A 128,731-nucleotide genomic window follows, 5' to 3' on the forward strand; every position below is an offset into this window, starting at 1 on the left:
GTACCAGATCAATGTGCAGAGCTATATACAGGAGTACATGATCAATGTGAAGTGGAGTATATACAGGGAGTCAGGATAGATATATTTTATTTATTGATCTGTTGTTTTACCAGGTAAGTTGACTGAGAACACATTCTCATTTGCAGCAACGACCTGGGGAATAGTTACAGGGGAGAGGAGGGGGATGAATGAGCCAATTGTAAACTGGGGATTATTTGGTGACCGTGATGGTTTGAGGACCAGATTGGGAATTTACCCAGGACACTGGGGTTAACACCCCTTACTCTTGCAATAATTGCCATAGGATCTTTAATGACCTCAGAGAGTCAGGACACCCGTTTAACATCCCATCCAAAAGACATCACCCTACACAGGGCAGTGTCCCCAATCACTGCCCTGGGATATTGTTTAGACCAGAGGAAAGAGTGCCTCATACTGGCCCTCCAACACCACTTCCAGCAGCATCTGGTCTCCCATCCAGGAACTGACCAGGACCAACCCTGCTTAGCTTCAGAAGCAAGCCAGCAGTGGTATGCAGGGTGGCTGCTGGCTGCATACGAGTAAATTAAGGAACAGCAGCGTGCCTATGTAGTGTTTGTGTTTGTGTGAGGGTTTTGTGTGGGAGTGTAGTGTGTATATGGTGTACATACAGTACCAGTCAAAAGTTTTAGAACACCTAATCATTCAAGGGGTTTTTCTTTATTTGTACTATTTTCTACATTGTAGAAAAATAGTGAAGACATCAAAACTATGAAATAACACAAATGGAATCATGTAGTAACCAAAAAAAGTGTAAAACAAATCTAAATAGATTTTTAGATTCTTCAAAGAAGCCACCCTTTGCCTTGACGACAGCTTTGTGATAGGAGAAAACTGAGGATGGAAACATTTGGAAAAGCTCCAGTGCCCTCCACTAATATTGGCACCCTTGGTAGATATGAGAAAAACGGGTTGTGAAAAAAAAGTTTATTGTTTATCCTCTTGCTCTTTTATTCAAAATATTCACAAAAATCGAACCTTTAATTAAAGAAAAAATCATTGAAAGAAAAAATAAATTCTAATCATAAAACAAATATTTTCTCAAATATATGCGACACAATTATTGGCACCCCTTCATTCAATACTTTGTGCAACAGGCAACAGAGAACACATGGCAAGGGATCTGAGACCATTCCTCCATACAGAATCTCTCCAGATCCTTCAGATTCCCAGGTCCACACTGTGGACTCTCCTCTTAACTCATCCCACTGGTTTTCTATGGGGTTTAAGTCAGGGGACTTGGATGGCAAAACCTTGATTATGTGGTCAGTGAACCATTTTTGTATTGATTTTGAGTTGTGCTTTGGATCACTGTCCTGCTGGAAGATCCAACCACGGCCCAGTTTAAGCTTCTAGCAGAGGCAGTCAGGTTTTGATTTAATATCTGCTGGTACATGAGGGAGTCCATGATACCATGTATCCTAACAATTAGTCCTGGGCCTTTGGAAGAAAAACAATCCCAGAACATCAAAGAGCCACCACCAGACTTCACAGTGGGGATAAGGTACTTTCTGCATGGAAATCTTTCTGTCTACGCCAAGCCCACCTCTGGTGATTGTTTCCAAAAAGCTCTAGAACCTGGTATAGAACCATAGAACCCAGTCCCACTGAAAGTTCCAGTAACGTTTGGCCAACTGTAGGCGCTTGAGTTTGTTGTTTGATGACAGCTGTTTGTTGTTTCTGGTTTCATGGCAACCCTCCCAAACATCTTGTGGTTATGTACAGTTAGGTGGCGTCGGATCGTAGTTTTGGAGACTTTCTGACCCCAAGACCCAACTCACATCTACATTTCTTCAGCTGTGATCCTTGGACATTTTTGGGCCAAGCGAACCATCCTCTCTCACGGTGTGTGGGGTCAATATAGAAACACGTCCTCTTCCAGGCCGATTTGTTAACATTTTCAGTTGCTTTAAACTTCTTAATTATCGCCCTGATAGTGGAAATGGGCATTTTCAACCGTTGAGCTATTTTCTGATAGCCATTTCCTGATTTGTGCAGCTCGACAACCTTTTGTCGCACATCATTACTGTATTCTCAGGTCTTTCCCATGGTGATGGTTGACTATGGGAACTTGGCCTCTGTGTCACCTCATATTTATACCCCAGTGAAACAGGAAGTCTTACCTCTTAAGTGTTCCTAATCACCCAGGTTATCTTAAATGTAGCATATGAATGGGAAAACGTCAGTTGATTTTACTCATAAGAATTTCTAGGGGTGCCAATTTTTGATCACCCAGGTTATCTTAAATGTAGCATATTGGGAATATACATCAGTTAGATTTTACTCATAAGAATTTCTAGGGGCCCAATAATTGATCACCCAGGTTATTTAAATCTAGCATATGAATGGGAATATCAGTTAGATTTTACTCATAAGAATTTCTGGGCCTTTGCCAAGAACTGATCACCCAGGTTATCTTAAATGTAGCATATGAATGGGAATATACTTTCAGTTAGATTTTCTCATAAAATTTCTAGGGGTGCCAATAATGGTATCACCCAAACCCAGTCTTAAATTCCAGCATATGAATGGCCAACTATAGGCGCTTGAGTTTGTTTTTCATGAAGCTGTTTGTTTGTTTGTGGTGCCAATAATTGATCACCCAGGTTATCTTAAATGTAGCAGTTATGAATGGGAATCGGATACGTAGTTTTAGACTTTCTGACCCCAAGAATTTCTAGGGGTCAATAATTGATCTTCAGGTTATCTTAAATTTTATGAATGGGAATATACGTCAGTTGATTTTACTCATAAGAATTTCTAGGGGTGCCAATAATTGATCACCCAGGTTATCTTAAATGAGCATTTTACGTCAGTTAGATTTTACTCATAAGAATTTCTATTTGTGCAGCTCGAATTACTGTATTCTCAGGTCTTTCCCATGGTGATGGTTGACTATGGGAACTTGGCCTCAGTTAGATTTTACCCCAGTAAGAATTTCTAGGGGTGCCAATAAATCACCCAGGTTATCTTAAATGTAGCATATGAATGGGAATATACGTCAGTTAGATTTTACTCATAAGAATTTCTAGGGTGCCAATAATTGATCACCCAGGTTATCTTAAATGTAGCATATGAATGGGAATATCGTCAGTTAGATTTTACTCATAAGAATTTCTAGGGGTGCCAATAATTGTGGCAAACATATTTGAGAAAAATATAAACACTGCTTTACAAAATTAAGGGAACACTAAAATAACACATCCTAGATCTGAATGAATGAAATATTCTTATTAAATCCTTTTATTTTTACATAGTTGAATGTGGAGGATGTTGCAGGCAGCAGAACGTTCTCCACGGCGTCTCCAGACTGTCACGTCTGTCACATGTGCTTAGTGTGAACCTGCTTTCATCTGTGAAGAGCACAGGGCGTCAGTGGCGAATTTGCCAATCTTGGTGTTCTCTGGCAAATGCCAAACATCCTGCATGGTGTTGGGCTATAAGCACAACCCCCACCTGTGGACGTCGGGCCCTCATACCACCCTCATGGAGTCTGTTTCTGACAGTTTGAGCAGACACATGTACATTTGTGGCCTGCTGGAGGTCATTTTGCAGGGCTCTGGCAGTGCTCCTCCTGCTCCTCCTTGCACAAAGGCGGAGGTAGCGGTCCTGCTGCTGGTTTGTTGCCCTCCTACGACCTCCTCCACGTCTCCTGATGTACTGGCCTGTCTCCTGGTAGCGCCTCCATGCTCTGGACACTACGCTGACAGACACAGCAAACCTTCTTGCCACAGCTCGCATTGATGTGTCATCCTGGATGAGCTGCACTACCTGAGCCACTTGTGTGGGTTGTAGACTCCGTCTCATGCTACCACTAGAGTGAAAGCACCGCCAGCATTCAAAAGTGACCAAAACATCAGCCAGGAAGCATAGGAACTGAGAAGTGGTCTGTGGTCACCACCTGCGGAAACACTCCTTTATTGGGGGTGTCTTGCTAATTGCCTAGAATTTCCACCTGTTGTCTATTCCATTTGCACAACAGCATGTGAAATGTATTGTCAATCAGTGTTGCTTCCTAAGTGGACAGTTTGATTTCACAGAAGTGTGATTGACTTGGAGTTACATTGTGTTGTTTAAGTGTTCCCTTTATTTTTTTTTGAACAGTGTAATTAATTTATTTCACTTTTTTCTCCAATCATTTTCTTCAATTAAAGGTTAGATTTTTGTGAATGTTGGAATGAAAGACCAAGAGGATAAACAGCAAATAAATGTTTTTCACAGCCCGTTTTGCTCATATTTACCAAGGGTGTCAATATTAGTGGAGGGCACTGTATGAACCTTTGGTCCTGAATACAAACTGTTATGTTTGGGGGAAATCCAATACAACACATTAATGAGTACCACTCTCCATATTTTCAAGCACAGTGGTGGCTGCATCATGTTATGGGTATGCTTGTAATCGATAAGGACTGGATTTTTAGAATGGAGCCAAGCACAGGCAAAATCCTAGAGGAAAACCTGGTTCAGTCTGCTTTTCACCAGACACTGAGAGATGAATACACCTTTCAGCAAGACAATAACCTAAAACACAAGGCCAAATCTACACTGTAGTTGCTTACCAAGAAGACAGGGAATGTTCCTGAGTGGCTGAGTTATAGTTTTGACTTAAACGTATATATGAAAATCTATGGCAAGACCTGAAAATGGTTGTCTTGCAATCATCAAAAACCAATTTGACAGATTTTGAAGAATTTTGAAAAGAATAATGGGCAATTGTTGCACAATCCAGGTGTGGAACGCTCTTAGAGACTTACCCAGAAAGGTGCTACTACAAAGTATTGACACAGGGGTATGAATACTTATGTAAACAAAATATTTCAGTATTTTAATTTTCAATAAATTTGAACACATTTCTAAAAACATGTTTTCACGATGTGTAATCTATGCATCTATATGTCATTTTATGAATAGACAAGTTAAAAAAAAACATGGTAGGACTCATACCGGTAACAAATTGAATTTCACCCCTGGTCCTAGGTACATGATGCCTTGTGTTGTCTATATCATGTCCACCTAATAAACAGGTGATTGTTGATAACATGGTTCTGTCATTTAATGAGGAAATAGCTTCTACTGTATGGCACAACTTATCCTATCATTCACCGGAAGAGAGAGAAGGGATGGAGTGGAGTGGGTGTGAAGGTTTGAAGAAATGTCAAGTCTTGAAATAGGGGCTTTTATTTAGAAGGATTTCTTATTACCATACCGGAAATGACGCCATCGACATGCTCCCCGAGGTCAAAAGGTATACATCAGAACACATCGGAAGGAAAGTCACAGACGATATAATAAAACATATTTAGAGTAATCAGGTATTTCGTATGCGTATATAACGAAATTATATTCGCTTTGTCGATAGGCATAGCCAGAACCATGTAGTCGTAAGCTAGCTAGGTCCACATGGATAGCTATAGCTAAGTTAGCCCACGCTGATCTAGCTAGCTCCGCTAACGTTAGCTGCCTTGTACACCGCTAGCTATCTAGCTGTAGTTGTTGTAGCGTGGACTGTAAAATAAACCCAATCTTACAGTCCACACTATAACAGCTATTGGGTTTATTATGCTTGCTAGTTACGTCCCGACTGATTTGCTCCAATGTTGGGATTGATTTGGGTCCTCTACACAACATGGATAGAATAGCTAAGTAACTAGCTAGCCAGCTAACTCATGCTAACAGAGCAATGGCCACGTTCCAGGCTGATCTCAAAACGGCTGGTTATATGGTTTAAATATCAGCTAATGAGGACATGAAGTTACAGATGAGTGGCTGCTAATGAGGACATGATACAGATGATGGTTTAAATATCACATGAGGACATGAAGTTACAGATGAGTGTTTTTACAGCTAATAATGTTACAGATGAGGTGTTTTTGATGTATAAATATTTTTTTACAGGTACTCTAAAGTCCTGCCATTGACTGCATTGTCGTTGTTGCCACACGAGCAGGACAATATGAATCCACTCAGTTCAGAGAAGGAAACATTGATGGATGAAATCGAAAAGAGTTTATGGAATTTAACTGAGGACAATTTACGCTACCTGTGTGAACGGTGTGGAATGGATGGCTCTGAAATTAAAGGGATGAATCATCGCTTATTAAGGCGTAAAGTCATGGAGGAAATGTGGGACAATACGGAGTCAATGAAATCAGAGGAGCAGGGAATGTCTTGGTTAGTCCAACTGAAAGAGGACATCAGGAGGACACAGGAGGAGGGTAGCAGTGCACTCATGAGTCCCGGCCAATCAGATGACGTAGACCGGAATGAAGAACACAACAAGGGGGACAGGGATTGGTTGCTAGCAACGGACTGACAGCGGAACCCTTGCATCCCAGCCAATGTGATGATGATGCTGTAGACTGCGATGAAGATTGGAATGAAGAGGGAGGAGCTGGGTTGCTTAGCAATGGACTGGAGGCGGAGTCAGCTCCAGAGAGCCACAGTTACGTGAGTATTTCCCAGTCAGAAAGTGTTTTGTTTGTCAACAATCTTCCCCTTGATTCCTTGACCTCCTATAAATGCATTGAAGGAGAATATCTGAGGTTCCTCCTCTTGGGACTTTTATCCTCCAATGTATTTTAAGACGAACCAAGTAATCAAAGATGATGGGAATCAAGGAATGACCTTTGAGATCACCTTTTAAAAATTAAAAATAAACATTTTAGTCACTTAGCAGACACTCTTATCCAGAGAGACTTACATTTATTTAACTAGGCAAGTCAGTTAAGAGCAAATTCTTATTTGCAGTGACGGCCTAACCCCGGCCAAACCCTAACCCGGACGGCGCTGGGCCAATTGTGCGCCGCCCTAACATGAGCAATTTGGGTTAAGTGCCTTGCTTAAGGGCACTTTGACAGATTTTTCACTTTGTCGGCTTGAGGATTCAAACCAGCAACCTTTCGGTTATTGGTCCAATGCTCTTAATCACTAGGCTACATTTTGAGACTTCACAATTCCTTGACAAGTACGAGAGTGTTTCTCACCCTGATTCTCTATTTTAATGATTTCAGGACAAGCCTCCACCACCCCCCTCCCCTCTCCCAGAGTCTCCGGGTCGTGCCTCTCCCAGCAGGGCAGTATTGTGTGGTCTGAAGAGGGTGTCTGTACGGCTCGACGACTGCAGGAAGACACCAAGGCAGAGTAGCCATATAATACACAAGACAACACAGACGGGAGAGAAACCCCACAGCTGGTCTAATGCTGAACAACACAAAACCCTCTCAGGAGACAGGCCTGGCTCCCACATCTGTGATCACTGTGGGAAGAATTTTGTCACAGCTACGAATCTGAAAACACATTTACTGTGTCTGTCTGGAGAGAAACCTTACATGTGCTCTGAATGTGGAAAGAGATTCACGCAGGCCGGCAATCTTAAGAGACACCAGAGAACTCATACTGGGAGAAGCCGTTTGTTTGTCCTCGTTGTGGGAAAGACTACAATGATTCTGGAAACTTAAAGAAACACATGAGGTCCCATGCTGTTAAACAACACACAGGGAACCCCAAAGTGAAACCTTACCTCTGCTCTGATTGTGGGAAGCAATTCATTGGAAAACAAAGCCTTGAATATCACCGAGAGGTTTTTCACACAGATCACCCTCACCGCTGTGGTCAATGTAAGAAGAGCTTCATAACTGCAGGAAGGCTGGAATCGCACATAAAAACAAGGCACCCGCCAAGTGATCCTCTGAAGAATCCACATGTGTGCTTGGAATGTGGAAGGGGATTCCCTGTGGCCGCTAGTCTTAAAAGACACCTGAGAATTCATTCTGAGGAGAAACCGTACTCCTGCCCTCAGTGTGGAAACAGTTACAGTGATCGTGGAAATTTAAAGAAACACATCAGAACTCACACAGAAGAGAAACCCTACCACTGCTTGGTGTGCGGGATGAAGTTTCGTCATACAAAAACGTTACAACGGCATCACCAGGAGAACCACAAGGGAGACACTGGGTCCCATCCACAGGCACCAAGACCCTCTTCCATGCCCCCACTGCGGGGAGGTGTTCTCTACCAAGGCTCTTCTAAAGGATCATGTACGGACCCACCTAGCCGGGTCCACTGCTCCCAGTGCGACAAGACCTTTTCCAATAAAGGTAACTTACTTGTTCATCAGAGGAAACACACTGGAGAGAGGCCTTACCTTTGCCCTCAGTGTGGGAAGAGTTTCTCTCTGGCGGGTAGTCTAAAACTTCATCTCCGGATTCATGCGGGTGAGAAACCTTACTGCTGTACTTACTGTGACAAGAGATTCACAAGGAAGGGCCACTGCAATAGCCACATGCGAATCCACACTGGAGAGAAACCGTACCAATGCCCTGACTGCGGGAGGAGGTTTGCTGACGGTAACGTCCTGAAAAACCACCGGCGTACCCACACAGGAGAGAAACCGTTCCAGTGCCGCATGTGTGATAAAGCCTTCGCCCAGTTGACCAGTCTGAAGAAACATCAGGAGACACACAGCCATAATCACACTGTAAGATAAAGCCTTGGCCCAGTTGAGCAGTATGAAGAAACATCAGGAGACACAAATCCAGCCCGTCTCTGTCGGGAATCGCTACGTACCATACAATCAGTCCATCCCTAATACTTACCCACCCTGTCCCTTTGGCCCTCACCATGTTGGCAGTTCTAGGGAGGGATTTGGGACCAGGGGACTGAAGTTACCAGAGACAAACAGCTGTAAATACAACTTTGTATCGCCGACTTCCTCTCATTAGGGGCCATCGGAAGGCATTGGATCAGGTGTCTTCTTGATCTCTGGTTTTAAAAGACTTGTCAGCAATCTTACCAACCATGACCAGTTCATTTTAAATGACAAATGTGGGTATCCTGTTAGCCTGACATCCAGACCTGTTAGCCTGACATCCAGACCTGTTAGCCTGACATCCAGACCTGTTAGCCTGACATCCAGACCTGTTTTGTGCTAAAAATTCCACTCTCCATGCCATGTTTGGCATATTAGAATTAGAAAACTGGATACTGTGTGGAATGTAAGCACAACTAGACTGCTACCCAGGCTAATATCTTGTATGTCTAACAAATCATATTTTTTTTCTGTCTCAAACTGAAATGATTCTGCTCGGCTCCCCGTTCAAGTTGAGTTTACATTTTAGCCCTGGAGTTTTGGTATTAACTGTGGATGTTTAGATATGTTGTCCATTTGAATTTATTGCTGAACCCCAACTACAGTTAATAAAAATGGTGACAGCAATGTGTTGTTGGAGTTGATTTTTGAGTAAGAAGGTTTAGGGTCCTAGCATAACCACGGGTCCTAGTTTAACCTAGGGTCCTAGTATAACCTAGGGTCCTAGTATAACCTAGGGTCCTGGCATAACCTAGGGTCCTAGTATAACCTAGGGTCCTGGCATAACCTAGGGTCCTAGCATAACCTAGGGTTCAAGTATAACCTAGGGTCCTGGCATAACCTAGGGTAGCATAACCTAGGGTTCAAGTATAACCTAGGGTTCAAGCATAAAGGTCACAGCATAACGATTCAAGCTGTAGTAGGATGTCCCTGCAAGGAGCTGCTGTCGCGCAGAATCATCTACTGGCTTTTTACTGTCTCACTCTGCCTAACCTGGTTTACAGCTTTGGACAAGGTAAGCTGGGAATCCAACTGTGACTTTTCAGAAAGTGATATATTTCTTATTCCCACTATAATCCGATCTCGGATCAGCTCTTCCCTGAGCGCGCCAAACTGACAATGTTCTGCTAGTTTGTGAACAGCTGTGATAAAACTGTCGGTGGTTTCACCCTGCTCCTGTTTGCGCATATTAAACCTAGCTCTCTTAAATATAATGTTGCGTCTCCCTACAAAATGCGTTTCAAAACAGTCTTTAACGGCACTGTAGTTAAGTTTCTCTTCCTCGGTCAACGTTGAAGCATTTAATATATCCTCGGCTTCATCACCCATAGACTAGATCAGTGTATTAACTTGAAAATGCCTCATTTTTCACGTTTAAGTCTGATACTACCCTGTACCTTTCAAAGCGCCTGATCCATTTCGGCCAGTTTTGAATGTCCATACAAGCAAAATTCTCCGGGGGACTAATGCGAAATCTGTCAGCACAAGCCACTGGCCTGTCCGTGTTTGCGCCAGAGCCCGTTGAACTTGGAGTCGCAAAACCCTGAAATCCCGCCAGCTTCTTCCTCTTGCGACAGTCCTTGCTCGTTAGCTAGCAAAATAATGATATGCGCTGTTTTATCTCCAACACTGTGCCCTCCCTGCTTTGAAACAACCTGAATGTATGATTTACTTGGGACGTTCTTCACGTTTATGTGAATTTTAAAGCCACTTCTGACACCATGTAGTATTATCTAAAATAAGGACGCACGACAACGAGGTTCTAGCTCCAGCCTGCTTACTAAACTAAACCTCGCATGTCCTACATAGGTACGGATACCACCAAGGTCCCGTACCTATGTAGGACATGCGAGGTTTTTGCTCTCTGCAAACAAAAAACTATACTGGCACAGTAATACGAATTTACCAGTGGTAGGGCACTTGGCGATTAAACTGGAGAGTAAAGACAAAAGTGCCATCCAGCCCTTCTTCTTCATTGACTCTCTAGCCAGACCGTTGCTGGGGCTACCAGCAATTGGAAGCATTGCAACTCATTGAGAGAGTGAGCAAACTGGAGGACCCAGGTGAGGTTTTCAAAAATAAATTCCCAAAAGTGTTTTCTGGTCTAGGAAGGATAGAAGGTGACTACAAAATCCGCCTGAAAGAGGATGCTGTCTCCTATGCCCTTACCACCCCCCGCAGGGTGCCAATCCCTTTATTGGCCAGAGTAAAGGAAGAGTTGGGGAGGATGGAAGACATTGGGGCGGTGTCTAAAATAGAGAGTCCCACAGACTGGTGTGCAGGGATGGTGGTGGTCCCAAAAGCCAATGGGGACATAAGGATCTGTGTGGACATGACTAAATTGAATGAGGCACTCTGCAGAGAGAGACACATCCTACCATCAGTGGAGCAGTCACTGGCTCAGTTGGATGGCTCACAAGTCTTCACAAAGCTGGATGCCCGCTCAGGTTTCTGGCAGATACCGCTGTCATCACAGAGTAGGACACTCACAACGGTTATAACACCGATTGGCCGGTACTGTTTTCATGTTTTGCCATTTGGAATCGCTTCCGGTCCTGAGCATTTCCAAAGACCCATGTCCCAGCTGTTGGATGGGCTGAGTGGCGTCATAGTCCATGCGGACGATGTGCTCGTGTGCGGAAGGGACAGAGCAGAACATGATGAAACCCGACTCCAGGATACCAGGACCTTCTTAGGCAATGGCCACATATGTGGGTAAGTTCCTCCCACAGTTTTCAGATACAACCAAACCTCTGAGAGACTTACTAGCCAAAGAGAATGACTGGTCATGGGGTCACATGCAACAGGTGGAGACCTGGCCTCACAGAGAGTGCTGGCCCAGTACCTTCCCCATGCTAAGACAAAAGTATCAGCAGATGCATCATCCTTTGGGCTAGGGGCGGTCCTCACACAGATGCAGGACAACATGGAGTGGCGTCCAACAGCATACATCTCGCAAAGCTTATCCGACACAGAGCAAAGATATGCTCAAGTGGAGAAGGAGGCGTTGGCTATCACATGGGCATGTGAAAGGCTCAGCCAATACCTTATTGGCCTGCAGTTTACAGCAGAGACTGACCACAAACCACTGTTGGCTCTGTTAGGGACAAAAGCACTGGACGACTTGCCTCCCAGAGTTCTGCGCTTCCGCCTCAGATTACTGAGGTTCACCTACAAGATGGTGTATGTGCCAGGGAAGGCACTGATCACAGCAGATGCACTCTAGGGCCCCAATTAAACATCCATTATCAGAGGAGGAGCAATGTCTAGAGGGTGACGTACAGGTATCCATTAATACAATAAGGGACAGTCCACCTGCATCTCAGACCAAACTGCAGCAGATTGCAGAGGAGCAACAACAAGACTACATCTGCCAACAGATAGTGCATCAGTGCAAAAAGGGATGGCCCAGAACTGCCTCAACTGCTGAAGCCCTATTGGGTGCACCAACATGACTTCCACTGTAATGGAGACCTTCTCATGAAAGGACAACAGCAATGGCATTCGAAAGCATAATGTTAACTTTCACAGCTATGCGGACGACACATAGCTGTACATTTCGATGAAACATGGTGAAGCCCCCATGTTTCCTACCCTGGAAGCCTGTGTTTCAGACATAAGGAAGTAGATGGCGACAATATTTTCACTTTTAAACTCGGACAAAACAGAGATGCTAGTGCTAAAGTACCATGAAACAAAGATATCTTCTGTTGGATCTGACAATTAATCTTGATGGTTGTACTGTTAAAGGTGTGTACTTAAAAAAAATAAAAAACATTTTTTAACACTCTACTCAACACTTTGGATGCAGTCTATCACAGTGCCATCCGTTTTGTCACCAAAGCCTCATATACTACCCACCACTGCGACCTGCACGCTCTGGTTGGCTGGCCCTCGCTTCATACTCGTTACCAAACCCACTGGCTCCAGGTCATCTACAAGTCTCTTCTAGGTAAAGCCCCGCCTTATCTCAGCTCACTGGTCACCATAGCAGTACCCACCCATAGCACGCGCCCCAGCAGGTATATCTCACTGGTCACCCCCAAGCCAATTCTTCCTTTGGGATGAGTAATGCAAGATACGGAGACATTATTAAAGTGGCTAGTGTTTTAGCCTCAAAACCGCAGACCAGTCTAACCAAGCCAGCCCAGGAGCTTCACATCCAGCTTCTTCACCTGTTGGATTATCGGAGACCAGCCACCCAGACAGCTGATGAAACTGACAAGTATTTCTGCCTGTAATGAAGCCCTTTTGTGGGGAAAAACTCATTTTGATTGGCTGTGCCTGGCTGCCCAGTGGGTGGGCCTGGATCCCCAGCGGGTGGGCCTGGCTGACTAGTGGGTGGGCCCTGGATCCCCATTGGGTGGGCCTGGCTAACCAGTGGGTGGGCCCTGGATCCCCAGTGGGTGGGCCTTCACACTCCCAAGCCAACCCGTGGCTTCACCCATGCCCAGTCATGTGAAATCCAGATTAAGTCCTCATGAATTTATTTCAATTGATTGATTTCCTTATATGAACTGTAACTCTGTAAAATCATTGAAGATTGTTGCATGTTGCTTTTATATTTTTGTTCAGTATATTTCGCCGCCGTTGTGACTGTTGTCTTTTTGTCATCTCGGCCTCACTGTAATATCACGGCGGCGTATGAATGAATGGCTTTATAGAGCAATCAACGCAATTATCACAACAAAGGTTGTAATATGCTTTTTTTTACTGGCCCCAGTGATTTTACCCGCTCACCGCTACTGCTTTAAGAGCCGCAAAACGAGCAGCAACGCTCCTCAGGGTGTAAATCTGTGGATTTGGAAAGTAGAAGTGCTCCTGAGTAGAATGGATCCCCTTTTACTGTGACACAACGTACAGACAATTATGTACAGTCCAATAAATGATAAGAGTACACACACACACACACCAAAAAAACATTGTTGACCATTTAAATATCAACAATTGTACACATTTTCCATTTATTTTCACCCAAATTATTAATTTACAAAGTATACAAGGACTGGATTCTTATTCTGAAAGATTCCAAAACTCGTGACACGGAAGTGCTTAGTTATGCCAGAGCTATTATAGAATGAGGAGATAAGAATCTCAGCTGGATCTGAATGTCGACCAATATGCAGTGGTGTAAATAAAGTACTTTAAAACTTTAAAATACTATTTAAGTCGTTTTTTTTTTTTTTTTTTTTTGGGGGGGATATTTGTACTTTACTTTACTATTTATATTTTTCACAACTTGCATTTTTACTCCCCTTCAGTCCTAAAGAAAACCTGTGTACTTTTTACTCCATACATTTTCCCTGACACCCAAATACATTCTGAATGCTTAGCAGTTCAGTAAAATTGTCAAATTGACCCACTTGATCAAGAGAAAGTCCCTGATCATCCCTTCTGCCTCTGATCTGGCAGACTCTCTAAACACAAATGCATCGTTTGTAAATTATGTCTGAGTGTTGGAGTGTGCCCCTGGCTATCCATACATTTTAACAACAAGAAAATGGTGTCTGGCTTGCTTCATATAAGGAATTTGAAATTATTTTATAATTTTACTTTTGATACTTAAGTATGTGTAAAAACCAAATACTTTTAGACTTTTACTCAAGTAGTATTTTACTGGGTGACTTTCACTTCTACTTTTCTATTCAGGTATTTTAACTTTTACTGAAGTTTGATAAATGAGTACTTTTTCGATCTCTGCCAATATGAATGTCGACCAATGTGTTGCGTCACGTGGTTGTAAAAAACGAATCGGCAACGCAATTCCTTCTTAAAAAGTCAGGGAATGGGTTGAGACACCTGCCTATTTTCCTCAATAGTACGTAATGTCATGATTTTAAAGCTATACGATATCATAGGGAACAAGTTAATTATCTCACACCCCGATAAAAAAAAATAATTGAATGTTGTAAATGTTGTTCACGTAATTCATGCTAATGTTGGGTTTTTGAGCTGGAGCCCAATGGACTCCCATTCACTTCCTTAAAGGAGTGAGCGCGTTGTCAAATAATCACCCAGAATGCACCACGCGGCCCATTGACGAAGCATGGGAAACATAACCAATGGTCCTTAACACGATTACACTGGAGTTTCTCATCTCCATAACTGTATCTCTGGTTATTCTTGCCCGCTTCACAATGGTATCAATACCAAAGATGGTGGACGCAATTCTTCTTTGATTGAAGCAAGAATGAGACAATTTTGGAATATAGCTGGTCAGTAAAGCATTATAGGTATCGGGGTTGTTCAAACGATGTAGTTAGTTCGTCGTCAGGGTTGCATAGCTTAGTTATTACTGTTATGTACCTGCTCTTCAGATTGCTACTTTTTTTTACTTGAGTTGCTAAACTGCTCAATAGCTCCTGTTAACTCATTTGAATCTCTGCTCAAACATAGTCGATACAGGAATAAAACGACAATTGTTTTCTGTATGGTACGAACAGGCAGGGGACTCTACATATAATGAATGAGCTGTTGTACATAATGTTCCTGTTATGTTATTTTCGCTAGCTAGCTTCTAAAATTCCAAATTGTACCCTTCAAAATAAAAGTCCTCATTTGTGGGAAACCTTTCAATTGAAACGGTAATTAAAGATCACAGATATTGTTCTATTATATTGTTCTATTAAGTAAACATGAAATGGTGACGGGGAAATACAGAACATTTAAACATTTGATGGACTTGACAGAAATAGAATGTCACGACATATTTGACGGTACAAATGGCTTTTGTCCCCATTAGGACGGGGTTCGTTTTACTGGGGGTTCGCGTAAAGTCATTATTATGCGCACGAGCACAGAACTCAACTAACCTCATTTTTCCCCCCGTGCGAATCTGGCATGTCCAGTAATTTTCACATGGAGGGAGAATAATAATTCTAGCCGGAATAACCTACAGGTTTTTTTTTGGCAAACTCCAAGATCCTCTGATAGTACTTATCCTGCGCGAATCGACATCACTGTGTTTTGAGCGCTACAGTGTTTAACAGGTGCTGCTTGCAGTTTGGGTAAGAACATGGGAACAAAGGCTGTGCAGTGCTAGATATGTACATAGCCTACAGATTAATTCAATGTGTCTGTCATATATCAACTTTCCTCGTGCCTATTTCTCTTTTTAAAAGAGTAAACGCATGATATTGTGCCCATGAATTGATAAATGGCCAAATACAACAGCTTGAAATAGATGTCAGCATACAGTTCACGGTTCTTATTGATATTATTTAGATTTTCTCCAATCTTAATGCAAGTCAATATTATATTAGTCTATCCATAGACAAGTTCAATATCTGCACGCCTAGAACAGCCTCCAGGCTTCTATCATAACGGTCAAGTTTGAATGAGGAAAAATATAAATAAATTACAGTGGGCAGTTTGGTAAATAACTGATCTCGTCCGACTTGACCTTTTCACCATGTCTGCCTATTTTTACACAGGTGACCTCACAAAGAGATTCCATTGTTCTGGTGACAGGAAGAAGATCTGGTGTTCTGAGATAATACTCACCCTGGAATAACTGGCAAAACAGCACCTCCTGAAGCTTCCTGTGTGGTGCAGCGGTCTAAGACACTGCATCTCAGTGCTAGAGGTCGTCACTACAGACCCTGGTTTGAGTCCAGGCTGTATCACAGCGGTCTAAGACACTGCATCTCAGTGCTAGAGGTCGTCACTACAGACCCTGGTTTGATTCCAGGCTGTATCACAGCGGTCTAAGACACTGCATCTCAGTGCTAGAGGTCGTCACTACAGACCCTGGTTTTTGATTCACAGCGGTCTAAGACACTGCATCTCAGTGCTAGAGGTCGTCACTACAGACACCCTGGTTTGATTCCAGGCTGTATCACAACCGGCCGTGATTGGGAGTCCCATAGGGTGGCGCACAATTGGCCCAGTGTCGTCCGGGTTTGACCCGGTGTAGTCCGTCATTATAAATAAGAATTTGTTCTTAACTGACTTGCCTAGTTAAATAAAAACTACAACTCCCAGTGTAAAGGGAGACATAGGAGACACCTCACACTAGTGACAGCTACGGTCAATAACCAGTTGTTGTAGATTTTTTTTAAACCAAGAAACATTCTAACTCTGCTGAGACAAAATGAGTTCAGAGAAGGAAGCGTTGATGGATGAAATCGAAAAGAGTTTATGGAATTTAACTGAGGACAATCTATGTTACCTGTGTGAACGTCATGGCAAAGATGCATCTGAAATTAAAGGGATGAATCATCGCTTATTAAGGCGTAAAGTCATGGAGGAAATGTGGGACAATACGGATTCAATGAAATCAGAGGAGCAGGGAATGTCTTGGTTAGTCCAACTGAAAGAGGACATCAGAAGGATACAGGAGGAGGGTAGCAGTGCACTCATGAGTCCCGGCCAATCAGATGACGTAGACTGGAATGAAGAGGGAGGAACTAGGTTGCCTAGCAACAGACTGGAGGCGAAATCTGATTTAGAGAGGCACACACCAGAGCAGAGGGAGAGTGATGTGACTACTTCCCAGTCTGAAAGTGTTTTTCTCAAACCACACTTGTGCACTAAATGCGGTAAGGGTTTCCATCAGGCCGGCTGTCTTAAGAGACACCTGAGAACTCATACGGGGGAGAAACCATTTGTTTGCCCTCGTTGTGGGAGGGCTTGGAGTGATTCTGGAAACTTAAAAAGACACATGAGAAAAACTCACCCAGGAGAGGAGATGGTTGTTAAGAGGGTCGATACTCAGAGGAGTGACCCTACAGAGAGTAGGGAGGAAATGAATGTGGATTCAATTAAATCTGAGGAGCAGGGAACGTCTCGGTCACTCCAGCTGAAAGAGGAGGATGCTTGCGGTGCGCCCGTGAGTCCCAGCCAGGCTCAAGCTGATGGTGTAGACCGCAACGTTGAGGACAGGGATTGGTTGCCTAGCATCGGACTGAAGGCGGAGCCCATGAGTTCCAGACAATCCGATGATGACGCTGCAGAACGCAAAGAAGAATGGAACGAAGCGGGAGGCGCTACGTTGCCTAGCGATGGACTGGAGGCGGAGTCAGCTCGAGAGCGCCACAGTTGCGTGAGTATTTCCCAGTCATTATATATTTTGTTTCCCAACAGTCTTTCCTTGATTCCCTTCTTTTTATAAATGCATTGGGAGGAGAATAACGGAGGCTCCAGCTCTTGGACTTTGTCTTCCAAAGCATTTTGAGAAGGAGGCAGAGTCATCGAGGATGAGAGTAATCGAGGATGAGAGTCATCGAGGATGAGAGTAATCTAGGATAGATGAGATGAGTAATCGAGGATGAGAGTAATCGAGGATGAGAGTCATCGAGGATGAGAGTCATCATGATGAGAGTCATCGAGGATGAGAATCATCGAGGATGAGAGTCATCGAGGATGAGAGTAATCTAGGAGGCAGAGTAATGAGGATGAGTAATCTAGGATGAGAGTAATTGAGGATGAGAGTAATCGAGATGAGAGTAATCTAGGATGAGAGTAATCTAGGATGAGAGTAATCGAGGATGAGGATTGAGGATGAGAGTAATCGAGGATGAGAGTAATAATCGAGGATGAGAGTAATCTAGGATGAGAGTAATCTAGGATGAGAGATCTAGGATGAGAGTCATCGAGGATGAGAGTCATCGGTGAAGAGTCAGGATGAGAGATAATCATCGAGGATGAGAGTCATCGAGGATGAGAGTAATCTAGGAGGCAGAGTAATTGAGGATGAGAGTAATCTGAGGATGAGAGTAATCGAGAATGAGAGTAATCTAGGATGAGACTAATCTAGGATGAGAGTAATCGAGGATGAGAGTCATCGAGGATGAGAGTCATCGAGGATGAGAGTCATCAAGGAGGCAGAATAATTGAGGATGAGAGTAATCTAGGATGAGAGTAATCTAGGATGAGAGTCATCGAGGATGAGAGTCATCGAGAATGAGAGTAATGAGGACGAGAGTAATCGAGGATGAGAGTAATCTAGGAGGCAGAGTAATTGAGGATGAGAGTCGAGGATGAGAGTAATCGAGGATGAGAGTAATCGAGGATGAGAGTAATCGAGGATGAGAGTCATCGAGGATGAGTCATCGAGGATGAGACTAATCGAGGATGAGACTAATCGAGGATGAGACTAATCTAGGATGAGACTAATCTAGGATGAGACTAATCTAGGATGAGACTAATCGAGGATGAGAGTAATCTAGGATGAGAGTAATCGAGGATGAGAGTAATCGAGGAAAGACTCTTGAGACTTCAAAATTCCTTGACAGGAAGGAGAGAGTTTCCCACACTAAGGGTTTTTCTGGATCAAAAATGGATTTAGGGGGTGGGCGTGGCATGGGGGCGTGGCATGGGGGCGTGGGGGCATGGCATGGGGGCGTGGCATGGGGGTATGGCATGGGGACGTGGCAATGGGCGGGTTCGGCCCATTGGCTCAGTTGAATTTTGGACAGCATTTTAGAGGCCCCCTCTTGGCGGTCTACAGAATTCTTAACATTTTTAAGCCAATTTTCTGCAACTCTTCAAATTTCTCCATGGAGCTGAGAGAGATTTTTAACACATTTTTAAAGCAACATTTTTTTTTTTTGCGTTTCTACGTATTCTGCCATGGACCTGAGAGAAGATTTTGCCGTTTGAAGCTAATTTCCTTGAACTCTATGCATTTTTCCATGGTTAATGCTGTTTTATTTTGCTCAAACAAAAAAAAATGAAATCAATTCTGCTAAATTAATTGTTTTGGGCATTGTTTATTCTCCCTGACTGTCTAGTTTTTATTTTGATGATCGTTAGTTCTCAGATTACATTATTGATACATGTATCATTCTGTTATCTTTTCTACATACTTTCTATCTAGTTTTAATCCTTTACCCTGAAAGTGTTTTTTCAGGACTTGAATGGCAGAAAATCCCAGCACCCTGATTTTTAATTTCATGTCTATTTTTCTAATTTCCAGGACAAGCCTCTCTTGCCCTCCTCCACCCTCGCAGAGTCCCCGAGTTGTGCCTCTCCCGGTGGCACTTTATTGTGCGGTCTGAAGAGGGTGTCTGTGTGGCTTGTCGACTGCAGGAAGACACCGGGGCAGAGTGGCCTTCAAATGCACAAGGCAACACAGACAGGAGAGAAACCCACAGCTGGTCTAATGCTGAACAACACAAAACCCTCTCAGGAGACAGGCCTGGCTCCCATATCTGTGATCACTGTGGGAAGAATTTTACCACAGCAACCAATCTGAAAAGACACTTCCTGTATTTGTCTGGAGAGAAACCATACATCTGCTCTGAATGCGGAAAGAGATTCACGCAGGCCGGCAGTCTTAAGATACACCAGAGAACTCATACTGGGGAGAAACCGTACATCTGCCCTCGTTGTGGGAAGGCTTGGAGTGATTATGGAAACTTAAAGAGACACATGAGAAGGCATACTGTTAAACAATACACGGTGAAACCTCACCACTGCTCGGATTGTGGGAAACAGTTCATTGTAAAATCAAGCCTTAAACATCACCGGCTAGTGTTTCACACAGACCACCCTCATCGCTGTGGTCAATGTAAGAAGAGCTTCATAACTGCAGAAAGACTGGAATCACACATTAAGACACAACACCCGCCAAGGGATCCTCTGAAGAACCCACACGTGTGCTTTGAATGTGGAAAGGGCTTCCATCAGGCCGGCTGTCTTAAGAGACACCTGAGGACTCATACGGGGGAGAAACCATTTGTTTGCCCTCGTTGTGGGAGGGCTTGGAGTGATTCTGGAAACTTAAAAAAGACACATGAGAAAAACTCACCCAGGAGAGGAGATGGTTGTTAAGAGGGTTGACACTCAGAGGAGTGACCCTACAGAGAGTAGGGAGGAAATGAATGTGGATTCAATTAAATCTGAGGAGCAGGGAACGTCTCGGTCACTCCAGCTGAAAGAGGAGGATGCTTGCGGTGTGCCCGTGAGTCCCAGCCAGGCTCATGCTGATGATGTAGACTGCAATGTTGAGGACAGGGATTGGTTGCCTAGCATCTGACTGAAGGTGGAGCCCATGAGTTCCGGCCAATCCGATGATGACACTGCAGACCGCAAAGAAGAATGGAATGAAGCGGAAGGCGCCCTTCGTTGTGGGAAGGCTTGGAGTTATTAAAGAGACCCATGAAAAAGAGCTCAACCCACCACCCAATCAGCATGTCCCTTATCCCTACCCACCACCCAATCAGCATGTCCCTTATCCCTACCCACCACCCAATCAGCATGTCCCTTATCCCTACCCACCACCCAATCAGCATGTCCCTTATCCCTACCCACCACCCAATCAGCATGTCCCTTATCCCTACCCACCACCCAATCAGCATGTCCCTTATCCCTACCCACATCAGACACCATGGTAACCTGGTTTACACCTGTCCAATCCCTTATAGATGTGTTGACTACTGTGCGATGTGTTTTAAATTTGATGGGGGTTATTTGATGTTGTAGTTGTCTCCATTTTTGATGGAGACAGGTTAGTTGTAAAGTTTTTAGAGGTTAGGGGAGACAGATGAGGAGGGAAGACAGTGAAGAGTAGATGCAGGAATTGAACCCTGGTCACCATTGGGGAGGCTGAGGCATACATAGAGCATCCAGCTGTGCTACCACAAGACTACAGGCTATATGTACTAGAGCTGGGACATTAAACCAGTTGTAATTGTTTTTAATGGAGACAGGTTAGAAGTAGAGACGGAGACAGATGAGGAGGGAAGACAGCGAAAAGTAGATGCAGGGATTGAACCCTGGTCTCCAGTGGGGAGGCTGAGGCATACATAGAGCATCCAGCTGTGCTACCACAAGACTACAGGCTATGTACAGAAGGAAGCATTTCTAAAAGTATTGGAACACTGCCTAGACTCAGCCTGTCCCAAATAACACCTTATGCTCTACATAGTGCACTACTTTTGACCCCTGCCCATCGGGGTGCCATTTTGAATTCAGGATGTCCCAAATCCCAACTTACCACATGCCCTTGCTTGGCCTCACTAGTGCTGTGGCAGTCAGCAGGTGATTGGCAAGCAAATAACTGCCAAGTAAATAACTGCCAAGCAAATAACTGCCAAGCAAATAACTGCCAAGTAAATAACTGCCAAGCAAATAACTGCCAAGCAAATAACTGCCAAGCAAATGACTGCCGGTCTCATGGCAATTGAATGTTTAATTGTCATAAACATGTTTAGCCTACAAGCCACTGATGCAGACCTTTGGGCTCCCAGTGGCGCAGCGGTCTAAGGCACAGCATCTCAGTGCTATAGGCGTCACTACAGACCCTGGTTCGATTCCAGGCTGTATCACAACTGGCCTTGATTGGAAGTCCCATAGGGCGGCACACAATTGGCCCAGCGTAGTCCCGGGTTTGGCGGGATAGGCCTCATTGTAAATAAGAATTTGTTCTTAACTGACTTGCCTAGTTAAATAAAAATAATATATATATATATTTTAAAGTATAAACATTTATATCACAATTGAACATAGCTTAATAAAAGGATATTTTCCCCAAACGATTTCAATGGAAGTGCACACATGCGGCTATTCTGTGTTGAGAGGTTAACAAAGAAACCGGTTCTCTCATATGCTTCATTCAGAGTTATTTATTAGACTTTAATTGTGATACGAACGTTGAGATATGTTCTTATTCTTAATATATTAATAAGGCTGCATGATGGGACTCTGATGATTTGAAAAAAAGTCTCAAGCTGAACACACTTCATCAGTCTCTCATTCACAATTTCACTTGACAATATTCTCAGCAGGCCTCGAGTTTCCCGGTGGCTGTAATGCCCCATAAAAAAAAATCTGTGCCTTTTACGGCCAATGTGGGTGTTATAATAATTATAATTCCTCTCACTCACATGGTTCCTTCAGATGTAGCCAATGCCGTCACGTGATTGGTCCATCTCACAGTCATTTCAGCTAAGAAGTAATGAAGACAGACACATCGGGGGGCGTAACTGCGCGCCTCCAATTCCGAGGCGCATATTGAAAATGTTAGAGAACTGTCCACATTTTACTTTTCGTCAGCCAATCAGATGAGTCGGTCTGACCAACAGCACTAGCTTATGCCCAATGTACTATCCCCCATAGTGCAAAAGTTGACCTATGCTATTGGTCAACTGTTCTTCAGTGCAATAAATAAATAAATATACTGTAGGACAGTTGTGGGATGCGATAGATCCCAATTGAATACAGCAACTCGCATCCAATTTCTTTTTTTTTTTAAAGCAGTGAGGCTGATGCAACAGATCAGAACGTTTAGCTTAAAATGTTGATAAACTATTAAGGCTTTTTCTATTGGTCTTTTTCTTCACATTAGAAGCACACGTACGGTGGTAGGCATTAGTGCGCACACATTTAATAGTTTATTTTAATAAAAGGTGCATTTAATAGTTTATTTTAAAAGGTGCATTTAATAGTTTATTTTAAAAGGTGCATTTAATAGTTTATTTTAAAAGGTGCATTTAATAGTTTATTATAAAAGTGCATATTTATGGTGAAAATGATCTTCCCCAAACGTGAAACTCACACAGCTTATGTCTGCCAGTTAGGCACCGGTTATAAAGCGGTTTAATATTTATTATCATTATCCTTTATTTAACTAGGCAAGTCAGTTAAGAACAAATTCTTATTTTGAACAGCGACCTTGGAACAGTGGGTTAACTGCCCTGTTCAGGGACAGAATGATAGATTTTTACCTTGTCAGCTCAGGGGATTTGATTTTGCAACCTTTCGGGTTACTGGCCCAACGCTTTAACCACTAGGCTACCTGCCGCCCTACACTCTAACCACTAGGCTACCTGCCGCCTCTACACTCTAACCACTAGGCTACCTGCCGCCCTACGCTCTAACCACCAGGCTACCTGCCGCCCCTACACTTTAACCACTAGGCTACCTGCCGCCCTACATTCTAACCACTAGGCTACCTGCCGCCCCTACACTCTAACCACTAGGCTACCTGCCGCCCTACACTCTAACCACTAGGCTACCTGCCTACACCCCTACACTCTAACCACTAGGCTACCTGCCGCCCCTACACTCTAACCACTAGGCTACCTGCGCCCCTACACTCTAACCACCAGGCTACCTGCCGCCCTACGCTCTAACCACCAGGCTACCTGCCGCCCCTACGCTCTAACCACCAGGCTACCTGCCGCCCTACGCTCTAACCACCAGGCTACCTGCCGCCCCTACGCTCTAACCACCAGGCTACCTGCTGCCCCTACGCTCTAACCACTAGGCTACCTGCCGCCCCTACCTCTAACCACCAGGCTACCTGCCGCCCCTACACTTTAACCACTAGGCTACCTGCTGCCCCTACGCTCTAACCACTAGGCTACCTGCCCCCGACGCTCTAACCACTAGGCTACCTGCCGCCCCTACGCTCTAACCACTAGGCTACCTGCCGCCCCTACACTCTAACCACTAGACTACCTGCGCTCCTGTGCTTCGTTTTAGGAGTTATTTGGCCACTTTAGTTGTGATAAAAAAACCTTATCAAAACATATAGGCCTATGGGCTGGGCTACATACGGTGTGCGACCTACGATTTGAAGAAAGTCGCAAAAAACGCATGAGTTATTCCTCGCCTTACTGCACAAGCTGGCGTCATTCGCATGTGATAATACATAATCCACAAGTGATAGGCTAATATTGTCACCCATCACACTATTCTTAATTTAATCTTGTCTTTACATATACTAAATTATATGTGTGTCAAATTAGTTTGATTTAGAATGGACCATTATCATGCACCTGTATCGAAATGGGGGTATGGGGGGGAAAGAATGTCAACTATGCACTTAAATAGCAAAATGGAGGATGCTTTTCCCCGTGGTTCATTTTCATGCCAGCCAGGTAGGCTATACTCCTGTTGTAAAGAGAAGCAATGTGCTTAATATTAGGAAAGTTTATAAATATAATAGGCCTAGCCTATAGAAAGCTGATGAGATCCTCCTCTTTTTAATAGAGGCCATCACTCTGTTTTCTCACGCAGTTACTCCTCTTTTTAATAGAAGCCATCACTCTGTTTTCTCACGCAGTTACATAGCCTATAGAAATGTTGAGCAACATGAGCTCATGGGCTCTCATGAAGTGTTTTGATGAGATGTTTTAATACATTGATGTCAGAGTGATTTAAAGGGACGATACAGTGCTGAGTACCAGGCAGTTAATTTGGTAGGCTACTAATGACCATCAGTAGCATCAGAGAAGCCTAATTACCGTGTCTAAACTGTCACGTGGAATTTGACTGTCTTCGTGACTAGTGACCTCTGGTCTGGTGGTAATACCGTCACCTTGACAACCCCTCCATGTTGGCAGATCTAGGGACAAGATGACTGAGGTTACCAAAGACAAAACGGCTGAATGTAGAACTATATACAGCTGACTTCCTATCATTGGACCATTGGAGAAGGGCCCAATCCCAAATTGACATCTAGACCTTAATGTAATGTAATGATGTAAGATCATCTAATTGGTTGTAAGCAATATGGGTTTACTTCCACCTAGCCTATCATTGAGTGGTAGAGCTATTACCATATTGCTTACACCTGACAAAACCTCTCCGATCTCCACAAGTGCATATGGCATAGGGTCTAGGGGGCGTTTAGGATTGGGCCCATTGGGTCAATGTGTCTTGATTTCTGGTTTTAAAAGACTTGTCAGCGATCTTACCACCAACTAGTTCACTACCAATGCAGTATCCAAACTGAATATAATTATATTTTGTAAATCTGCAAACTGAAATTATTCACTCGGCTCCCAAGTTGAACATTTTAGCCGGGGGAGTTTTTGTATTAAGAGTTGATGTTTAGATATTTTTGTATATGTAGTGGATGTGAACACCCTTTCAAATTAGTGGATTGGGCCACACTTGTTGCTGACAGGTGTATAAAATCGAGCACACAGCCATGCAATCTCCATAGACAAACATTGACAGTATAATGCCCTTACTGAAGAGCTCAGTCAATGTAGCATCGTCATAGGATTCCACTTTTCCAACAAGTCAGTTCATCAAAGCTAGAGCTGCCCCGGTCAACTGTAAGTGTTGTTATTGTGAAGTGGAAACACAGAGCAACGCGTCTCAGCCGCGAAGTGGTAGGCCACACAAGCTCACAGAACGGGATGGTGCTGAAACAACCAGTGCGTAAAAATTCTGTCTGTACACATGCCTACGAAAAGTAATGGTCTGTGCTGTTTTTCATGGTTCAGGCTAGGCCCTTTAGTTCCAGTGAAGGGAAATCTTAACACGATAGCGTACAATGACATTCTAGATGAATCAACTTTGTGGCAACAGTTTGGGAAGGCCCTTTCCTGTTTCAGAATGACAATCCTCCTGTGCACAAAGCGAGGTCCATTCAGAAATGGTTTGTCGAGGTCGATGTGGAAGAACTTGACTTGCCTGCACAGAGCCCTGACCTCAATCAGCCAGGCCTAATCGCAAGCCAGGCCTAATTACAAGCATCAGTGCCCGACCTCACTAATGTTCGTGCCTGAATGGAAGCAAGTCCCCGCAACGATGTTCCAAAGCCGTCCCAGAAGAGTGGAGGTTGTTATAGCAACGGGGGTCGTTTTAGTCATGTAGTGTATGTTGTCCATTTCAAAGAATGTTTTTAATTTATTGCTGAACACCAACTAGAGTTAATAAAAATGGTGACAGCAATGTGTTGTTGGAGTAGATCTTTGAGTAAGAAGGTTTATGCATAACATAACATAACCAAGGGTCCTAGTATAACCAAGGGTTCAAGTATCACAGGCAAAGTGTATGTATGTAGTGTTACATCAACATTTTGTGAGGACAGAAATGTAAGAAAATCTTAGATTTGTAATTATTTGTTAATTGATCAATAATGACAAAGGTGAAACTCTAGCTTCAGTTAGATAACAATAGTCATATGAGTCATTTTAACATAAACACACATTAATCCGGATAAGATTGCTATACTACCATTATTTGACACCTATCTAAAAAATGTGGAACTTCATTTTAGTCTGTCTTACATGGCTTTTGCATTGGGTGACCGTTGATGGCGTGAAAAGACACATTAAAATTGCTGTTCAAAATGGGGGGGGACACCCATTATAACATGTTCAGTTATGCTCACGGCACGACTGATAAACCCACACTGTACATTCGAGCTAGAAAGCGCGTAATCGTGATTCGTGCATCGTACGGCTTTTATTTTGGCGTAGCCATATTTTGATTGACGTCGTGTCAAAAACGTCACTACGCCGGAAGTGTTGGACAGATTAAAATCCTCTTGTGTGACAGCAGCGGTTCGGTACATTGTATTTTTTTTTTTGTCTTTCTGTAGGGATGGAGGTGACACGAACAAGTAATTCACCCTTATAGATAATATACACCAAGATTATAGTCATATGCTATTAGATACACAAACTTAGCTGTGGTTTCTCACCGCAACAATCATGATTCCGTTAATTTCCGCGAGGTTGTGAATGCTAACCCGCTAACTAGCATTACTAGCTAGCTTGCGTGTTGAGTAAACCACCAACGCTGACTGTTGTTTTTGTATTACAGATTTCAAAGACAGTTTAAGCACTGTGTACAGCGCAATAGAGGAAGCAGACTTTCTCGCAATCGATGGGGAATTTTCAGGTAAGTCATTGTTAGCTAGCTATTTAACTGGCAAACATGTAGAGTTACATCTTAACTAGCTCGCTGGCCAACCCGTTTCCGTGGCTGCTACAAGCCACACACACGCAGTCGGTTATGAACTCTTGACATCTTCATGTTCTAGTTAATACAGTAGAAAATACACTCTTTTCGGTTTCAGGTATTAGCGATGGGCCCAACGTCAGCGCACTGACTAACGGGTTGGACACGCCAGAGGAGCGCTACATGAAGCTAAAAAAGGTAACAGTCAAGAGAGACATGCGTTTAGAGTTGGGGAGGCAATGCGGTTTCCTGCATTATGCTGCATTTACTTGACACTACAACGTTTTATGGCAGCCATGTTGGTTCCCCGTTAGTTTAACATGGAGAATATTTAACAATGTAACGGAATGTTTAGAATGAGAACGATATTAAAACTCTAACATAAACATAAACACTAAATGTATGGCCCTGGTCAAAACTGTCCTGTCGGTCAGGCACTGAGTGATTCGCTACAGTTGAAGTCAGAAGTTTACTTACACTCAATCAGTAGTTGGTATCATTGCCTTTAAATTGGATAACTTGGGTCAAATGTTTCGGGTAGCCTTCCACAAGCTTCCCACAGTAAGTTGGGGGAATTTTCATTCCTCCTGACAGTGCAGGTGTAATGCCAGGTTTGTAGCATATGCTTTTTCAGTTCTGCCCCACAAATGGTTTGTGATGGCCACTCCAATACTTTGACTTTGTTGTCCTCAAGCCATTTGCCACAACTTTGACGTATGCTTGGGGTCCTTGTCCATTTGGAAGACCCATTTGTGACCAAGCTTTAACTTCCTGACTGAGGTCTTGTGATGTTGCTAAAATATATCCACATAATTTTCCTTTATGATGCCATCTATTTAGTGAAGTGCACCAGTCCGTCCTGCAGCAAAGCACCCCCACAACATGATGCTGCCACCTCCGTGCTTCATGGTTGGGATGGTATTCTTTGGCTGCTTAGCCTCACCCTTTTTCCTCCAAACATCACGTTGGTCATTATGGCCAAACAGTTCTGTTTTTTGTTTATTCAGACCAGAGGAAATTTCTCCAAAAGTACGATATTTGTCCCCATGTGCAGTTGCAAACCATAGTCTGGCTTTTTTTATGGCGGTTTTGGAGCAGTGGCTTCTACCTTGCTGAGCGGCCTTTCAGGTTATGTCGATATAGGACTCGTTTACTGTGGATGTAGATACTTTTGTACCGGTTTCCTCCAGCATCTTCACAAGGTCCTTTGCTGTTGTTCTGGGATTGATTTGCACTTTTGCGCCAAAGTACGTTCATCTCTAGGAGACAGAATGCGTTTCCTTCCTGACTGGCTTGACAGCCGTGTGGTCCCATGGTGTTTATACTTGCGTACTATTGTTTGTACAGATGAACGTGGTACCTTCAGGCTTTGGAAATTGCTACCAAGGATGAGCCAGACTTGTGGAGGTCTACAATTGTTTTTCTGAGGTCTTGGCTGATTTCTTTTGATTTTCCCTTGATGTCAAGCAATGAGGCACTGAGTTTGAAGGTAGGCCTTGAAATTCATCCACAGGTACACCTCCAATTGACTAAAATAATGTCAATTAGCCTATCAGAAGCTTCTAAAGCCATGACATTTTCTGGAATTCTCCAAGCTGTTTAAAGGCACAGTCAACTTAGTGTATGTAAACCTCTGACCCACTGGGATTGTGATACAGCAAGTCAAATAATCTGTCTGTAAACAATTGTTGGAAAAATTACTTGTGTCATGCACAAAGTAGATGTCCTAACCTATTTGCCAAAACTATAGTTTATCAAGAAATGTGTGGAGTGGTTGAAAAATGAGATTTAATAACTCCAACCTAAGTGTATGTAAACTCCCACTGTATATAACTAATATAGCGAGGTAGCTCGCATAACTTTATATTTTTATATCATGGCTGAATTTGATCATGGTTTTCGGGTGTCTTTGATTCCTGGAGTCTAAGTATGGGCCACAACAAGGCCATGTGCTATCGGTCCTGCTTTAAATGTACACGTTTGAGACTCTCACCACCTCTGCCCCCCCCCCTCTACCCAGCATTCCATGGACTTCTTGCTGTTTCAGTTTGGACTGTGTACGTTCACATATGACCAGGCAGAGTCCAAGTGAGTGGGATTTCTCTCCGATTTAACGTTTAACACGCAGTCTGTTTTGAACTGAGTTACATCTGAGTAACATGACGCTTCTCAGAGTGCTGATTTAGGATCAGTGTTTAGCCTTTCAGATTGTTCTGAATGAGATGCCATATGGACCTGATCCTATATCGGCCCTCTTAAGCTTGACGCAATAGGACCCGTGACCTGACCCCAGATCACTTAGTGATTTAGCCAACTCTTCTCTTCTGTTGTTACACTGTCATAACAAACGGGTGTGTCTGAAATACTGATCTGGGACCAGCTGATATAGTGTTAAATAGAAAGTCTAAGTCAGCTATATTAAATGATGTGATCTCTATGCAGGCTATAGGAATGTTTAACCTAGCTGACCTGCTGTTCTTTCTCTCCTGGTGTCCTTGTCCCCACAGGTACGTCATCAAGACTTTTAATTTTTATATATTCCCAAAGCCGTTCAACAGAACCTCCCCAGACACCAAGTTCATCTGCCAGGTTAGAAAACCGTTGGTCTGTCTTATTTTATCCGGGTGGTACAAGCATTTCTTACTGGTGCTTCGACAACCTGCATCGCTTGCTGTTTGGGGGTTTTGAAGGCTGGGTTTCTGTACAGCACTTTGAGATATCAGCTGATGTAAGAAGGGCTATGTAAATACATGGGGAGTGACGACCTAAACCTGTCCAATCAAATCATGTTTCAGCCCGTTATGTAAATACATGTGATTTGATTGGACAGGTTTAGGTCGTCACTCCCCGTTTCAGCCCGTTATGTAAATACATGTGATTTGATTGGACATGTTTAGGTCGTCACTCCCCGTTTCAGCCCGTTATGTAAATACATGTGATTTGATTGGACAGGTTTAGGTCGTCACACCGCGTTTCAGCCCGTTTGCTTCCTTTCCATCCCTGGAGAATAGGACCCATGTTGCCCCTGGTGGTGCTTTGGTAAATATGTCTGTTGTTATTTCAGAGTTCCAGCATAGACTTCCTGGCCAGTCAGGGTTTTGACTTCAACAAAGTGTTCCGTCACGGTAGGTGACATTCTGTCTGGTTGCCGTAGAAATCCCAACTAGGACAATAAATCGATTTGATGGATTGAAGCTACTCTAGCTAACCCCCTTCCCTGTTCTGGATGCTTTAGGAATTCCAACTAGGTCAATAAAGATGACTAAGTGATTGATTTAAAATAACCAACACTCCACCATCTAACCCTGCTTCCTTTTCTGGTTGCCGTAGGGATCCCGTACCTGAACCAGGAAGAGGAAGTGCAGCTGCGGGAGCAGTATGAGGAGAGGCGGAGTCAGAGTAACGGATCAGGAAACCCCTCCTACATCTCCCCCAACCCAAACAAAGGCCCTGGCAGCGTCCCCGAGGAGCACAGGGAGTACATCGGACGGGTGGTGTAAGTTTAAACCTGACTCCCATTTCTAGTTACAACTTCAGACTGTAGTTGCATGTGGTGAGAGAGATGACAGCCTGGTCCCAAATCTGCCCCTTTCCCTCCTTCTGACACCAGTTCCTCCTGCCGCCACTAGCCCCTTTCCCTCCTTCTGACACCAGTTCCTCCTACCGCCACTAGCCCCTCCCCTCCCTAGCCACCCTCTGACACTAGTTCCTCCTACTGCCCCTTTCCCTCCCTAGCCACCCTCTGACACTAGTTCCTCCTACCGCCCCTTTCCCTCCCTAGCCACCCGCTGACACTAGTTCCTCCTACCGCCCCTTTCCCTTGCCACCCCTGCCCCTTTCCCTCCCTAGCCACCCTCTGACACTAGTTCCTCCTACCGCCCCTTTCCCTCCCTAGCCACCCTCTGACACCAGTTGCTCCTTCATATAAGGCATGGTTTAAACTCCTCCAAACGGGTGTTACAGCCTCAGCGCGGAACCCGTCCTACGGTCCACGGTGAAGTCACATGGTACTGATTTATGTCTAGCGGAGCAGAAATCCATGGTAACAGTCCAGACACGACCATTCAGCTCCAGCCCAGAATGCATCCCTGTCGTTTTGTTAAGTCTTCCTCCTGCCTCTTGTCCCTTGCAGAGAGAAGGTGGAATCTCTGTTCACTACCTCAGAAGACTGTGGACCTGGAGCCCTGCACTGGGTAAAGAAACACCTGTTTGTTTGTTTTTTGTTTGTTTGTGTGTGTGTGTGTGCGAGAGAGAAATGTGCATTTATACAACAATTTAATTTCAGTCTCAAGGACTTTACCATTTTAACATGGCTCTCCTGACCCCCCCAGCAATATTTACCAGTGTTTTGTTAATTAAAAACCTCCATTCCCCCTGTTCTGTTCTCTGCTCCACTCCAGGTTTCAGAGGAAGCTGATCTACCAGACTCTCAACTCCAAGTACGTACGTTCTGTCCTTCTAGAGCAGCAATGTTCTAGAACTCTGCAGATATAATTCAGTGTTCCATCCCAAGAACACAGGGAGATGAATGAAATCCACTTTTTGAATTGTTACCATTCTGCTATTTCTAAAACAGATGAATTGTTTTTTTTTATCTGTAGTTTTAACGCTGCTTAGTGACAGTTAATGTTAATCATAAAATGTTTATATAGTTCTAGTACTGAGTGTGTATATTGTACAGAGATGACATATCTTTATAGAAGGATAATGTTCATCTACTCTCCTATAGGTTCCCAAAGGGCCTTCATGTGGAGACCTTGGAGACAGAGAAGGTCAGTCTGCCAGCTATATCAGAGGTTCTCAAACCTCTCCTCGGGGGGGGGGGGACCCCCAGCCAGTCAGTCTATGTATTTGATCTATTCCAGAGCCCTACGAGACTCATGATCACGGCTGGTTGTGATACAGCCCGGGATCGAACCAGGGTCTGTAGTGACACCTCTAGCACTTTCGATGCAGTGCCTTAAACCGCTAGCACACCTGATTGAACTAATCATTAAGACCTTTATACTAGGAATAAGGCTCCCGAATGGCGCAGCGATTTAAAAAGCACTACATTGAAGTGCTAGAGACGTCACTACCGACCCTGGTTCGATCCTGGGCTGTATCACAACAGGCTGTGATCAAGAGTCCCGTAGGGCAGCGCACAATTGGCCCAGCATCAACCGGGTTAGGGGAGGGGGAGGCCGTCATTGTGAAATAAGAATTAGTTCTCAACTGATTTGCCGAGTTAAATAAATCCATTAAGCTAGAGGATGTAATGAGTGATACCAGTTTGAACTTTAGTTTAGTGCTCCATTTTAACTGTCTTTATACCAATGGCAGAGTTACTCAAGGATCTTCTACGTTAGTAATCTGGAGTTACTCAGGGATCTTCTACGTTAGTAATCTGGAGTTACTCAGGGATCTTCTACGTTAGTAATCTGGAGTTACTCAGGGATCTTCTACGTTAGTAATCTGGAGTTACTCAGGGATCTTCTACGTTAGTAATCTGGAGTTACTAGGATCTTCTACTGATCCCAGGGATCTTCTGGTGTTCTAGTCTTGCCCCCTGCCGGTGTTCTAGTCTAACCCCCTGCCGGCTTTCTAGTCCCCCCTCAGGTAATGTGTGTGTGTGTGAGTGATGCTGTGGGATTGTCTCCAGTCAGTAGGTGTGAGTGATGCTGTGGGATCTGTGGGATCTCCGGTCAGTAGGTGTGAGTGATGCTGTGGGATCGTCTCCGGTCAGTAGGTGTGAGTGATGCTGTGGGATCGTCTCCGGTCAAGTAGTGTGAGTGATGCTGTGGGATCGGCTCGGTCAGTAGGTGTGAGTGATGCTGTGGGATCGTCTCGGTCAAGTAGGTGTGAGTGATGCTGTGGGATCGTCTCCGGTCTGTAGGTGTGAGTGATGCTGTGGGATCGTCTCCGGTCAAGTAGGTGTGAGTGATGCTGTGGGATCGTCTCCGGTCAAGTAGGTGTGAGTGATGCTGTGGGATCGGCTCCGGTCAAGTAGGTGTGAGTGATGCTGTGGGATCGTCTCCGGTCAAGTAGGTGTGAGTGATGCTGTGGGATCGTCTCCGGTCTGTAGGTGTGAGTGATGCTGTGGGATCGTCTCCGGTCAAGTAGGTGTGAGTGATGCTGTGGGATCGTCTCCGGTCAGTAGGTGTGAGTGATGCTGTGGGATCGTCTCCGGTCAAGTAGGTGTGAGTGATGCTGTGGGATCGTCTCCGGTCAAGTAGGTGTGAGTGATGCTGTGGGATCGTCTCCGGTCAAGTAGGTGTGAGTGATGCTGTGGGATCGTCTCCGGTCAGTAGGTGTGAGTGATGCTGTGGGATCGTCTCCGGTCAAGTAGGTGTGAGTGATGCTGTGGGATCGTCTCCGGTCAGTAGGTGTGAGTGATGCTGTGGGATCGTCTCCCGGTCAGTAGGTGTGAGTGATGCTGTGGGATCGTCTCCGGTCAGTAGGTGTGAGTGATGCTGTGGGATCGTCTCCGGTCAGTAGGTGTGAGTGATGCTGTGGGATCGGCTCCGGCCGGTGCAGTAGGTGTGAGTGATGCTGTGGGATCGGCTCCGGCCAGTAGGTGTGAGTGATGCTGTGGGATCGTCTCCGGCCAAGTAGGTGTGAGTGATGCTGTGGGATCGGCTCCGGTCAAGTAGGTGTGAGTGATGCTGTGGGATCGGCTCCGGCCAAGTAGGTGTGAGTTGATGTACATTTATAGACGGGTGTATTATGTGATGATATAATGGGGTTTCAGAAAGAGCGGTACATCCAGATCAGCAAGGTGGACGACGAGGAGAGGAAGAGGAGGGAGCGGCAGAAACAGGAGAGAGAACAGGTGACGTTCCTTCTACCGTTTTTTCTATAAAAAAAAGCAAACCCAACATTCCAGAACATTCCAGAACATTCCTTCCTGTGGTGTTCTAGATGGAAGCAGTCTAAGCACAGTAACTCCAGAAGGACACGGCTGAATTTTCTTCTACTGTATCTAAAAAGCAGACAGTACATTTCTTCTTGAAATGTTCCAAACCTTCACCCCCTGAAGAAACACGATCAGGAGGCAACGTTTTGAATCTGGGAGATTACTTGTCCAATAAGAGACATTCCTTTGTAGTTTCTTTGCAATGTTTTGCTACGTTTCCTACTGAACGTGACCCTCGTCAATCCTTCCAGGAGGAGCTGAATGACGCTGTGGGATTCTCCAGGGTCATACACGCCATCTCCAAATCTGTGAGTTACCCTGACAACCTGGTATCAAATTGTTTTAGTTTTAACCTGTATCTTTTTTGTTATGTTGCGATGTACCCGTATATGCCAACTGCCTTTGCAATCCACCACTGAAACTATAAGGAATATTGTAGTTGCGTGAGTTCTCCTTTATCTCTCTTTGGGCGCTATACCTTTAGGTTGGGACTCAACTCTTTCCCCCCTCTCTCCAACCCAGGGAAAGTTGGTGGTTGGCCACAACATGCTGCTGGACGTCATGCACACCATCCATCAGTTCTACTGCGTACTGCCAGAGGTACAAAACACGCACCATTTATATATGAACACAGTGGTTTAATTTTAAATTTCACCTTTATTTAACCAGGTAGGCTAGTTGAGAACAAGTTCTCATTTACAACTGTGATCTGGCCAAGATAAAACAAAGCAGTGCGACACAAACACAGTTACACATGGGATAAACAAACATACAGTCAATAAAACAATAGAAAAGTGTATATACAGTGTGTGCAAATGAGGTAAGACAAGGGTGGTAGGCAATAAATAGGCCATAGTGGTGAAATAATGACAATTTAGCAATTAAACACTGGAGTGAATAGATGTGCAGAAGATGAATGTGCAAGTAGAGATACTGGGGTGCGAAGGAGCAAAATAAATAAATACAGTATGGGGATGAGGTAGTTGGATGGGCTATTTACAGATGGTCTGTGTACAGGTGCAATGATCTGTGAGCTGCTCTGACAGCTGATGCTTAAAGTTAGTGAGGGAGATATGAGTCTCCAGCTTCAGCGATTTTTGCAATTCGTTCCAGTCATTGGCAGCAGAGAACTGGAAGGAAAGGCGGCCAAAGGAATTTGCGGTGACCCGTGAAATATACCTGCTGGAGCGCGTGCTACGGGTGGGTGCTGCTATGGTGACCAGTGAGCTGAGATAAGGCAGGGCTTTACCTAGCAAAAACTTATAGATGACGTGGAGCCAGTGGGTTTGGCGACAAATATGAAGGGAGGGCCAGCCAAAGAGAGCATACAGGTCGCAGTGGTGGGTAGTATATGGGGCTTTGGTGACAAAACGGATGGCACTGTGATAGACTGCATCCAATTTGTTGAGTAGCGTGTTGGAGGCTATTTTGTAAGTGACATCGCCGAAGTTGAGGATTGGTAGGATAGTCCGTTTTACAAAGATATGTTTGGCAGCATAAGTGAAGGATGCTTTGTTGCGTAATAGGAAGCAGATTCTAGATTTAATTTTGTGAGTCTGGAAGGAGAGTTTACAGTCTAACCAGACACCTAGGTATTTGTAGATGTCAGAACGGTCCCGAGTAGTGATGCTGGATGCTGGCGGGCAGATGCTGGCAGCGATCGGTTGAAGAACATGCATTTAGTTTTACTTTCATTTAAGAGCAGTTGGAGGCCACGGAAGCAGAGTTGTATGGCATTGATGCTTGTCTGGAGGTTTAAGTGTCCAAAGAAGGGCTAGAAGTATACAGAATGCTATCGTCTGCGTAGAGGTGGATCAGAGAATCACCAGCAGCAAGAGCGACATCATTGATGTATACAGAGAAAAGAGTTGGCCCGAGAATTGAACCCTGTGGCACCCCCATAGACTGCCAGAGGACCGGACAACAGGCCCTCGATTTGACAAACTGTACTCTGTCTGAGAAGTAGTTGGTGAACCAGACGAGGCAGTCATTTGAGAAACCAAGGCTGTTGATGAATTTGGTGATTGACAGTCGAAAGCCTTGGCCAAATCGATGAATACGGCTGCACAGTAATGTCTCTTATCAATGATATCGTTTAGGACCTTGAGCGTGGCTAAGGTGCACCCATGACCAGCTCTGAAACCAGATTGCATAGCGGAGAAGCTACGGTGGGATTCGAAATGGTCGGTGAGCTGTTTGTTAACTTTGCTTTCGATGACCTTAGAAAGGCAGGGTAGATTAGCTATAGGTCTGTAGCAGTTTGGGTCTAGAGTGTCTCCCCTTTTGAAGAGGGGGATTACCGCGGCAGCTGTTCAATCTTTGGGGATCTCAGACAATACGAAAGAGATGTTGAACAGGCTAGCAATAGGGGTTGCAACAATTTCGGCTGTAATTTTAGAAAGATGTTCCAGTCCTGCTGATTTGTAGGGGTCCAGATTTTGCAGCTCTTTCAGAACATCAGCTATTTGGGTGAAGGAGAAATAGGGGAGGCTTGGGAAAATTGCTGTGGAGGGCTGTTTACCAGGGTAGGAGTGCCAGGTGGAAAGCATGGCCAGCTGTAGAAAAAAGCTTATTGAAATCCTCAATTATCGCGGATTTATAGGTGGTGACAATGTTTTCTAGCCTCCGTGCAGTGGGCAGCTGGGAGGAGGTGCTCTTATTCTCCATGGATTTTAGTGTCCCAGAACTTTTTGGCGTTTGTGTTGCAGGATGCAAATTTCTGTTAGGAAAGTGAAGGCTTGCTTTTTCAAACTGCCTGTGTATATTGGTTCCTAACTTCCCTGAGAAGTTGCATATCGCAGGGTCTATTCGATGCTAATGCAGTACGCCACAGGATGCTTTTGTGCAGGTCAAGGGCAGTCAGGTCTGGAGTGAACCAAGGACTATATCTGTTCCTGGTTCAAATTTTTTTTAACAGGGCATGCTTATTTAAGATGGTGAGGAAAGCACTTTTAAAGAATAACCAGTTATATTCTACTGACGGAATGAGGTCGGAAACACAGTGGTTTAGAAGAACCTTGTTTCTTTTCTATTTGACAGTCTTTTTCTTTCTTCCCCACAGGACCTGAATGACTTTAAAGAAGTCACTCAGTGTGTCTTCCCCAGGTAAATACATTCTGCTGCGTCAGGGTTTTGGTGGGTCTTCCCAGGTAAATACATTCTGCTGTGTCAGGGTTTTGGTGGGTCTTCCCTGGGTAAAGGACATACTGCTACTACTTCTCTATGAGCCGTTCTGGCTCTGACAAGGCTTACCACTGCTTTGACCTAACCTCTCTGGGAGTCAGTCTATTTATCTGGTGCACTGTTAATCTAGAAACCTCTCAGTAGCCCAGCAGCTGGAAGAGCCGGCGACACACATGGGAATGAACTGGCAGCTGGAAGGCTGCTGCTCTGATCCCATGTACCATCTCCTGCCGTTGTGCAAGGCACTTAACCCACCACGTTTTTCACCCAGGAGCTCTGCTCTGCGTCTGACCCGGTGCCCCTCCCCCTCAACGCGCTGCCCCTCCCCCTCAACGCGCTGCCCCTCCCCCTCAATGCGTGTGTATATCTGGTGCTGTTGGTAAAGACAGATGTTCCTCTCTAACCAATGGACCAAGTATCTTCTCTGTTTCCTCAGGCTGTTGGACACCAAGCTCATGGCCACTACGCAACCGTTCAAGGTAATACTATTTCAGGTATTTAGATGTCTGGTTAAAGGATGTCATAGCCTCCCGGGTGGTGCAGTGGTTCAGCGCTGTGCCACCAGAGACTCTGGGTTCGCGCCCAGGCTCTGTCGCAACCGGCCGCGACCGGGAGGTCCGTGGGGGCGACGCACAATTGGCCTAGCGTCGTCCGGGTTAGGGAGGTTTGGCGGTAGGGATATCCTTGTCTCATCGCGCACCAGTGACTCCTGTGGCGGGCCGGGAACAGTGCGCGCTAACCAAGGTTGCCAGGTGCACGGTGTTTCCTCCGACACATTGGTGGGGCTGGCTTCCGGGTTGGATGTGTTAAGAAGCAGTGCGGCTTGGTTGGGTTGTGTATCGGAGGACGCATGACTTTCAACCTTTGTCTCTCCCGAGCCCGTACGGGAGTTGTAGCGATGAGACAAGATAGTAGCTACTAAAAACAATTGGATACCACGAAAAAGGGGAGAAAAAGGGGAGAAAAAGGGGAGGAAAAGGGGAGGAAAAGGGGAGAAAAATGGGTATAAGTCAACAACAACAAAAAGGATGTCATGAAACCCCCTGTGGAAGTCTGAAGAATATTCATTGTGCCTTTTGTTTTTTTGATCCCTTCTAGGAGTTGATCAACATCACGTCTCTAGCAGAGCTGCAGAAACAGCTGAAAGAGAGCCCCTTCAAATCTCCTAAAGTTGGTAAGAGAACATGATGACGACTACGTCACGTTTAAGGAACAGGAAGTTATTTCAGAAGCTAATCTAACATAACTACTTCGCATGAAATAAATCATATAGCTTTGAACATAATAGAAATGGTGGTACATTTTGTGTACAAAAATTCTAACTTAATCAACCTTATATTGTCTATAGTCGAGGACAAGATTCTACAGCAGTGGTTCTCAACCAGGGGTACTAGGAGCCCCTGGCGGTACTAGACCTATCCACATGGTGTGCTTGAGTAGACTCCTAATACCATAGGCTTACTGTTAAAATGCAAGAGGGAGTACTTCGGGTGTACTCGGAACAGAGGAAATTATACTTGGTATTTTAACCGAGGTTGAACCGTTTGAGCTATAGGACCTGTAGATACTGTGATGCAGTGGTATTCAAAGTCGGGAAGTGACTGCAGAGGGGTCTTTTTTTTTTATTTTATTTTTAGGAGTACAGATTATTGTATGGGACCGTATACTAACAAAAATCTTAAGGTTTTATAGTCATTCGATTTTGCCGTCGCAAGCAGTAGCAGTGTGTGGACAAAATCAATGGGGAAGCAGAGACAGAAAATAATGAGACATGTAACCAACCCATGTTAGCATTTCCCAAACTCAATCCTCGGGACCCCAGGGGTGCACGGTTTGGGGTGTGCACGGTTTGGGGGGGTGCACGGGGGGGGTGCACGGTTTGGGGCACGGTTTGGGGGTGCACGGTTTGGGGGGTGCACGGTTTGGGGGGTGCACGGTTTGGGGGGTGCACGGTTTGCTTCATGGTTTTGGCTTATGGTTCTCACCCCTACCATAGACTTACACAGTAATTATAACTTCCAGAGGACGTCCTCCAACCAATCAGAGCTCTTGTATGAACTGAACTGACATGTTGTCCATCCAATCAAAGGATCAGAGAATGTCAGAATCTAGTACTGAAAGTAGAAGCTACAGCTAGCTAGCACTGCGGTGAACCGTTGACTCAGAGAGAAATGTAATAGTTGAACATTTTTGAACAAAGTAATTTCTTCCAAAATAAAGAAGCTAGAGATTAACTATTTTCAGTTTCTCACGTTGCTAGCGTATGCAGTTACCTAGTTTTAGCCTACTGAAACACACTGCTCAAATAGAGGGATGCTATGTTAGCTAGCTGGCTAGGACTTTCCAACACAACACTGGAACTCTTCCAAGTCAAGGTAAACTTTTGGTTTTACTAATTTATTTGCCACTGGGGCCTGCCAATGTAAGTGCTAAACTGCTTACTGGCTGTACACTATCGTTACTGCATGATTGTAGCGGGTTTACCAACACGTTAGTTCTATTGGCTGTGTTGACTATGACGTTGCTTTAGGTAATATGGTGACGACAATGAAGTCCTTGTGTAGCGGTTATATGGTATGGCTTGGAAGTTTTTGTTGTTGCCTGGTCACACAGCGCATGTGTTGTGCATTGAAGTCCACAAGCGAAGGGATAAGGTGAGAGGAGGAGAGCGCATAGATGTGAGAAGGAAAACAACGTGGCTGCTATGAAACTGCTATGAAACACGTGATAAGGGGTGTATTCATTTAGCTGATTCTGTTTAACTTTTCTTAAACTGAAGCAAATGGAACAAAACGGGGTTACAATATACCTGAATCTGTCCAATAGAAACTCTCGTTTGCAACTTGGACTAATGATTACACCCTATATCAGCTTCGATGCAGACACGAGTGTGCAAGGCGGTATTGAATGTGTCACGGTCACCTCAAACGTTTATCTCGACCTGTGTTGCACCTGCGTTGTAAACTTCTGTCCCCTCGCCCATACCCGGGCGCGAACCAGGGACCCTCTGCACACATCAACAACAGTTACCCATCACTCCATGCGGCCCTTGCAGAGCAAGGGGAACCACTACTTCAAGGTCTCAGAGCAAGTATCAACGATTCTGACATTCATAGGCTAGGTTGTAGCAACATCATGATGGGTACAGGGACAATTTTGAGTATCTAGCCTTGACCTATCGCTGTTACATTGCACAGGGTGAATGGAATATGAATGACCGCTAATATGGTGTAATAGAAATGAGGCCAAGCTCATATGGGGGGGGGAAAACCCTGACTCGTGATAATGGCTTTGTTTGCTCCATAACCTGTTAGTTCATATGCCTCGCCACCGTGCTATTGTAACGGATGTGAAACGGCTAGCTTAGTTAGCGATGGTTTGCGCTAAATAGCGTTTCAATCGGTGACGTCACTTGCTCTGAGACCTTGAAGTAGTGGTTCCCCTTGCTCTGCAAGGGCCGCGGCTTTTGTGGAGTGATGGGTAACTGTTGTTGATGTGTGCAGAGGGTCCCTGGTTCGCGCCCGGGTATGGGCGAGGGGACGGCCTAAAGTTATACTGTTACACTATATAGGCCGAGACAAGACGGTGGCAGAATTAATTCAAACACACCTTTTTTTGTTTCATCACAAAACCGGACAGCAACATCTGTCTGATGTCCACAAATAATGTTGTATGTAAATCAAATCAAATCAAATCAAATTTTATTTGTCACCTACACATGGTTAGCAGATGTTAATGCAAGTGTAGCGAAATGCTTGTGCTTCTAGTTCCGACAATGCAGTAATAACGAACAAGTAATCTAACTAACAATTCCAAAAAAAAAACTACTGTCTTATACACAGTGTAAGGGGATAAAGAATCTGTACATAAGGATATATGAATGAGTGATGGTACAGAGCAGCATAGGCAAGATACAGTAGATGATATCGAGTACAGTATATACATATGAGATGAGTATGTAAACCAAGTGGCATAGTTAAAGTGGCTAGTGATACATGTATTACATAAGGATGCAGTCGATGATATAGAGTACAGTATCTACGTATGCATATGAGATGAATAATGTAGGGTAAGTAACATTATATAAGGTAGCATTGTTTAAAGTGGCTAGTGATATCAATGGGGAAGAGTAACACACAGTTGACCATGCAGTCGCTCATGTGAGTTCATGTTTCCGACATTTTTGAACTGCTAAACAACTATCGATGTCGAACCACGGATCGTTACCGCAAGTCTAAAAGAAATCAAGAGCTATCCATCGTGTCCAGCTGTGTATGTAACATTTCACGTAAACCCTGTTTCCTGTCTGCATCGAAGTACCTAGCATGGTGGCAACACAGTAAAGAGGCTCAGAGAGAATGCCTGTTAAAGAAGTAGTGGTCCTTGTACCTAGCATCGAGCATGGTGGCAACACAGTAAAGAGGCTCAGAGAGAATGCCTGTTAAAGAAGTAGCGGGTCTTGTACCTAGCATCTAGCATGGTGGCGACACAGTAAAGAGGCTCAGAGAGAATGCCTGTTAAAGAAGTAGCGGGTCTTGTACCTAGCATCTAGCATGGTGGCGACACAGTAAAGAGGCTCAGAGAGAATGCCTGTTAAAGAAGTAGCGGGTCTTGTACCTAGCATCTAGCATGGTGGCAACACAGTAAAGAGGCTCAGAGAGAATGCCTGTTAAAGAAGTAGCGGGTCTTGTACCTAGCATCTAGCATGGTGGCAACACAGTAAAGAGGCTCAGAGAGAATGCCTGTTAAAGAAGTAGCGGGTCTTGTACCTAGCATGGAGCATGGTGGCGGCACAGTAAAGAGGCTCAGAGAGAATGCCTGTTAAAGAAGTAGGGGTCTTGTACCTAGCATCTAGCATGGTGGCAACACAGTAAAGAGGCTCAGAGAGAATGCCTGTTAAAGAAGTAGCGGGTCTTGTACCTAGCATCTAGCATGGTGGCAACACAGTAAAGAGGCTCAGAGAGAATGCCTGTTAAAGAAGTAGCGGGTCTTGTACCAGCATGGAGCATGGTGGCGGCACAGTAAAGAGGCTCAGAGAGAATGCCTGTTAAAGAAGTAGTGGTCCTTGTACCTAGCATCGAGCATGGTGGTGACACAGTAAAGAGGCTCAGAGAGAATGCCTGTTAAAGAAGTAGCGGGTCTTGTACCTAGCATGGAGCATGGTGGCGACACAGTAAAGAGGCTCAGAGAGAATGCCATCCCATTATCGCTTTTGTTCACTGCCTAAAGTACTTTTCAAATGACTTCGACTTGAACTTGTTGTCTGTTGGAAGTCGGCAGTTTTTGTTGAGCAGGCGCTTTCAATGCCATAACTTCCGGAGGGTATCACGTCTAGACTGCAGACACAGGTGATGAGCTTATTTCTCCAGTCAGTAGTTTGAATGGAGCCAGGAGGGTGTTCATGTTTACAAGTTCTCAAATGCCATTGAAATGGCTAATGTAGCAGCGGTATGAGACCCAGCACATTGTTGAGCAATACGTCTTTCCTCAGTAGGAAGTCCTCGTCGACCCCGCTGTGCTGTCAGACTCTGCATGCTCATGGGGCTGACATCGCTGGTCCAAATGTCAGTCGTGACGCCCAGCAAGTAGCATAATGAATCCCATTATCTTGGCTTTAATGGATTTCGCTAATGTAGTTTTGCGTTGTCTCGCTGAAATGTAATTACTCTTTCAAATGACTGCTCGACTTGAACTTGTTGTGTTGTTGGAAGTGTGCACTTACTGTTCTGCTTTTTCTGTCGTGCTGTATTCTTCAGTAGAATAGGACAGGTCATTACGTCATGTACTTCCGTTATGTCTGATTCAGTAGAATAGGACAGGTCTCGTCCATGGCTAATGTAGTGTCTGATTACAGTAGAATAGGACAGGTCTCATCCATGGCTAATGTAGTGTCTGATTACAGTAGAATAGGACAGGTCTCGTCCATGGCTAATGTAGTGTCTGATTACAGTAGAATAGGACAGGTCTCGTCCATGGCTAATGTAGTGTCTGATTACAGTAGAATAGGACAGGTCTCGTCCATGGCTAATGTAGTGTCTGATTACAGTAGAATAGGACAGGTCTCGTCCATGGCTAATGTAGTGTCTGATTACAGTAGAATAGGACAGGTCTCGTCCATGGCTAATGTAGTGTCTGATTACAGTAGAATAGGACAGGTCTCGTCCATGGCTAATGTAGTGTCTGATTACAGTAGAATAGGACAGGTCTCGTCCATGGCTAATGTAGTGTCTGATTACAGTAGAATAGGACAGGTCTCGTCCATGGCTAATGTAGTGTCTGATTACAGTAGAATAGGACAGGTCTCGTCCATGGTTAATGTGTGTCTGATTACAGTAGAATAGGACAGGTCTCGTCCATGGCTAATGTGTCTGATTACAGTAGAATAGGACAGGTCTCGTCCATGGCTAATGTGTCTGATTACAGTAGAATAGGACAGGTCTCGTCCATGGCTAATGTAGTGTCTGATTACAGTAGAATAGGACAGGTCTCGTCCATGGCTAATGTAGTGTCTGATTACAGTAGAATAGGACAGGTCTCGTCCATGGCTAATGTAGTGTCTGATTACAGTAGAATAGGACAGGTCTCGTCCATGGCTAATGTAGTGTCTGATTACAGTAGAATAGGACAGGTCTCATCCATGGCTAATGTAGTGTCTGATTACAGTAGAATAGGACAGGTCTCGTCCATGGCTAATGTAGTGTCTGATTACAGTAGAATAGGACAGGTCTCATCCATGGCTAATGTAGTGTCTGATTACAGTAGAATAGGACAGGTCTCGTCCATGGCTAATGTAGTGTCTGATTACAGTAGAATAGGACAGGTCTCGTCCATGGCTAATGTAGTGTCTGATTACAGTAGAATAGGACAGGTCTCGTCCATGGTTAATGTAGTGTCTGATTACAGTAGAATAGGACAGGTCTCGTCCATGGTTAATGTGTCTGATTACAGTAGAATAGGACAGGTCTCGTCCATGGTTAATGTGTCTGATTACAGTAGAATAGGACAGGTCTCGTCCATGGCTAATGTAGTGTCTGATTACAGTAGAATAGGACAGGTCTCGTCCATGGCTAATGTAGTGTCTGATTACAGTAGAATAGGACAGGTCTCGTCCATGGCTAATGTAGTGTCTGATTACAGTAGAATAGGACAGGTCTCGTCCATGGCTAATGTAGTGTCTGATTACAGTAGAATAGGACAGGTCTCGTCCATGGCTAATGTAGTGTCTGATTACAGTAGAATAGGACAGGTCTCGCCCATGGCTAATGTAGTGTCTGATTACAGTAGAATAGGACAGGTCTCGTCCATGGCTAACGTAGTGTCTGATTACAGTAGAATAGGACAGGTCTCGTCCATGGCTAACGTAGTGTCTGATTACAGTAGAATAGGACAGGTCTCGTCCATGGCTAACGTAGTGTCTGATTACAGTAGAATAGGACAGGTCTCGTCCATGGCTAACGTAGTGTCTGATTACAGTAGAATAGGACAGGTCTCGTCCATGGCTAACGTAGTGTCTGATTACAGTAGAATAGGACAGGTCTCGTCCATGGCTAACGTAGTGTCTGATTACAGTAGAATAGGACAGGTCTCGTCCATGGCTAATGTAGTGTCTGATTACATAGGACAGGTCTCGTCCATGGCTAACGTAGTGTCTGATTACAGTAGGACAGGTCTCCGTCCATGGCTAACGTAGTGTCTGATTACAGTAGAATAGGACAGGTCTCATCCATGGCTAATGTAGTGTCTGATTACAGTAGAATAGGACAGGTCTCATCCATGGCTAATGTAGTGTCTGATTACAGTAGAGTAGGACAGGTCTCATCCATGGTTAATGTGTCTGATTACAGTAGAGTAGGACAGGTCTCATCCATGGCTAATGTAGTGTCTGATTACAGTAGAATAGGACAGGTCTCATCCATGGCTAATGTGTCTGATTACAGTAGAGTAGGACAGGTCTCGTCCATGGCTAATGTGTCTGATTACAGTAGAATAGGACAGGTCTCCATCCATGGCTAATGTGTGTCTGATTACAGTAGAATAGGACAGGTCAGCTCCGTCCATGGCTAACGTAGTGTCTGATTACAGTAGAATAGGACAGGTCTCATCCATGGCTAATGTAGTGTCTGATTACAGTAGAATAGGACAGGTCTCGTCCATGGCTAATGTAAGTGTCTGATTACAGTAGAATAGGACAGGTCTCGTCCATGGCTAATGAAGTGTCTGATTACAGTAGAATAGGACAGGTCTCGTCCACCCTACCTACACCCTGTGTCTGATTACAGTAGAATAGGACAGGTCTCGTCCATGGCTAATGTGTCTGACCCATTGGACAGTAGAACCTATGTGGACAGGTCTCGTCCATGGCATTAATAGTGTCTGATTACAGTAGAATAGGACAGGTCTCGTCCATGGCTTGCAACTGTGTCTGATTACAGTAGAATAGGACAGGTCTCCATGGCTAATGTGATCCAGTCCATGGGGCCCCATGGGTGTGTCTGATTACAGTAGAATAGGACAGGTCTCGTCCATGGCTAATGTGTCTGATTACAGTAGAATAGGACAGGTCTCGTCCATGGCTAATGTGTCTGATTACAGTAGAATAGGACAGGTCTCGTCCATGGTTAATCACAGTGTCTGATTACAGTAGAATAGGACAGGTCTCGTCCATGGCTAATGTGTCTGATTACAGTAGAATAGGACAGGTCTCGTCCATGGTTAATCGAGAGTGTCTGATTACAGTAGAATAGGACAGGTCTCGTCCATGGTTAATGTGTCTGATTACAGTAGAATAGGACAGGTCTCGTCCATGGTAGTAATGTGTCTGACATTACCATGGTAAGATTAATAGCCCTCCAGGACAGGTCTCGTCCATGGCTAATGTGTCTGATTACAGTAGAATAGGACAGGTCTCGTCCATGGTTAATGTGTCTGATTACAGTAGAATAGGACAGGTCTCGTCCATGGCTAATGTGTCTGATTACAGTAGAGTAGGACAGGTCTCCGTCCATGGCTAATGTAGTGTCTGATTACAGTAGAGTAGGACAGGTCTCATCCATGGCTAATGTAGTGTCTGATTACAGTAGAGTAGGACAGGTCTCATCCATGGTTAATGTGTCTGATTACAGTAGAGTAGGACAGGTCTCGTCCATGGCTAATGTAGTGTCTGATTACAGTCTCATAATACGGATACTGGTCTTATGGTATACATGTATCTGATTCCATGGCTTATATGTATATGTGTCTGATTACAGTAGAATAGGACAGGTCTCGTCCATGGTTAATGTGTCTGATTACAGTAGAATAGGACAGGTCTCGTCCATGGTTAATGTGTCTGATTACAGTAGAATAGGACAGGTCTCGTCCATGGTTAATGTGTCTGATTACAGTAGAATAGGACAGGTCTCGTCCATGGTTAATGTGTCTGATTACAGTAGAATAGGACAGGTCTCGTCCATGGTTAATGTGTCTGATTACAGTAGAATAGGACAGGTCTCGTCCATGGCTAATGTAGTGTCTGATTACAGTAGAATAGGACAGGTCTCGTCCATGGCTAATGTAGTGTCTGATTTATCCCGGCTTCTTTCCTCCGTGGCCCAGTGACGGCGGAGGGGTTCCCCAGCTACGATACAGCCCAGGAACAGCTCCACGAGGCGGGCTACGATGCCTTCATCACTGGTCTCTGCTTCATCTCCATGGCCAACTACCTAGGTACTGCCTTCTACACTGTATACTACCTAGGTACTGCCTTCTACACTGTATACTAACTAGGTACTGCCTTCTACACTGTATACTACCTAGGTACTGCCTTCTACACTGTATACTACCTAGGTACTGCCTTCTACACTGTGTACTGCCTAGGTACTGCCTTCTACACTGTATACTGCCTAGGTACTGCCTTCTACACTGTATACTACCTAGGTACTGCCTTCTACACTGTATACTACCTAGGTACTGCCTTCTACACTGTGTACTACCTAGGTACTGCCTTCTACACTGTATACTACCTAGGTACTGCCTTCTACACTGTATACTGCCTAGGTACTGCCTTCTACACTGTGTACTGCTTTTACACTGGGTACTGCCTGCTACACTGTGTACTGCTATGGGTACTGCCTGCTACACTGTGTACTGCTATGGGTACTGCCTTTACACTGTGTACTGCTATGGGTACTGCCTGCTACACTGTGTACTGCTATGGGTACTGCCTTTACACTGTGTACCGCTATGGGTACTGCCTGCTACACTGTGTACCGCTATGGGTACTGCCTGCTACACTGTGTACTGCTGGCCTGTGGCGCTAACCCTACGGCGCTGGCCAAAAGTCTGCTGTCCTTTGTTCTCTCCTGTGGTCAAAGATGTCAATTGATGTCAGATGTCAACCACCTTTTCATTGAGGATAGTGAAGTGTATCCTACCCTAAGTCCTTCATGGAGGAGTTGATCTGCCACCACAGCTTTTTGAGTCAGGTGTTGTTGGAGGAGACGAGCATGTACTCACTTAAAAACAACATGCTACTTATTGTTTTTAATCTATAAAAAGTCTTGCGCAACTTAATTTGTTTTCATCACATTATACATTTTTCTTTTGAGATCCACCCCATGTAAACGTCATTTGCCTCATGTGGTGCTACTGGAGGACTCAATTTCCATCCACGTTCCCTCATCGCTGCCTCTCCTCGATTTTTACCTCTGACCTTTTTCAAAAGGAGGCGTGAGAGGAGGCGGGAGTTGAGAGAAGGCCATCGCCGTGGTAACACCGTTAGTGAAAACGGAATGGGGGACAGTTTCATGGACAGCTTTGAATCTCTATGATGCCGTGTAGACTATAGCAGTAGCTGCTGTGATATGCGTATGGTCATCATGGCTGTTTCTCAATCTTAACTTTCTCTTTCCTTCTCAAGGTACTTTCCTGACTCCCCCCAGAGCCCACATCCCATCCCAATCGAAACTCATCCAACCCTTCGTCAACAAGTAAGATCTCGGTTCTCTCCCCTTCAGTTTCTTTACCTCTCCTACGGGGGACGTGTGTGTGTGTGTGTGTATATCCCTTACCTCAGCATGTCTTAGTGTAGTTATAACACATCTGTCAGCTGTATGAAGCGTTATAATGCTTCGTTGACGTCTGGTGTTTCCGCCAGACTGTTCCTGATGAGGATCATAGATATTCCCTACCTCAACATCAGCGGACCAGACCGTGAGTAGTTCAATGGGATATTATATACTGTACAACACAGTATTAGTATTTCAATGGGATATTATATACTGTACAACACAGTATGAGTAGTTCAATGGGATACTATATACTGTACAACACAGTATGAGTAGTTCAATGGGATACTGTACAACACAGTATGAGTAGTTCAATGGGATACTGTACAACACAGTAGTATTAGTAGTTCAATGGGATACTATATACTGTACAACACAGTATGAGTAGTAGTTCATGGGATACTATATACTGTACAACACAGTATGAGTAGTTCCATGGGATACTATATACTGTACAACACAGTGTTAGTATTTCAATGGGATACTATATACTGTACAACACAGTATGAGTAGTTCAATGGGATACTGTACAACACAGTATGATAGTTCAATATACTGTACAACACAGTATGAGTAGTTCAATGGGATACTGTACAACACAGTAGTATGAGTAGTTCAATGGGATACTGTACAACACAGTAGTATTAGTAGTTCAATGGGATACTATATACTGTACAACACAGTATTAGTTCAATATACTTCACAGTAGTATTAGTAGTTCAATGGGATACTATATACTGTACAACACAGTATATAGATGGGTAGTACAACACAGTAGTATTAGTAGTTCAATGGGATACTATATACTGTACAACACAGTATGAGTAGTAGTTCAATGGGATACTATATACTCTGCCCCCCTCTGTCTCTTCCCCCCCCTCTGTCTCTTCCCCCCTCTGTCTCTTCCCCCTCTGTCTCTTTCCCCCTCTGTCTCTTCCCCCCCTCTGTCTCTTCCCCCTCTGTCTCTTCCCCCCCTCTGTCTCTTCCCCCCTCTGTCTCTTCCCCCCTCTGTCTCCCCCCCTCTGTCTCTTCCCCCCTCTGTCTCTTTCCCCTCTGTCTCTTCCCCCTCTGTCTCTTCCCCCCCCTCTGTCTCTTCCCCCCCCTCTGTCTCTTCCCCCTCTGTCTCTTCCCCCTCTGTCTCTTCCCCCCCTCTGTCTCTTCCCCCCTCTGTCTCTTCCCCCTCTGTCTCTTCCCCCCCTGTGTCTCTTCCCCCCCTCTGTCTCTCTCTCCCCCTGCAGTCCAGCCCAAGAGGGATCATGTTCTGTACGTCACCTTCCCTGGAAGACCAGTGACCTCTACCAGCTGTTCAGTGCCTTTGGTAAGACCCACCACATGTGACCTCTACCAGCTGTTCTAAGGAGTGGAAGACCAGTGACCTCTACCCTGTTCAGTTTGGTAAGACCCACCACATAATATGATGATCTATATCACTACCGCCTGGGCCGGGTCACACTACCGCCTGGGCCGGGTCACTACCGACTGACTACCGCCTGGGCCAGGCCCAGACGGCATCCCCAGCCGCGCCCTCAGAGCATGCGCAGACCAGCTGGCCGGTGTGTTTACGGACATATTCAATCAATCCCTATACCAGTCTGCTGTTCCCACATGCTTCAAGAGGGCCACCATTGTTCCTGTTCCCAAGAAAGCTAAGGTAACTGAGCTAAACAACTACCGCCCCGTAGCACTCACATCCGTCATCATGAAGTGCTTTGAGAGACTAGTCAAGGACCATATCACCTCCACCCCACCTGACACCCTAGACCCACTCCAATTTGCTTACCGCCCAAATAGGTCCACAGACGATGCACTCGCAACCACACTGCACACTGCCCTAACCCATCTGGACAAGAGGAATACCTATGTGAGAATGCTGTTCATCGACTACAGCTCGGCATTCAACACCATAGTACCCTCCAAGCTCGTCATCAAGCTCGAGACCCTGGGTCTCGACCCCGCCCTGTGCAACTGGGTACTGGACTTCCTGACGGGCCGCCCCCAGGTGGTGAGGGTACAACAACATCTCCTCCCCGCTGATCCTCAACACTGGGGCCCCACAAGGGTGCGTTCTGAGCCCTCTCCTGTACTCCCTGTTCACCCACGACTGCGTGGCCATGCACGCCTCCAACTCAATCATCAAGTTTGCGGACGACACAACAGTGGTAGGCTTGATTACCAACAACGACGAGACGGCCTACAGGGAGGAGGTGAGGGCCCTCGGAGTGTGGTGTCAGGAAAATAACCTCACACTCAACGTCAACAAAACTAAGGAGATGATTGTGGACTTCAGGAAACAGCAGAGGGAACACCCCCCATCCACATCGATGGAACAGTAGTGGAGAGGGTAGCAAGTTTAAAGTTCCTCGGCATACACATCACAGACAAACTGAATTGGTCCACTCACACAGACAGCATCGTGAGGAAGGCGCAGCAGCGCCTCTTCAACCTCAGGAGGCTGAAGAAATTCGGCTTGTCACCAAAAGCACTCACAAACTTCTACAGATGCACTGTCGAGAGCATCCTGGCGGGCTGTATCACCACCTGGTATGGCAACTGCACCGCCCTCAACCGTAAGGCTCTACCAGAGGGTAGTGAGGTCTGCACAACGCATCACCGGGGCAAACTACCTGCCCTCCAGGACACCTACACCACCCGATGCTACAGGAAGGCCATAAAGATCATCAAGGACATCAACCACCCGAGCCACTGCCTGTTCACCCCGCTGTCATCCAGAAGGCGAGGTCAGTACAGGTGCATCAAAGCTGGGACCGAGAGACTGAAAAACAGCTTCTATCTGAAGGCCATCAGACTGTTAAACAGCCACCACTAACATTGAGTGGCTACTGCCACACACTGTCAATGACACTGACTCTACTCCAGCCACTTTAATCATGGGAATTGATGGGAAATGATGTAAATATATCACTAGCCACTTTAAACAATGCTACCTTATATAATGTTACTTACCCTACATTATTCATCTCATATGCATACATTGATACTGTACTCTATCATCGACTGCATCCTTATGTAATACATGTATCACTAGCCACTTTAACTATGCCACTTGGTTTACATACTTATCTCATATGTATATACTGTACTCGATATCATCTACTGTATCTTGCCTATGCTGCTCTGTACCATCACTCATTCATATATCCTTATGTACATATTCTTTATCCCCTTACACTGTGTATAAGACAGTAGTTTTTTGGAATCGTTAGTTAGATTACTTGTTCGTTATTACTGCATTGTCGGAACTAGAAGCACAAGCATTTCGCTACACTCGCATTAACATCTGCTAACCATGTGTATGTGACAAATAAAATTTGATTTGATTTGATACCGACTCACTACCGCCTGGGCCAGGTCACTACCGCCTGGGCCAGGACTGGCCACCACACCAGGACACCTTTTAATTCCCATGTCTTCCCGCATGTCTCCTAGGCCACATCCAGGTGACCGCCTGGGCCATTGATGACACGTCAGCGTTTGTATCTCTGAGTCCACGGCCAGGTACAGATGGTGAGTACTGGCACTATCCATGCCTGTTCCCTGCGCTACGTTTCCCAGAGACCAGCCCAGTTCCCTATACCAGTGCGCTCAGTGCCTTTGACCCAAGTCCGGCCTATTTCCATATATGATGATGATCTTGACCCAGACCGCCGGCCCTGGCCATATAGTGCGCCACGTTTGACCCGGAGCCGGCCCTGTTGCGCCTACCGGCCTGTTCCAGGTCATATAGTGCGCTACGTTTGACCCAGGTCACTAGACCCGGCCAGGTTCCCTATATAGTGCACTACCGTTTGACCCAGAGGCCAGGTCCCGTTCCTGACTACCGTGACTACGTTTGGGCCGGCCCTGTTCCTTATATAGTGCGCTACGTTTGACCCAGAGACCGCCCTGCTATCATAGTGCGCTACGTTTGACCCAGCTAGACCCAACATCCGGCCCTGTTCCCTATATGAGTGCGCTACGTTTGACCCAGACGGACCGGCCCTGTTCCGTTTGACCCAGAGACCATAAGCCCTGTTCCCTATATAGTGCGCTACGTTTGACCCAGAGACCAGCCCTGTTCCATATATATATAGTGCGCTACATTTGACCCAGGACCGGCCCTGTTCCCTAAATAGTGCTACGTTTGACCCAGAGACCGGCCCTGTTCCCTATATAGTCACGTTTGACCCAGAGACCAGCCCTGTTCCATATAGTGCGCTACGTTTGACCCAGAGACCGGCCCTGTTCCCTAATATAGCACGTTTGACCCAGAGACCGGCCCTGTTCCCTATATAGTGCGCTACGTTTGACCCAGAGACCGGCCCTGTTCCCTATATAGTGCGCTACGTTTGACCCAGGACCGGCCCTGTTCCTATATAGTGCGCTACGTTTGACCCAGAGACCGGTACTGGACTTGGGCGGAGCTCACATGATGGGAGTACCGGGCCAGCAGCACCTCCAATGTTCTACATCTTTATTCTGACCCCAACTCCCGTTCCCTAGGAAACAACTGAACATGTAAATGAGTCACAGTTTATATTAATTCTGACCCCGACTCCCATTCCCCCTCTGTGTCCAGCGATGAACACCAGTCGCTATGCGGAGAGCTACCGTATCCAGACGTATGCAGAGTATGTCCAGGGCAGGCAGCAGGTCAGGGAGAGCCAGGGCCATTCTACCCAGTCCTGGGACGAGGACGGCTGGGTTAAACCGCACTACACCTCCCCCTCTACAGTTGGTGCTGGTCCTACTGGCTACAGCTACGGTCACAACAGGTACACGCCTTACGCACACACACACGCACACGCACACACTTAATTCGATGGACTTTTAATGGAAGAGGGTTGTTGAAAGGCGTCTTGTCCATTAAAATGTCCCTGTTTCTTATTAAAAGAAGTTAATGATGTTCTACAAGGTCACCATGGAGTCTCTAAGGCAGGTTGTTTTAAATGTGACGGCGGTCCGTGTGTTGTGGGCGTCAGGCCGTCGTTGGGGAAACGCTGCGTCAGTCCGATCCAGGAGGAGCAGCCTACGGAGGAGAGGCTCAGAGATCACACGCGACGGATGGAGTGGCTACACGCACTCTCACACACACCCCGACACGGGCAGCAAGAAGATCAGGACCGACGGTAAGGACACACACACACACACACACACACACTCCCCTGCTAGAAGACAGACAGTAAGGACACACACACTCCCTGCTAGAAGACAGACAGTAAGGACACACACACACACACACTCCTGCTAGAAGACAGACAGTAAGGACACACACACACACCCCCTGCTAGAAGACAGACAGTAAGGACACACACACACACACACCCACAGAAGACAGACAGTAACACACACACACACACACACACACTCCCCTGCTAGAAGACAGACAGTAAGGACACACACACACACACACTCCCTGCTAGAAGACAGACAGTAAGGACACACACACACACACTCCCCTGCTAGAAGACAGACAGTAAGGACACACACACACACACTCCCCTGCTAGAAGACAGACAGTAAGGACACACACACACTCCCTGCTAGAAGACAGACAGTAAGGACACACACACACACACACACTCCCCTGCTAGAAGACAGACAGTAAGGACACACACACACACACTCCCCTGCTAGAAGACAGACAGTAAGGACACACACACACACACACTCCTGCTAGAAGACAGACAGTAAGGACACATACACACACACACACACACTCCCCTGCTAGAAGACAGACAGTAAGGACACACACACACACACTCCCCTGCTAGAAGACAGACAGTAAGGACACACACACACACACACACACACTCCCCTGCTAGAAGACAGACAGTAAGGACACACACACACACACACACACTCCCCTGCTAGAAGACAGACAGTAACACACACACACACACACACACTCCCTGCTAGAAGACAAGACAGTAAGGACACACACACACACACTCCCCTGCTAGAAGACAGACAGTAAGGACACACACTCCCTGCTAGAAGACAGACAAGGACACACACACACACACACTCCTGCTAGAAGACAGACAGTAAGGACACACACACACACACTCCTGCTAGAAGACAGACAGTAAGGACACACACACACACACTCCCTGCTAGAAGACAGACAGTAAGGACACACACACACTCCCTGCTAGAAGACAGACAGTAAGGACACACACACACACTCCCCTGCTAGAAGACAGACAGTAAGGACACACACACACACACACACACTCCCCTGCTAGAAGACAGACAGTAAGGACACACACACACACACCCCTGCTAGAAGACAGACAGTAAGGACACACACACACACACACTCCCTGCTAGAAGACAGACAGTAAGGACACACACACACACACACACTCCCCTGCTAGAAGACAGACAGTAAGGACACACACACACACTCCCTGCTAGAAGACAGACAGTAAGGACACATACACACACACTCCCCTGCTAGAAGACAGACAGTAAGGACACATACACACACACACACACACCCCTGTAGAAGACAGACAGTAAGGACACATACACACACACACACACACTCCCCTGCTAGAAGACAGACAGTAAGGACACATATACACACACACACACACACTCCCCTGCTAGAAGACAGACAGTAAGGACACACACACACACTCCCCTGCTAGAAGACAGACAGTAAGGACACACACACACACACTCTTGTCTGCTAGAAGACAGACAGTAAGGACACACACACACACTCCCCTGCTAGAAGACAGACAGTAAGGACACACACACACACACACTCCCTCTAGAAGACAGACAGTGGACACACACACTGTACTCCCCCTGCTAGAAGACAGACAGTAAGGACACACACACAGACACTCCTGCTAGAAGACAGACAGTAAGGACACACACACACACACACACACACACTAGTAAGACACACACACACACACACACACACTCCCCTGCTAGAAGACAGACAGTAAGGACACACACACAGACAAAAGGACACACACACCCTGCTAGAAGACAGACAAGGACACACACACACACACACACACACTCCCCTGACACACAGACAAAGGTGGACAGACAGTAAGGACACACACACACACACAAACACTCCCCTGCTAGAAGACAGACAGTAAGGACACACACACACACACACTCCTGCTAGAAGACAGACAGTAAGGACACACACACACACTCCCAAAGAAGACAGACAGGACACACAGACACACACACACACACTCCCCTGCTAGAAGACAGACAGTAAGGACACACACACACACACACTCCCCTGCTAGAAGACAGACAGTAAGGACACACACACACACACACACACACTCCCCTGCTAGAAGACAGACAGTAAGGACACACACACACACTCCCTGCTAGAAGACAGACAGTACAGGACAAACACACACACACACAGACAAAAAGGACACACACACACACAGACCCCTGCTAGAAGACAGACAGTGGGACACACATACACACACACACACAGGACACTCCCCTGCAGAAGACAGACAAAGGACACACACACACAGACAGTGTGGACACACACACACAGACTGGTCTGTGGTGTACAGACAGACAGTAAGGACACACACACACAGACAAAAGGACCCTGCTAGAAGACAGACAAAAGGACACACACACACACACACACTCCTGCTAGAAGACAGACAAAAGGACACACACACACACACACACCCCTGCTGTGAAGACAGACAGTAAGGACACACACACAGGGGTGGACACTCCCCTGCTAGAAGACAGACAAAGGACACACACACAGTGGTCCCCTGCTAGAAGACAGACAGTAAGGACACACACACACACACAGGACACTGTCAGAAGACAGACAAAGGACACACACACACACACACACACTCCCCTGCTAGAAGACAGACAAAGGACACACACACACACACAAAGGGGGTGCTGGACAGACAGTAAGGACACACACACACACACAGGACACACTCTGCTAGAAGACAGACAAAGGACACACACACACACTCCCCTGCTAGAAGACAGACAGTAAGGACACACACACACTCACCCTGCTAGAAGACAGACAGTAAGGACACACACACACACACACACACACACACCACACACCCCCTGCTAGAAGACAGACAGTAAGGACACAACACACACACACTCCCCTGCTAGAAGACAGACAGTAAGGACACACACACACACACACACACACACACCCCTGCTAGAAGACAGACAGTAAGGACACACACACACACACACTCCCCTGCTAGAAGACAGACAGTAAGGACACACACACACACTCCCTGCTAGAAGACAGACAGTAAGGACACACACACACACACACACTCCTGCTAGAAGACAGACAGTAAGGACACACACACACACTCTCCTGCTAGAAGACAGACAGTAAGGACACACACACACACACACTCCCCTGCTAGAAGACAGACAGTAAGGACACACACACACACTCCCTGCTAGAAGACAGACAGTAAGGACACACACACACACACAGGCAGACCCTGCACACACACACTCCCCTGCTAGAAGACAGACAGTAAGGACACACACACACACACTCCCCTGCTAGAGACAGACAGTAAGGACACACACACACACACACCCCTGCTAGAAGACAGACAGTAAGGACACACACACACACACTCCCTGCTAGAAGACAGACAGTGACACACACACACACACACTACCCCTGCTAGAAGACAGACAGTAAGGACACACACACACACACACACTCCCTGCTAGAAGACAGACAGTAAGGACACACACACACACTGATCAGACACTCCCCTGCTAGTCTCTAGGGACAGTAAGGACACACACACACACACACTCCCCTGCTAGAAGACAGACAGTAAGGTGTCTCACACACACACACACACCCTGCTAGAAGACAGACAGTAAGGACACCACACACACACACACTCCCCTGCTAGAAGACAGACAGTAAGGACACTTGCTAGAAGACAGACAGTAAGGACACACACACACACACACACACTCCCCCTAGAAGTCAGAAGGACACACACACAGACAGTAAGGACACACACACACACACACACACTCCCCTGCTAGAAGACAGACAGTAAGGACACACACACACACACACTCCCCTGCTAGAAGACAGACAGTAAGGACACACACACACTCCCTGCTAGAAGACAGACAGTAAGTACAGTGTGGACACACACACACACACTCCCCTGCTAGAAGACAGACAGTAAGGACACACACACACACACTCCCCTGCTAGAAGACAGACAGTAAGGACACACACACACACTCCCTGCTAGAAGACAGACAGTAAGGACACACACACACACTCCCCTGCTAGAAGACAGACAGTAAGGACACACACACACACTCCCCTGCTAGAAGACAGACAGTAACTAAGTGTATATATCCACCACCAGAGTACAAATCAGGAACAAAATGTTTAAATGCAAACACTGATCAAGAAACATCTGATCTGTGGTGTCTCTAGGGGGGTGTGGATCTGATCTGTGGTCTGTGGTGTCTCTAGGGGGGTGTGGATCTGATCTGTGGTCTGTGTTGTCTCTAGGGGGTGTGGATCTGATCTGTGGTCTGTGTTGTCTCTAGGGGGTGTGGATCTGATCTGTGGTGTCTCTAGGGGGTGTGGATCTGATCTGTGGTGTCTCTAGGGGGTGTGGATCTGATCTGTGGTGTCTCTAGGGGGTGTGGATCTGATCTGTGGTGTCTGTGGTGTGGATCTATCTGTGGTGGGGGTGTGGATCTGATCTGTGGTCTGTGGTGTCTCTAGGGGGTGTGGATCTGATCTGTGGTGTCTCTAGGGGTGTGTGGATCTGATCTGTCTGTGTCTCTAGGGGGTGTGGATCTGATCTCTGTGGTGTCTCTAGGGGGTGTGGATCTGGTCTGTGGTGGTGTTGTCTCTAGGGGGTGTGGATCTGATCTGTGGTCTGTGTGTGTCTCTAGGGGGTGTGGATCTGGTCTGTGGTGTCTCTAGGGGGTGTGGATCTGGTCTGTGGTGTCTCTAGGGGGGGGTCTGGATCTGGTCTGTGGTGTGTCTAGGGGGTGTGGATCTGAGGGGGTCTGTGTCTCTAGGGGTGTGGTCTAGGTGTCTCTGTGGATCTGATCTGTGGTCTGTGGTGTCTCTAGGGGGTGTGGATCTGGTCTGTGGTGTCTCTGGTCTGTGGTGGGGGTGTGTGGATCTTATCTGTCTGGTGTCTCTAGGGGGTGTGGATCTGGTCTGTCTGGTGTCTCTAGGGGGTGTGATCTGATCTGTGTCTCTAGGGGGTGTGGATCTAGGGGGTGTGATGTTGGTCTCTAGGGGGTGGTGGTCTGATCTCCAGGTCTGATGTGTGTGGTGTGGTCTGTCTGTGGTGTCTCTAGGGGGGGGTCTGATCTGTGGATCTGGTCTGTGGGTGGATCTAGGGGTGTGGATCTGTCTGGTGTGTCTAGGGGTGTGTGGGTTCTGATCTGTGGTGTCTCTAGGGTGTGTAGGGGATCTGTGGTCTGTGGTGTCTCTAGGGGGGTGTGGATCTGTCTGTGGTCTAGGTGGTGGTGTGTGGGTCTGATCTCTAGGGGGTGGATCTGGTCTGTGGTCTGTCTTTAGGGGGGTGTGGTCTGTGTTGTCTCTAGGGGTGTGTGTGGTCTGTCTGTGGGTCTGTGTTGTCTCTAGGGGTGGTGTAGAGCTGATCTGTGGGTCTGTGTTTTCTCTAGGGGTGTGTAGAGCTGATCTGTGGGTCTGTGTGTCTCTAGGGGTCTGTGGGTCTGGGTCTGTGTCTCTAGGTGGGATGTGTCTGTCTGGGTAGGGGGTCTGTGGGTCTGTGGGGTGTAGGGGTGTGTGGGTCGGGTCTGTGTTGTCTCTGTGTGGGTCTGATCTGTGGGTCTGTGTTGTCTCTAGGGGTGTGTGGGTCTGATCTGTGGGTCTGTTGTCTCTAGGGGTGTGTGGGTCGGGTCTGTGGGTCTGTCTCTAGGGGTGTGTGGGTCTGGTCTGTGGGTCTGTGGGTCTGTCTCTAGGGGTGTGTGGGTCTGGTCTGTGGGTCTGTGTTGTCTCTAGGGGTGTGTGGGTCTGGTCTGTGGGTCTGTGTTGTCTCTAGGGGTGTGTGGGTCTGGTCTGTGGGTCTGTGTTGTCTCTAGGGGTGTGTGGGTCTGGTCTGTGGGTCTGTCTTGTCTCTAGGGGTGTGTGGGTCTGATCTGTGGGTCTGTGTTGTCTCTAGGGGTGTGTGGGTCTGATCTTTGGGTCTGTGTTGTCTCTAGGGGTGTGTGGGTCTGATCTGTGGGTCTGTGTTGTCTCTAGGGGTGTGTGGGGTGGGTCTGTGTTGTCTCTAGGGGTGTGTGGGTCTGATCTGTGGGTCTGTGTTGTCTCTAGGGGTGTGTGTACGGACGTATGCAGGAGTAGTGGACAGTAAGACGTCAGAAGGCTGGCTGAAAACTCAGTAAGTAAAGATGTGTACAGTTGAACACGTGACTCCAGTACTTTCAGTGCTGCCTTAAAACTTGGAGAAACTACCTGGGTGTTCGTTGAAGGAAGTTACGCCTGTGATTTGGTTGCCGTTTCCTGTAGGTCTGAGTCTGATTCGTCGAGCATGAGTCCGATCCAGGAAGAGGCGGGGTCGGAGGCGGGAGACGACGCTAGTGATCCGGCGGCGGGCGAATGGCAACAGCAGCCTTCAACCATTCAGAGCAAGAAGAGCCGCAAGAACAACAGGATGAGGAAGACTGATGGTGAGACGAGTGAGAGCCACGTTCTAACAACCAAACCACTAAAAAGCACCTCAAGGAAATGCAAAGTTACAAATGTGTCGTTTAAAAAAAAAAAAAAAAAATGTCCAGTTTCGTCCCCCTCAGGTCCTCTAGCAGGTTATTCCAGAGGCTGGGTGTAGTTACTAAGGCTGCCTCTTGGTCTTGGTCCCCCTCAGGTGAGTCTCTAGCAGGTTATTCCAGATGCTGGGGTATAGTTACTACAGGCTGCCTCTTGGTCCCCTCAGGTCCTCTAGCAGGTTATTCCAGATGCTGGGGTATAGTTACTACAGGCTGCCTCTTGGTCCCCCTCAGGTTCTCTAGCAGGTTATTCCAGAGGCTGGGGTATAGTTATAGTTACAGGCTGCCTCTTGGTCCCCCTCAGGTTCTCTAGCAGGTTATTCCAGAGGCTGGGGTATAGTTACTACAGTTACTACAGGCTACCTCTTGGTCCCCCTCAGGTTCTCTAGCAGGTTATTCCAGAGGCTGGGGTATAGTTACTACAGGCTGCCTCTTGGTCCCCCTCAGGTTCTCTAGCAGGTTATTCCAGAGGCTGGGGTATATTTACTACAGGGCTCCATGCCTCTTGGTCCCCCTCAGGTCCTCTAGCAGGTTATTCCAGGCTGGGGTATAGTTACTACAGGCTGCCTCTTGGTCCCCCTCAGGTTCTCTAGCAGGTTATTCCAGATGCTGGGGTATAGTTACTACAGGCTGCCTCTCCATGCCTCTTGGTCCCCCTCAGGTCCTCTAGCAGGTTATTCCAGAGGCTGGGGTATATTTACTACAGGCTGCCTCTCCATGCCTCTTGGTCCCCCTCAGGTCCTCTAGCAGGTTATTCCAGATGCTGGGGTATAGTTACTACAGGCTGCCTCTTGGTCCCCCTCAGGTTCTCTAGCAGGTTATTCCAGAGGCTGGGGTATAGTTACTACAGGCATGCCTCTTGGTCCCCCTCAGGTTCTCTAGCAGGTTATTCCAGAGGCTGGGGTATAGTTACTACAGGCTGCCTCTTGGTCCCCCTCAGGTTCTCTAGCAGGTTATTCCAGAGGCTGGGGTATAGTTACTACAGGCTGCCTCTTGGTCCCCCTCAGGTTCTCTAGCAGGTTATTCCAGAGGCTGGGGTATAGTTACTACAGGCTGCCTCTCCATGCCTCTTGGTCTGAGGCTTTGGGAGAGTTAAAAGGCCAGAGGACCTGAGGGACCTGCTGTGGGTACATCACTTAAAAGCATGTCTGACCTGTATTGAGGTGCACAAATCATGGATTGATTTTAAAAATCAATAGAAGAATCTGAACATTTTGAATAAACTCGCAGCCAGTGCAGAGACCTTTTTAAACCGGTGTAAAGTGTGTTCTCCTCAGTACCCACGCTGCAGCGTTCTGGATATGGTTTTGCAGTTGATCAATGTCTGTCTTGGGTCGACCAGACAGGAGAGCATTACAGGAGTCAAGCCTGCTGGTAATAAAAAGGATGTGTCTGTTATATCAAGGTTCCTTTACTGCTGGTGAATTCAAAATGTGTGGCCAGATTCTCTCTTGTTTTCGGCTCCAGTAATAAGAACTTCGGTCTAGATTTATCTGGAAGGAAATCAAACCGTCTAAAGTATTTAAAAATCACTAAATAGTCTAATTTATCTGTGGAGGGAACATCCTCTGGTGCCAGACGCTGATAAGTTGGAACCTAACAGCTTGGCTGTGTGTTTGCTCTCTGCTTCTCTATATTGGAACAGTGGTCCGCAGCATCATCACCAGGACAACGAAACACCAGTGGTGTTCCTCAGGTTGACTGACTGGGAACTGTCTCTCTGTGTGTCTCGTCTTTCCCTCCCTCTAGGTGCAGAGACGACGTCTTCTCTGTTCGACGTACCTCAGGTCTGGTAGCGATGGAACCCGAGATCCTGGCTCCTTACCACCTGGGTTCCTACTTCCTACCCCTGGCCACTTGACTCCTACCCCCTAGGACCGGGTTTGGAACGAGGCCTGAAGTTTCAACCAGTTGCACTTATCTGACTGGCTGAGAGAAACGAAGCCATAAATCATGATAGGAGTCCTCAGCATGTGGTATAGCAGGATATTCTTTAGGAAAGAAAAAACTGTCCCAAATGGCACCCTAATCCGTATATAGTACACTACTTTTAACTACGGCCAATAGAGCTCTGGTTCAAACTAGTGCACTGTGGATTATTGTGTCCCAAATATTTTTTTCACTGCTTTTTTTGTTGTTGCTCGCACTGTTTTTCATTTCTGATTGATTGATAAATCCCCTGTATCGTGATGGATTAGGTAGTTACCACTCTGCATGTTGTGGCGCTACTGACAGCTGTTCAGTACAGAGAGAGAGAACTCACACCCAGGCTCTACTCGCCTAACCCACCAGGCTCTGAAATGGCAGCTTGATCTCTGTTCCACTACTCTTAACCAGGGTCAATAGCGCTCTGGTCAAAACTAGTGCTCTATATAGGGGAATGGGGGGCCATTTGGTTCACAGCCTGATCTCTGTTCCACTACTCTTAACCAGGGTCAATAGCGCTCTGGTCAAAACTAGTGCTCTATATAGGGGAATGGGGGGGCCATTTGGTTCACAGCCAGGGTCTGTGTTCCATGAGGATCAACGTTATAGAATATTCATCTAGAAATACACTATCTAGATTTGATGCGCTTCTTTGTTCTGTAGAAGAGGGAATCGTGTCATGGTGTGGTGTGTATTTTCTACGTTGTATCATCCCGAACACCAGGCCAGGCTCGTTGTTCCACGACCTCCTAGTTACTGTCACCGAGTCTGAAATCTTTCCCCCTCACTGTGTCTGTTACCGGTGCCAAACCGGTTTAGTTTTAACTGTAAAAAAAAATGTTGCCTCCGTGACCCGTTCATCGTGAACCATCATTAAGTGTCTCTTAAACCCCCCCCAATGCCACTTGACTGATTCTAGTGTAACACTGTCCTGGTGCTGTAGTGGGATTTTAAATGTAGTTTAACTTCCTTTTTAAAATAAAAAAAGTGTATAAAGTTAAAGCCCCTCCCCTCTAATTTTATAGATCCTGCTAGAACCTTCTCTAATAGTGTGTCCTAAATGGCTCCCTGTGTAGTGCAGTGTACTAGGGAATAGGGCCCTGTAGTGCAGTGTACTAGAAAGGGAATAGGGCCCTGTAGTGCAGTGTACTAGAAAGGGAATAGGGCCCTGTAGTGCAGTGTACTAGAAAGGGAATAGGGCCCTGTGTAGTGCAGTGTACTAGGGAATAGGGCCCTGTATAGTGCAGTGTACTAGAAAGGGAATAGAGAGCCATTTTGTGAAACAACAAGAGGTGTGTTTTTTTGGCGTGGTTGGTCTTTTCCCTACAACAGACAGTCTAGTGGCATTATTACTTGTATGGATGACTTTTTTGTTGTTGGCGTTTAAATGTCTTTTATTTTTGGGGTCTTTACTTTCCCCTCGTTGTAAACGTCCTCCCTTGCAACTGTGTCAAATATTGTATCAATGCAAAACGTGTCAACGTTAAAGAATACGCTGTTTTTGTATGAAAAATGTCGCAACAAATATTTCCTTATGAACAGGAACAATTAAAGAACGTTTCTTAGTAATCCAGTGTTTTTCCTTTTTTCATCTATTTAGTAGTGTTTTTCATCTATTTAGTAGTGTTCTATATCCATGGCGACGCTGAGATTCAGTACTAAATAGATCCTACACCATGGCTGAGATGCTGAGATGTAACGCTGCCATGGATACAGAACAGTACTAAATAGATCCGACAGCGACGGCTGAGATGTAACCTTGCCGTGGATACAGAAAATCTCAGCTGTCGGTGTAGGATCTATTTAGTACTGTTCTATATCCACGGTCACGTCTCAGCTTGTCGGTGTAGGCGTTTTCTTATTGTTCAGTTTGTATATATTTTTTCCCCCAACACAAACATGTATAGACAGATCCACATCACCTACGTCTTGACAATTATAATCAAACCTTAAGGTATCATGTGTTTTTTATTAGAAATGAGCTCCAGTCAGTTTATCCTTCAATTTCTAGAAGTGGAAGATGTTTTTCTAAATGTCTTGTCAGTTTGCCTGTGAAGTGCCAACCCTGGTCATTGGTATGATGGCGCAGACCAGATCACAATTTAAATGTTTCTTACGTCGCTGCCAATGAAGGCGCCCAACTGCCTGGCACTTCAGGCTAGAACACCAGGAGCAATTATATCTGGACAGTGTTAGTCTGAATGACATGTATATAATTTTACAACTGCCTGGCACTTCAGGCTAGAAAGCCAGGAGCAATTATATCTGGACAGTGTTAGTCTGAATGACATGTATATAATTTTACAACTGCCTGGCACTTCAGGCTAGAAAGCCAGGAGCAATTATATCTGGACAGTGTTAGTCTGAATGACATGTATATAATTATACAACTGCCTGGCACTTCAGGCTAGAACGCCAGGAGCAATTATATCTGGACAGTGTTAGTCTGAATGACATGTGTATATAATTATCTAACTGCACCTCCAATGAATACACTTCATGTCAAATTAAAATCAAATTTATATATCCCTTCGTACATAAGCTGATCTCAAAGTGCTGTACAGAAACCCAGCCTAAAACCCCAAACAGCAAGCAATACAGGTGGCTAGGAGAAACTCCCTAGAAAGGCCAAAACCTAGAGAGGAACCAGGCTGAGGGGTGGCCAGTTAATAAGTAATATTAAGAATTTATAATTTATTTTATTAATAATAACAAATAATAATCACAGGCAGAACGGTTTAAACTGGAGCAGCAGCACGGCCAGGTGGACTGGGGACAGCAAGGAGTCACCATGCCAGGTCGTCCTGATGTCCATATTGATCATCTCTGGCTCTGCTGTAAAACTTTCCACTGACCAGACAGTCAAATAACTGAAGACAAAAACTACAACATCAGCATTCAGTTCAAACAGGTTTACTGTCACGGTTTCCATGATGTTTTTCCATAAGACTCAAAAACAGCCTTTTGAAACACACAACATTCTTCAATATCATCTGCCAAAGTATATACACTTAGGCCTAGATTCAATGAGATCATCAACCGACATAGCAGATGTTTTGGTGTCTTCTGAGAGGGAACTGTTGGAGCTGTCGACTATACATAGAAAGAATACACTCGGATTTAAAAATCATTCAACTGGCTGTAGATCACATCACATTTCAGTGCTCCAACGTCTGAACAAGGGCTGCGTGGGATTTCTGTGACTGTGCAAAACCGATTGCAATGTCCGCTTGAGGTATAACGCCAGGAGACGCTTATGGATTTGACAGCTCTAACGCAGTTCTACCTCCGACACCACTAAACTGGATCTGATCGAAATAGAGCCCTAAAAATGTAAAACAAAAACGTGATTTGCTATACACCACTGTGAAACATGTCAATATACTTTAAGTTCATTGAGTCTCTTAGGTATGTGTGTGGTGGATGGGCGCTTGTTTCTAATTGTCTTGTTTCTTGGTGTGTAACTAAAGAGTTGTGGAAATGTTATCTTGAAGGACAAAGAACAGTCAATCAATAAATGAATCCATTTTTAAATCCAATGGTTGTAAACGGTAGCTGTGTAAAATGCTATGGGCAGCTTTCTGTTGCCATGTCTATGAATTTGAGGTTGTTTTCCCCCCCATTCCCATCCCTCAGCTTTCTGTTGCCATGTCTATGAATTTGAGGTTGTTTCAGCCCCCATTCCCATCCCTCAGCTTTCTGTTGCCATGTCTATGAATTTGAGGTTGTTTTCCCCCATTCCCATCCCTCAGCTTTCTGTTGCCATGTCTATTAATTTGAGGTTGTTTTCCCCCATTCCCATCCCTCAGCTTTCTGTTGCCATGTCTATGAATTTGAGGTTGTTTTCCCCCATTCCCATCCCTCAGCTTTCTGTTGCCATGTCTATGAATTTGAGGGTTTTCCCCCATTCCCATCCCTCAGCTTTCTGTTGCCATGTCTATTAATTTGAGGTTGCTTTTTTCCCCCCATTCCCATCCCTCAGCTTTCTGTTGCCATGTCTATGAATTTGAGGTTGTTTTCCCCCATTCCCATCCCTCAGCTTGTTTATACCGAAGATGGAGTGTTGATCTCATCATCTTGGTGTTTTCAACCAAATGATCTTTGGTTGAAAGAATGATCTTCTCATGCTCTTGGTGCAATTACTCTTTAAAAAAAAAATATATATATATTATGTTATATAATTGAGAAAAGTCTCAATACAACATGCAACGAAACAAAATTGCAAAATTGAAACAAAATTCAGCAGAATTCGCATACTGAAGGTTGACATAGTGTGAAGAAGGGGAAAAGCCTGAAGAACTGCTGGCCAAAACAAGACAACACAATCCTATCTGCCCTGTTTAAACGAGGTCCTGGGCTCATCTGACTGGGGGTCAATACTGAGGCCCTGTCTGAGTCTTTATAAAGAGGTCTGAGTCTCTCAAAAGAGGTCCAGTCTTGGTCTGAGTCTCTCCTGTCTTGGTCTGTGTCTTTATAAAGAGGTCCAGTCTTGGTCTGAGTCTTTATAAAGAGGTCCAGTCTTGGTCTTGGTCTGAGTCTTTATAACGAGGTCTGAGTCTCTCCTGCCTTGGTCTGAGTCTTTATAAAGAGGACCAGTCTTGGTCTGTGTCTTTATAAAGTGGTCCGGTCTTGGTCTGAGTCTTTATAAAGAGGTCTGAGTCTCTCCGGTCTTGGTCTGAATCTTTATAAAGAGGTCCAGTCTTGGTCTGAGTCTTTAAAAAGAGGTCTGAGTCTCTCCGGTCTTGGTCTGAGTCTTTATAAAGAGGTCCAGTCTTGGTCTGAGTCTCTCCGGTCTTGGTCTGAATCTTTATAAAGAGGTCCAGTCTTGGTCTGAGTCTTCAAAAAGAGGTCTGAGTCTCTCCGGTCTTGGTCTGAGTCTTTATAAAGAGGTCCAGTCTTGGTCTGAGTCTTTAAAAAGAGGTCTTGGTCTGAGTCTTTATAAAGAGGTCCAGTCTTGGTCTTGGTCAGAGTCTGAGTCAGTATTAGAGTGTTGCGGGTCTTGACTCCATCGCTGCAGTATACCGGACCAATAGGGGGCGCTGTCTCTCCGGTGTGTCGTCTGGTGTTTCGTAAGAGCTCTTTTCTCTGAGAAACACTTGCCACAGTCAGGGCATTGGTACGGCTTTGCTCGAGGGCTCCGGTCTTGACTCAATCTCTGTTTTTTACCAGGCAAAGAGAAAGCAGAGTTGTGTGCCCCTGACCCGTGTGTGTTGCTGTGTGTCTCTGTTCCGTGTGTGTTGCGCTGGTGTTTCTTCATGGCTTTCTTTTCAGTGAAACGCTTCCCGCAGTCGGGGCACTGGTACGGTTTCTCTCCGGTGTGCGTTAGTATGTGTGTTTTCAGCGTATTTGACTGAGAGAAACTCTTGTCGCAGTAAGTGCAGTGGTACGGTTTCTCACCTGAGTGTATTAGGCGGTGCCGTATTAAAGATGCACCATGCGAAAACTTCATGTCGCAGACGGAGCATTGGAAAGGTTTATCTCCCGTGTGCACCGTCTGGTGACGTTTCATGTATGACTTCTCAGTGAAGCGTTTGTCGCAATGGGAGCATTGGTAAGGCTTCTCTCCTGTGTGCTTTCGCTCGTGGATTACCAATCTATGCTTTGAATTGAATTCCTGGCCGCAAGTAAGGCACAGGAACGGATTCTTCTCTCTTACTTCCTTGTTCGTTTTTGATGCTTGGTTCTCTGATGATTTGACAAGGCCTGAACCACCCTGAAGGTCTTCCCGCAGTCGGGGCAGAGGTGCTGTTTCTCCTCGTGGGTCACCACATGTTTCTTCAGCGCTCCAGATTCCATGAAACCTTTTCCACAGACAGAGCAGACGTGCGGCTTCGCTACTTGTTCTCCGTGCTGCGTTTTCTGATGTCTTCTCAAAGCTGAGTGGAAGCCGAAGCTCTTGCCGCAGTCGGCGCAGAGGTGAGGTTTCTCTCCAGTGTGGGTCCGCAGGTGAGTCTCTAACCCTGCCTTAGAAGCCAGCCTCTTCCCACATTGAGGGCATGGCTCAGAGACCTGTGTCTTGCCTACCTTCTCTCCTTTATGTCTTCTAACATGTGTTCTAAGATTCGAAGAGTCGTTAAATTGCTTCCCACAAAGGGGGCAAATGAAGGGTTTCTCCCCAGTGTGCATACGAAGGTGCCTTTGATAACTACTTGAGTGAGAGAAGCGTTTGTGGCATTGGGAGCAGCGAAATGGTTTCTCCCCGGTATGCGTTCTCTGGTGGCTTGTCAGCCTTTCCTTTGTTGGGAAATGGCGCTTGCATTCAGGGCATTGGAATTGGTCTCGGTTTAAACGATGCAATTTGGAATGATTCGTTAAGGTAAATAAGGATGCAAAAGTCTTTCCACAATCAGAACAGAGGTGAGGTTTCTCTTCCGAATGGATGGCTTGATGTTTTATTAAGTATCCAGAATCTCTAAAGCCTTTCCCACAGACAGAGCACATGTGGGGCTTCGCACTACCTGCTGCGTGAAGTGCCTGATGTCTTTTCAGAGATGACTGAAAGAGAAACTCTTCCCACAGTCAGCACAGAGGTGAGGTTTCTCTCCAGTGTGGGTTCTTTGATGGGACCTCAAGGCTCCTGGTTGATTAAAGACTTTCCCACAGACTGAACATTCGTGCCGTTTCACTCCTCCGTGCTCTGAATGACTAAGTTTCTGATGTTTGGTCAAGGAGGGACGGAAAGCAAAGCTCTTCCCGCAGTCGGGGCAGACGTGAGGTTTCTCTACAGTGTGGGTCTTCAGGTGAATGTTTAGTCTTGTCTTGGTTGACAACTTCTTCCCACAGTGAGAACATGGATGAAGGACTGGCTTCTTTACGGTCTCCTCCTGTTCTGAAGAACCAACATTGTTTTCGGAAGGTTTCTCTTTGGAATGTTCTCTGGAGTGAGTTCTTTTTATGTGTTTCTTCAAGTTTCCTGGATCATTAAAAGGCTTGCCACAACGAGGGCAAATGTATGGTTTCTCCCCAGTATGAGTTCTCAGATGCCTCTTAAGACTAGACAATTCCTTGAAACCCTTCCCGCAGTCAGAGCACTGGTGAGGTTTCTCTCCTGTGTGGGTTACCAGGTGCTCTTCCAAAGCCTTCTTTGTGGGAAACTTCTCCCCACAGTGAGGACACGGTTCACGGTAGAGCCTCTCCACACCCAACTTCTCTCCTGGGTGAGCTCTCCTAAGGTGTTTCTTCAAGTTTCCTGGATCATTGAAACCTTTCTTACAACGAGGGCAAACGTACGGTTTCTCTCCAGTGTGAGTTAGCAGATGTCTCCTAAGACTGGAATGTGTACTGAATGTCTTTCCGCATTCAGAGCATGTGGTTTCAGAAACATGACATTTCTCTCCAGTATGTGTTTTCAGATGCCTGGTAAGGCTGGAAAATGTACTGAATACTTTTCCACATTCAGCGCATATATTTTTCTGTTTCTCTCCAGTGTGAGTTAGCAGATGTCGCTCCAGAATGTCTTTTGTGGCAAAACTCTTCCCACACTGAGGACAGGAGTGGGTTTTCTTGGAGGTTTTCTGCCCTGGTGTTTTCCTGCAGTCCATCAGCTGCACAGACACCCTCTTCAGACCCCAGATTAAGGCGGTACTGGGAGAGGCACGACACAGGGTCTTCGGTGGGCGACGCTTGTCCTAGAAATCAGAAAAAAAGAGACTTAATTAATCAGGATGGGAAACCCTCTCCTGCCTGTCAATGAACTTTGAAGTCTTTCAATTCCTCGATTTACTCAACCTCCTCCTTCTCAATAAAGGAGAAAGTCTAAGAGGAAGAACATCCAATATTCTCCCAAAGCCTTGCATAAGTTGTTGAGGAATCAATGAAAGCAATTGAGAAACAAACTAAATACTCACTTTCTGACTGTGAAAAAGAAATACTCACTTTCTGACTGGGAAAATAAATATTCACCTTCTGCTCTGGTGTATGCTTCTCTGGAGATAACTCCACCTCCAGCCCATCCCTGACCTCCCTGTCCAATTCTTCATCGCAGTCTGCAGCATCACAATCACCGGACTGGCTGGGACTCGTGGACTCTGCCTCCAGCCCATTGCTAGGCAACCAATCCGTGTCCCCTGCGTCACAGTCTGCAGCGTCATTATCATCATCAGATTGGCTGGGACTCATGGGCTCCACCTCCAACCTGTTGCTAGGTAACCCAGCCCCTCCCTCTCCATTCCATTCTTCATCGCAATCTACAGGATCATCATCTTCATCGGCTTTGCTGGGACTCACGGGTGCACCACTAACATCCTCCAGCATCCTTCTGATGTCCTCTTTCAGTTGGACTAACCAAGACGTTCCCTGCTCCACCGATTTCATTGAATCCGTATTGTCCCACATTTCCTCCATGATTTTACGCCGCAACGAGCGGTGATCGATTCCTTTAACCGGATGCATCTTGGCCATGACGTTCACAAAGGGAGCGTAAATTGTCCTCAGTTAAATTCCATAAACTCTTTTCGATTTCATCCATCAATGTTCCCTTCTTTTGACTCATATTGTCTGTCGAGTTAGAATGTTTCTTGATTTTTAAAAAAAAACAGCAATAATAAATAAACCTAGTTATTGAATGGAGCCGTCACAAGTTTGATGTGTCTCTCCTCCCGCTGGGCACAGACGTCAATTCAAGGTCTATTCCATGTTGGTTCAAAGTAATTGAATTAAAATGATGTGAAAACAACGCCGATTCAATCAGTGTGTGCCAAGAGGGCTGTGTTTATTCACAAGTCTTCTAGAACTGGAGTCTCATAACAACAGATCTTGTATGGTCACCTGTGTACATAGGAGGATATGGAGTGAAACAACTGTTTGTACCACTATTCAATATCTACATGTATATTTCGATTCTATTTTAGTCAAGTGTGTCAAATATTTACCTTTTGTATAATGAATTTGTATCTTTAGTTAATAGAACAATATCAGTGACACATTTATTTACCGATTTAATGACATTTCAATGTTCCCATGAGGGATTTTATTTTGAAGGATCCAACCCGGAAGCATTATTCCGCTAGCTAACAGGCTAAGAAAAGAGGAACATCAAGTACAACAGTAACTAATTGATTATGCACAGCTACAATCGATCTGCATGTAGCTACCAGTCAGCAGAAAACAATACTTGTATTATTATATCGACTCAATTTGAGCACAGCTTCAAATGAGTTAGCAGGAGCAATTAGCTAGCTACCAAGCTAAACAGAGCAGGTAGCTAGCCAAGCTAACGGTTAAGCAAACCTATCAACTAATTACAACGTTTAGACGACCTTTATGACTGTTGGTAGATACCTAATACTTAACTTACCAGCTCGATTTAAGGAAAAATATTTCCCTGTATTTAGCAGTGTGCTATTAGCTACTAGCTTTTCAAACGCGCCCTGTTCACGTTCCAGGAGAAAAGAAACCAAGGGGCGGGGACAACAAAGTACGGAGGCTGAGAAAGGACATGACATGAGAGGAGAGCAGTGGTTCTCAACCAGGGTACTAGGACCAGTCCTGCGTTGTCTTGGCTGTGTGCTCAGGGTCGTTGTCCGGTTGGAAGGTGAACCTTCGCCCCAGTCTGAGCTCATGAGTGCTCTGGAGCAGGTTTTCATCAAGGATCTCTCTGTACTTTGCCTCGAGCCTGACTAGTCTACCAGTCCCTGCCGCTGAAAAACTTGCCCACAGCATGATGCTGCCACCCTCATGCTTCACGTAATACTTGGCATTTAAGCCAAAGAGTTCATTCTTGGTTTCATCAGACAAGAGAACCTCATTGCCTGTCATGTGCCTTTTTACTGAGGAGCTGCTTTTTTTAAATTTATTTTTTTACCTTTATTTAACTAGGCAAGTCAGTTAAGAACACATTCTTATTTTCAATGACGGCCTAGGAACAGTGGGTTAACTGTCTGTTCAGGGGCAGAATGACAGATTTGTACCTTGTTAGCTCGGGGGTTTGAACTTGCAACCTTCCGGTTACTAGTCCAACGCTCTAACCACTAGGCTACCCTGCCGCCCCTTCTGTCTGGCCACTCCACCACAAAGGCCTGATTTAGCAGAGTGCTGCAGAGATGGTTATCCTTCTGAAAGTTTCTCCCATCTTCCACAGAGGAACTCTGGAGCTCTGTCAGAGTGACCATCAGGTTCCTTTGTCACCTCCCTGACCAACGCCCTTCTCCCCCAATTTATCAGTTTGGCTGGACGGCCAGCTTTAGGAAGAGTCTTGGTGGTTCCAAACTTCTTCCATTTAAGAATGATGGAGGCCACTGTGTTCTTGGGGACCTTCAGTGCTGCAGACATTTTTTGGTTCCCTTCCCCAATTCACCTTGTGACCAACAGGTGGACTCCAATAAAATAAGTTGTAGATGCATCTGAAGGATGAGCAATGGAAACAGGATGATAAAATATGTGAGTCTGATAAATAGCATTGTTTGTTTGAGATGATAAATAGCATTGTTTGTTTGAGATGATAAAATATGTGAGTCTGATAAATAGCATTGTTTGTTTGAGATGATAAAATATGCCAAACAAAATGCATATGTTTAATTTCATAAAAAATGTGTTGTTCAAATGATCTCAACTGCAGGTTTGAGCTGCCTGTTGTTTCCATAAATAGTCCAGTGTTGTTTGTTGCGGCGTCGGCTCGGGGGATATACACGGCAGTGACGATGACCAAATAAAACCATTTTCATGAAGTGATGCAGTCGGTATGTGATGGTGAGGTATTTCAGATCAGGAGAACAGAAGCAATTGAGTTGCTGTACATTACCACAATCACACCATGAGTTGTTAATCATGAAACAAACCCTTCCGCCTCACTTTAATAAGAGAACACTCATTTCATATGTACATGCTGTATTCTATCCTACGAATTCTACAGATATACAAAATATTCTTTCCACATACTGTCCATAATATCTATACATCACATATACATCTTGCTCTTTTACTTTTAGATTCATGTGTATTACTGTTAGATATTATTACACTGTTGGAGCTAGGAATACAAGCATTTCGCTACACCCACAATAACATCTGCTGAATATGTGACCAATTAAATGTGATTAGATTTTTCCTGGGGAATTCTTTCTTCCTGTCGGAGCGATGGACGGGCTGAATGGACGGGAGACAATATATCCAGAGAGAGACACTATTCCGTAAAACAGAGTATGTTACAGTCCCTGATGTCTCTCTGGAAGGAGATCCTCGCCCTGAGCTTGTCTTCTTTATTGTCCAGGGACTGAACGTTAACGAATAATGTACTCTGAAGCGGTGGATGGTATGCACACCACCTGTGTCTGACTAGGGCTCCTTCTTCTCTGGCGTCAGTGTTTTAGTGCAGCTCCCGGGATGAAAATAATTACCTGTCTCAGAAAGTTCAAATAAAGAATCCAGGTCAAGAAGTCAAATTCATGCTCATCTAATATCCAAAAGTTATTTTCGGCTGTAGATAATAATACAAAAAAATGTTCTGAGCAAATAATGTTACAAATAACACACAAAAAATAAAAATATTGCAAAGTTAGAAGCTCATAGCTTTTCCTGGTTAAATAAATAAAATAGCCAACTATGAGCTAGGGTGACCATGTCTGTTGGTGCCATCTTGTGTCAACGGTTATGTAAACCTAGCTACCAAATACATCATGTGGATGACCCTTTTATTGGTAGATGCTTTACTCACCAGCTCGATTTTAACGCTGTTGTCTTGTAGCTAGCTGTTCTTCTTCTATGGTATTATGGCAGTCCGCAAACAAACAGAGGGGCACGCCACCACCTACTGTGTGGGATGAAAACAAAAAGATCTCACAAAACAGGAGCATTGTGGGAGTTGGGGGTTGGGGAGAAATCCATACAGACTACCAACGGCAACAACAAAAAACTGAACAAAAACATCCTATTTTATTCTGTTAAAAACAGCAAAGCCAATCCCTACTGAGGCTCAGGAACCTGGGAGGGTGGAAAATCTTCAGTACCTGCCAGTAGCATTTTTAGGTCTTCAGCTATGAACTCTTGCAAACCCAGCAACTTTTCTGCCGCAGCGACAATATGTCCAGTTTCTTCGACTCCTTCGACTCTTGTGCTGTACAATTATTTACTGGGGCAACTAGCATAAAATACACCGTTTTCCACACACATCGTCCCCGGTTCTCTCGACTGACAACAAACATTCTCAATGTATACCTTACCTAGCCTAGCTTCACATGTAGGGAGGTAAATGCATACCTTACCTAGCCTAGCTTCACATGTAGGGAGGTGAATGCATACCTTACCTAGCCTAGCTTCACATGTAGGGAGGTGAATGCATACCTTACCTAGCTTCACATGTAGGGAGGTGAATGCATACCTTACCTAGCCTAGCTTCACATGTAGGGAGGTGAATGCATACCTTACCTAGCTTCACATGTAGGGAGGTGAATGCATACCTTACCTAGCCTAGTTTCACATGTAGGGAGGTGAATGCATACCTTACCTAGCCTAGCTTCACATGTAGGGAGGTGAATGGATACCTTACCTAGCCTAGCTTCACATGTAGGGAGGTGAATGCATACCTTACCTAGCGTCACATGTAGGGAGGTGAATGCATACCGTACCTAGCCTAGCTTCACATGTAGGGAGGTGAATGCATACCTTACCTAGCCTAGCTTCACATGTAGGGAGGTGAATGCATACCTTACCTAGCTTCACATGTAGGGAGGTGAATGCATACCTTACCTAGCTTCACATGTAGGGAGGTGAATGCATACCGTACCTAGCCTAGCTTCACATGTAGGGAGGTGAATGCATACCTTACCTAGCTTCACATGTAGGGAGGTGAATGCATACCTTACCTAGCCTAGCTTCACATGTAGGGAGGTGAATGCATACCTTACCTAGCTTCACATGTAGGGAGGTGAATGCATACCTTACCTAGCTTCACATGTAGGGAGGTGAATGCATACCTTACCTAGCTTCACATGTAGGGAGGTGAATGCATACCTTACCTAGCTTCACATGTAGGGAGGTGAATGCATACCTTACCTAGCTTCACATGTAGGGAGGTGAATGCATACCTTACCTAGCTTCACATGTAGGGAGGTGAATGCATACCTTACCTAGCTTCACATGTAGGGAGGTGAATGCATACCTTACCTAGCTTCACATGTAGGGAGGTGAATGCATACCTTACCTAGCTTCACATGTAGGGAGGTGAATGCATACCTTACCTAGCTTCCCATGTAGGGAGGTGAATGGATACCTTACCTAGCCTAGCTTCACATGTAGGGAGGTGAATGCATACCTTACCTAGCTTCACATGTAGGGAGGTAAATCCATACCTTACCTAGCCTAGCTTCACATGTAGGGAGGTGAATGGATACCTTACCTAGCTTCACATGTAGGGAGATGCTCTTTATCAAAAAACAATAGAACCATAGACTTTCTTCTTCCCTTTTCCTCCATTCACCAATCACCTCAGGCAATGGGCACCAACCACACCTTAGATTATTTTCTCGAGGTATTCAGCCTCAACTGCCATAGACACCCCGGAGATGACTTGAGGTATTTATTCTCAACTGCCATAGACACCCCGGAGATGACTTGAGGTATTCATTCTCAACTGCCATAGGCACCCCTGAGATGACTTGAGGTATTCATTCTCAACTGCCATTGACACCCGGAGATGACTTGAGGTATTCATTCTCAACTGCCATAGACACCCCGGAGATGATTCCTTTAACAGGGAACCTACTCTGAAGTTCAAAGCACGTTACTTTGGAATTTGAGATGGTTGCGAGTCCTAGACCCAGGACTACCTGACATGATGACTCCTTGCTGTCCCCAGTCCACCTGACCGTGCTGCTGCTCCAGTTTCAACTGTTCTGCCTTATTATTATACAACCATGCTGGTCATTTATGAACATTTGAACATCTTGGCCATGTTCTGTTATAATCCCCACCCGGCACAGCCAGAAGAGGACTGGCCACCCCACATAGCCTGGTTCCTCTCTAGGTTTCTTCCTAGGTTTTGGCCTTTCTAGGGAGTTTTTCCTAGCCACCGTGCTTCTACACCTGCATTGCTTGCTGTTTGGGGTTTTAGGCTGGGTTTCTGTACAGCACTTTGAGATATCAGCTGATGTACGAAGGGCTATATAAATAAATTTGATTTGATTAGTGGAATTTATATTATTATTATATTGTTCTTCAGAAATACAATGAATCAGAACCAGCTCACTTCTTGTCAGCCTGGCCGCATAGATTAGAAGTAACATAGTGAACATAAATCCGGGGACACTCAAATGAGTATGATATGTTACATAAGACAGGATACTTAAGGCAAAAATGTACGCAAACATCTAGCAACTCAAAGGCTGCGTGTTCGAATTTCATCACAGACAACTTCAGCATTTTAGCAACTTTGCATGTTAGCTAACCATTACCTAACCTTAAAGGGTTAGGTTAAAAGGTTAAGAAATTGGAATTCGTAGTGTGTCATACATTTTGTATATGTATACCATATCGTGCAAATGAACATTTTTAACTTATTGTACTAATTTCCATTCGGAATATATCGTACGGATTTTAATTTGTGACATATCGTAAGAAATGGATAACGGACATCCACAAATTAATATGCACCATATCATACTAATTGGACTGTTTCCATTTACTATGTTACGTCTACCCATGAGTCCAGGTTGCATCTGGTCACTCTGATTGACTCCACTTTTCATGTACAACAGGGATGGGCAACTGGTGGCCCATCAATTTCCAAAACAGATGTTTTTGTTTAAGTTTTTTTTTTTTTTGGGGGGGGACTCAGTCGGGGTATCAACTTACTGTTGAGGGTTAGAATAGTAGAATACACAAGGTGACATTTCAATATGTTATAGATATTTTATAAACTGCAGTTTTTCTCTCGTTATGTCAGTCCCTCAATTAGCCCATGTCAGCTGACATTTTTTTGATCTGTATATTAGTCTAACCAGCTATCTAAACTTATTGTAATCATGGGTGAATTACATACCCCTGGGCCCCCCATTGATTTTGTTAGTCACTCAAATATTATATTAAAAACAGCAAACCTTTCTCTCCACCCTATGGTAAAATGTGTAGAAGGAAATTTGCTGTAAAACGGCAAGTGGCTTTCTCTGTCCCATAGCAAAATGAGTAGAATTCCATGTAATTAGATATCAAATTGCAAAATCTTCTCTCTGTCCCATGTCAAAATGTGTAGAATTGCAGCAGGGGGTATGGATGAGGGTATGCAGACCCTTGAGCAACTCTGGAACCCTTTATGATGTTCAGATTGTTTGTGGCCCCCACCCAGTGGCCCCCACCCCCATCCACATGGCCCCACCTCCATCCTCTCCATGGCCCCACCCCCATCCAGTGGCCCCTCCACTCCATCCAAGTGGCCCCCACCTCCATCCAAGTGGCTCCCACCCCCATCCAAGTGGCACCCCATCCAAGTGGCCCCCACCCCCATCCAAGTGGCCCAGAACATCGTTAGATTCAGTCTCCAATCTTTTGTACTTCCAAAGATGGTGGATAAATCAGATAGTTTATTCAGGCCGTTTACCATTATAAAAATATTCAAGGTTCCTATCAGTGTAAGTGGGCATGAGCTCATGGCTATTGGCTGGCTCTGGTCGACTTATTGTCCCCTCCCACTTGCCTGCCCAGAAGATATTAGGCAGTGAAATGTCTCGCTCTGGGGCACCCAATTTTTTTATTTATTATTAAGGAATGTTATCTGGGAGATTTGATTACTGGCCACACTGTATCAGTCTCTCTCCTACTGACCACACTGCATCAGTCTCTCTCCACTCTCCTACTGGCCACACCGCATCAGTCTCTCCTACTGACCACACTGCATCAGTCTCTCTCCACTCTCCTACTGGCCACACGCATCAGTCTCTCTCCTACTGACCACACTGCATCAGTCTCCTCTCCACTCTCCTACTGACCACACTGCATCAGTCTCTCTCCTACTGACCACACTGCATCAGTCTCTCTCCTACTGACCACACTGCATCAGTCTCTCTCCTACTGACCACACTGCATCAGTCTCTCTCCTACTGACCACACTGCATCAGTCTCTCTCTGACCACACCTACTGACCACACTGCATCAGTCTCTCTCCTACTGACCACACTGTATCAGTCTCTCTCCTACTGACCACACTGCATCAGTCTCTCTCCTACTGACCACACTGCATCAGTCTCTCTCCCTACTGAGTCTCTCTCCACACTGTATCAGTCTCTCTCCTACTGACCACACTGTATCAGTCTCTCTCCTACTGACCACACTGTATCAGTCTCTGTATCAGTCTCTCCTACTGACCACACTGCATCAGTCTCTCTCCTACTGACCACACTGTATCAGTCTCTCTCCTACTGACCACACTGTATCAGTCTCTCTCCTACTGACCACACTGTATCAGTCTCTCTCCTACTGACCACACTGTATCAGTCTCTCTCCTACTGGCCACACTGTATCAGTCTCTCTCCTACTGACCACACTGTATCAGTCTCTCTCCTACTGACCACACTGTATCAGTCTCTCTCCTACTCAGTCTCTCTCCTACTGGCCACACCGTATCAGTCTCTCTCCTACTGGCCACACTCAGTCTCCTCCTACTGACCACACCGTATCAGTCTCTCTCCTACTGACCACACGTATCAGTCTCTCTCCTACTGGCCACACCGTATCAGTCTCTCTCCTACTGGCCCACACTGTATCAGTCTCTCTCCTACTGGCCACACCGTATCAGTCTCTCTCCTACTGTCTCTCTCCTACCACACCGTATCAGTCTCTCTCCTACTGACCACACCGTATCAGTCTCTCTCCTACTGACCACACTCAGTATCATCAGTCTCTCTCCTACTGACCACACTGTATCATTCTCTCTCCTACTGACCACACCGTATCAGTCTCTCTCCTACTGACCACACTGTATCATTCTCTCTCCTACTGGCCACACTGTATCCGTCTCTCTCCTACTGACCACACTGCATCAGTCTCTCTCCTACTGACCACACTGTATCAACACATGCTCCATTGTCTCTGTTTCCTGTCAGTAATCACATCTTCCTGTTGGATGCTTTCCTATCACATTTAAAAGAGGTGAGAGATGAGAGAACGAATGAAGATATCCTCATTGAGGACATGGACACGGTTTACATTGCATCGTGGCTAAATAAAACGTAACATTACTCAGTAGGATGATTTGAGTTAATACACATGAATGATCTGTTTGATCCACTTTCGGGAATAGCCCATGTAATGATGATACATCTCAGAAAGGAGTGTTCAATTTGCTGGTGATTTTCACTAGTTTGTTTAGAATGTTTATGATTGAGCAATTTGCCAAAACCAGCAAATTAATGCACACTTTAAAGCAATTTGCCAAAACCAGCAAATGAATGCAATAGTATTATTGAAATATCAATATATAAATCCATGTTTCTATCCACTTAAAACCACTTTAGCTTCCAGAGGATTAATCTACACAGCTAAACATACAGAAATAAACATCACCATTCAAGACCAGAAAACGTTCTGAGCTCAAATTCATGACTGTATCCAAACCAGACTCACAATAGGGGCCAAGTGGAGAAAAAACAAACGTTATTTTAAAAAGGACATGTTTATTATAAAACATTCTCAAACCTTCAGATCAAAATGAAACAATAAGGGGCGCTGTCCGGTGTGCCTTCTGGTTTTTCACAAGAGCTCTTTTCGCCGAGAAACATTTTCTTCAGTCAGGACATCGGTAGGGCTTTGCCCGAGGGTTCTGGTCTTGACTCAATCTCTATGAGAAAGCAGTGTGTTGCTGTGTGCTCCTGTCCCGTGTGTGTCGTGTTGGTGTTTCTTAATGGCTTTCTTTTCAGTGAAACCCTTCCCACAGTCGGGGCACTGGTACGGTTTCTCTCCGGTGTGGGTTAGTATGTGCGTTTTCAGCGTGTTCGACTGAGAGAAACTCTTGTCACAGTAAGTGCAGTGGTGTGGTTTGTGACCCGAGTGTATTAGCCGGTGCCGTATTAAAGAGGCGACTTGAGAGAACTTCATGTCACAGACGGAGCATTGGAATGGTTTCTCTCCTGTGTGCACTGTCTGGTGACGTCTCATGTTAGTCTTATCAGCGAAGCACCTGCCACACAGAGAGCATTGGTAAGGTTTCTCTCCTGTGTGCTTTCTCTCGTGGATTACCAATCTATGCTTCGAATTGAATTCCTGGCCGCAAGTAAGACAGAGGTATGAATTGTTTTCTCTTACTTGCTCATTTGTTTTCTGATGCTTGGTTCTCTGATGAATCGACAAGGCCTGAAGCACCCTAAAACTCTTCCCGCAATCGGAGCAAAGGTGCTGTTTCTCCTCATGGGTCACCACATGTTTCTTCAGCGCTCCAGACTCCACGAAGCCTTTCCCACAGACAGAACAGACGTGCGGCTTCGCTACTTGCTCTCTGTGCTGCGTTTTCTGATGTCTTCTCAAGGCGGAGAGGAAGGTAAATCGCTTGCCGCAGATGGCACAGAGGTGAGGTTTTTCTCCAGTGTGGATCCGCAGGTGGGTCTCTAACCCTGCCTTAGAAGCCAGCCTCTTCCCACAGTGAGGGCATGGCTCAGAGACCTGTGTCTTTCCTACCTTTTCTCCTTTATGTCTTCTAACATGTGTTCTAAGGTTCGAAGAGTCATTAAATCGCTTCCCACAGAGAGGACACACAAAGGGTTTTTCACCGGAGTGCATACGAAGGTGCCTTTGATAACTATTTGAATGAGAGAAGCGCTTGTGGCATTGGGAGCAGCAGAACGGTTTCTCCCCGGTATGCGTCCTCCGGTGGCTTGTCAGCCTTTCCTTTGTTGGGAAATGGCGCGTACATTCAGGGCATTGGAATTGGTTTCCATCTAGACGATGTGATTTGGAATGATTTGTTAAGCTAAGGAAGGACGTGAAAGTTTTTCCGCAATTGGAGCAGAGGTGAGGTTTCTCTCCTGAATGGATGGATTGATGTTTGTTTAAGTATCCAGAATCTCTGAAGCCTTTCCCACAGACAGAGCACACGTGGGGCTTCGCACTGTCTCCTGCGTGGAGTACCTGATGTCTTCTCAGAGACGAACGAAAACAGAAACTCTTCCCACAGTCGGAGCAGAGGTGGGTTTCTCTCCAGTGTGGGTTCTTTGATGGGACCTCAAGGCTCCTGGTTGATTAAAGACTTTCCCACAGACTGAACATTCGTGCCGTTTCACTTCTCCGTGCTCTGAATGACTAAGTTTCTGATGTTTGGTCAAGGAGGGACGGAAAGCAAAGCTCTTCCCGCAGTCGGGGCAGACGTGAGGTTTCTCTCCAATGTGGGTCTTCAGGTGAATCGTTAGTCTTGTTTTGGTTGACAACTTCTTACCACAGTGAGCACATGGATGAAGGACTTGTTTCTTCACGGCCCCATCATGTTCTGAGGAACCAACATTGTTTTCGGAAGGTTCCTCTTCAAAATGTTCTCCTGAGTGAGTTCTAAAGATGTGTTTCTTTAAGTTGCTTGGATCATTGAAATTCTTCCCACGAGGACAAACGTACGGTTTCTCTCCCGTGTGAGTTAGCAGATGTCTCCTAAGACTGGAATGTGTACTGAATGTCTTTCCGCATTCAGAGCATGTGGTTTCAGAAACATGACATTTCTCTCCAGTATGAGTTTTCAGATGCCTGGTAAGGCTGGAAAATGTACTGAATACTTTTCCACATTCAGCGCATATATTTTTCTGTTTCTCTCCAGTGTGAGTTAGCAGATGTCGCTCCAGAATGTCTTTTGTGGCAAAACTCTTCCCACACTGAGGACAGGAGTGGGTTTTCTTGTGTGTTTTCTGCCCTAGTGTTTTCCTGCAGTCCATCAGCTGCACAGACACCCTCTTCAGACCCCAAATTAAGGGGTACCAGGAGAGGCACGACACAGGGTCTTCAGGAGAGTGGAGGGGGACGGGCGAGACATGTCCTGTAAATCACAAAAATAGAGGCGGAATTAATCAGGGTGGGAAATGCTCCTCTACCTGTCAATTCATTCTGAAGTCTTTAAATTCCCCTCATCAAGGTCAAGAGGAGGAATCTCAGATGTTCTCCTCCAATGTCTTTTATAGAAGGAAGTTGAGGAATCAATGAAGGACTGTTGAGAAACACTTTGACTCCCTTTCCGACTGGGACAATAAATACTCCCTTTCCTACTGGGATAATAAATACTCCCTTTCCTACTGGAATAATAAATAAATACTCCCTTTCCTACTGGGATAATAAATAAATACTCCCTTTCCTACTGGGATAATAAATACTCCCTTTCCTACTGGGATAATAAATACTCCCTTTCCTACTGGGATAATAAATAAATACTCCCTTTCCGACTGGGACAATTAATAAATACTCCCTTTCCGACTGGGATAATAAATACTCCCTTTCTGACTGGAATAATAAATAAATACTCCCTTTCCGACTGGGACAATAAATACTTCCTTTCCGACTGGGATAATAAATACTCCCTTTCCGACCGGGATAATAAATAAATACTCCCTTTCCGACCGGAATAATAAATACTCCCTTTCCGACCGGAATAATAAATACTCCCTTTCCGGCCGGAATAATAAATACTCCCTTTCCGACCGGGATAATAAATACTCCCTTTCCTACTGGGATAATAAATAAATACTCCCTTTCCGACTGGGACAATAAATACTCCCTTTCCGACTGGAATAAATAAATACTCCCTTTCCGACTGGGACAATAAATACTCCCTTTCCGACTGGGACATTAAATACTCCCTTTCCGACTGGAATAATAAATACTCATGCCTTTCCACTCTTTGCTCCCTTTCCTACTGGGATAATAAATAAATACTTTCCGCCTGGGTTCTCACCCTTTCTGACTGGAATAATAAATAAATACTCCCTTTCCTACTGGGTAATAAATCCCTGTCCTCCACGATAATAAATAATCCCTTTCGCAGTCTGCAGCGTGGAATAATAAATACTCCCTTTGGATTGTCTGGGACTCATGGACTCCCTTTCCCGCCTCCTGGAATAATAGCCCCTCCCCCGTCGACTCTTCATCACAGTCTACAGCATCCTCAGCCTGGAATAATAAAGGGGACTTTCCGACTGGCACTGCTCACTCCTCAGCCTGGTGCCTTTCTGGAGAAAAACCCCGCCTCCAGTCTGTTGCTAGGGGCACTGTCCTCCACAGCATCCTCAGCCTGGAGGGGACTCGAGGGCCCCTCCCTCTCCGCACTGTCTACAGCATCCTCAGCCTGGAGGGGACTCGAGGGTTCACTGCTCGCATCCTCAGCCTGGAGGGGACTCGAGGGTTCACTGCTCGCATCCTCAGCCTGGAGGGGACTCGAGGGTGCACTGCTAGCATCCTCCAGTATCCTTCGGATGTCCTCTTTCAGTTGGTGTAACCAAGACGTTCCCTGCTCCTTTAATTTAATTGAATCAGTATTGTCCCACATTTCCTCCATGATTTTACGCCGCAACGAGCGGTGATCCATTGCTTTAAGTTCAGATCCATCATGTCCATGATGTTCACACAGGTAACGTAAATTGTCCTCAGTCAAATTCCATAAACTCTTTTCAATTTCATCCATCAACACTCCCTCCTCTCGATTCATTTTGTCCCCGCAGAGTTTGAATGTTTCTTGGTAAAAGGAGCAATAATAACTGGTTATTGAATGGAGCTGCAACAAGTGTGAGGTGTCTCTCTCCTGTGTCAAATCAAATGTTATTTTTTTTTCACATGCGCCAAATACAACATGTGTAAACCTTACAGTGAAATGCTTACTTACAACATGTGTAAACCTTACAGTGAAATGCTTACTTACAAGCCCTTGACACTCATTTTTCTTAAAACTGCATTGTTGGTTAAGTAAAAAATAGAGAACTCATATCTGGAGTTGTCATAACACCATATCTTCTTCCTGTCACCAGAGCAGTGGAATCTCCTTGTGAGGTCCCCTGTGGAATCTCCTTGTGAGGTCCCCTGTGGAATCTCCTTGTGGGGTCCCTGTGGAATCTCCTTGTGAGGTCCCCTGTGGAATCTCCTTGTGAGGTCCCCTGTGGAATCTCCTTGTGAGGTCCCCTGTGGAATCTCCTTGAGAGGTCCCCTGTGGAATCTCCTTGTGAGGTCCCCTGTGGAAGCTCCCCTGTGGTGAGGTCCCCTGTGGAATCTCCTTGTCCCCTGTGGAAAGAGGTCACCTGTGGAATCTCCTTGTGAGGTCACCTGTGGAAACAGGAGAACATGGTGAGAGAACAAAAACAACAGTTTTGACCATCTATGTAGATGGTGTAGCGGCATTCAGTTTTGCGGAATCTGTCAAATCAAAACATTTTCTACATTAGATTGTCAATCTTACATTTTTTACTTAAAGCACCGATCAGCAGTTAAAACAATAACGAAGCGTCATCCCCGCCCCTGTTTTGATAAAAAGCGGTGGGATGGGGCAGGAGAAATCTAACCACTCTCAAATTCATTGACAGAGCTATAGATGCAAGGACTGACCATCCATGAAATCTAAATTACACAGTTTTAACTATATTTTGAGACTATACAGTGTTTGTTTACATTTATTTTGTTTACAAACAATCACCTGACCTCAACCCAATTGAGATGGTTTGGGATGAGTTGGACCGCAGAGTGAAGGAAAAGCAGCCAACTTGTGCTCAGCATAACTTCTTTTAGACTGTTGGAAAAGCATTCCTCATGAAGTTGGTTGAGAGAATGTTAAGTGGCTACTTTGAAGAATCTCAAATATAAAATATATTTTGATTTGTTTAACACTTTATGGTTACATGATTCCATATGTGTTACTTCATAGTTTTGATGTCGTCACTGTTATTCTACAACATAGAAAAAGTAAAATAAAGAAAAACCCTGGAATGAGTAGGTGTGTCCAAACTGTTGACTGGTACTGTATGTCGTGACTCGCCCATCAGTTTAAAGGAAAGTAGTGGGCGTGTATAATGAGTGGGCGTGTCAAAAGGAAAGTAGTGGGCGTGTCAGAAAGGAAATAATGAGTGGGCGTGTCAAAAGGAAAGTAGTGGGCGTGTATAATGTAGAAAGGAAAGTAGTGGGCGTGTATAATGGTGGGCGTGTCAAAAGGAAAGTAGGATAAGTAGTGGGCGTGTCAAAAGGAAAGTAGTGGCGTGTATAATGAGTGGGCGTGTCAAAAAGGAAAGTAGTGGGCGTGTATAATGAGTGGGCGTGTCAAAAGGAAAGTAGTGGGCGTGTGTAATGAGTGGGCGTGTCAAAAGGAAAGTAGTGGGTGTGTAATGAGTGGGCGTGTCAAAGGAAAGTAGTGGGCGTGTATAATGAGTGGGTGTGTCAAAGGAAAGTAGTGGGCGTGTATAAGTGGGCGTGTCAAAAAGGAAAGTAGTGGGCGTGTAGGAAAGTAGTGGGCGTGTCGAAAGGAAAGTAGTGGGCGTGTCAAAAGGAAAGTAGTGGGCGTGTATAATGAGTGGGCGTGTCAAAAGGAAAGTAGTGGGCGTGTATAATGAGTGGGTGTGTCAAAAGGAAAGTAGTGTAGAAAGGGGTGTGTAATGTAGTGGGCGTGTCAAAGGAAAGTAGTGGGCGTGTATAATGAGTGGGCGTGTCAAAAGGAAAGTAGTGGGCGTGTATAATGTCGAAAAGGAAAGTAGTGGGCGTGTATAATGTAAGTGGGCGTGTCAAAAGGAAAGTAGTGGGCGTGTAATGAGTGGGCGTGTCAAAAGGAAAGTAGTGGGGTGTAATGAGTGGGCGTGTCAAAAGGAAAGTAGTGGGCGTGTATAATGAGTGGGTGTGTCAAAGGAAAAGGAAAGTAGTGGGCGTGTATAATGAGTGGGTGTGTCAAAAGGAAAGTAGTGGGCGTGTCGAAAGGAAAGAAAGGGGTGGGTGTGTCGAAAGGAAAGTAGTGGGCGTGTCGAAAGGAAAGTAGTGGGCGTGTATAATGAGTGGGCGTGTCAAAAGGAAAGTAGTGGGGTGTATAATGAGTGGGTGTGTCGAAAGGAAAGTAGTGGGCGTGTATAATGAGTGGGTGTGTCAAAAGGAAAGTAGTGGGCGTGTAGAAAGGGGTGGGTGTGTCGAAAGGAAAGTAGTGGGCGTGTGGAAAGGGGGTGGGTGGAAATCGCTCCCCTTTCTCCCCTTCGGTTTCTTAAAACACAGCGACCGTACATTGAGATACCGCGAGAAATTGGACTTCTGTTCTGAAGCCAGAGGATGAGGCAGTCGTATTTCATTGTTAGTTTTACACAAATAATTACACACTTTCAGTTATAAAACTGACGATTCTTTATTTTTGATTGTACTGTTGCTTCATGAGTTGTATGCGTGTGCTTACTGTGACTGTCACCCTGCTATTGGCTACTAGGTAGCTACTTCCCAGGCCGATACTGGACAGTAGTGCTCCTCAAGAGGGTGTGAAGGGCACTGTGTCCCAGTGTTGCTGTGATACCCAGTAGGAAGCACTTCAAGTCGGCAGACAGACCGACAGGCCGATACTGGACAGTAGTGCTCCTCAAGAGGGTGTGAAGGGCACTGTGTCCCGGTGTTGCTGTGATATCCAGTAGGAAGCACTTCCAAGTCGGCAGACAGACCGACAGGCCGATACTGGACAGTAGTGCTCCTCAAGAGGGTGTGAAGGGCACTGTGTCCCGGTGTTGCTGTGATACCCAGTAGGAAGCACTTCAAGTCGGCAGACAGACAGGCAGGCCGATACTGGACAGTAGTGCTCCTCAAGAGGGCGCGAAGGGCACTGTGTCCCGGTGTTGCTGTGATACCCAGTAGGAAGCACTTCAAGTCAGCAGACAGACAGACAGGCCGATACTGGACATTAGTGCTCCTCAAGAGGGCGTGAAGTGCACTGTGTCCCGGTGTTGCTGTGATACCCAGTAGGAAGCACTTCAAGTCGGCAGACAGGCCGATACTGGACAGTAGTGCTCCTCAAGAGGGCGCGAAGGGCACTGTGTCCCGGTGTTGCTGTGATACCCAGTAGGAAGCACTTCAAGTCGGCAGGCAGACAGACAGACAGGCCGATACTGGACATTAGTGCTCCTCAAGAGGGTGTGAAGGGCACTGTGTCCCGGTGTTGCTGTGATATCCAGTAGGAAGCACTTCAAGTCAGCAGACAGACCGACAGGCCGATACTGGACATTAGTGCTCCTCAAGAGGGTGTGAAGTGCACTGTGTCCCGGTGTTGCTGTGATACCCAGTAGGAAGCACTTCAAGTCGGCAGACAGGCCGATACTGGACAGTAGTGCTCCTCAAGAGGGCGTGAAGGGCACTGTGTCCCGGTGTTGCTGTGATACCCAGTAGGAAGCACTTCAAGTCAGCAGACAGGCGGATACAACACTGGTCGCTGGCTTATCGATTCGCTGTGCAGCCCAATCAGCCACACAAAACGTTCTTGAGTGGCAACAAATCCACCCAATTAGCTGATTCGCTTTCCATACGCCCACTCCTTCCGACACACCCACTCCTTCCGACACACCCACTGTCCCATACTCTGGTCGCCATATTGGGCTGCAGCGACCCATATACTTGTTTTTATTTGGAAGGATCCAACAGCTACGACAAGCTATCCTGTGGCGAGGACAGCCGAGTTCGGGCCTCGTTAAGAGGATGAAAAGGGATGATTCTGGCCCAGTGGGAGTGAGATTTGTGGAGAAAAAAATGGATCCTTGCATTTTTTGGGTGGGGGGGGCAGATCCATATGTGCTGTCAGGTTGGGTGGAGAAGAGGTGCTGAGAGTAACTAGGATAAGTGATGATTTACTGTGTTTCTTCAGTCCAGGGGGAGCGGGCGCTACAGATCACGCCATTAGGGACATGTGATTTGCTTTGCTCTATGGAGCAGGGTATCTTTGAAAGGAGTGATACATGGGCTGGCATTAAGTGTCGAGGAGGATCAGTTGAAGTTTCCCAGTGTTTATAACCGCCGCCGTTTGGTGCGACGCAGACCTGGTGAGAGCGTGGAGAAAACAGTGTTCTGTTCTCTCAGAGTGTTGGAGAAACAGAGAGTGGTAGTGTTCTGTTCTCTCAGACCTGGTGGAGAGCGTGGAGAAACAGACCTGTTGAGTGGTAGTGTTCTGTTCTCTCAGACCTGGTGGAGAGCGTGGAGAAACAGAGAGTGGTAGTGTTCTGTTCTCTCAGACCTGGTGGAGAGCGTGGAGAAACAGAGAGTGGTAGTGTTCTGTTCTCTCAGACCTGGTGGAGAGCGTGGAGAAACAGAGAGTGTTGAGTGGTAGTGTTCTGTTCTCTCAGACCATTGGTCTGGAGTAGAGTTAGGAGAGGGTTAAATAGTGGATTGGGGTGGTGTTTTTCTTTATAGATGGCTAATAGTTGGCAGGGCAATTTTCATTTACCCTAATTTTGAATTACCATATCAATTAACGTATGTAGGCCGAATGGCCTCACACACCAGTACAGTAGGTGGCGCCGTGCGCCCCTAAAAGTTGGATGCGATTCGCCAACCAAATCCTAAAGAAGAAGAAGCAGCTAACGTTAGCTAACATGGCTAATACAAACAGAAAATACAACGGTAACTCGTTGATGATTTCATATAGCTACAATCGATATGCCTGTAACTACGAGTCAGAAAACAATCATTTTATTCGAATATCGACTCAGTTTGAACTACAGCTTAAAACATTGTTTACAAGAGCAATTAGCTAGCTACTAAGCTAAAAAAAAAAATCAACAGCTAGTCTGAAGAGAAGCTATCCAGCTAAATGAGCGGTTATGTAAACCTAACAACTTGCTAATTACACATTTTTGGACGACCCCCTTCTGGCCGTTAGTAGATACCTTAATGATTTACTCACCGGTTGGATTGTAAACATAATCTTTTCTTAGTTTTCAGTCGTCTCCTAGCTACCTGTTCAAACGCAAGCGGCCTGTTCACGTTCCAGATGAGAACAAAACAAAGGGGCGGGGCGAGCAGGAAAGGAAGGCGGAAGGCGGAGAGAGTCTCGAGAACAGTAATACAGCTACGCTCATTGTGGGCACATAGAGACACTAGATTGCGTCATAGCTAAATTCGAAGAACAATTAGTCAGTACACGAACAAATGAGTACATGTATTATCCCACGTGCCTATGTCAAATCAAATGTATGTTTCTAGCCCTTCTTACATCAGCTGATTTCTCAAAGTGCTGTACAGAAACCCACAGCCTAAAATCCCAAACAGCAAGCAATTCTACACAGCACAGAGAGAAAGAGGAGTGTTCAGTGAGTTTACTGGTGATTTTCACTAGTTTTTATTGTTTATGATTGAGTAATTTACCAAATGGGGCGATGAAAGCAAACGTGAAAGTAGTTTTATGAAATGATCTATACATTAATCCATTGGGTGTATTTACTCGGGATTTGTCCAAACGAAACGAGTTTTCATTGCATAACATTTTATTTTGCAAAACTGTTTACTATGACCTGCAACTAATGAATGCATCCCATTTTCTATCCACTTCAAACCGCTTTAGTTTCCGCGGGATTAAGTCAGCGTTTCCCAAACTCGGTCCTCGGGACCCCAAGGGTTGCCACGTTTTGGTTTTTGCCCGAACACGACACAGCGGATTCAAATGGTCACATCTCGATGATTAGTTGATTATTGGAATCAGCTGTGAAGTGTGTGGGGGGGGACTTATTAGTTGGGAAACACTGGATTAATCAAGATAGATACAAGACCGAAAAATGAGCTCAACTTCATGACTCAGCATCCCAACCAGTCTCACCACTGGGGCCAAGCAGGAACAAACATGACTTATTATTTGGAAAAACACGTTTAATTTTTAAACATAAAAAAAAAACATATCAAAATGAAACATTATATGAACAACTGTGTGAGAGTGTCAACATCTGTAACTTCCCCCTCCAGTCAACGGATGGAACGGAGAATCACCTTTATTCACCAAACGCATTTGCATGTACAGAAATTTGACTCGGTGATATGGTGCTGACACAATAAACAGAATATAGGCTACAGACAAGATGTAAACAAACAGATGTACACTATGGACATACGGACAAGATGTACACTATAATCTACACACAGTATGTAGAACACTATGGGACAGTAAGACTAAAAACTACACTATGAACATGTATGTAGAACTAAAAACTAGTCCAGGGGAGTACACTTGTACAACTATAATCTACATTATGAATTGTGCATGTATTGATGTAGAACTAAAAGATGACTCCTGGGAGTCCAGGGGAAAGGGGGAATACCTAGACAGTTGTACAACTATAATCTACATTATGAATTGTGCATGTATTGATGTAGAACTAAAAGATGACTCCTGGGAGTCCAGGGGAAAGGGGAATACCTAGACAGTTGTACAACTATAATTCCCCTCAACTGAAATGCATTTAACAACTAAAAGATGACTCCTGACTCTGGGAGTCCAGGGAGGGGGTGCTAGACAGTTGTACAACTGCCTTAAATTGTGCGTACGTGTTCGGCTGGGAGCCCAGGGGAAAGGGGGAACATAACGTGGGTCTGTTAAAAATACCATTCATTAGTTCTTAAGCAATGACACATTACAAGAAGTGGATAGAGAGACACTCATTCAGAAGAACAGGAGCCCAGACCTTTACATAAATATATAAACACATGTGGCTCGTTGCTTCTTCAGACTTCTGAACTGCCATGTAATTAATGGATATTATTATTAATAATAATAATAATAATACAAACTAATTTATTGCGATAATATAATGTTGCCAGTAGCTAGCTAATGGAGGAAGCATTTAGTGTTCAGTAACTCTGGCTGATCGTTTTTTTGCTCCACGCAGCGTGTAAACTGCGTCTTATTCAAGGCAATATCCGTCACAACAGACAGTAAAGCCTTCACACATATATATATATATATATATATATATATATATATACAATATATATACAAACTATATATATCGATAATATATATTTTGGGGGAATATTCTTTCAAATCGCCACAGAGTTTATATATTCCAGCCGTTCAGAAATATGAGGCTACAGCACCATGTCGATCACATTGGCTCGAGGGTTCAGAAATATGAGGCTACAGCACCATGTCGTCACATTAGGGTTCAGAAATATGAGGCTACAGCCGTCCATGACAGATCACATTGGAATATTCTTTCAAATCGCCACAGGGTTTATGAGGCTACAGCACCATCGATCACATTGGACGAGGGTTCAGAAATATGAGGCTACAGCACCATGTCGATCACATTGGACGAGGGTTCAGAAGAGGGGAGTAAAGCATCGATGAAAGAGAGAAACTTGAATGTGCGTGTGTAAAATAACACAAAACATGATTTGTATCCTTAGTTTTGAGAAAAATGTTTCTAAAGGAGAGGAGAACACTTTATATTCGTAACCTCTGCCTATAAATTAACTGGAGACCGCATCCAAAATGGAAAACTGTTTTCAACGTAACCTACTCACGTTTGCAAAACGCTGACTTGTGGACGGTCTATATAAAACATTTAGCAGACGCTCTTATCCAGAGCGACTTACAGAAGCCATTAGAGTGAAGTGCCTTGCTCAAGGGCAGATTTTTCACCTATTCGTCTCAGGGATTCGAACCAGTAACCTTTCGGTTAACCGCTCTTGACCGCTAGGTTACCTGTCGCACTGTATATCTAGGGTTGCATCCTTTTCACGGGGGCCAACTCACATGCACACTCGCACTCAATGTGCACAGGGAGCACCACGACTTGCCTAGTTAAATAAAATATATAAATATATTTTTGGATGTCATCCAAAAATAAATGTATATATTTTATTTAACTAGGCAAGTCAGTTAACAAACAAATTCTTATTTACAATGACAGCTTACCCCCCCCAGGCTTAAATCAGCCTGTTTTGACAAATAAATTCACTTCAGTATTATTTTTGAACATTATAATAACAGCCCATTGTAGTCGGAGTCCTTTTGATCAACTCTATGCAAAAGATACGAGGCAGATCAGTGCAGGCGTGTTCGTTACCTCGGGACTAAAATGTCATAATGTATTTATCTAGTTGCTTCGTTCAGATTTGTACAGTTGTCTTGGCAGACTTCTTCTAAAACGGCCATAGCGAGCCAACCATAGTAGAAGACAAGTGAAGCAACCTCACAACATAAAAATAACAGGCGTGGTGGTGTCCTTTTTGTGTCCACATTGGTACTGCACCATACACTGCTAAATACATGCCAAAATGGGAGTCATATATACATTTATATATACACACACATATTAGCACAAAACAGGTTCTGGATTCAGGCTAGCTAGAACAGTTCAAAGCAAGCAGACAATTCATAAACAGAACACCCAGACACAAAATAACTAGTTAATGGTAGTTTCTTGGTAAAGTCTTTTCAGAGAAAATAAGACAGAAATGAACTATCACGTGGGAGTCGGGAAGGCAGCGGTGTACAATATCTATGTTTTATTTAAAAATGTTTTAGTAATTTAGCAGACGCTCTTATCCAGAGCGACTCATTCTAATGGCAGTTATTTATGCTCTTCAACCCCAGCGTGTATCTGCTGGTGCTGAGTTACATTCTTACAGACATTGGAACGTTGGAGCGGTTTCTCTCCCGTGTGTGAGCATGTGATTCTTCAGAGCTCTCTTCTCTGAGAAACCTTTCCCACATTCTGGGCAGTGGCAGGGTTTCACTCCAGTGTGCGTTTGCAGGTGTGATTTCAGACCAGATGAAGAAATGAAACTCTTTACACAATAGGTACATCTGTAACGTCTCTCACCTGAATGCACCCTGAGATGCTTTTTAAGATTTTGTGAAAGAGCGAAACTTTTCCCACACTGGGAGCAAAGGTAGGGCTTCTCTCCAGTGTGTACACGCTGATGACTTTTCAATTTCTGCTCATTAACAAAGCGCCGGTCACACTGAGAGCAGTGGTAAGGCTTCTCTCCTGTGTGCATTCTTTGGTGAAATATCAGGTTGCGCTTTGTTGAGAGACACTGATTGCAAACAGGGCAAGGGAAAGATGGCTTTGCTTCGACATGCTGCTTCTGGTGTGTTGTGAAGTGTCCTAATGTTCTGAAACTCTTCCCGCATTCAGCGCAGAGGTAAGGTTTCTCTCCGGTGTGAATACTCTGATGAGACTTCAAGGACGAAGCTGCTGTAAAGCCCCTCCCACAGACGGGACACACATGCGGCCTTTCCCTGTGTTCAGCATGGACCCTCTGGTGAGATATCAAGTGTGCCTGAGTATAGAAGGTCTTCCCACAGTCAGGGCAGAGGTGGAGCTGCTCCCCAGTGTGTAGTCTCTGGTGTTTCCTCAGGGCGTAGGTGCTAGAGAATCTCTTGCCACATTCAGAGCAGAGCTGAGTTTTCTCAGTGTGTCGGATTCTCAGATGATCCTTTAATTCTTTCTTGAAGCTAGCATCGTCCCGCAGTGAGGACACGGATGAGGACTTTGACTTTCTTCGTCCCTCTGACCTCACCAGTGTGAAGTTTCTGATGTTTTTAAGGCTTCTTAACAGACGGAACGTCTCCCCACACTCGGAGCACTCATGAGGTTTGTCTTCGGTATGAACGCGCATGTGGCTTTTCAGGCTTTTTTGACTTCCTAAATTCTTCCCACAGTGATCACAGATATGGGAGCCAGGCCTGTCTCCTGGGAGAGTTTTCTTGCATCGTTTAGCTCTAGACGGGCGGTGAGATTTCTCTCCTGTGCGAGTTGTCTTGCTGTCGTCTAGCTGCACAGACACCCTCTTCTTCAGACAGCGCAGTAGGGCGCTACCGCGGGACGCACGACCAGGGGACTTCGAGAGGGTGGCGGGGGCCGGGAGGCTTGTCCTGGAAACGGTAAAAATACCAAATGAAACAGGTTGGGACAACATCTCCTACCCGCCAAGTCTCTCCTCAATTATTCAAACTACTTCTCAAAATCCATTGCATGAGAAAAGGCCAAGAGGAGGAACATCAGGGGTGTATTCACAAGAACACAAACAGAAGTCAACGGAATGAAAACGGGGAGGGACCTACCCGACTTTGTCTTATATAAAACACTTCCCCCCCCGTTGTAAAACTTTTTACAACAGTTTGGAATAATGATTACACCCCAGATGTGGAGAAAGACCAAGAGGAGGAACATCAGATCTTTTTTTTTTATAAAAGGAGGTCGAGGAATCAAGGAAAGACCTGCGAAACAAAATGTAAGACTGGGAAATCAAGTACTCACCTCTCTCACTCTCTGCTCTGGTGTGTGCCTCTCTGGAGACAACTCCACCTCCAGCCCATCGCTAGCCATCCAATCCCTGACCTCCTCGTCCCTTTCTTCATCACAGTCTAAATCGCCATCATCATCAGATTGGCTGGAACTCATGGGCTCCACCTCCAACCCATTGCTAGGTAACTGAACCCCGCCCTCTCCGTTCCATTCTTCGTCACAGTCTACGGCATCATCATCATCAGCACTGCTACCCTCCTCCTGTATCCTCCTGATGTCCTCTTTCAGTTGGACTAACCAAGATATTCCCTGCTCCTCTGATTTCATTGAATCCGTATTGTCCCACATTTCCTCCAGGATTTTACGCAACGAGCGGTGATCCATGCCTTTAACTTCGAAGCCATCTTTCCCACCGTGTCCATGACGTTCACAAAGGTAACGCAGATTGTCCTCGGTTAAATTCCATAAACCCTTTTCGATTTCATCCATCAACATTCCCTTCTCTCGATCCATTTTGTCCCAGAAGATTCTTAAATGATCCTATTCTGGTGAGTTACAATGTGTCTTGGCCCCCCCCAAAAAATAGGGTGAGGTGTCTTTCCTTTCATATGTATTCAAAGGTCTCCTAGATCTCTCTTCCCACACTGGGAGTTTCAGGAAGTGCTGCTTTTGTGAGTCTCCGACCAAGACAAGTTATTCCAGGTTCTGAGTTGTCATGACACTGGATCTTCTTCCTCCCACCAGAGCAGGAGGGGAATTCCTTGTGAGGTCACCTGTGTAGATAGGAGGATGTGGTGTAATACAAAAACACTCTGTACCATCCAATATCTACATGTAGTCAGATTCCATTGCTGTCAAGTGTGTCAAATCGTTACATTTTCTATCATTCATTTTAAATATTTTGTTTTTACTAAATAGAACAATATCAGGTGACCATTAATTAATTTAAATATTCCTGACGGCTTTTATTTTGAAGGATCCAACCTGGAAGCATAATTCCGCTAGCTAACAAGCTAACTAACATAGCTAACAAGCTAACTAACATAGCTATTCTATACAGCTAAAATCGATCTGCATGTAGTTACCAGTCAGAAAACAATAATTGTATTTGTGTATCGACTGAGTTTCAGCACAGCTTCAAATGGGTTAGTAGGAGCTATTAGCTAGCTAGCTACCAAGCTAAACAGCAGCTGGTCTGACGAGCAGATAGCTAGCTAGTGGTTATGCAAACCTAAACGACGTCTGGGCGACCCGTTATGACCATTGGTAGATATCTAATGCTTTACTCACCAGCTCAAGTTTTATGTTTCCCTTTCGAAGTGTTCAATAGTCTTCTAGTTAGCTATCTAACTAGCTTTTCAAAGAGCGGCCTGTACGCTTTCGAGAAGAAGCAACAAAGGGGCGGGGCAGAAAGTACGGCGGCTGGGAAAGGACATGAGAGGAGAGCAGTCGCGAAAGGGTTAGAACTAGGTTACACATTTGCGCAAACCAAAATCTGAAAATATATTTGCAACAACAAAATGTTAAGGTGTGTATCAATTGAACCGTTTGTAAAAATAAAAAAAAATGTTTTTAAAAGATGCAGATATGAAAGATAAGGTCCTACTGTTTCCAAACCCTAATCGCAAGCGATGCTTGTTAATGTTCAGACCGAGCATTGTGGCTCTTAATTAACAATACTTCCCCATTCAGAAGACGCATTCGTCCAATTTCTCTTCTGTGTAATGTAATGGAACTGAAAATCATGATCAAGGGCAATACATGAGTCTAACGAGGTAATTGAGGTAAGCTTGCTAGCTTATTTCAATCACTGGTTGAACAACGTTGTTTCCATGTCATTTCAATTAAATTACATTGAACCAACGTGGAATATACGTTGAATTGACGTCTGGGCCCAGGGGGACTGGATTCTATTATTAGCCAAGATATGACGTGATGTTGACAAAAATCTCTGTCCAGACCAACAAGAGCGACAGGATGTCCACCAAGAAGAGGGGAACTTGTAGCGTGACACACTGTGAGGAGTGTTTTTTTTTTTTTTTACAGAACTACCTCAGGTTTTCATTGTTGCTTTTTTAACTTTTTAGTTTATTTTGCATGGATGTCATTTTGTGGCAAATTTTTCTTTTCACTATATGACTTTACATGTAAGAAATGTAAAACTGGACATGCAAATGTGAACGTTCGGTTTACATGTAAACACATTGCTACAAAAATATATTTACTGTAAACATACAAATGTGCATTTTCTTTTTTATTTCTGTGTACTACAATATTGACTCTTCCCAGCAAACTTTGACCTACTGTTGAAATCGGTATCTAAAAAGCTCCGTGTGATACACAACAGCATTCAGCTAGAGGGAACTGACATTCTGGTATAGTACCGTAAGCAGTCAGTGTCAACAAAGAAGTAGAACAAAACTGAAATGTGTATATAAAACATTTCCAGGGTTGACTGCCATGGTGAAAAAACATCTAAACATTTCCAGGGTTGACTGCCTTGTTGAAAAAACATCTAAACATTTCCAGGGTTGACTGCCATGGTGAAAAACATCTAAACATTTCCAGGGTTGACTGCCATGGTGAATAAAACATCTAAACATTTCCAGGGTTGACTGCCAGGGTGCCAGAGTTGACTGCCGTGGTGAATAAAACATCTAAACATTTCCAGGGTTGACTGCCAGGGTGAAAAAACATCTAAACATTTCCAGAGTTGACTGCCATGGTGAATAAAACATCTAAACATTTCCAGGGTTGACTGCCATGGTGAATACACATCTAAACATTTTGACCAGTACAGCTCACACAATGACAACAAAAAAAACTGTTTCATTTTGGTGGCATTGGCCAATTTACTGAAAAATAACTAGATTTTGAAGCATGAATTAAATGTTTTGGGTGAGTTACTACATTTTGCAGACGTGCAATAGAGTTGTGATGTCCCATAAAACTGTTGTGACAATTGTACTTAGAATATAGAAAATGTTAAGACTGTTTAAATTTTTTTTTTTGCCAAAGCGATCGATAAACTGTAAAATGTACCATTTATATTCATAAAACATAACTTAAATTATACTGTTGCCGCTTCCTGTTGTCATATTTTTGGATTTACGACACAGTGTCAAAACACCAGTTTTCAATGTCCAAATTCATAATCAATATGCAGAAATAGGTTGTGATACTTTGAAGACCAAAACATAATAATTTACCCTCTACACAAATCCACCGGATGTAGTGACCAAAATACAGTAGCCATATGTAGGAAAACCAAAGTTCCAAAGGCTGGGCCTAATATAGTGTATAAGAGGTCATACAATAAGTTGTGTAGTGATTCCAATGTTGTGCTAAGGAATAAGAACAAATTCTTATTTACAATGACGGCCTACCCCGGCCAAACCTGGATGACGCTGGGCCAATTGTGCGCCGCCTTATGGGACTCCCAATCATGGCCGGATGTGATACAGCCTGGATTTGAACCAGGGACTGTAGTGACACCTCTTGCACTGAGATGCAGTGCCTTAGACCGCTGTGATGATTAGATTCCTGTCTAACAGAACACAGAGGGTGTTCTTTAATGGAAGCCTATCCAACATAATCCAGGTGGAATCAGGAATTCCCCCCGGCAGCTGTCTAGGCCCCTTACTTTTTCAACCTTGACTAATGACATGCCACGGGCTTTGAGTAAAGCCACTGTGTCTATGTATGAGGATGACTCAACACTACACATGTATTCTACTACAGCGACTGAAATGACCGCAACACTTAACAAAGAGCTGCAGTTCATTTCAGAGTGGATGGCAAGGAAAAAGTTAGTCCTAAATATTTCAAAAACTAAAATCATTTTATTTGGGACAAATCATTCACTAAATCCTAAACCTCAACTAAATCTTGTAATAAATAAATGTGTAAATTGGTCAAATTGCGGTGACTAAACTGCTTGGAGTAACCCTGGATTGTAAACTGTCATGGTCAAAACATATTGATACAACAGCAGCTAAAATGGGGAGAAGTCTGTCCATAATAAAGCACTGCTCTGCCTTCTTTTAACAGCACCATCAACAAGGCAGGTCCTACAGGCCCTAGTCGTGTGGCCAGGTGCCACATATAAGGCTGGCCCTTGGATGTACACAGAGAGCTAACATTAATCATATGCATGTCAATCTCTCCTGGCTCAAAGTGGAGGAGAGGTTGACTTCATCACTACTTGTAAACTCAGAAAAAAAGTATTTCAAAGATCATTCATAAAAATCCAAATAACCTCACAGATCTTCATTGTAAAGGGCTTAAACACTGTTTCCCATGCTTTTTCAATGAACCATAAACAATTAATGAACATGCACCTGTGGAACGGTCGTTAAGACACAAACAGTTTACAAACGGTAGGCAATTAAGGTCACAGTTATGAAAACGTAGGACACTAAAGAGGTCTTTCTACTGACTCTGAAAAACACCAAAAGAAAGATGCCCAGGGTCCCTGCTCATCTGCGTGAATGTGCCTTAGGTATGCTGCAAGGAGGCATGAGGACTGCAGATGTGGTCAGGGCAATACATTGCAATGTCCGTACTGTGAGATGCCTAAGACAGCGCTACAGGGAGGCAGGACCGACAGCTGATCGTCCTCGAAGTGGCAAATCACGTGAACAACACCTGCACAGGATCGGTATATTATATATATAGACTTATTTTTCTACTGTATTATTGACTATGTTTTGTTTATTCCATGTGTAACTCTGTGTTGTTGTATTTGTCAAATTGCTATGCTTTATCTTGGCCAGGTCGCAGTTACAAATGAGAACTTGTTTTCAACTAGCCTACCTGGTTAAATAAAGGTGAAATAAAAAAATAAGTTACACCAGGAATGCACAATCCCTCCATCAGTGCTCAGACTATCCACAATAAATGTTTGCGCTCTTCTCAAAGACAAACCACAACGAATTTTGGTAAACGACATACCTGTCGATAGATGAGAACCTGTAGTAACCACAGATCTGGAGCGCGCTGTAGCCAGGATTAATGCCATAGAAAATGGCACATCTGCCGAATGTCAGAGCTGGTGTAGTAGGATTCCATCTTAATCCTGTATTGACGCTTTGCTTGTTTGATGGTTCGTCTGAGGATGTAGCGGGTTTTACTATAAGCGTCCGGATTACTGTCCCGCTCCTTGAAAGCGGCAGCTCTACCCTTTAGCTCGAAGCCATACATGTGGTCTACAGTTGTGAGGTTGGTTGGAAGTACTGCCAAATTCTCTAAAATGACATTGGAGGCGGCTTATGGTAGATAAATTAACATTACATTCTCTGGCACCAGCTCTGGTGGACATTCCTACAGGCAGCATGCCAATTGCACGCTCCTCGACATTTGAGACATCTGTGGCATTGTGTTGTGTGATAAAACTGCACATTTTAGAGTGGCCTTTTACTGTCCCCAGCACAAGGTGCACATGTGTAATAATAATGCGGTTTAATCAGCGTCTTGATATGGATTAATTATCTTTCCAAAGGAGAAATGCTCACTAACAGGGATGTGTGTATGGAACATTTCTGGGATGTTTTATTTCAGCTCAACACTTTACATGTTGCGTTTATATATTTTTGTTCAGTGTAATTCAACATGTCAATTTAAGATGATAGTATATTTTGCCCAGTCACAAACTATTGCAACAATGGCATCTATGTCACACTCTTTTAACCATTTACAGAGTAAAAAAATGCTCTCAAACACAATGTAACCGGGCACTCTAGACTACAACCTCCATAGTGTCTGTACAGCAGCCTGAACGTTCTACGGCCCTACTAATAGGCTATCCCATAACTCTGCAAAAATGCAAAAAAAAATAGTTAACAACGGCACTAGTAGTTAGCAACGGCGCTGGTAGTTAGCAACGGCGCTGGTAGTTAGCAACGGCGCTGGTAGTTGCAACGGCGCTGGTAGTTGCGGCGCTGGTAGTTAGCAACGGCGCTGGTAGTTAGCAACGGCGCTGGTAGTTAGCAACGGCGCTGGTAGTTAGCAACGGCGCTGGTAGTTAGCAACGGCGCTGGTAGTTAGCAACGGCGCTGGAAGTTAGCAACGGCGCTGGTCCCATGAACTGGTTTATTTCTTAATGCTTCCACATGGAATTATTACATTGGTGAATAGACCTAGTTTCAAAGGTTAAAACAGAGGTTCATTCAGTTCGCTAGAATGTTTTCTACGTTGCGGAACGGATTGTACTAAACCACACATTTCCCGAAAATGTTATTGAACAGACTTTGAGCTACATTTTCTCTGTTCGGTGGATGTGCCTGGGTGTGGCTTGAAGCAATGAGTGATGTATTTAAAGGGCAGACTAGGGCTGCAACGGGGGCGTGCACCCCTTTCCGCAGTTATGGTTTACGGAAGTGACCCTTCACTCATTTTTAGCATACAAATGTTCTACAACATGCTGGTTATCGTGGTTACAAAGCATGGAATAGGTACAAAAATCTAAGGTGTGAACCATTAATTCAAAAGATTAGAAATCTCTTTAAGAAAAAAAACTGTGATATATGGGGAAAAGTAAAGGGTACAAGACAGGGTTTTATGGAGGACTAGCCTACATCCCAACAAGACAGGGTTTTATGGAGGACTAGCCTACATCCCAACAAGACAGGGTTTTATGGAGGACTAGCCTACATCCCAACAAGACAGGGTTTTATGGAGGACTAGCCTACATCCCAACAAGACAGGGTTTTATGGAGGACTAGCCTACATCCCAACAAGACAGGGTTTTATTAGCCTACATCCCAACAAGACAGGGTTTTATGGAGGACTAGCCTACATCCCAACAAGACAGGGTTTTGTGGCTGACTAGCCTACATCCCAACAAGACAGGGTTTTATGGAGGACTAGCCTACATCCCAACAAGACAGGGTTTAATGGAGGACTAGCCTACATCCCAACAAGACAGGGTTTTATGGAGGACTAGCCTACATCCCAACAAGACAGGGTTTTATGGAAGCCTACATCCCAACAGGGTTTTATGGAGGAGCCTACATCCCAACAAGACAGGGTTTTATGGAGGACTAGCCTACATCCCAACAAGACAGGGTTTTGTGGCTGACTAGCCTACATCCCAACAAGACAGGGTTTTATGGAGGACTAGCCTACATCCCAACAAGACAGGGTTTTATGGAGGACTAGCCTACATCCCAACAAGACAGGGTTTTAAGAGGACTAGCCTACATCCCAACAAGACAGGGTTTTAGGGAGGACTAGCCTACATCCCAACAAGACAGGGTTTTATGGAGGACTAGCCTACATCCCAACAAGACAGGGTTTAACAAGCCTACATCCCAACAAGACAGGGTTTTATAGAGGACTAGCCTACATCCCAACAAGACAGGGTTTTAGGGAGGACTAGCCTACATCCCAACAAGACAGGGTTTTATAGAGGACTAGCCTACATCCCAACAAGACAGGGTTTTAGGGAGGACTAGCCTACATCCCAACAAGACAGGGTTTTATGGAGGACTAGCCTACATCCCAACAAGACAGGGTTTAATTAGCCTACATCCCAACAAGACAGGGTTTTATGACAGACTAGCAAACAAGACAGGGTTTTATGGAGGACTAGCCTACATCCCAACAAGACAGGGTTTTTGGAGGACTAGCCTACATCCCAACAAGACAGGGTTTTTGGAGGATGCCTACATCCCAACAAGACAGGGTTTTACTAGCCTACATCCCAACAAGACAGGGTTTTAGAGTTTTAGCCTACATCCCAACAAGACAGGGACTAGCCTACATCCCAACAAGACAGGGTTTTATAGAGGTTTTAGGGTTTTAGGGAGGACTAGCCTACATCCCAACAAGACAGGGTTTTATAGAGGACTAGCCTACATCCCAACAAGACAGGGTTTTAGGGAGGACTAGCCTACATCCCAACAAGACAGGGTTTTATTTACATCCCAACAAGACAGGGTTTTATGGAGGACTAGCCTACATCCCAACAAGACAGGGTTTTATTTACATCCCAACAAGACAGGGTTTTATGGAGGACTAGCCTACATCCCAACAACAGGGTTTTATGAAGACAGGACAGGGTTTTATGGAGGACTAGCCTACATCCCAACAAGACAGGGTTTTATGGAGGACTAGCCTACATCCCAACAAGACAGGGTTTTATGGAGGGCCTACATTTTATGGAGGACTAGCCTACATCCCAACAAGACAGGGTTTTATGGAGGAAGCCTACATCCCACAAGACAGGGTTTTATGGAGGACTAGCCTACATCCCAACAAGACAGGGTTTTATGGAGGACTAGCCTACATCCCAACAAGACAGGGTTTTATGGAGGACTAGCCTACATCCCAACAAGACTGGGTTTTATGGAGGACTAGCCTACATCCCAACAAGACAGGGTTTTATGGAGGACAGCCTACATCCCAACAAAACAGGGTTTTATGGAGGATAGCCTACATCCCAACAAGACAGGGTTTTGTGGCTGACTAGATCCCAACAAGACAGGGTTTTATATAGACTACATCCCAACAAGACATGGAGGGTCCCAGCTCATGTGGGGAGCCTACATGAAACAAGGTTTTGATATACTGGCTAAACAAGCATTTAGTAGTGAGTGATGTTGTAGTTTCAACAAGCAAGGCAGAAGCAGTAAGCCTGATATGGACAGTGAAGGAGGAGAAATGGCAGGAGACAGGGGAATAGAAATCAAATCAAATCAAATTTATTTATATAGCCCTTCGTACATCAGCTGATATCTCAAAGTGCTGTACAGAAACCCAGCCTAAAACCCCAAACAGCAAGCAATGCAGGTGTAGAAGCACGGTGGCTAGGAAAAACTCCCCTAGAAGGCCAAAACCTAGGAAGAAACCTACAGAGGAACCAGGCTATGTTTTGGGGTGGCCAGTCCTCTTCTGGCTGACCGGGTGGGGATTATAACAGAACATGGCCAAGATGTTCAAATGTTCATAAATGACCAGCATCATCCCAACAAGATAATAAGGCAGAACAGTTGAAACTGGAGCAGCAGACAGGGTCAGGTGGACTGGGGACAGCAAGGAGTCATCATGTCAGGTAGTCCTGGGGCATGGTCCTAGGGCTCAGGTCCTCCGAGAGAGAGAAAGAAAGAGAGAATTAGAGAGAGCATATGTGGGGTGGCCAGTCCTCTTCTGGCTGTGCCGGGTGGAGATTATAACAGAACATGGCCAAGATGATATAGAGATAGAGATATATATATAATAGAGATACTAATGGCAGGAGCAGGGAATAGAGATATTAATGGCAGGAGAATAGAGATACTAATGGCAGGAGCAGGAATGGGGAATAGAGATATTAATGGCAGGAGCAGGGGAATACAGATACTAAGGGCAGGAGCAGGGGAATAGAGATATTAATGGCAGGAGCAGGGAATAGAGATACTAAGGGCAGGAGCAGGGGAATAGAGATACTAAGGGCAGGAGCAGGGGAATAGAGATACTAATGGCAGGAGCAGGGAATAGAGATACTAATGGCAGGAGAATAGAGATACTAAGGGCAGGAGAATAGAGATACTAATGGCAGGAGCAGGGGAATAGAGATACTAATGGCAGGAGAATAGAGATACTAAGGGCAGGAGAATAGAGATACTAATGGCAGGAGCAGGGGAATAGAGATACTAATGGCAGGAGCAGGGGAATAGAGATACTAATGGCAGGAGAATAGAGATACTAATGGCAGGGGAATAGAGATACTAATGGCAGGAGCAGGGGAATAGAGATACTAATGGCAGGAGCAGGGGAATAGAGATACTAAGGACAGGAGCAGGGGAATAGAGATACTAATGGCAGGAGCAGGGAATAGAGATACTAAGGGCAGGAGAATAGAGATACTAAGGGCAGGAGAATAGAGATACTAAGGGCAGGAGCAGGGGAATAGAGATACTAATGGCAGGAGAATAGAGATACTAAGGGCAGGAGAATAGAGATACTAATGGCAGGAGCAGGGGAATAGAGATACTAATGGCAGGAGCAGGGGAATAGAGATACTAATGGCAGGAGAATAGAGATACTAATGGCAGGGGAATAGAGATACTAATGGCAGGAGCAGGGGAATAGAGATACTAATGGCAGGAGCAGGGGAATAGAGATACTAAGGACAGGAGCAGGGGAATAGAGATACTAATGGCAGGAGCAGGGGAATAGAGATACTAAGGGCAGGAGAATAGAGATACTAAGGGCAGGAGAATAGAGATACTAAGGGCAGGAGCAGGGGAATAGAGATACTAAGGGCAGGAGCAGGGGAATAGAGATACTAATGGCAGGAGCAGGGGAATAGAGATACTAAGGGCAGGAGCAGGGGAATAGAGATACTAAGGACAGGAGCAGGGGAATAGAGATACTAAGGACAGGAGCAGGGGAATAGAGATACTAAAGGCAGGAGCAGGGGAACAGGAGCAGGGAATAGAGATACTAAGGACAGGAGCAGGGGAATAGAGATACTAAAGGCAGGAGCAGGGGAATAGAGATACTAAGGGCAGGAGCAGGGGAATAGAGATACTAAAGGCAGGAGCAGGGGAATAGAGATACTAATGGCAGGAGCAGGGGAACAGGAGCAGGGGAATAGAGATACTAATGGCAGGAGCAGGGGAATAGAGATACTAAGGACAGGAGCAGGGGAATAGAGATACTAATGGCAGGAGCAGGGGAATAGAGATACTAATGGCAGGAGCAGGGGAATAGAGATACTAAGGGCAGGAGCAGGGGAATAGAGATACTAAGGGCAGGAGCAGGGGAATAGAGATACTAAAGGCAGGAGCAGGGGAAAAGAGATACTAAGGACAGGAGCAGGGGAATAGAGATACTAATGGCAGGAGCAGGGAAATAGAGATACTAATGGCAGGAGCAGGGGAACAGGAGCAGGGGAATAGAGATACTAATGTCAGGAGCAGGGGAATAGAGATACTAAGGGCAGGAGCAGGGGAATAGAGATACTAATGGCAGGAGCAGGGGAATAGAGATACTAAAGGCAGGAGCAGGGGAATAGAGATACTAAGGGCAGGAGCAGGGGAATAGAGATACTAATGGCAGGAGCAGGGGAACAGGAGCAGGGGAATAGAGATACTAATGGCAGGAGCAGGGGAACAGGAGCAGGGGAATAGAGATACTAAGGGCAGGAGCAGGGGAATAGAGATACTAATGGCAGGAGCAGGGGAATAGAGATACTAAGGGCAGGAGCAGGGGAATAGAGATACTAATGACAGGAGCAGGGAACAGGAGCAGGGGAATAGAGATACTAAGGGCAGGAGCAGGGGAATAGAGATACTAATGGCAGGAGCAGGGGAATAGAGATACTAAGGGCAGGAGCAGGGGAATAGAGATACTAAGGGCAGGAGCAGGGGAATAGAGATACTAAGGGCAGGAGCAGGGGAATAGAGATACTAAGGGCAGGAGCAGGGTAATAGAGATACTAAGGGCAGGAGCAGGGAATAGAGATACTAATGGCAGGAGCAGGGGAATAGAGATACTAAGGACAGGAGCAGGAGAATAGAGATACTAATGGCAGGAGAATAGAGATACTAAGGGCAGGAGCAGGGGAATAGAGATACTAAGGACAGGAGCAGGGGGAATAGAGATACTAATGGCAGGAGCAGGGGAATAGAGATACTATTGGCAGGAGCAGGGGAATAGAGATACTAAGGGCAGGAGCAGGGGAATAGAGATACTAATGGCAGGAGCAGGGGAACAGGAGCAGGGGGAATAGAGATACTAAGGGCAGGAGCAGGGGAATAGAGATACTAAGGGCAGGAGCAGGGAATAGAGATACTAAGGGCAGGAGCAGGGGAATAGAGATACTAATGGCAGGAGCAGGGAATAGAGATACTAAGGGCAGGAGCAGGGGAATAGAGATACTACGGGCAGGAGCAGGGAATAGAGTAACTAAGGGCAGGAGCAGGGGAATAGAGATACTAAGGACAGGAGCAGGGGAATAGAGATACTAAGGACAGGAGCAGGGGAATAGAGATACTAATGGCAGGAGCAGGGAATAGAGATACTAAGGGCAGGAGCAGGGGAATAGAGATACTAATGGCAGGAGCAGGGAATAGAGATACTAAGGGCAGGAGCAGAGGAATAGAGATACTAATGGCAGGAGCAGGGGAATAGAGATACTAATGGCAGGAGCAGGGGAATAGAGATACTAATGGCAGGAGCAGGGGAATAGAGATACTAATGGCAGGAGCAGGGGAATAGAGATACTAAGGACAGGAGCAGGGGAATAGAGATACTAATGGCAGGAGCAGGGGAATAGAGATACTAATGGCAGGGAATAGAGATACTAAGGGCAGGAGCAGGGGAATAGAGATACTAATGGCAGGAGCAGGGGAATAGAGATACTAAGGACAGGAGCAGGGGAATAGAGATACTAATGGCAGGAGCAGGGGAATAGAGATACTAATGGCAGGAGCAGGGGAACAGGAGCAGGGGAATAGAGATACTAATGTCAGGAGCAGGGGAATAGAGATATTAATGGCAGGAGCAGGGGAATAGAGATACTAAGGGCAGGAGCAGGGGAATAGAGATACTAAGGGCAGGAGCAGGGGAATAGAGATACTAATGGCAGGAGCAGGGGAATAGAGATACTAATGGCAGGAGAATAGAGATACTAAGGGCAGGAGAATAGAGATACTAATGGCAGGAGCAGGGAATAGAGATACTAATGGCAGGAGAATAGAGATACTAAGGGCAGGAGAATAGAGATACTAATGGCAGGAGCAGGGGAATAGAGATACTAATGGCAGGAGCAGGGGAATAGAGATACTAATGGCAGGAGAATAGAGATACTAATGGCAGGGAATAGAGATACTAATGGCAGGAGCAGGGGAATAGAGATACTAATGGCAGGAGCAGGGGAATAGAGATACTAAGGACAGGAGCAGGGGAATAGAGATACTAATGGCAGGAGCAGGGGAATAGAGATACTAAGGGCAGGAGAATAGAGATACTAAGGGCAGGAGAATAGAGATACTAAGGGCAGGAGCAGGGAATAGAGATACTAAGGGTAGGAGCAGGGGAATAGAGATACTAATGGCAGGAGCAGGGGAATAGAGATACTAAGGGCAGGAGCAGGGGAATAGAGATACTAAGGACAGGAGCAGGGGAATAGAGATACTAAGGACAGGAGCAGGGGAATAGAGATACTAAAGGCAGGAGCAGGGGAACAGGAGCAGGGGAATAGAGATACTAAGGACAGGAGCAGGGGAATAGAGATACTAATGGCAGGAGCAGGGGAATAGAGATACTAAGGACAGGAGCAGGGGAATAGAGATACTAAGGACAGGAGCAGGGGAATAGAGATACTAATGGCAGGAGCAGGGGAATAGAGATACTAATGGCAGGAGAATAGAGATACTAAGGGCAGGAGAATAGAGATACTAATGGCAGGAGCAGGGGAATAGAGATACTAATGGCAGGAGCAGGGAATAGAGATACTAATGGCAGGAGAATAGAGATACTAATGGCAGGGAATAGAGATACTAATGGCAGGAGCAGGGGAATAGAGATACTAATGGCAGGAGCAGGGGAATAGAGATACTAAGGACAGGAGCAGGGGAATAGAGATACTAATGGCAGGAGCAGGGGAATAGAGATACTAAGGGCAGGAGAATAGAGATACTAAGGGCAGGAGAATAGAGATACTAAGGGCAGGAGCAGGGGAATAGAGATACTAAGGGTAGGAGCAGGGGAATAGAGATACTAATGGCAGGAGCAGGGAATAGAGATACTAAGGGCAGGAGCAGGGGAATAGAGATACTAAGGACAGGAGCAGGGGAATAGAGATACTAAGGACAGGAGCAGGGGAATAGAGATACTAAAGGCAGGAGCAGGGGAACAGGAGCAGGGAATAGAGATACTAAGGACAGGAGCAGGGGAATAGAGATACTAATGGCAGGAGCAGGGGAATAGAGATACTAAGGACAGGAGCAGGGGAATAGAGATACTAAGGACAGGAGCAGGGAATAGAGATACTAATGGCAGGAGCAGGGGAATAGAGATACTAATGGCAGGAGCAGGGGAATAGAGATACTAAGGACAGGAGCAGGGGAATAGAGATACTAATGGCAGGAGCAGGGAATAGAGATACTAATGGCAGGAGCAGGGGAATAGAGATACTAATGGCAGGGGAATAGAGATACTAAGGGCAGGAGCAGGGGAATAGAGATACTAATGGCAGGAGCAGGGAATAGAGATACTAATGGCAGGAGCAGGGGAATAGAGATACTAAGGGCAGGAGCAGGGGAATAGAGATACTAAGGGCAGGAGCAGGGGAATAGAGATACTAAAGGCAGGAGTAGGGGAATAGAGATACTAAGGGCAGGAGCAGGGGAATAGAGATACTAAAGGAAGGAGCAGGGAATAGAGATACTAATGGCAGAGCAGGGGAACAGGAGCAGGGGAATAGAGATACTAATGGCAGGAGCAGGGGGAATAGAGATACTAAGGACAGGAGCAGGGGAATAGAGATACTAATGGCAGGAGCAGGGGAATAGAGATACTAAGGGCAGGAGCAGGGGAATAGAGATACTAAGGGCAGGAGCAGGGGAATAGAGATACTAAAGGCAGGAGCAGGGGAATAGAGATACTAAGGACAGGAGCAGGGGAATAGAGATACTAATGGCAGGAGCAGGGGGAATAGAGATACTAATGGCAGGAGCAGGGGAACAGGCAGGGGAATAGAGATACTAATGTCAGGAGCAGGGGAATAGAGATACTAAGGGCAGGAGCAGGGGAATAGAGATACTAATGGCAGGAGCAGGGGAATAGAGATACTAAAGGCAGGAGCAGGGGAATAGAGATACTAAGGGCAGGAGCAGGGGAATAGAGATACTAATGGCAGGAGCAGGGGAACAGGAGCAGGGGAATAGAGATACTAATGGCAGAACAGGGAACAGGAGCAGGGGAATAGAGATACTAAGGGCAGGAGCAGGGGAATAGAGATACTAATGGCAGGAGCAGGGGAATAGAGATACTAAGGGCAGGAGCAGGGGAATAGAGATACTAATGGCAGGAGCAGGGGAACAGGAGCAGGGGAATAGAGATACTAAGGGCAGGAGCAGGGGAATAGAGATACTAAGGGCAGGAGCAGGGAATAGAGATACTAAGGGCAGGAGCAGGGGAATAGAGATACTAATGGCAGGAGCAGGGGAACAGGAGCAGGGGAATAGAGATACTAATGGCAGGAGCAGGGGAATAGAGATACTAAGGACAGGAGCAGGGGAATAGAGATACTAATGGCAGGAGCAGGGGAATAGAGATACTAATGGCAGGAGCAGGGGAATAGAGATACTAAGGGCAGGAGCAGGGGAATAGAGATACTAAGGGCAGGAGCAGGGGAATAGAGATACTAAAGGCAGGAGCAGGGGAATAGAGATACTAAGGACAGGAGCAGGGAATAGAGATACTAATGGCAGGAGCAGGGGAATAGAGATACTAATGGCAGGAGCAGGGGAACAGGAGCAGGGGAATAGAGATACTAATGTCAGGAGCAGGGGAATAGAGATACTAAGGGCAGGAGCAGGGGAATAGAGACACTAATGGCAGGAGCAGGGGAATAGAGATACTAAAGGCAGGAGCAGGGGAATAGAGATACTAAGGGCAGGAGCAGGGGAATAGAGATACTAATGGCAGGACAGGGGAACAGGAGCAGGGGAATAGAGATACTAATGGCAGGAGCAGGGGAACAGGAGCAGGGGAATAGAGATACTAAGGGCAGGAGCAGGGGAATAGAGATACTAATGGCAGGAGCAGGGGAATAGAGATACTAAGGGCAGGAGCAGGGGAATAGAGATACTAATGACAGGAGCAGGGGAACAGGAGCAGGGGGAATAGAGATACTAAGGGCAGGAGCAGGGGAATAGAGATACTAATGGCAGGAGCAGGGGAATAGAGATACTAAGGGCAGGAGCAGGGGAATAGAGATACTAAGGGCAGGAGCAGGGGAATAGAGATACTAAGGGCAGGAGCAGGGGAATAGAGATACTAAGGGCAGGAGCAGGGGAATAGAGATACTAAGGGCAGGAGCAGGGGAATAGAGATACTAATGGCAGGAGCAGGGGAATAGAGATACTAAGGACAGGAGCAGGAGAATAGAGATACTAATGGCAGGAGAATAGAGATACTAAGGGCAGGAGCAGGGGAATAGAGATACTAAGGACAGGAGCAGGGGAATAGAGATACTAATGGCAGGAGCAGGGGAATAGAGATACTAATGGCAGGAGCAGGGGAATAGAGATACTAAGGGCAGGAGCAGGGAATAGAGATACTAATGGCAGGAGCAGGGAACAGGAGCCGGGGGAATAGAGATACTAAGGGCAGGAGCAGGGGAATAGAGATACTAAGGGCAGGAGCAGGGGAATAGAGATACTAAGGGCAGGAGCAGGGGAATAGAGATACTAATGGCAGGAGCAGGGGAATAGAGATACTAAGGGCAGGAGCAGGGGAATAGAGATACTAAGGGCAGGAGCAGGGGAATAGAGATACTAAGGGCAGGAGCAGGGGAATAGAGATACTAAGGACAGGAGCAGGGGAATAGAGATACTAAGGACAGGAGCAGGGGAATAGAGATACTAATGGCAGGAGCAGGGGAATAGAGATACTAAGGGCAGGAGCAGGGGAATAGAGATACTAATGGCAGGAGCAGGGGAATAGAGATACTAAGGGCAGGAGCAGAGGAATAGAGATACTAATGGCAGGAGCAGGGGAATAGAGATACTAATGGCAGGAGCAGGGAATAGAGATACTAATGGCAGGAGCAGGGGAATAGAGATACTAATGGCAGGAGCAGGGGGAATAGAGATACTAAGGACAGGAGCAGGGAATAGAGATACTAATGGCAGGAGCAGGGGAATAGAGATACTAATGGCAGGGGAATAGAGATACTAAGGGCAGGAGCAGGGGAATAGAGATACTAATGGCAGGAGCAGGGGAATAGAGATACTAAGGACAGGAGCAGGGGAATAGAGATACTAATGGCAGGAGCAGGGGAATAGAGATACTAATGGCAGGAGCAGGGGAACAGGAGCAGGGGAATAGAGATACTAATGTCAGGAGCAGGGGAATAGAGATATTAATGGCAGGAGCAGGGGAATAGAGATACTAAGGGCAGGAGCAGGGGAATAGAGATACTAATGGCAGGGGAATAGAGATACTAAGGGCAGGAGCAGGGGAATAGAGATACTAATGGCAGGAGCAGGGGAATAGAGATACTAATGGCAGGAGCAGGGGAATAGAGATACTAATGGCAGGAGCAGGGGAATAGAGATACTAATGGCAGGAGCAGGGGAATAGAGATACTAAGGACAGGAGCAGGGGAATAGAGATACTAATGGCAGGAGCAGGGGAATAGAGATACTAATGGCAGGGGAATAGAGATACTAAGGGCAGGAGCAGGGGAATAGAGATACTAATGGCAGGAGCAGGGGAATAGAGATACTAAGGACAGGAGCAGGGGAATAGAGATACTAATGGCAGGAGCAGGGGAATAGAGATACTAATGGCAGGAGCAGGGGAACAGGAGCAGGGGAATAGAGATACTAATGTCAGGAGCAGGGGAATAGAGATATTAATGGCAGGAGCAGGGGAATAGAGATACTAAGGGCAGGAGCAGGGGAATAGAGATACTAAGGGCAGGAGCAGGGGAATAGAGATACTAATGGCAGGAGCAGGGGAATAGAGATACTAATGGCAGGAGAATAGAGATACTAAGGGCAGGAGAATAGAGATACTAATGGCAGGAGCAGGGGAATAGAGATACTAATGGCAGGAGAATAGAGATACTAAGGGCAGGAGAATAGAGATACTAATGGCAGGAGCAGGGGAATAGAGATACTAATGGCAGGAGCAGGGGAATAGAGATACTAATGGCAGGAGAATAGAGATACTAATGGCAGGGGAATAGAGATACTAATGGCAGGAGCAGGGGAATAGAGATAATAATGGCAGGAGCAGGGGGAATAGAGATACTAAGGACAAGAGCAGGGGAATAGAGATACTAATGGCAGGAGCAGGGGAATAGAGATACTAAGGGCAGGAGAATAGAGATACTAAGGGCAGGAGAATAGAGATACTAAGGGCAGGAGCAGGGGAATAGAGATACTAAGGGTAGGAGCAGGGGAATAGAGATACTAATGGCAGGAGCAGGGAATAGAGATACTAAGGGCAGGAGCAGGGGAATAGACATACTAAGGACAGGAGCAGGGAATAGAGATACTAAGGACAGGAGCAGGGGAATAGAGATACTAAAGGCAGGAGCAGGGGAACAGGAGCAGGGGAATAGAGATACTAAGGACAGGAGCAGGGGAATAGAGATACTAATGGCAGGAGCAGGGGAATAGAGATACTAAGGACAGGAGCAGGGGAATAGAGATACTAAGGACAGGAGCAGGGGAATAGAGATACTAATGGCAGGAGCAGGGGAATAGAGATACTAATGGCAGGAGCAGGGGAATAGAGATACTAAGGACAGGAGCAGGGGAATAGAGATACTAATGGCAGGAGCAGGGGAATAGAGATACTAATGGCAGGAGCAGGGGAATAGAGATACTAATGGCAGGGGAATAGAGATACTAAGGGCAGGAGCAGGGGAATAGAGATACTAATGGCAGGAGCAGGGGAATAGAGATACTAATGGCAGGAGCAGGGGAATAGAGATACTAAGGGCAGGAGCAGGGGAATAGAGATACTAAGGGCAGGAGCAGGGGAATAGAGATACTAAAGGCAGGAGTAGGGGAATAGAGATACTAAGGGCAGGAGCAGGGGAATAGAGATACTAAAGGAAGGAGCAGGGGAATAGAGATACTAATGGCAGGAGCAGGGAACAGGAGCAGGGGAATAGAGATACTAATGACAGGAGCAGGGGAATAGAGATACTAAGGACAGGAGCAGGGGAATAGAGATACTAATGGCAGGAGCAGGGGAATAGAGATACTAAGGGCAGGAGCAGGGAATAGAGATACTAAGGGCAGGAGCAGGGGAATAGAGATACTAAAGGCAGGAGCAGGGGAATAGCGATACTAAGGACAGGAGCAGGGGAATAGAGATACTAATGGCAGGAGCAGGGGGAATAGAGATACTAATGGCAGGAGCAGGGGAACAGGAGCAGGGGAATAGAGATACTAATGTCAGGAGCAGGGGAATAGAGATACTAAGGGCAGGAGCAGGGGAATAGAGATACTAATGGCAGGAGCAGGGGAATAGAGATACTAAAGGCAGGAGCAGGGGAATAGAGATACTAAGGGCAGGAGCAGGGGAATAGAGATACTAATGGCAGGAGCAGGGGAACAGGAGCAGGGGAATAGAGATACTAATGGCAGGAGCAGGGGAACAGGAGCAGGGGAATAGAGATACTAAGGGCAGGAGCAGGGGAATAGAGATACTAATGGCAGGAGCAGGGGAATAGAGATACTAAGGGCAGGAGCAGGGGAATAGAGATACTAATGGCAGGAGCAGGGGAACAGGAGCAGGGGAATAGAGATACTAAGGGCAGGAGCAGGGGAATAGAGATACTAAGGGCAGGAGCAGGGGAATAGAGATACTAAGGGCAGGAGCAGGGGAATAGAGATACTAATGGCAGGAGCAGGGAATAGAGATACTAAGGGCAGGAGCAGGGGAATAGAGATACTAAGGGCAGGAGCAGGGGAATAGAGATACTAAGGGCAGGAGCAGGGGAATAGAGATACTAAGGGCAGGAGCAGGGGAATAGAGATACTAAGGGCAGGAGCAGGGGAATAGAGATACTAATGGCAGGAGCAGGGGAATAGAGATACTAAGGACAGGAGCAGGAGAATAGAGATACTAATGGCAGGAGAATAGAGATACTAAGGGCAGGAGCAGGGGAATAGAGATACTAAGGACAGGAGCAGGGGAATAGAGATACTAATGGCAGGAGCAGGGGAATAGAGATACTAATGGCAGGAGCAGGGGAATAGAGATACTAAGGGCAGGAGCAGGGGAATAGAGATACTAATGGCAGGAGCAGGGGAACAGGAGCAGGGGAATAGAGATACTAAGGGCAGGAGCAGGGGAATAGAGATACTAAGGGCAGGAGCAGGGGAATAGAGATACTAAGGGCAGGAGCAGGGGAATAGAGATACTAATGGCAGGAGCAGGGGAATAGAGATACTAAGGGCAGGAGCAGGGGAATAGCTTCTTCGGGTTTTTAATTGGCGGACAACATCCCAAAATGGTGTATTGCCGAGATATACTGGGTGTGGTGAAAAGTGAGAAGCTTTCAAGACAAAAAATACATTTAATAATCAAATAATCCCTACTCAGGCTCTGGGGGCCGAGAGGGTGGCACCGCACTAGAAAGTCCTCCGTGTAGTTCTTCAAAAGTAAAATCTTTTAATCGCAGAAATTGTTCATCTGCAGAAACATTGATATCGATATTTATTGTCTTCCTTTCAATTTGTGCTGTGCCGTATGTCCCCACTGCTGTCAATGACAGGAGGTCCACTTTCTCTACATGAAGGACGAATGGATCCTGCTGTTGATTCTCAGGCTGTGGTGTAGGGGATAATATAAACCTTCTGTTCTTCACTACCGCCGGACCTTCAAAAAATACAAACTTTTTTTTACACACTCCTTTGACAGCCTCCGCATCAGAGACTCGCAAAACTGCCCTGATTTCGACTCATCGGCTCGTTTTTAAAATGTCCCTTTAGAAGTATTCAGTAACTCGGTGGGCGGGCTTTGCGACATCCAATCAGATGTCCGTTCCGTCGGTATGCTGGGCCAATCCAAAGCAACCGCGCCCTCCCTCACCGAAACTATCCTGCAGGTTTACTCAAAACAAACCTCAACAGCCACACCAGAGCATTGCAATAAAAAAAGTTGTTTTTATAAGTTAGTTAGCTAACGTTACATCGCCGGAGGGTAATTCTTAAACGGGTGAGTAAATGAACAAGGCAGAAAGGTGTGGGGTTCACCGATGATTTGTAAATAGCTAGTAGTTAGCTATGTTGATAGTAGCCTAGCTAGGTTGGCTAACTGGATTTCAGCTGGCAAGCCATTAGCTCGGTCTTGTTTGTTTCTTTGTATGACTCTATATTCTCCCGATTCACACAGGCACGGACCTCTCACCAGACATGTCAGAGTATCTGAAGAGAGAAAACCACAGGTCTGGACTTCCCACCAGACATTTTTTTTTGCCCAAAACTCTTCTTGATGCCTACACTAAACGTGTAAAAGATTGCAAGGACTAAAGGGACTGTTGATGTTACGTCAAGACTAGCACGAGTATGAGCCTTTCAGAGATGGACGGCAAAGCCGTGAAATGCGAGATATGTTCATTGTAGTGAAAGAGGAAGCGTACAATTACTGCCCTATCAAGCAAAAAGGCAGTAACTGCTCATATAGCGTGGAACTGAGCAAAAATGGCTTTTATTTACCTTGGTTTCACAGCAACTTTATACAGTTACTGCTAACATGACCCCCGTTTAATCCAAAACACAATACAATAGAGGCAGGATACTTGTCCACGTGATTAAGTGTGTATTTAATGTAGCAAAAAAATGACATTAACACATTTTCAACCAAATAAGCAGTTACTGCCTTCTTTGCTTGGTAGGGCAGTATACCTATATACTTGTAATAAGTGTGAACATGCCTCAAAAGATCATTATGCTACTAGAGGAGAACAGGGTCCTGAATGAACGTCTCTCTCTGGTCAAGGAGACTTCAACACTGAACGCTGATTCTGATGAAGTCACAATCCCAAATGATCTAAAGGATCATCCAGGTAGTTCTACCATCCAGGGAGTTCTACCATCCAGGTTGTTCTACCATCCAGGTAGTTCTACCATCCAGGGAGTTCTACCATCCAGGTAGTTCTACCATCCAGGAGTTCTACCACCCAGGGAGTTCTACCACCCAGGGAGTTCTACCACCCAGGGAGTTCTACCACCCAGGCAGTTCTACCACCCAGGGAGTTCTACCACCCAGGTAGTTCTACCATCCAGGTAGTTCTACCACCCAGGGAGTTCTACCACCCAGGGAGTTCTACCATCCAGGTGGTTCTACCATCCAGGTAGTTCTACCACCCAGGGAGTTCTACCACCCAGGGAGTTCTACCACCCAGGGAGTTCTACCACCCAGGCAGTTCTACCACCCAGGGAGTTCTACCACCCAGGGAGTTGTACCATCCAGGTAGTTGTACCAGACTGGGAACCTCTGCTGTGACTATGAACACTACCATGGACCACTTTCCTGAATTGACACGTCACACACCGACGAAAACAGGAGCCCCCCTGTCTTTGCTGGGGCCATCCGATGAGGCCCTCCCCCTGTCTTTGCTGGGGCCATCCGATGAGGCCCTCCCCCTGTCTTTGCTGGGGCCATCCGATGAGGCCCTCCCCCTGTCTTTGCTGGGGCCATCCGATGAGGCCCTCCCCCTGTCTTCGCCGGGGCCATCCGATGAGGCCCTCCCCCTGTCTTCGCCGGGGCCATCCGATGAGGCCCTCCCCCTGTCTTCGCCGGGGCCATCCGATGAGGCCCTCCCCCTCTCTTCGCCGGGGCCATCCGATGAGGCCCTCTGTCGCTCTTGTGGCAAGAAATGTACAAGTCGGTCTAAAAAGCATGAGAAAAGCCCCTCAAGAGATGGATCTCACCCCTGTGACCAGTGTGAGAAGAGTTTTGTTACACTAAAACGTCTGGAAAAACACCAGACGAGTCACTCCAACCCTCATGTGTGCTCTGATTGTGGCAAAGAGATTCAGTCGGGCTGATCACCTAAGGAGACATAAGAGAGGCCACACTGAGAACAAACTGTACATTTGCCCTCATTGTGGGGAAAGCTTTGGTTTTACTCGGGAAAGTTAACCGCATCAGTGCTCTGGCTGTGGAAAGAGTTTCCGTCGGCTTGATCATTTAACTCTGCACCAGAAAGAAGCACATGGAGAGAGGCTATTCCCTTGCTTTGTTTGCAAACAGCGTTTCGTTTCAAATCTTAGCCTGATAGTTCATCAGAAAAAAGCATACAAGGCCTTACCACTGCTCCCTATGTGACAAGAGATATGCCGAAAAGGGGACTTTAAAAGTCCATCTGCGTGTACACAATGGAGAGAAGCCACACCTTTGCTCCCAGTGTGGGAAATGTTTCTCTGGTAAACGACAACTTAAATTACACCTCTTGGTACATTCAGGTGAGAAGTCTTATAAATGTTCTCACTGTGAAAGGAGTTTCGCTAATAGACCTATCCTGAAAAGACACATACGAACCCACACGGGAGAGAAACCGTACCACTGCTCTGAATGTGGGAGGAGTTTCGCCGATGGGGATTCACACACAAAACATCTGCGAACCCACACTGGAGAGAAACCGTACTTTTGCTCTCTGTGCGGGAAACGTTTCTCCGTTAAACAACGTCTTAAAGTACACCTCTTGGTACATTCAGGTGAGAAGCCTCATACCTGTTCTCATTGTGAGAGGAGATTCACTACTACATCTAACCTGAAAAGACACCTGCAAACCCACACTGTAGAGAAACCGTTCAAATGCCTTGACTGTGGGAAGGGCTTTCCTCGCTCGGCAACCCTCAAAAATCACCAGCGTATCCACAGGAGGGTCACCAAGGACCAAGATCCCAAGCACAAATAGCTGCAACCGAGAACTCTATATAGTAGCTTCACCACAACTGTCTGTCGTGTGTCTCGGTACCAGAAGTCCGAATGTCAGAAAAATTATTCTCCGTAGGCTCTATTTCCCGTACATTATTTTAAGGGGTTTTAAGTAGAGATGCGCGATTATATCGGTGAACAGATCAAAATCGGCCGATGTCTAGTTTAACGCAGATGTTTAAAACCGATGTCAAAGCTACCGTGTATACCTATGTAACGTAGGTACAGTGCCTTGCGAAAGTATTCGGCCCCCTTGAACTTTGCGACCTTTTGCCACATTTCAGGCTTCAAACATAAAGATATAAAACAGTATTTTTTTGTGAAGAATCAACAACAAGTGGGACACAATCATGAAGTGGAATGACATGTATTGGATATTTCAAACTTTTTTAACAAATCAAAAACTGAAAAATTGGGCGTGCAAAATTATTCAGCCCCTTTACTTTCAATGCAGCAAATTCTCTCCAGAAGTTCAGTGAGGATCTCTGAATGATCCAATGTTGACCTAAATGACTAATGATGATAAATACAATCCACCTGTGTGTAATCAAGTCTCCGTATAAATGCACTTGCACTGTGATAGTCTCAGAGGTCCGTTAAAAGCGCAGAGAGCATCATGAAGAACAAGGAACACACCAGGCAGGTCCGAGATACTGTTGTGAAGAAGTTTAAAGCCGGATTTGGATACAAAAAGATTTCCCAAGCTTTAAACATCCCAAGGAGCACTGTGCAAGCGATAATATTGAAATGGAAGGAGTATCAGACCACTGCAAATCTACCAAGACCTGGCCGTCCCTCTAAACTTTCAGCTCATACAAGGAGAAGACTGATCAGAGATGCAGCCAAGAGGCCCATGATCACTCTGGATAAACTGCAGAGATCTACAGCTGAGGTGGGAGACTCTGTCCATAGGACAACCATCAGTCGTATATTGCACAAATCTGGCCTTTATGGAAGAGTGGCAAGAAGAAAGCCATTTCTTAAAGATATCCATAAAAAGTGTTGTTTAAAGTTTGCCACAAGCCACCTGGGAGACACACCAAACATGTGGAAGAAGGTGCTCTGGTCAGATGAAACCAAAATTGAACTTTTTGGCAACAATGCAAAATGTTATGTTTGGCGTAAAAGCAACACAGCTCATCACCCTGAACACATCATCCCCACTGTCAAACATGGTGGTGGCAGCATCATGGTTTGGGCCTGCTTTTCTTCAGCAGGGACAGGGAAGATGGTTAAAATTGATGGGAAGATGGATGGAGCCAAATACAGGTCCATTCTGGAAGAAAACCTGATGGAGTCTGCAAAAGACCTGAGACTGGGACGGAGATTTGTCTTCCAACAAGACAATGATCCAAAACATAAAGCAAATTCTACAATGGAATGGTTCAAAAATAAACATATCCAGGTGTTAGAATGGCCAAGTCAATGTCCAGACCTGAATCCAATCGAGAATCTGTGGAAAGAACTGAAAACTGCTGTTCACAAATGCTCTCCATCCAACCTCACTGAGCTCGAGCTGTTTTGCAAGGAGGAATGGGAAAAAAATTCAGTCTCTCGATGTGCAAAACTGATAGAGACATACCACAAGCGACTTACAGCTGTAATCGCAGCAAAAGGTGGCGCTACAAAGTATTAACTTAAGGGGGCTGAATAATTTTGCACGCCCAATTTTTCAGTTTTTGATTTGTTAAAAAAGTTTGAAATATCCAATAAATGTCGTTCCACTTCATGATTGTGTCCCACTTGTTGTTGATTCTTCACAAAAAAATACAGTTTTATATCTTTATGTTTGAAGCCTAAAATGTGGCAAAAGGTCGCAAAGTTCAAGGGGGCCGAATACTTTCGCAAGGCACTGTACATGGCGTAATGACGCCACGTAAAAGTTTGCGCTACACGTGCAACACAGCATTCCTAACCTAGCCCACAATGTCTGCTGTGTGGATCGAGCAGTCAACAAGTCGAGCAGGCAGGGTAGCCTAAATCAATTCAAATCAAATGTATTTATAAAGCCCTTCGTACAGCAGCTGATATCTCAAAGTGCTGTACAGAAACCCAGCCTAAAACCCCAAACAGCAAGCAATGCAGGTGTAGAAGCACGGTGGCTAGGAAAAACTCCCTAGAAAGGCCAAAACCTAGGAGGAAACCTAGAGAGGAACCAGGCTATGTGGGGTGGCCAGTCCTCTTCTGGCTGTGCCGGGTGGAGATTATAACAGAACATGGCCAAGATGTTCAAATGTTCATAAATGACCAGCATGGTCGAATAATAATAAGGCAGAACAGTTGAAACTGGAGCAGCAGCACGGCCGGGTGGACTGGGGACAGCAAGGAGTCATCATGTCAGGTAGTCCTGAGGCATGGTCCTAGAGCTCAGGTCCTCCGAGAGAGAGAAAGAAAGAGAGAATGAGAGAGAGCACACTTAAATTCACACAGGACACCGTATAGGACAGGAGAAGTACTCCAGATATAACAAACTGACCCTAGCCCCCCGACACATAAACTACTGCAGCATAAATACTGGAGGCTGAGACAGGAGGCCTAGTGGTTAGAGCGTTGGACTAGTAACCGAAAGGTTGCAAGATCGAATCCCCGAGCTGACAAGGTACAAATCTGTCGTTCTGCCCCTGAACAAGGCAGTTAACCCACTGTTCCTAGGCCGCCATTGAAAATATGAATTTGTTCTTATTAACTGACTTGCCTGGTTAAATAAAGATAAAATAAAAAAAATTGATAGAGTAATAACATTTCAGCGAGACAATTCAAAGGCGAAGGACATTAACACAGATAATGGAATTCATTCCATTTGACAATCAACCGTTCTCTGTTGTGGATGATGTTGGCTTTCGCCGACTGGTCGATCACCGGTACACACTACCAAGTGTGCTATTTTGTTGCCCTTACCGGAGTTACACAGTAATAGCGTCACCGCTATTAGCTTCACGACATGCATACTATGGGTTTTTTTGCGTGTCAAAATAGATACAGATAAAAGCTGAACAAAAACGTCTGCAAACAAGCAAACACCGGCCACGAACGATGTGTTTACAATACCGCGTTGGTAATAAAGCATCATTTGTTCGACCGCAACTTCTGGGGTAGTCTTTTAGCTTGGTAAAGCACCAATACAACCAGCCTCGACCGCAACTTCTGGGGTAGCTAGCTTTAGCTTGGTATCTAGCTTTTAGCTTGGTAAAGCACCAATACAACCAGCCTCGACCGCAACTTCTGGGGTAGCTAGCTTTAGCTTGGTATCTAGCTTTTAGCTTGGTAAAGCACCAATACAACCAGCCTCGACCGCAACTTCTGGGGTAGCTAGCTTTTAGCTTGGTAAAGCACCAATAGAACCAGCCTCGACCGCAACTTCTGGGGTAGCTAGCTTTTAGCTTGGTAAAGCACCAATACAACCAGCCTCGCCCGCAACTTCTGGGGTAGCTAGCTTTTAGCTTGGTAAAGCACCAATACAACCAGCCTCGACCGCAACTTCTGGGGTAGCTAGCTTTTAGCTTGGTAAAGCACCAATAGAACCAGCCTCGACCGCAACTTCTGGGGTAGCTAGCTTTTAGCTTGGTAAAGCACCAATACAACCAGCCTCGACCGCAACTTCTGGGGTAGCTAGCTTTTAGCTTGGTAAAGCACCAATAGAACCAGCCTCGAACACAACTTCTGGGGTAGCTAGCTTTTAGCTTGGTAAAGCACCAATACAACCAGCCTCGACCGCAACTTCTGGGGTAGCTAGCTTTTAGCTTGGTAAAGCACCAATAGAACCAGCCTCGAACACAACTTCTGGGGTAGCTAGCTTTTAGCTTGGTAAAGCACCAATACAACCAGCCTCGACCGCAACTTCTGGGGTAGCTAGCCTGCAAACAATGACCAGTAAACTGCAGTCATTTTTATTGTTCTTAGCAATGATTTAGGAATCCTTGTGAGTAAGTATTAGTCAAGTTGCCACTTGTTGTTCGTGTCCTAGAAAAGAAGTTGACACAGTTGTCTGTCTGTCTATAAACAGCAACAATAAAGATGTTTTTGAACCGATAATTGTTTAGCTTCAGTTTTTTTTATGGGTCTCATCTCAACGCTGTATAGGAATATATGTCTATTGTGTATTGAATAAGGTTTATTTGTATATATTTACCCATGATGCAATGTAAAGTGTATCCATGTCCTCAAGGAGGACAGCTTCTGGTATATTAGTATTTTCCCTCACTTCTCTCAAAGGCCCAATCCTAACTAAACCCCTACTCCCTTGTGGAGATCTGAGAGGATTTGACAGGTGTAATTTAATCTGCTAATAGCTCCACGTTGCTCTCTGATAGGCTAGGTGGAAGTTTCATCATGTTGCGTACACCAATCACATGCTCTCACATCTCCACAAGTGCTTAGGGTTTCCCAAACTCGATGCCCATTTTGGTTTTTGCTCTAGCACTACACAGCTGATTTCAAATGGTCTACTAATCACCAAGCTGATTTAGTGTCCTCTCAGAACTAAACACATGTCCCTGTTAATCACAACTACAGATCATTAGAAGTGTCCTAGAAAAGAAGTTGACACAGTTTTCATGTTCTGTCTCTGTGTGTGTGTGAGAGGAGAGAATGAACAGGGCCAATGATGTGATGTGTGTAACTGCATGGCCTCAGTCATTTCTGGCTCTGCTCCACATTGGTCATATCGTTGTAACTGATAAAGCCGTATGTACTGAGTGGTAATGAAGTCCTCTCGCGGGACACACACAGTACGCAAACCTACCAGTGTCTGACCCAAGACCTGTGACATTCCTCTTTCTGTCCCAGTTCCTCTCCTCTTTCCAATCAATCACATTTTAAGAAGGCGGGGGGGGGACGGGGGACGGACTGATGTTTCCTCCAGGGGCCAATTACAGTCAATTCAGAAACTAAACCAAATTCCAAATCTTCCCCCATTTTGAAAAGCATTGAAGATAATTGGAATTTCAGTGTACTCTGCCCTCCCACCTATCTGTTTCATGTCTCAGGTAGCCTGTCTGCCCTCCCACCTATATGTTTTGTGTCTCAGGTAGCCTGTCTGCCCTCCCACCTATCTGTTTCATGTCTCAGGTAGCCTGTCTGTCCTCCCACCTATCTGTTTCATGTCTCAGGTAGCCTGTCTGCCCTCCCACCTGTCTGTATCATGTCTCAGGTAGCCTGTCTGCCCTCCCACCTGTCTGTTTCATGTCTCAGGTAGCCTGTCTGCCCTCCCACCTATCTGTTTCGTGTCTCAGGTAGCCTGTCTGCCCTCCCACCTGTCTGTTTCATGTCTCAGGTAGCCTGTCTGCCCTCCCACCTATCTGTTTAATGTCTCAGGTAGCCTGTCTGCCCTCCCACCTATCTGTTTAATGTCTCAGGTAGCCTGTCTGCCCTCCCACCTATCTGTTTCGTGTCTCAGGTAGCCTGTCTGCCCTCCCACCTGTCTGTTTCATGTCTCAGGTAGCCTGTCTGCCCTCCCACCTATCTGTTTAATGTCTCAGGTAGCCTGTCTGCCCTCCCACCTGTCTGTTTCATGTCTCAGGTAGCCTGTCTGCCCTCCCACCTATCTGTTTAATGTCTCAGGTAGCCTGTCTGCCCTCCCACCTATATGTTTCATGTCTCAGGTAGCCTGTCTGCCCTCCCACCTGTCTGTTTCATGTCTCAGGTAGCCTGTCTGCCCTCCCACCTATCTGTTTAATGTCTCAGGTAGCCTGTCTGCCCTCCCACCTGTCTGTTTCATGTCTCAGATAGCCTGTCTGTATCATGTCTCAGATAGCCTGTCTGTATCATGTCTCAGATAGCCTGTCTGTATCATGTCTCAGATAGCCTGTCTGTATCATGTCTCAGATAGCCTGTCTGTATCATGTCTCAGGTAGCCTGTCTGTATCATGTCTCAGGTAGCCTGTCTGTATCATGTCTCAGGTAGCCTGTCTGTATCATGTCTCAGGTAGCCTGTCTGTATCATGTCTCAGGTAGCCTGTCTGTATCATGTCTCAGGTAGCCTGTCTGTTTCATGTCTCAGGTAGCCTGTCTGTTTCATGTCTCAGGTAGCCTGTCTGTTTCATGTCTCAGGTAGCCTGTCTGTTTCATGTCTCAGGTAGCCTGTCTGCCCTCCCACCTGTCTGTTTCATGTCTCAGGTAGCCTGTCTGTATCATGTTTCAGGTAGCCTGTCTGCCCTCCCACCTGTCTGTTTCATGTCTCAGGTAGCCTGTCTGCCCTCCCACCTGTCTGTTTCATGTCTCAGGTAGCCTGTCTGTATCATGTCTCAGGTAGCCTGTCTGTTTCATGTCTCAGGTAGCATGTCTGTATCATGTCTCAGGTAGCCTGTCTGTATCATGTCTCAAGTAGCCTGTCTGCCCTCCCACCTGTCTGTTTCATGTCTCAGGTAGCCTGTCTGTTTCATGTCTCAGGTAGCCTGTCTGTTTCATGTCTCAGGTAGCCTGTCTGTATCATGTCTCAGGTAGCCTGTCTGTATCATATCTCAGGTAGCCTGTCTGTTTCATGTCTCAGGTAGCCTGTCTGTATCATGTCTCAGGTAGCCTGTCTGTTTCATGTCTCAGGTAGCCTGTCTGTATCATGTCTCAGGTAGCCTGTTTGACGCACACACTTCTGAAAGTACCAATGTAAGCCTATTTAATATCCGCACACACATTAACAAAGTTCTCCAAAGCCCGAAGACACCATTTTACTTTAACAAAACTGCTTGGAACTGGTCTCAATGTGGCCAGTAGTTTTGTTTTCATTTTTGGATTCCCATGCGCGACTGCAGACTTCCTGGCATATAAATAAAAACTACCACAAGATGGCGACATAATCCACAGGATGAATTCATATAATTAGTGATGGAGAGAGGGAGATGGGGAGATGGAGAGAGGGAGAAGGAGAGAGAGATGGGGAGAGAGAGAGGTGGGGAGAGAGAGAGAGATATGGGGAGAGAGAGAGAGATATGGGGAGAGAGAGAGAGATGGGGAGAGAGAGAGAGATGGGGAGAGAGAGAGATGGGGGGGAGAGAGAGAGAGAGATGGGGAGAGAGAGAGAGATGGGGGAGAGAGAGAGAGATGGGGAGAGAGAGAGAGATGGGGGGAGAGAGAGAGAGATGGGGGAGAGAGAGAGAGATGGGGAGATAGAGAGATATGGGGAGAGTTGGGGAGAGAGAGAGATGAGGAGAGAGAGAGAGAGATATGGGGAGAGTTGGGGAGAGTAAGAGAGAGAGAGAGAGAGTAAAAGAGAAGTGAGTAATCCACTGATTACAGGGACCTAGAGTTAACACCCTTCCACCCTACGACATTGCCTCAATCAACTGTCTACACACACACACACACACACACACACACACTCACTCACTCAACCTTGGGACATCCCTCAATCAACTGCATTCACTGGAGAGAAAGGGAAAGGGGTAGAGAGGGGGGATGGAGGGAGAGATGGGGGGATGGAGGGAGAGATGGGGGGGATGGAGGGAGAGATGGGGGGATGGAGGGAGAGATGGGGGATGGCGGGAGAGATGGGGGATGGCGGGAGAGATGGGGGATGGCGGGAGAGATGGGGGATGGAGGGAGAGATGGGGGATGGAGGGAGAGATGGGGGGATGGCGGGAGAGATGGGGGGATGGCGGGAGGGAGAGAGAGATGGGGGATGGCGGGAGGGATGGATGGATGGAGAGATGGGGAGAGATGGAGGGAGATATGGGGGATGGAGGGAGAGAGGAGAGATGGGGATGGCGGGAGGGATGGATGGATGGAGGGAGAGATGGGGGATGGCGGGAGGGATGGATGGATGGAGGGAGAGATGGGGAGAGATGGAGGGAGATATGGGGGATGGAGGGAGAGAGGGAGAGATGGGGGTGGAGGGAGAGATGGATGGAGGGAGGGAGAGATGGGGGATGGCAGGAGGGATGGATGGATGGAGGGAGAGATGGGGAGAGATGGAGGGAGATATGGGGGGATGGAGGGAGAGAGGGAGAGATGGGGGTGGAGGGAGAGATGGGGATGGCGGGAGAGATGGATGGAGGGAGGGAGAGATGGGGGATGGCGGGAGGGATGGATGGATGGAGGGAGAGATGGGGAGAGATGGAGGGAGATATGGGGGATGGAGGGAGAGAGGGAGATATGGGGGGTGGAGGGAGAGAGGGAGAGATGGGGGATGGCGGGAGAGATGGATGGAGGGGAGGGAGAGATGGGGATGGCGGGAGGGATGGATGGATGGAGGGAGAGATGGGGAGAGATGGAGGGAGATATGGGGGATGGAGGGAGAGAGGGAGAGATGGGGGTGGAGGGAGAGATGGGGGTGGAGGGAGAGATGGGGGTTGGAGATGGAGAGATGGGGGTTGGAGAGGGAGAGATGGGGGTGGAGGGGGAGAGATGGGGGTGGAGGGGAGAGATGGGGGTGGAGAGATGTGAGGGATGCGGGGAGAGAGGGAGAGATGGGGGTGGAGGGAGAGAGGGAGAGATGGGGGTGGAGAGGAGAGATGGGGGATGGAGGGAGAGATGGGAGGGATGGGAGGGATGGGGGAGTGGAGGGAGAGATGGGAGGGATGGGGGAGAGATGGGGGGATGGAGGGAGAGATGGGAGGGATGGGGGGATGGAGGGAGAGATGGGAGGGATGGGAGGGATGGGGAGTGGAGGGAGAGATGGGAGGGATGGGAGGGATGGGGAGTGGAGGGAGAGATGGGGAGTGGAGGGAGAGATGGGAGGGATGGGGGATGGAGGGAGAGATGGGAGGGATGGGAGGGATGGGGGAGTGGAGGGAGAGATGGGGAGTGGAGGGAGAGATGGGAGGGATGGGGGAGTGGAGGGAGAGATGGGGAGTGGAGGGAGGTAGAGAGTGAGTGAATGGAAAGCTTGAAAGGTCGAATTAGAGGATGAGACAGAGAGTGATTCGTTGCTTGTCGTGGAAAAGTGCAAGATTATGTTATAAAGACTGTCACAACGCTTGTATTACGTTATAATAGTTGTTACATTCGACAGAATAGAGTATTGTGTGTGTGTTCCACTGAGGATGGGCCTCAATGAGATAGCGTCACCTCTATGAGATAGCGTCACCTCTATGAGATAGCGTCATCTCTATGAGATAGCGTCATCTCTATGAGATAGCGTCATCTCTATGAGATAGCGTCACCTCTATGAGATAGCGTCACCTCTATGAGATAGCGTCACCTCTATGAGATAGCGTCACCTCTATGAGATAGCGTCACCTCCATGAGCTGGCATCACCTCGATGAGATAGCGTCACCTCTATGAGATAGCGTCACCTCTATGAGATAGAGTCATCTCTATGAGATAGCGTCACCTCTATGAGATAGCGTCATCTCCATGAGATAGCATCACCTCAATGAGATAGCGTCACCTCTATGAGATAGCGTCACCTCTATGAGATAGCGTCACCTCTATGAGATAGCTTCATCTCTATGAGATAGCTTCATCTCTATGAGATAGCGTCACCTCCATGAGATAGCATCACCTCTATGAGATAGCGTCACCTCTATGAGATAGCGTCACCTCTATGAGATAGCGTCACCTCTATGAGATAGCGTCACCTCTATGAGATAGCGTCACCTCTATGAGATAGCGTCACCTCTATGAGATAGCGTCATCTCTATGAGATAGCGTCACCTCTATGAGATAGCGTCATCTCTATGAGATAGCGTCACCTTTATGAGATAGCGTCACCTCTATGAGATAGCGTCACCTCTATGAGATAGCGTCACCTCTATGAGATAGCGTCACCTCTATGAGATAGCGTCACCTCTATGAGATAGCGTCATCTCTATGAGATAGCGTCACCTCTATGAGATAGCATCATCTCTATGAGATAGCGTCACCTCTATGAGATAGCGTCACCTCTATGAGATAGCGTCATCTCTATGAGATAGCACTGACAGAGGGATTTACGATGTCTTTGGGTAATAAAGCCTAAGGAGCATTCCAGACAGTAAAGGTAATGGTTCTGTTCTATACCGTACCAGGGTGAGACTCCCGTTTGAGGAGGAGGCCAGACCCAGACATTATGCATGGTTCTGGTTCCCGTTTGGAGTAGGAGGGCCAGACCCAGACAATATGCATGGTTCTGGTTCCCGTTTGAGTAGGAGGGCCAGACCCAGACATTATGCATGGTTCTGGTTCCCGTTTGGAGTAGGAGGGCCAGACCCAGACATTATGCATGGTTCTGGTTCCCGTTTGGAGTAGGAGGGCCAGACCCAGACATTATGCATGGTTCTGGTTCCCGTTTGGAGTAGGAGGGCCAGACCCAGACATTATGCATGGTTCTGGTTCCCGTTTGAGTAGGAGGGCCAGACCCAGACATTATGCATGGTTCTGGTTCCCGTTTGGAGTAGGAGGGCCAGACCCAGACATTATGCATGGTTCTGGGTCCCGTTTGGAGTAGGAGGGCCAGACCCAGACATTATGCATGGTTCTGGTTCCGTTTGGAGTAGGAGGGCCAGACCCAGACATTATGCATGGTTCTGGTTCCCGTTTGGAGTAGGGAGGGCCAGACCCAGACATTATGCATGGTTCTGGTTCCCGTTTGGAGTAGGAGGGCCAGACCCAGACATTATGCATGGTTCTGGTTCCCGTTTGGAGTAGGAGGGCCAGACCCAGACATTATGCATGGTTCTGGTTCCCGTTTGAGTAGGAGGGCCAGACCCAGACATTATGCATGGTTCTGGTTCCCGTTTGGAGTAGGAGGGCCAGACCCAGACATTATGCATGGTTCTGGTTCCCGTTTGAGTAGGAGGGCCAGACCCAGACATTATGCATGGTTCTGGTTCCCGTTTTGAGTAGGAGGGCCAGACCCAGGCATTATGCATGGTTCTGGTTCCCGTTTGGAGTAGGAGGCCAGACCCAGACATTATGCATGGTTCTGGTTCCCGTTTGGAG

The 128,731-nt window shown here is 45.8% G+C and overlaps 5 protein-coding genes and 3 long non-coding RNA genes across 9 annotated transcripts; 5 read left to right on the plus strand and 3 right to left on the minus strand.

Moving 5' to 3' along the window:
• The first annotated feature begins 5,194 nt into the window (after positions 1-5,194).
• Positions 5,195-7,355, plus strand: LOC121845763. 2 transcript variants are annotated; one of them, XR_006082764.1, is made up of 3 exons: positions 5,195-5,284; positions 5,935-6,486; positions 7,050-7,355. It is a non-coding gene; the product is annotated as an uncharacterized LOC121845763 (long non-coding RNA). The 2 variants fall into 2 exon arrangements; XR_006082765.1 differs by having other exon boundaries at positions 5,272-5,351.
• A 9,184-nt stretch (positions 7,356-16,539) lies between these two features.
• LOC121845760 (zinc finger and BTB domain-containing protein 49-like) lies at positions 16,540-19,823 on the plus strand. Its single transcript, XM_042317649.1, has 2 exons — positions 16,540-17,669; positions 19,545-19,823. The coding sequence occupies exons 1-2, from the start codon at positions 16,719-16,721 to the stop codon at positions 19,821-19,823; spliced, it is 1,230 nt and encodes a 409-aa protein (XP_042173583.1). The 5' UTR covers positions 16,540-16,718.
• A 6,990-nt stretch (positions 19,824-26,813) lies between these two features.
• On the plus strand, positions 26,814-52,908 carry LOC112241227 (poly(A)-specific ribonuclease PARN). Its single transcript, XM_042317650.1, is given in 24 exon segments — positions 26,814-26,933; positions 27,137-27,214; positions 27,393-27,472; positions 29,295-29,362; positions 29,782-29,863; positions 30,339-30,399; positions 30,605-30,770; positions 31,407-31,442; positions 31,444-31,467; positions 31,675-31,713; positions 32,004-32,046; positions 34,005-34,085; positions 34,421-34,477; positions 34,692-34,769; positions 37,231-37,274; positions 37,789-37,831; positions 38,451-38,526; positions 46,947-47,057; positions 48,250-48,319; positions 48,487-48,542; positions 49,636-49,671; positions 49,674-49,715; positions 51,845-51,922; positions 52,898-52,908. Coding segments are annotated over 24 exon segments (1,479 nt in total). The 5' UTR covers positions 26,814-26,914.
• A 20-nt stretch (positions 52,909-52,928) lies between these two features.
• On the plus strand, positions 52,929-53,452 carry LOC121845761 (poly(A)-specific ribonuclease PARN-like; the record flags this gene model as incomplete). Its single annotated transcript, XM_042317651.1, has 2 exons — positions 52,929-53,169; positions 53,377-53,452. Coding segments are annotated over exons 1-2 (270 nt in total), but the record flags the coding sequence as incomplete, so codon positions are not given.
• A 1-nt stretch (position 53,453) lies between these two features.
• On the plus strand, positions 53,454-63,703 carry LOC121845748. The gene is made up of 4 exons (XR_006082758.1): positions 53,454-53,523; positions 59,757-59,823; positions 59,952-60,112; positions 61,958-63,703. It is a non-coding gene; the product is annotated as an uncharacterized LOC121845748 (long non-coding RNA).
• A 4,916-nt stretch (positions 63,704-68,619) lies between these two features.
• LOC121845762 (gastrula zinc finger protein XlCGF57.1-like) lies at positions 68,620-70,525 on the minus strand. The gene is made up of 2 exons (XM_042317652.1): positions 70,037-70,525; positions 68,620-69,762 (listed from the first exon to the last, which is right to left on the minus strand). The coding sequence occupies exons 1-2, from the start codon at positions 70,523-70,525 to the stop codon at positions 68,620-68,622; spliced, it is 1,632 nt and encodes a 543-aa protein (XP_042173586.1).
• Positions 70,526-72,889: 2,364 nt separating this feature from the next.
• On the minus strand, positions 72,890-75,943 carry LOC121845750. The gene is made up of 2 exons (XR_006082759.1): positions 73,785-75,943; positions 72,890-73,467 (listed from the first exon to the last, which is right to left on the minus strand). It is a non-coding gene; the product is annotated as an uncharacterized LOC121845750 (long non-coding RNA).
• Positions 75,944-79,714: 3,771 nt separating this feature from the next.
• On the minus strand, positions 79,715-81,255 carry LOC121845749 (zinc finger protein 567-like). Its single transcript, XM_042317642.1, has one exon. The coding sequence runs from the start codon at positions 80,828-80,830 to the stop codon at positions 79,889-79,891; it is 942 nt and encodes a 313-aa protein (XP_042173576.1). The 5' UTR covers positions 80,831-81,255; the 3' UTR covers positions 79,715-79,888.
• Positions 81,256-128,731: the final 47,476 nt, after the last annotated feature.

Source organism: Oncorhynchus tshawytscha, unplaced genomic scaffold (assembly GCF_018296145.1).
Source record: "Oncorhynchus tshawytscha isolate Ot180627B unplaced genomic scaffold, Otsh_v2.0 Un_contig_1019_pilon_pilon, whole genome shotgun sequence".
Lineage (NCBI taxonomy): Eukaryota > Metazoa > Chordata > Actinopteri > Salmoniformes > Salmonidae > Oncorhynchus > Oncorhynchus tshawytscha.

Bases quoted from the DNA above. Each gene is read 5' to 3' on its own strand.
- LOC121845749 (XM_042317642.1), bottom strand. From the start codon at position 80,830: ATGCACTCCGGTGAAAAACCCTTTGTGTGTCCTCTCTGTGGGAAGCGA.
- LOC121845760 (XM_042317649.1), top strand. From the start codon at position 16,719: ATGAGTTCAGAGAAGGAAGCGTTGATGGATGAAATCGAAAAGAGTTTA. The intron at 17,670-19,544 runs GTGAGTATTTCC...TCTAATTTCCAG, and splicing joins CTCGAGAGCGCCACAGTTGC to GACAAGCCTCTCTTGCCCTC.
- LOC121845762 (XM_042317652.1), bottom strand. From the start codon at position 70,525: ATGCATCCGGTTAAAGGAATCGATCACCGCTCGTTGCGGCGTAAAATC. The intron at 69,763-70,036 runs GTGAATATTTAT...TCTGATTTCTAG, and splicing joins AGCATACACCAGAGCAGAAG to GACAAGCGTCGCCCACCGAA.